This window comes from Agelaius tricolor, unplaced genomic scaffold (assembly GCF_023055355.1).
Source record: "Agelaius tricolor isolate 1412-34295 unplaced genomic scaffold, bAgeTri1.0.p SCAF_2, whole genome shotgun sequence".
Taxonomy (NCBI): Eukaryota; Metazoa; Chordata; class Aves; order Passeriformes; family Icteridae; genus Agelaius; species Agelaius tricolor.
This window is the reverse complement of record NW_027269262.1, coordinates 5,017,000-5,161,178: the sequence shown is the minus strand read 5'-3', so window position 1 is coordinate 5,161,178 and position 144,179 is coordinate 5,017,000. Positions and strand designations below refer to the sequence as shown.

The 144,179-nt window shown below is 40.9% G+C and overlaps 2 long non-coding RNA genes across 2 annotated transcripts; both read right to left on the bottom strand.

Annotated features, from left to right (window-relative positions):
- Positions 1-34,887: 34,887 nt before the first annotated feature.
- LOC139601811 (uncharacterized) lies at positions 34,888-64,749 on the bottom strand. The gene is made up of 4 exons (XR_011683029.1): positions 64,144-64,749; positions 46,882-47,083; positions 36,411-36,599; positions 34,888-35,149 (listed from the first exon to the last, which is right to left on the bottom strand). It is a non-coding gene; the product is annotated as an uncharacterized lncRNA (long non-coding RNA).
- Positions 64,750-73,658: 8,909 nt separating this feature from the next.
- On the bottom strand, positions 73,659-108,036 carry LOC139600479 (uncharacterized). The gene is made up of 3 exons (XR_011682562.1): positions 107,915-108,036; positions 74,350-74,437; positions 73,659-73,747 (listed from the first exon to the last, which is right to left on the bottom strand). It is a non-coding gene; the product is annotated as an uncharacterized lncRNA (long non-coding RNA).
- Between the last annotated feature and the right edge of the window lie 36,143 nt (positions 108,037-144,179).

Below are 144,179 nucleotides of genomic sequence, written 5' to 3'. Positions count from 1 at the left end.
GGCATAGCAGCATTTTTTTTACACACGGAGGCCCAAAGACATTGTAAATGATTACAGAGGTCATTGTTACTGATGAATGTGTCACGGCCACACATATACAAAGGGCTGCTGAGCTGCACTGTCTTTTGCAAGTGTTTCCTGAAGAAGTCATGGGCACTACTCACAGATCAAGGGACTGCTCTGTGTGGGAAAGTGACATTCTGCACCGTGACAAAAGTTGGCATTTTACAGGGAGAAGCCCCTTCCCAAAGCCTGGGTAGTGCTGGCTGTGTGAGTCTGACTGAAAACCAGAACAGCAGGAGATGCTGGATGAGGGGGCTTGCCAGCAGTTAAGGATTATTGCACCTACATATTGTGATGCACATTCTGTGCTAATTGCTACCTGGTGGGAGCCATGCAGTCGGTGACAGAGTGTGGCTGTGTGTGTGTGTGCTCCCATCCGCATTTCTGCAAGGCACGGGTTTGTTCTGGTGTTGCTCCTATAAAAGGAGGCTTCCATTCACCAGAAATACCAGTTCTAGCATAAGAAACACAGCAGGAGCTGTATTAGGTGTGCGTCTCAGTGTGAGTCTTGGACTGAAGTTACCTAATTGGCTGCATCCCCATTCCCGTCATGACGTTGGCATAATATTTGGGTCTGTCTTGGCATCTTCCAGTGGCTCAAGCTATAAAAATAGTTTTGATATAATCAGATGGGAGACCCTAGATTGAAGCAAGGTATTACTACCTACGCAAGGCTTTGAACAGCCTTCCTTCTCTGTGTCCTGCTCTGTTATGGCAAAGGACTTGAAAGGACCTTTGTCTTTCTCATGTCCGTGTTCCTGTCTCAGACTGAGTGACACACTGAGCCCTTTAATTTCCCCTCAGTGCCCAAAGTATTGCAGTGATTTGCTGCTGTACATTTGCTATAGGAAAGCACAGTAATTCACCTGAATCCAACTAGGAATTTGCACATTAGGCATTAAGGGGTAGATTGCCCAAGTTGACAGCCGGATTCTGCACAGTAGAGTGCTGTGTTCAGAGGGGCACTTTTGCCCACTTCGAACTCAGATACAAAGCCAAGCAGACTGTAACCAACACTCACATATAAAGTAAACTCTAGTCAATTAGCTAGTGATTTTTCTGTCAGCCAGGATTCTGTGCAAATGAAGAGATATCAAAGATGCAGAAATTGATTGAACTCAGCTGAACATGTACCTCCTGCTTGGATTCTAAAGTAAATAAAGACCTTTTACATATCCTTTTACAAGAATAAAAAAGGAGCATTGTTTTTTTACATTTTACTGTTTCAATAGAGATGAAAAATTAAATTGCCAATAAAATTTCATGAGAAAGGAAATTCTTGTTAGAAATTTTATCTCAGAGTATTGATTTTGCTACTGTGAAAAAAATTTATCTCTAAAAGTTAATAAATAAAAGCAAACAAGGATAGACTTTTAATTCCTTTCACTTAAAATCTTCTAACATATGCAGCATTAGATGATATTTTAAGATATAATCTAATGATAAAGGAAGATGCAACTTGCTGGTTTTCCTACATTTAAATGAAAGTTAGAAAAATTTAAAAGGTGCAAAGTTGGTTTTGGTGAGTGAACACAACTCTTTATTAATCTGTGAATAAAGATGACTGAATCCTTGGTCTCTTGTTTGTCTGTCAGAATGCACTTACCAGCAGGATGTTACTCTGGTTCATTTTACATACAGCACACCAAAGGGGTATGTTGTCCTACAGGCTTAAACTGTATTTTACTTTATGCTAAAAATTCAGCCCAAATAATACAGTCAAGACTGAGAGATTAATAAATTGTAATAACAGTGCTTTTATTGACACTGGAAAATTGGAAGTTATGTTTCTGGTAAGAAAATGGATTTTAACAAAACCAACTATTAGTATGAAATACTTATGTTGTGGTTTTGTACATTTGTATGTATGCAACCACATAAGCACTTATATATTATACATGTACTTGCCTTTCCTTTAGGCAACCACCAGTGACATTTTTCAAGGAAAAAGACGCTGATTGAGCAACTAAGACAAAGCTGTGTTTTGTTGGTCTTTTTCAGCAGTGGAAATAATTTTAATCAGCTATGTGGCTAGAAATTTTTGGAGAGGGCCTTCAGCAAGTTCCCATTAATTTTCTCATTTAAGAATCTCCACAAAAGAAAAATAGTCAAGATATTTCAAGATAACATATTTTTCTTGTAAAGGAGGAATTTTAGATTTTTTTATAGAAGCTGTTGGTTTGTTTCTTCTGGGTTGCCTGGAGAATTGCCTCAAAACAACCAGAGCTATGTTTCCCTTCCTTAGGGCTTTCATATGGTCCATGGGAGCCCAGTGCTCTGCCAGCTCCAGAGGAACAGGACAAGTGAGGGATTATGGGTTGGAACCCCGTGTATTAGAGTGGTGCTCTTACATGGGTTTTAATGATGTTATCCTCAGATGAATTGGAGTGAGGCAAGCTCAGGAGCTGACAAGCACAAATAACTCTCCAAATGAATGACCTGGTAGTTTGTGTGTCTCCTTATTTCCTATTTAATTTTGTTTTGGGAGTGGCTACTGTCTTGTGCTGTTGTGGCTTTGTTTTCTAATCTCACAGATGTCTGCCAGCTGCTGGATACTCAGAAGAAGACAGTCACTTGGGCTCTTTCCCGTAAGCCATGTCCCTGAGTAAGTTCTCACACACAGAAAAGAAATTCAGGGCAACAAAGAGATATCAGTGAAAAGGTTCTTTTAGAGTAAAAATTTGGTGGAGATTAAAATAGGGCAAAAGTTCAAATGAGAACGAGCCACTGCCAAGCAAGCAAGAATCTTGGCAAATAAGAAGGAAAAGAAACATTGGTTTAAAAGGCAAGTAACCATGGCGAGGCAACAGCTCAATGCTAGAATCTGGTTAAGAACTAATATCACACAGAGCTGTGATTGTTTATTCAAGGCTAACCCATGGGAGAACAGTTGTCTCCAATGAGTGTTCTCACAGCTTGGATCCAAAATTATAACTGCATTTTTTTAAGCATCCAGCACTTCAACACTACCCATTTACTGTTAGACAAAAGAAAAAGAAAGTACAAAGTTTTTTTCTTCATGTCCCTTGTGTGTTTAAGGCAGAGCTTTACATATGGAAAGGCATTTCTTGTCAGCTGTTGAACCAGTAACATGCTATTCTGCAGCAGTTGCCAATGGAAACTGTTGATACATTTTCAGCACCTCTCCCAAGTTTCAGAAGAAAGTGGAAGCAGTGTATGGTTTAGAGATGATTTGTTTGTGTGGGTTTTTGGAGGGTGAGAGAAGAGATCTTGCACCCCCGAGCTGCATTACTGCAGTTGTGACACAAAACAGCTAATGGAGTGTGTGAGCTAACAGCTGTGGAATTAAGTTTAGGCATGAAATAAAAATAATGGCAGCTTTAAAGATGTTTTGTGGCTATCAGCAAACTCACAACATATGCACACATCCATACACCTGCTTAAGTTGTGCACCTGTTGTCCTACAAATAAATCAAAAGGGAAAAATGGAAGCTTCCAATGTTCTGCTGTAAATAAAGGATGATTAATACCATAATAGTGACAAACAGGTATTGGCAGCACACAGAAAGAATGGAAGATTGTCGTCTAATTTGTGCTTTTGTTTCAACATCTAGATGAGCTTGGAATACATATACAGTGCTAGAGGGCACAGCTGCAGCCCAGCAGATGAGAAAGAGAGAGCAGGTCAAATTCATCTCTCACTGTAAGTCAAAAGTAGCTCAACCAAAGCATGAATTATCATGGAAATGAACACCATCTGATTTTTCTACAATCTGGAGGATTTTGTCACTTACACAAATTTATTGCTCAGAGCTTCTCGGTCTGAGCTATGACACAGTGGTTTGCTCTGGGTCTGCAGGTCTCAGCACTTTTGGGAAATTGACTGCAGCTATTCTTTGGAGACCTATAGATCTGCGTGGAAGGTCTCTTCTTAGAATTAGTATGCACATCCTTAAAAAGATCTCTTAGGCAAAGACATAAATGCACACATTTGCACTTTGTGGAATCTTTTACACATCTGCAGAGGGCAGCTTTGAGTATTGCTGGAGTCTTTGGTCTCTTCAAGTCAACAGGGCACATGGAAATTACTGTGTAGACAATTTCAAAGCTCCTGTTTACCCACAGACTAATTAAAATTTAGGCAATAGAAACACAATTTCTTTGAACTTTTCTACTTCAGAGCTGGCTACACTGGCTGTCAAGGTGATTAAAAACCAATTTTTTTAAAGGAGAGGGCTGGATTTTAGAGGGTAAAGCTAAATTGTTTCCCTTGCCTCTGTCCTGTCCTTCTCCTCCACCTCCCCACCCCATGCTTTTGGATGCATGGCATTCTCCTCCACCAAGGCAGCTAACTGCCTGTGGAATTGCCTCTCCTGGATTCAGACTCTTAGGTAGGCTGAGAATGAGCAAATCACTCAATATGAGTGCCATTCCTTGAATTATGAGGTAAGGTATCTATTCAAAGATACAATTTATTTTGGTCTGTTAATGGCATCTGAAGTGTGTTTTGCCCATTCTTGAGTAAATGTAGCATATATTAGGGGCAGAGAGACAGGGAATTCTGTGTTTCATATGGCTGCACTTTCTCTGTGCCTTCACAATTCCGAGGAGCATCTCCCAAAACTCACAGCTGCCGTTGTATCAAACCAAACTGATATAGCATGTTAGAGAAAAATGCACAGTCTTAGTCTTCTATTTAATTTTTTTCTTTACCTGTCATCTAAAGTGAAATCACTCAGAGTAGGAGCCCCTCCTTAGTCTTTCTGTATGGAAAAATTATAACGTTATCCTTTTGTGGTGTTCCACATCCCACCTGAACTGTGCTAATCTCCTAACGTCAGACTTTGTACCACTTGTACATCAGTGGAGCTGCACAGGAAGAGCAGAATTTGGCACCTTGGTTTAAGAGCTCAGAGGTCTGCAGGAGCACAGAGGCTTTACATTTATTTTTATTATTATGTGTACTTTGCTGGGAGCAGAACAGGAATGCCCACATTTGATGCCAGGCTCTTGTGCAGGGCAAAATCTGTTTTCAGATTCTTTCTGCATCTGTGATGAAGATCTCTGTCATGTCTTTCATATTCCCAGCCTGATCCAAGGGATGCTGGGTCCCTCTCTGCGCAGATACATCCCTGCTATAAACAGGCACTTGCACAGAAATCAAGAGGCAACCCAAAGCATATGTGAAAGTGAACTCAGCCCACTTTTAGTGCATAACTTAAGTCTGCTAAACAGGAAAATATGTTCCCCTTTTGTGTTATTGTTTTTTCCTTGGTTGACAGTGAGAGTCTTTGGACTCTGCAGTATGGAGTGAGGACACATTGTCATTCTTCCTTGATGATTTTTTCCTTCTTCATTGCAATCCAAATGACTCACTTTATGTGAGCAAATATTGCCTTAGTTTGAATTAATTTATTTTTGTTGCAATCACCTTTGGATGTTACTATAGTAATATCTCTAGTTTCTCCTGTCAAGGAACTGTCATAGACAATTTCATAAACCTTTTAAGCAGCTACGGTGCTAAGAAAATGATGCGTATATTTTACTATTATGATTGCCTGTAAATAATAAGGATATTTTCAATGCACATAATTGCATCATAAGGAAAGAATACAAAAATGCCAGAATAAAACAGGTTAAAAATGAGAAAATATTGAAAATAAGGTTAATATTATCTCCCTTGCTCAACCTTTGCCAAAACTCTACCTCATACCATTCATGCCTTTTTCTCTGGCCATGAACTGCTCTAGAAATTGTAACTGAAAAAGAAATTCCCCTGGCTTTGTGCTCCATTGACAGTAGCACACATTCCTTCATCCTTTGTAAGGAAGGACTATGTTGTATTGCTGGCTGGAACATGCCAAGTCACCTGATAGCAAGACTGCATAATTTAGTCTCTAGGCATGAGAGGATGAAGCATCCTCATTGGAAGGTTCTGAAAGTGGGATTCTTCAGATACTTCAGTTGCTAAGCTTCAAAAAGTCTTCTCCAGACACAGGCATATGGTGATTTTCATTTTATATATGTATATATATGTATACAATTTGCCACATTTGAGAAAAATGTCCACTAAAATGGCAAACAAGCATATGCACAGTAAGATCCTGAAAGCAGATACTCAGTTTCAAGCAGCACAGTGTTAGGGCATCTGAATGAAGGCTGTATGCTTTTTGCTTTTCCAAACAAAAAACTTTTTTGATTTCAATCTCAACTTCATCCAAAAGAAAGAAAACCCAAAAAGCTGAAATATTTTGATTGAGTTTCTCCCAAATCCTTTGGTGTGGATGGACAACAGGGAAAGAAAAATATTCTGTTTAATGATTTAGCAATTAAATATTTAAACAACTTAACCTGGCAAAGTTCTGAGAACATAAGAGCAGAGTATTGCAATGGGAAGATATTCAGAGGAGAAACTGGGACCTGTGTGTCCACTAATGTTTACGTACATCTGTTTCCTGTCACTCACAACATTTCATCCTGAACAGTTTGCCTGGCCCTCCCATGTGTGTGGCTTGGTGCATCATCTTACATTGCTTATCGAAGTGTGGCTTTTCCTGAAATTTAAGAGTTAGCTCAAAGCACCTGAGAAGGGGTTGATTTGTGAGCTCTTCTCCATAGATTGACATGTGTGCAGGGGGCAGATGTAGACACAAATAGACAATTCAACATTCTTGCAGTGTCTGGCAGGAATTCCTCTTTCTTCTCATCTCTGCCTGCCTTGAGCTTCCTGCTGCCAGTTATCCTCATTGTAAGAATGGAAGTGCCAATACTCAAGGTGTCAGAGGGTGCAGGAGAAGCTGCTGGCTGCTGCTGTATGAGCAAAAATAGCCAAGTGTCCGAGTTTGTGTTTAAGCAACAGGATCAGACAAAGAAAAATAAGTGAGCACAGGTTTTCTCTGAGCCTGAGATGAACTGGAGAACCATCCGCTCTCCTGGAAGAGCGCAGAGCCTCAGTAGGCATAATGAAATCCAGTCCTGCCCCAGGAAAGTGACCTCTTTTTTTGGTGAGGATTTGTCCACTGAAACAATTTATTGTCTCTTTAAAAGAGGTTGAAAACACAGACCAACTAGGAGAAGGTACAGTATTCCCCATGTTGAGTGAGGTTACCATGGCAGAGTCCCACTGCTAGAGTCACAATTTTCTGCTGCTGTACCATATGCTTCCCTGAGAGACCTGTTATTTAAGTTTCCTTATATATCTCCCAGAAAAGGGTGCTGTTAGGTAACAAAAATCTGTTAACTTCTTTATGGCTAGATCAGTGGTAGACCAACGACAAGGATTATTGCATGGATGGATGTTTCCTTCAGGGTCATGAACCAGCCTACAAAGATTAATTTTATATTTTAGACTTCTTGTGGTTACCATTTTATCGGTCAGTGTAAGCAGGCAGCAGGCTCTTGCTTCAACTGGGAAGAGTGAAACATTTTAATGATGAAATGCATTAGGAACTTGACATAGCTGTGGAATAAGATCTTTAAAAAAGTACGTGCCTGTAGCTTATGCAAACCAATGTCCATAGTTGGCTTGGGGCAAAGGGTGAAGGAAGGGCTGGTACGGAAACACTGCTGCAGGACAACTGCCCATGGGAGTTTACAAGTACTACCTGGAGTCTATAAAGTAGAAGGAGGATAAAATATTCACAGTATGTGATGGGATATTTCACAAAATAAAAAGAAATGAGAGGAGGCAATAGTGAAGAAGAGAAGTTGGAAGAAAAGAGAACCATTGGAGAAGGGAGAATAGCAGGCAGCAGAAGTATGGAGTTTAGTAAAAAATATAGAGACTCACAAGTACAGGAGGGAAATATTTTAACACTGTAGGAAGATAAATTTGCAGGCAAATTCTGTTTATTTCCTTGGCCAAAAGTAAGCCCTCATGCTTAATAGAACAAGCAAAGCTCTCTCTGGTATCATCTCTTATGCCAGCTCACTGAACTTTCTCTTTCAGATGCAACCATTATTTATTTGTGTCAGCATGCCGCCCTCCCTGTGGTGCAGGAGGAGAGTGATTGGAAGCATTTTGCCAAAGCCACTTTCAATGGGACAAAATTCCAACCTTAGGGCCAAGAGTCCAATCTGAAGCACTTTGTACACTTGAACAGTTTAACCTCAACTTTCTTCTTTAACAAAAATGTGTTTGCAAAGAGGAATCCATTGTTCAGTATTTCACTTAGCAGCTCTGAACTGAGGCCATATTCAAGCTATCTGCAGGGATGTATTTGCAGAGGTTTCATCACTGGCAAACTGTATTTGGTGGGTTTACAACGTAAAATAAAGACTTATTATTTCCCATCGGTTTTGCCTTTTAGCATTTGTCCGTCATATACTGACACTTCAAGCTGGCTTGCTGTGATTAGCTTAGTGTGGCAGAGAGATTGCTCACATCATCAGTCAGAGCTTGTGTTCACAATCCTGGGCTGAAGCTGAAAGTCAGATCCATGCGAAATCCTTGAAGTGTTATAACAGTCTGATGGCCATTGTAAAATTATTTCCTTTTTTCTTTCTTTTTCCATTAGAAGATTTTTGGTGAACAAGGTCTAGGAACAAGAATGAGGTGTGGGGGGTGAGGAAGCAGCTGTAGCAGGGGGAAGAGCAGAAGAGGGGAGTTATTTCAAATACAAATGTGCTGTGCATATGTCATGGTTCACCAGGATGTGAATCTGCAGTGGAAATTAGAGAGCAAAAGAGAAAAGCAGGAATAGGTTTTTCATTTGGAATCACACTGACTTTTCTTATAAAGTCTTTGTGGGCTTGGCTTCCCACATTGATAAGACCGGTCAAGGCATTTTTAGTTAAGTAATGGTTCCACCAGAAGATGTTTAGCAATGAGAGGGCTTGCTGGATTATGTGAGCAGTGGTCAGTCAGTCAGGCCAGCAGCTGAAATGCGCTCAGCCTTGTACAGTAGCAGTTCTGATCAGATGTTGCTGGCTGTGATGACTGTCAGTTGGGAGACCTTGGCTCAGCTTTCCTTGCCCACAGATCCTTATCATAGAAAGGAAGGAAGGACAAGCTCTCATTTAAGAATTTCTGTGGAACTTTCTGCAGAGACCATCAAAGTACAGACACGGAGGAGAAAATCATTCAGAGCGGACAATGTGCCATTCAGAAGAAGACAAGCCCATCACAAACCTGTCACAGATAGGAGAGAACTTCCTGTGGAGGATCTTCTGGTGAAGAGGTAGGAAATGCCTGACTTTAATTTTGTATTACTACCTGACTGCCACAGGAGTTCTTTTGAGCTGTAGGAAACCATAATAACAAAGCATGGTGATCATATCACTTTAATTTATGCAACCAGCAAGGATGTAAAATTATGAGGCAAATATATAGAAAACCCCCACCCATTGCCCTCAGGGAAAGTTGCACATAGAGACCTATAACAAAATGAGTTTTCCAGAAGGATAAGGGCTCACCTTTATAAGAAAAAGATAATATTTAGGTGGCTGCTTCCTCCCTCCTCCTCCCCCATCACTGAATACTGTTTGTATTTAGCATAAATCTTCATTAATCAGGGGGTAGTCTTGGTTCCACAGATTAATTTTTTGCATTCAGTTGATAGATCCAGAATCAAGCCCTGAATTTCCTTGGGTCCAGGTAATTTAAGGATTTTTAATTTAGTAGCTTCCACTGAATTAAGAATTGATGACTTTTTTCCACTGCAGTAAATGGAAGGTGCTGTTGCAAAAATACCTGCTACTTTTTGAGCATGGAAAACCTGATGGTTTCTTAAGTTCTATTAAGGAGCTACAGACCTTTGAAATGTAAGTTACAAGAAAATGAATTAACACATAAGGCACATTCCATGTGAAAAACAAGGGAGGCGTTATGAGATGGATAAGAAACTCATTCTCTTGGACTGTGGTGCCTCAGTGGGAAATCAAGGCCACTGCAGGCACTCTTATAGATCAGATAGGGCTGCCTCTACCCTTATTTTGAGCCACAAGTGCCAGCCAAAGACTATATGGCCATCTGTAGTTGCTTGTTTGAGGGAACAGGGCTGCATGTTAAGTTGTCATGTTAATGCCTCTCACCAGACACTGTATATCTAGGTACATTACTCTGTGCCTCAGTTCCCTGTTGCAACAGGGCATCAGAGGCTTCATTTACACACTTTTTATAACATCTCTGAGATCACAGAATAACAGAAAGATGGAGATTGGCAAGGACCTCTGGAGATCATCTTGCTCAAAGAGGGCCATAGCTCAGATGCTCAGATGCTGGACACTATACAGTAAGCTAAATTGGCTCTAGCTAATCACTATTTTCAAATAGGAAATAATTTCAGGTTTGAGTCTTATTGTTCTTGAAATGCAGATGAACACATGCCATTGCCTCCCCCTCCCGCCTCCTCTCAGACCCAAAACTGGTATCAAAACTGGTATCAAAACTGGCAACTGCCTTTACATCTTTCTTTCGTTCTTCATTCATGAACACTGATAACAGTGAGAGAGAAAAGATGTGAAGACAATAAATATCACACTTCATTAGATGAACCCTCTCTACTTTCATATTTTAAAGTACTCTGGACCAGTTTCATTAGAATACTTGAGCCCAGAGACCAAAAGATAACTCACTCCCCACTCACTCAATCCCCATCCACTGAGGAGAGGCACTGCAGATGCTGAGGCTGCAGGGTCCCCAGGAGTGGCCCCCCAAGCTCTGTGCCATCCCAAATGGGGCCCACCTGCCATGGCAGTCAGCTCTCCTGGGCCATGCTCAGCTCCATCCAACTGGGGAGGAAGCTGGCATTGCAGCAGCTTGGGCAGAAGTGCTCATGCTTCTCATGGCACCATCCAGGACACCCAAATGCCACACACTCTGCTTTCCAGGGAAGCTCAGTGAGGCAAGGAACACATCACCTCCTAAAGAAACTTACATCAGGCTCTGGCAGACTCTCTTGTGAAGAGAGCTGCAAAGCGGAGGCCAGGCAGACAGGACCATTCTGATCTTGTGCCTTGTCCTCATGCTGGCAGCAGGAGTGCCTTGGCCATGTTGGCTTCTGCATAGGGTCACAGAGCATCTCAGATTGCCGGCATCCTAAACCATTCAAGGCTGGCTCTTTCCCTCTCACACAGTAACTAGATTGATAGATTGAGATTTAATTAAAAATGATCAGCTACTGCAAGGACAGGCTTTTTCTTTTTTTTTTTTTTCCCTTTCCCCAGGCACTTGGTTTGCATGTTTACTGTGCTAAAAACAGTTACGAGCAATCTGGATAGCCCTCTGTTAGCTGTGATGAAAACATTCTCCTGTATATCTGACAGTGCCTGCCACTGAAGAAGCCCAAGAAATACTTCAGCTCCATGGGGAGTGATCCTGGCTTTCTACAAACAACACACTGAAGACCTGATGCTGCCTTTCACCTGGGGCCAGTGCTGTGGCATCATTCCTGCTTGGGATTTGGGCTTGATCACGGTTCTGACATCCAGGACACAGGTACTGATGCTTGTGGGCTGAAGTGGGATACAGCCTGTGCTCATCTTCCCTCTGCCATGCCACGTTAATCACAGAACTGTGGTGGACATGAATGTGGGTGGCAAGGAGCTTGCTGTCGGGCCTGATGCTCTTGGATGTGACTGACACATTCAGCAGGGAAAACAACAAAACTCTTTACAGTCCCTGGACTCTGGTGAGCTCGGGCACCAAAAAACAAGCTCATATCCAAAATCTTTGCAGAAATATGAGCCCAACAGAAGACTGGGATAGGACACAGTAGCAGCTCAGAATTCTCAAGCCAGATGTACCCTCTGCCTTGGAAACACCTGACCATTGCATCCCCTTATGGGACATAGCTGAGGACCACTGCCCATTCAGCAGCAATATGGTGCTCTGGCCATGACCAGCTCTCCTTCATCTCATTTCAGTCTACTTTGTGTCTTCTTTTTCCAGAAGCAGTTTTACAAGCCCTTTCCCTGGCTGCAAAGCTGTTTCCTGCTCCTGCATGCCATTGTTCATTCCCATGGTCATCCTGCAGTTCACTGCCCTCCCTGTTGTGCCAGTGTGGGGCCATCTGTGTTAAGAAATCCTCAGTACAGAGTTGCACTGAGCTCAATTGTCAAGTGGGACAAGCAGTCCTGCAAGCAGAACTGGCAAAATACGGGGAAAATTCATCTCTCCTTTTTAGTGATAAGGACTCCATTCATTACCAATTCAGTGCTCCCAAAAGTCCTTCTGGTTTCCTTGCAGACCTCTACTGATAATGCAAAAATTGTTCTTCCTTCCCAACTCACACACAAACACAAACATTTGGGTAATCTCATGGTTAGGATTATTATTTTTGTAGGTGCCAGTGAGCTGTAGCGAGTCAAAGCATTCCCAAAGCAAAGCTGCTTTATTACCAATTTTGAAAATGCCTCTGTCCATCATTATCAAATATCCTAAATACCCATGTTCAGCAGCATTCTGCTGGTACTTAGATTATGAGTCACTGGGTAATTTAGCCCTGTGAGTGAGATTGTAAACTGTTCTCCCCCTGCCTTTTCCGAGAGGAGATGCCAGTGGGGGACCTTCATTAATATGCACTGTAACATACATCTTTTAGCCCCCTCAGCCACTGCATGAAAATACACAAGGAGAGGGGGAAGAGCAGAGGGAGAGCTTCAAAATGTTTGTAGCTAAGGCAGGAGGCAGGGATGCATCCTGAGCTGTGTCTGTCAGTCTGACAAGGACAGCAAGCATTTGGCATCTCTATGAGCCATTCTTTGTGGCTTTTCAAGCACTGAGGCATTAGAAGTAAGAAAGGCACTGGCTCTGGCTGAGGAATAATAGCAGAGCTCAGGTTGGTAATGCTGCTCAACAGCTCAGTGTTAGGGCTGGATCTTGGATGTGGATGCAAGTGACCCACTTAAGGTTTTTTGTTGCTGTTGTTCAAAAAACCTCACCGTCTACCTTCTGTCCCATTGAGACTCAGCTATGACAGAGTCATACTTCATATTCATCTATAGGAACATCTGGCCCATGTCTAACATTTAATTTCCACACCATTAGAGTCAAACAATACGTGTACATCAGTAGATAATGTAATGCATTATCACGCAAGGCAGAGAGCAGCAATTTATTAGCCTAATTTAAAATAGCCTTCAGCAAAAAATAGTGCATCTTAATTCATGTATCTGAAAGGAATGCCATATTTTCCTGTAAAATGCAAAGGTATGAACAGAGACATGCTTTTCCACTGTGGTGCATATATTATTTCTTTTTCTTGTAAATCTTTTAAAAGATGAAATATCAGTTCTCTGTCCAAAAAGAAGAAAAAAAGAAAAAAGAGAAAAAAAAAAGAGAAAAAAGGAAAAGTTCAAAATCAAGGTACATCCATAATAATACAAAAGGAGAGATCTTAGCAAGGGGACAAAAGAGAAAAAGCTGCCCCAGAATACAAGCAAAAGTGACCTTTCTTTTACAGTGAAGTTGTGATCTGAATGTGAAGATCACTCAGACTTTCCAAGCTCATATTTCAACAAATCCGGGCACCTCAAGTGTACATCAAGCATTTCCTCCTCTTTTTTTATCTGTTTCTTTAATCTGTCTTTTCCAATAAGAGACATTCTCTGGATAGGACCAAAACTATCAAAACAAATTAGAAACCTTTGCCGACCTAGCAAAATGAGTCACTTTTCACAAGCCTTTGATTAAAGGCCGTAACTTCCTTCTAGGGGGAAATTAACTTCCCAAATGGCAGAGCAACACTGGGCTTATATGACGCCCAAAGTTCACTTCAGTTCTCTGAAGCGGGAGAAATTTTCTCACTTTTGGTTAATGAATACATCACAGGCTCTGACAATACTGCTCAGCTCCAATCTCTAATGTACCCAAGGTTTACAGCTGTCCAAAGCTGAGATTTGTATTTGGCAGCTTTTCTGGCTATCTTTTTTTTTTATTTGACATCAAAATGTCATTGAAAAACTACATAGCCTTGGAGAAAAGTCTAACCCAGTAAATCCCGCATTGTTTTTCCCACAGTGGAACAACTGTGCTAGGAGAACCAGAGGGTTGCTGTGCCCCACCTGGGATACAGCCTGGAGGTGGGAGAGTGCCCACTCCACAACAGCTTAAAGAAAGCAGATTATGAGGACATGTGTCAGGTATTTTAAGAGCTTCTTGGAAGACTTATGTACAATAACCCATAATTCTGGATCTGATCAGCTGGAGCCCTGCCAAAATGGAAATTGTGCAGCAATCAAAGCAGAACTTTTAGATGACTGGGAAACCTTTAGGATAAAAAAAAAATGCTTATCTAAAATATCTGCATCAGTGCCACCCTTGTTTGGCAGCACCTGAATGGGGATTACCAAAATCTCGGCCTTGGACTTTGCCATATAAATGTATAAATGAAAATCCCAAACATTCTTTTGGCATTAAAGACAATGATCTCCTTTTCATCCCTATGAAGTGCTCCTTTCAGTAGGCTTGCATGGAATAGCATAGGGATGATTGGTCATAGGGGGTTATAAAAACACAGAGAAGAAACAAATGGCAGCAATCCCAGGTTCTTGTGGAAGCTCTTCTGGTCAGCCAGGGGCAGGACCTGCTTGCAGACCATCTACAATATCACAACTGCACTGAGGTCAAGGGGCTGGGCTGGGAGGAAAAGGGTGAGGATGTAGGAGCACACTTCACTTCACATGACAAGGGATGTTGAAACTGGAGATACAGCCCCATGCAGAGAATCCCACAGCAAAACTGTGACAAGGCATGCTTATCAGCAGTGGCAAGGGTAATTCTGGAGATGAAGCTGAAAAACTGGTATGTTTGACCAAATTGAACAAGTATTCAACCAGAGAGACAGTTTCCCTGCTTGGAGAAGGACTGGTATTCATGTGCATAGAAAAATACTCTGCTACTGACTTAAAACATGAAGAGAGGCAAGAACAGAGAGGATCCAAAATGCAGGCAGGTGACCCAGCTCAGCATTCAAATAGATCACTGATCTTCTGAAAAGTACAGTAAAAGAAGAAGGTCTCAGAGGTTTAGAAAGAGTCACACCCGACCCATATCAACTTGGCACATGTCAACAGAAAGAGAAAACCAGTAAATCTTACACCAAACAAAATTCCTCTCATCCAAATAACTGGTGTAGTGAAAGGCTTCATCTGGATGCTTTGCTGCCTGGCTGCAATACAGCACCATGCCTTGGGGTGGGGTGGGGGGTGTGCAGTATGTGAAAGAAGTGAATGATGACATGTTAGCAAAAGATTTTGGCTTTTCCATCTCAGCTGGAAAAGAAAGAGAGAGTCTCCTGTCTACCATACCCCATGAAAAAGCGACCTGGAATAAAACTGGTATATCTTACCTGACCTTCTGTTCACCAGCCCCTTAATAAAGGGGATGGGAACATATTCTCCTGGCACAGTTATTACCCTTGTAAGGATGCAGCTTATTCTGAGGTACCTGTGTCTCTCTAGGAAGGAAATAAGACAAAGAAAAGGTGCTTGCATTAATGCTGCCTCAGGGCACCAGCAAGTTACGGGTTGGTGGGTTTTACAAGACTACTTACTATGCTATTCAATTAAAAAAAAAGAGCAGTTACCATAGCAACACCCACATCTAATGGCTCTTATGCTACCTCTGAGATACAAAGCACCTTCTTACAGAGATACATTGACCAATACAGCATGTCGTGGGAAGTTTTATGCGTCAAGCAATGGTTTAAGGGGGAGAGTGTGTGTTCCAATAACCAGACATATTTATATCCCCAGGTTGTAATATTAATTTATAACAAATTGTTTTCATTCCTTGATATCTCTTTTCTTTCCATTACTGTTTCTTTACTAATAGCACTTCCATTTTCTTCTTTTCCTCGCTTCTCCAGATGGATGATATTTGATTAAGTACAGGATGAGATTTGTATATGAGAGCTCTGGGATATGTCCCACTGTTAGGTGGGTCATATCTGTCTGTAGATCTCGTATCTAGGAAATGCTACCACCATATCATAGCTGAGCACTTGTGGTGGCCAAAGGAAAGCCGGGGCGAGTAGGTGTTTGTGGAATGCAGTCTGGCACTATTGGTGGTAAAAGATGGGTTTGCTGTCCTGAAAAGGGATGAAGGGCAGCAATTTTTATTTCCTTTGCCCAGTAGGATTAAATGGGAAGGTGAGGTGGTGGTGCATCTTCCCCAGAGGTGTAGAGGGGAGTGCATGAGTCTCCTTCCTGTCCTTTGTTACAGGCATGGTTGAATGGGAGAGAAGTTGCACGACCTCTTGAACATGGCGAGAGCAAAGTTAACACCCTCCCAGACATGCTGGAGCTGGAGAGCCACAGTCAGAAATGTGAGGAAGAGAGAAGGCACAGCTGGGCCTCAGGATGTCCTCCTCACTCCTTTGCCCTCTCTACAGACATTCTATTTCTCTGCAACAAGTCACAGAGCCAGAGCAAGATGCTGCAGGATTCTGCATCCTCTGTCCCCAACTGATGCTTTAAATATACCCCTACCAAGTGGCATTGCTGAGCCACAGTCACTTGGACAGGCAGGACTGACTTCCCTGGGGACATTGGAGGGATGAGGGACAAATGCAAGAGTCCCAGAGCTGCTTACCTTTCCCTGGGCAAAGCCCAGCTTGGGCACTCTGGCTCTCACAGCTTGTGTGCCACTTGAGCTCCCACTGTGCCTCTGAAATATGGGGTCAAAGCTGACAATTAGTTTCCAGAAACAAAAAAGAGAAAGTGAATCTTCAATAACCTCTGATTTTGAGTCTTCTAATTATCTAGCCAGCTCAGTAGGAGAGGAACAACATGTTTGTCCTTCCTACACCAAATATTGCTTGCAAATCTAAACAAAAAAATTCCAGAAAAACCCATTAGTGATTTAAAGAAAAAGGGATACCAATTAATCACAGTAATTATTATTTAGATATAGATTATCTTCAGAAACACAGGACACTGCTATTTTGTTGTTGCAGCATCACTGAAAAATGTCGTTCATTCAAATTGCAAGCTTGAGCATAAATTCCATGTTATTTTTCTGTGAGTACAGGGCTCCATGTATTATTTGTGATGTTCCTAATTTTTAATTACCCCAAATTAAAACAATGGAATGATATATGATGAATGAAACCAAGCATATGTTAAAAACATCTAAACAGTTTTACCTGGCAAAATGAACAGAAATATAAATTGCTTGTAGTGCATATTTAAAAATTCAATAGCAAGCTAAAATTATCATTTGCATTAATGTATTCTGAAATATGAATTATTAAGTGATTCACATTGGTGCAACAAAAGCCAGTTTGGAGAACCTAGCTTTAGCCTGCAGCATTCCTCAGCAGCCTTATCTTCCCAGTCCCCTCTAAATAGTGCTAAATATATAAAGGAGATTCTTCTAATTGGAAAAATGTATAGAGAACACCTGTATAAAAAAAAAGAAAGCCCTTTACAATTCCAAGCAGCCTTAAAAAAACCCCTCTCAAACAAAAGAAATTCAAATATTCAATGCTATTCAAGTCTCCTATCTCTTTTTCTCTTTCCTTTTTTAACCCTCTTTGTACTTTGCACTCCTGTAATTTTTTTCTTTGCTTCAATCACTGCCATCATGTAGCTTTTTCTTTTATTTTTCTCCTTTTTTTCTTTTTTTTTTTTCCTTTTTTTTTGTCCCTCCGTTCTTTGCATAAAGTTTCATTGTTTAGAAGTCAAGGTAACGACCTGCCGGAGGGAAGCGTGGCAGGCGCCTCTGCCTGTGATGGTGGAGGAGCTGGGGACAGCTGTGACAGCATCCCAGAGGAGCACTGGGTGGTGGGACAAGGAGGCTTCACCACCTGTGGGGCAGCAGGGCTGCTTTTCTTCTCTAGGCAATGTCAGGGGTAAACCAAGGATTGTGCAGGATGAGAAGTCAGACTGACACATTAACCGGTACTTCATCCAGTGAAATCTTAGTTCACTGAGTAATACCTCCTCCTCTGCATTGTATAAAAAGGGAGAAACCTGTCAGTGAGGTCTTCTGGGTCTGGGGCTTGGGCTTCATAATTCAGGATCCTTTTGTAGGACATTTTTTCCCCTGCCTTTTTATTTTTGGCTGAGGAAATGAGATCCTGATCCATAGCAAGAAAAACAAGTGCTAGTTAAAGAAAGACAGCCCAATGATGGAAAAGCAGTCCCAGGTCACTCTTGGACTCCTGTCCTTCTTCTGTTGTGCTGAAGGTCAAGCAACAAGTTTGTGAAAGAGCCAAAGTTTTCAGCCTCTATTCCCAGCACTATGCTTTCACTGTACAAACTTGATTTCCCAGGTCACTTCCTGAGCCCCATCTAACTTCAGTGACAGGACAGTTGCAAAATGTCTTTGTTGACACACGGCTGAGATGCTGCTGCTTCTCAAAACAGTTTACCAGTCATGAATGCCAGATCTGTGATGTGCATTGCACAGCCCAAGTTTACAGATTTCCTTCTGTACTGAGACACAAAGCTCAACACTTTGGAAATTGAATTTCTCTTCGTGCCATGTGATTAGAGATATGTTCTGACTCACTATTTCCATTTCTCATATGTATTAGTAAAGAGGAAAAAATGGTTGGTAAAAATTACCTCTGTAGCATTATTTCTATAAAAATTCATTTAATATGCAAAGTGTTAGTCTGCTCTGGGAAAAGTGACACCAAAGGACTTAGGTGTAATTATGTCTATGTGTTGTGCATATACAAACACACACACACATACACAGAGCGCCTGATGAGCTGTGCTAATAAAGAAACAAAAAGAGGATGCGACATTTACCCAATACAATAAACATAGGTCAAAAAATAAATTGCCACAGGATCATTAGGAGCACAGTTATGCATGAATAGCTTTACATGGCCAGCAGTCTTGCTGCTACAGCATCTTGTCATCACACAAGCATCTTTAGGAATCCTTGTTCCCCTTGTAATATTTTAGTCCTGGTCTCCACTCATTAGAAATGGGTATAAACCTTGAAGATGAAGTGGTTTTTCTGCTTTTGTAAAATTTATTAACCTGGCTGGATATTTTTGTTATATCATTACATTTCAGGCCCTTGAAAAAGATTCTGCTATGTTCTTGGCCCCTGTGATTTCCTGGAGCAGAGAAGAGATTCATTACATGCATGCAGGCAGAAATAATCTGCCTTGCATTAGATTTGAATTTTTTCTGTTTTCTACATATTTTTGAATTTCCCCATGTTCTGGTACCAGAATTCATCATGCTCACTGGGATAGGAGCAGGGAGGGCAGGACCTGCAGAGCAAGCTCCTGCTCATACAAAGCTCCCATATTTTTGCCCGAGAGATCCCAGGCCAGAGTGCATCCCTTGAGCTTGCCCAGGGGGTCCATGCTGTTTGCATGACCTGTGTTGGAAGACTGAGAATCCTTCGGAGTTTGTGGGGATGAATGTATGTGGAGATATGCTCCACATGAACTTCCAGGTGGTCAGGACATGCTGACAGATGAACTGCAAGAGGAGTGTCTACTCTGGCCCATTTTGCACTTACTTACTTCAGACATCCTGAAGTCTCACACTTTGCTGCTCTTCATGGGATGTGGTCCCTAGTCTGAAGCAAACACGGGTAAAGTGACTGGGCTCCACCTACCCCTGAAGATGCATTTCCAGGGAAACCCTGGCTCCTGCAGGAATACTTCCAGCCCCTGGTGGTCTAGAGGAGCCAGATCCCTCCCAGTTCTCCACATGGGACAGAGCTGAGGCCAACAGTTCCCCCATGTCATCCTGTGCCTCGTTGTTACCCAGATTAAACCATGTCTGGGGAAGGGGGCATCTCTCCAGCCTGCTTTACATTCCTTCTTGGCAAGATTTCTAATCTCTTACTGGCCCAGTGAGCGTGGGGTGGGAAGAGTTCCTTTTGGGCACCTCATAGCTGGGTTCCAGGAACTCTCCCCTTGTGTCTATCTGCTGAACCTCATGAACTGAGGCAGCAATTACTGCTTGGGCCCCTTCTTGGAGACAGCTTGCTCCCACCTGCCGAGCTTAGCCGGGCAGTGGTGAGTCAGGGGCCATGCTTGCCCATTTCTCCACATTGTTTCACGTTCAGTTAAAAACAAAGCTGTCAGTAATTAACAAAACATGAGATATTTGAGAAACCAGATTTGCCAAGCTGCTATTTTAGCAAATCATAACGGTGTCGCTGCCAAAATCATCACTTCTCTTCTCCCCTCTGCCCGCCCTCCTCCAGAATCAGTTTTGTGCTGTGAAATTGAAAAACTCTGTGTGAAGGAGGAAAGTGAGGTTCAAAGAGAGCTGTGGTTTTTCAGTTTGTTATACTACCAATGCAAAACATGCCATAAACAAAATTAATGGCACTGTCTAAAAAATTCTCGCTTCTTTGAATTTTTCTTGCTGTCTGAGTAATAATTAGCGAGCTGGTCCTAATCAAACAAAACAATCACCTACCATAGAGCTTTGTGAAACAAAATTAGCATTTTCTCCCTTTAAACAGAGGGAAATTCAGGCTGGCAGAGTTGTAGTAATTCATACAATGTGGTTTGCAGGCCAGGAGTGAAGTATGCAGCTGCAAGGGCCCAGTCCAGCACTTTGACTGCTGAACTGCAGTGGTGTCCCCTCCTCTTGCAGCATGGGCTCCCAACATCAGGAGCAATTACAGGCCCCATTCTGCACCACTCTTACTTGGTGTTTTAAGATGAGCATGATGCTTATATCGCACAAACTTTAACTGGAACAGATAGCTCTCATTCTCTCACCAGAATTCTCTCACTTTGACTGCTGAACTGCAGTGGTGTCCCCTCCTGTTGCAGGATGGGCTCCCAACATCAGGACCTATTCCAGGCCCCATTCTGCACCACTCTTACTTGGTGTTTTAAGATGAGCTTGATGCTTATATTGCACAAACTTTAACTGGAACAGATAGCTCTCATTCTTTCACCAGAATTGTTTAGTATTAGCCAAAATCTAATGTATAGCATAATCTAAAAAAAATTTATTGCTTGAGAGTGTATTATTTTAAAGAATCTCAATATTCACCATCCTTTAGACTTTGTTCTTAGTTCAACCTAGCAAACTTAGTTCAAGCTAGCAAACTACCTTGACATTTCTAAGAAATCAGGCACAAATCAGGTACCAGACAGAATGAGATTTCCTAGCATTTTTGTTACAGGAACAAAGCTGTATGAGGTCAGGCATTAAATAGGGTGGAAAAAGCCATATTAAAAGCCTGAGACAGCACCTGCATGGGTCATCAGAAATTTTCTGTCTGACTTCTGTGGACTCTGGATGAGGCTGTGAAAGAACATTATGATTTCACATGTCAGTATTCAAACTTCAGGATGTCAGAGTCAGGATATTTACACTGCCCCTAGGCACTTGGATTTGGTAGCACTATTTTTCATATAATCCAGTCTTATAGGAGACAACTTCTTTTAGAAACCATATAATAAATGTTGAAGGATAATTTAATACTGGGATGCTAATGTTAAACTCACTGATGTAATTGATTAGTGCATCTTTGTTGACTCATGGTGACATTTTCTGAAGTGCTTAAACAGCTGAAGAATACAAACTAATTAAAATGAATTTACGTCCCTTTGAAAAAAAGGAGGCATTTTCAAAGTTGTCCAATTAGGATACCCTTTTCCCACTACAAGTGAGAGAGACTTGAGTGCCAACTTTCTAAAACTAGCTTTGAAAATCTCACCTTTAATTCTTTCTCTGAACCACATTTTAGTATTTTTCCATCCCAATACATTTATGTAAGCACTGTCACTCCATCTTGCTCTTCTAACAGGTATTTTCACCAAAGACAGCAATACTGAAATACTCATGTAACCAAGATAACTCCTCCAGTACTGCACCATCACACTTCTCAACATGTGAGACAATGTCTATCCAGGGATTCGATGGAATTTCCTGGAGTGCTTTAGTTCCTATCTAGTTTCCCACTCTCCTCTTGCTGGTTGCCTCCTAACACAGACAGTCCCTTAAAGCTAAAATAGTCTGACACCGGCTGTGAGTGCATATGTAGACATGAAGTTGCCTTGTTATCCCTAACAGTGACCCACCTTGACTGAGAACTTTGCTGAGGGTTTCTATTCTGTTGTGCTCCTTCTTGGGAGCTGCACTCACTCCGTGTACCTGATGTGCTGTTAATATGGGTATTAGCTTTTATGATTGCCCCGACCCGGTCCTAGAGGCATTTGCATAATTATTTCATGCTAAGTAGAACAGCTTCATGTCTCGAGGAAGCTTCATTGCCTCATTTCCAACAGTGCATGTGGGAGCACTAGGTTCTGGCATTCCTTCAAAACTGGGTCTCTCATAGCTGAAGATATCAGGCACACAATCTCTTCTCCCCTTCCCTCTTCCCAGCACTAGCCCTCAAGAGGAATTTAGGTGTGCTCTGGGAGCCCCTGCTTGGCTGGGCTTTAGTACCAGCTGTTAAACATAGGGGAAACGCAGAGCTTGAGAAACCCACCAAACTTCTGATGCGAGGTGGGTTTCTAATGAACAGCTCAACAGTTACCTGGTTTAAAGGGTTTAGTAGGTCAGCACAGGCAGAAGGAAGGCCAGTGCAGGGCTGTAGCTACCTCCACAGTCAGCAGGCAATCAGGCATTGTAAAGAGAAAGTCCATGGTGTTCCAACACTGCAGTAAGACTTCAGGTGCTCAGGGATGCTGCTTTGGCTGCTGCTGATCTACACCAAGACACTGCCTCTTCTAGCCCAGCCCGAGGCATGAATGTCGGCTACCTTGCCCACAGCACATCCAGGATGTAGTCTGACCCAGTTAAGGCAAACTATGCTTGTTTATCCTTGACAGTGTTGATAGTAATTTTTTTTTTTTTTTTGTAATTTGATCATTCTGGCCAGGCAGGGAGTGATGATTGTACTGGCAGCAGATCTGAACTCTAGGGGAGAAGGAGGCAAGTGCCTATAAAGAAGATAACTGATGAAAATGGGCTGTGTTTGATAATCTCTTAGTTCATATCAGCTGCAGCCAAAAGAGCTGGTTTACATCTGATTATAACCTTTGTCTTCTAGAGAGCTCTGAGTCCCTTGGTGGATCTTAGCAGTTTCAAGAAATTATCTGCTATCTGCATATCCTACATTGCTTAGGTATACAAGCAAGATATTCCTTACAGCCCCTCCCTCAGACACTCTGGAGACACGAGACAGATGATTCCAGTCTGGATCCATTCCACTACAATTATCCACTGTTTTTTGGTAACATTTTTTTTATTTAAATAAATCAAGAGGTTTCATTTAGCACATTGCGTTTGTCTTGGCATACACTTCACACATGCAGAAACTCTATATTAAGGCTTTCATACAGCCGTTAGCAAAAGAATCAGCCAAATGCATCCCTGGTGTGCAACTGTACTGACTTCAGTGAAGTTTCACCAGCGTATCTCTCTGCTGTTGATTTGTCCCCCTCGTTCTCATTCCAAAAGACAAAACAGAGGAAAATGTATGTTTGTATTTAGTTAATGCAACGTATTCCCCATATGAGATGCATGTAATCCCCTGTACTTCATTGTCTTCTGCATTGCTTGCTGCTTTATAGAACTGATTTTCACATTTATCTATCATTCTGGTTTTATGACAGCTGCCATAACAACATGGAAGAACAAGCAGTAGGAAGTCAGGAAGCATTAAAGTCACCATTTGCCCATAAACATAAGCTAGCAACCTTAAAGTGAGCCTGTTGGCACCAGCAAACACAAGAGCAGCAGGAGTCACTAAGTTTTGAATGCCAGTCACCAAGGATCGGTTCTTAACCCTATTTCAGTCTAAGGGTTCGAGGAGCAGCATCAAAAAGGTAAGAAGAACCAGATCCAGATGGGCTGGTCTGGTCTGAGAGATGGGCAGGACATCACCTGGCTTGCAGTGCAGTGTCATGGCTCCAGGTTTGCTTCAGCTGGTATCAAGGTAAGCTACTCTGAGAGTCCATCCAGAAAAGTCAAAGCAAAGTGACACCTGTCAAGGAGGTGAGACTTGGGTTGAGCTACCCTAAAAATTAATTTTTGTCACTTTGCTATCAAACACTTTTATCAACTACATGAATAGAAACCTAACTGCATTACAGACTGTCATAGAATCACAGAGTCATTACACTTGGAAAAGAACTCTATGATGATAAAATGCTACAGGCCTGGGGACAGTGGCTGGAAAGCTGCCCAGTGGAAAAAGACCTGGGGGTGCTGGTTGACACCTGGCTGAACATGAGCCAGTGTGTGCCCAGGTGGCCAAAAGCCAGTGGCATCCTGGCCTGTATCAGCAATAGTGTGGCCAACAGGACCAGGGCAGTGATTTTCCCCCTATACGCAGCACTGGTGACCACACCTCAAATCCTGTGTTCAGTTTTGGGCCCCTCACCACAAGAAAGACATTGAAGGGCTGGAGTGTGTCCAGAGAATGGAAATAGAGCTGGGGAAGGGTCTGGAGCACAAGTCCTGTGAGGAGCAGCTGAGGGAGGTGGAGGTGTTTGGCCTGGAGAAAAGGAGGCTCAGGGGTGACCTTCTCACTCACTACAACTGCCTGAAAGGAAGCTGGGGGTCAATCTCTTCTCACAGGTAAAAAGTGACAGGATGAAATGGCTTTAAGTTGTGCCAGGAGAGGCTCAGTTTAAATATTACAATTTTTTTTTTTTTTTTGTGGGAAAAGATGCAAAGCAATGGAACAGGCTGCCCAGGGAAGTGGTTGTAGTCACCATCCCCAAAAGTGTAAAAAAAGCAAGCGTGTAGGGTATTTGAGGACATGGTTTAATGGTGAACACGGTGTTGATGCTGGGTTAACAGCTGGATGTGATGATCCCACAAGTCTTTTCCAACCTTAATTGTTCCATGACTCCATGGACAGGAATCACTGTTTCTCCTGCTGCTCATGCATCTTCCCTGTGTTTTGTAGTGGCATGATCTCTGCAATACTGTGTTTCTGGGTGTTGAAGCACTGATGAGCATTCAGAAAGTATCCATTCAGGATCATGATGGGCTTGGGGCACATGGCTTGGGTACAGACTGAAAGGCACAGTGTGGTTAGCATGTCAAGGAGAAGGCAAAAGACTTATTTAATCACCATTCAAACAGGGTGCAGAAACCTGATAATATGTGGTGTTTTCAACTTAGCAGATACGTAACAACATTCTATGGCTGGAAGTTGAAACCAGTCAAAATCAGAATAAAACTGACACACATATTTTTAACATTCAGGATAATGAAAGTGGAATTATTTCCCAAGGGCTACAATAGGGTATACACCACTGTAAAACTTTTCAATCAAAAGAGAATAAGGCTGGATTTTTGTTTTCCAAACAGATATGCTCTAAATCAAGGAGGAATTAATTGAGGCCAGTACTGCAGTCTGCACAATAAAGCAGGATCACATTAAATGTAACCCTTGATGTTTTGAGCATCTTGTACTGGCATAGAGGCCCAAAAGCAGGACTGTCCATATATAAAAATAGTCTTATTTATAGCTAACACACACAGCAATAGGCCAGGACTAACATTATTAGGCTAAGCATTCATATGCTCAGTATCCATGGGGCAGCCACCTTGTGAGTCTCTGCTGGCCAAGGTACTGTCAATCAAGCAGAGAAGTGTCAACCTTTGTTTCTCCTTAGAACATGCAGATGCTCAGTCCTGTTGATGCACTGCCTGCCTCTTCTCTGCGTCCTCTCATAATGTTTTCAGAGCTTGACAAGTCAGTGATGGTTTTCTGCTTTTTCCCCCTGCTGAATCTCTGATGATTTTACTTCTCTGCTTCCAACCAGCACTATTACTGACCTTACAAGCTCACCTCTGTGGTCCCTCTTTGTTTCTGCCTTCTTGCCTATCAAAATCTCCCACCTCCTTCTTTAAATGGGAGTGACAGCAACAGCTCATCTCTGTTAAAACTGAACCCTGAGTCACAGAAATGGTTCCAGTGGTACCATTTTTTTTCACAGTCAACAAACACACAAGGGCCCATATCTGCTCCAAGGCTTCCCCTCATGGTTTGCATCCCATGTGGACATATCTCCTAATGAAAAATATCTGCTCAGCCTTCTTATGCATGAGGGCTGCAAGCTCATCCAAAGAGAGAGAGGGAATGGTTCCCACCTTCCTTACCCCCATGTAATGTGAGCCATGGCTATGCAAAGCTGGAAAATCAGCAATTAAAAATAAATTCTGCCTTTGCACAAATACTGAGGGTTATGTATGATTAGGGTTATGAGGGTTACCGAGGGTTTTGTGATTAGGATCTCATAGAGATAGGTGAAACTGTTGGTTAAATAGTGCTAGGTACTGCTGTACTCTTATATATCACATTTCAAATCTCTCTTGATGATTTTAACTATGCAGAAAACCCAAAGTCATGACTGTGGTTGGGGATAATGTATCTGCCAAAGTTCAAAGAGCTACACCAATTCTCTAAGGTTTTAAAACTGCCTAAGAAACATAACAGAAAGAGTGCAATTTCTCCTCTTCCCCCACCCCCTCCATCCCATTTTCTAAATTCAAATCTTAACTATAAAACAAAATTCAGCAACTTCACCCTGGGTCCTTCAAGAAATATGTAATAATTTGGATAAAATGTCAACAGAATTATGAAAAATTCTGCAAAAACCCTGTAAAATTAAAGTATTTTACTTATGGGGAATAGAAAGCAAAGGATTCTCTAGCAGTGTAACAAGTGGTACCATAGTCCCTAGTATCCTGCTTCACAGGCCTCTGTAGTGTACCACTGTCCTGTGAGCTACACAAAACCTGTGCATGCATCCCTCTCAGCATTGGTGTGGCAAGCAGAGGGGAAAAAACTTCCTCCAGCTTTAGTGCAAAGACTTCCTTGGTGAACAGACAAGTAATGTTTGTTCTGGCTGTAGCATCTCTTTTAAAGGTTATGTATTGCTGTGCCTGGAAACTCTACTTAATGGCTCTGTGTGTGTGTGTGTGTGTGTGTGTGTGAAACTCTGACAGGTGGATTATAGAGATTCATTACACTGGACATTTTTGTATACTTATAAACTGATAAAAAATATTTCATTTTTATGTCCATAGATACTTTGAGGAGAAAAATAACAGCAACCCCCCACCTCTCCCCAGCCAAACAACCCCCCAAACCCACAACACCCTGGCCCCAAACAACAAAAGCAAAACACTAGCAGAGATGCAAAAGAGTATGAGAGGACAATGACATTATTTATACAAGCACCTACCTCACCTCAAAATAAGACTCAAGTGAGTTGCACCACTAACAGCTCTCCAAATCCTCTCCATGTGAAAGTTCTGCAGGACAATGTGACATGCTTTCAGTCTCGCCAGGAAGGGAGAGCCCACCTGATGAATGTGGCTAAAGGTAAAACTCATGAACTGAATGCCACTTCACATCTCTGTGCTTATCTCTTTTTCCTCCAGCTTGTGGGAAAGAAATGCAACTCATCTCTTCTTACCTGTTTCCTCACTCAAGGAGAATCAGCATCAGCAAGGTTCTCAGAAAATTGTATGCATTGTTTTTCTTCCTTTTATAAAGAGTCAGGAAGATTACAGGGTAACTGTTCTCCAAGCATTAGGGCACTTCAGCTTCTAACAGGAAAAAAAACCCAAACAAACAGAGCAGGTCCCTGAAAACAATTCCTTGCTTCTGTTTTAAATTAAAGCCCTTCCATTCTCAGAGGGACTGTTTTGATCCGAACGTTGAAGCAACATTTTTGTTGTTTCTTATTTAAAAGTGCTCATCCATACTCAGTCACAGCAGAGACTGAGCACAGCATTACTTAGGTGTCTGCCTGGGGTGTCTATGTGTGTATGGATGTGTCCTATTTTTGAGCTATTTTAACTTATGCTTCATATTCTAGTGCTTTCTGATAAGTAGAGTTTATGTCAGAATAATTGGCCTGAGGATTTTTCTTTCCAGTCCAGTACATTTCTGAGGTACAGCTACATGGGAGATAATGGAAATGCCTCTGGAGTATCTGTCTGACAAGGGAAATGGCAAGAGTAAGGAGTGAACACAAAACAGGGACCTTGTCAAAGAGTGTGCAAGTGAATCAGTCCAATCACTCACTGTGGGTGACGTATCTGAACAAATTGAAGCTGACACAATGGTCAATTTGACTGGGGAAAGTATAATTTTGGATTAGGGTGAGCACCTTTAATCTGTCAATTGTGGCAGTCTTAAACTTGTAATTGAAAGAGCACAGCACTGCTTTACTCCAGATGTCAATCAAACCCATTCCCCCTCCTCTGATCACTGATCAGTTTGCAGTCTCTTCTGCATTTACTGATTAGGCTCCTAAGTATGTCCTCTTTTGGACAAGATTCTTTGCTCCACCTAAAGAAAATATCAATCTAATAAGAGCAGCCCTTCAGAATAACACTTTGGTTCACCTGATTTTCAAGCAGATGGTATTCAGGGCCCAGGAAACAACAAAACAGAGCATCGCCATGTGTTTAATTTTAGCTCTTGCTCCCTGAATTGCTGTCTTACTTTTAGTGTGCTTGTGTGCCTTACCATTCCAGAATTGAAGTCATGCCTCTCTAGTGCAATTCAGAATAGGGAGCACCACTCCCAGAAGACGGTTGAGTTTCTGGCCCACCTTACTTGTCCCACCTGTTCCAGTCTGGGACAGGTAAGTGAATGATTTCTGTAGGCATCTTACCCTCTCAAAACTGTTTGTGAAATTACAGACCAAGGATACTGACTCATGAGAAGTAAGCACATATTAACAGCTTCAGGAGAAGAATTACTCCATCCCTGCCCACTTGCATGCAGATGGTTCTATGATTTATCAAGAGAAATGGTCCATATGCTGCTCACAGTCTCCTGAGACTTTTACCCTAACATCACCTCTTCCAATGTTTAGATTAAAGCAATATGAAATGGAGAATAAAATTAGCCTGACCTTGCAGTAAGCAAGGAGGTATCAGACTGACTTGCTATATGAGAGGCTCTCCACTTCTTTGCAGCATCTCAGGGCAATTCAAGATCAGAATCATGGAATTTTCTGAGTTGGAAAAGACCCACAAGGATCATTGAGTCAGAAGTTTCCTTATCTTAGCTCATGCTGCAGGTGAGCCATACCCCACACTAATATCCTTCTCTGAATACTGAACCTGACATTCTCCACAGTTTGAATTTTTGAATTCTAGCCTCTTTAATTTTATGGTCATCACTGATACCATTGTTTTAAATGCTTGCTGCTGTTGCAGCTCTAGAGGCAAAAGGAGATAGGAACCTCTTGTCATTATTATCAGCAATGCTGTCTTTGTGAGGCAGGCCACAGGGAAGCATTGAAGAGAGAAGCAGATTCCCTTTCCTTTGCAGGAGAAAATGCAGCAAAATATTAAAGTAGCTAAGCAAACTCATTTCTTCAGCATGAGAGGTTGAAATAAACAGGCAAAGAAGCATCCCACCCTCCAGAGCTTCTCAAGAGTAAATCATCCAAACTATTAGTTATCCATGCTCTACTCTGTCATTATTCTCTGGCTGTCAGCTCCTTGTAAGGGCTGCCTGTTCCACCCCTCTTGTGTTATTATGGTTGCCATGCCCTCCTCTCACCAGCTCCTATCAGTTATAATGACACACTGAGGGGAAAAAACCCACACTCAGACTTCCAAATTACCAGGAATTAGAGGAATAACAATAAAATTGCTTAAAAAAAAAAAAAAACCAACCCCACCAACCCCTCCCCCCTTCCCCCCCTCCCCCGCCAACACCCCTCCCCAACAAACAGAATAAAATAACCCAAATGAGAAAATGAGAGAATTTTGCAATCTGTAGATGATTTCTGCTTCTGGGATTGCATACGTCATTAAGATTTATAGGTCAGTCCAGAGCTTAAAGAGCAGATGTTTTCTCATTATTTATCTTCCTAGCTAAGGCAGAAGATTCCTTTTTAAGGAAATCTGCGTAACACATGCAATGGAAATAGATCAGGTCCTACGATCAGCCTTTTTACCCAGCTTGTAAAGGGTGAGCTGAGACACCCATCAAAGAGCAGTTTCATTTTACCCTCCACAACAGAAAGAAATGTGCTCACTAGTGTCTGGTACTGAAAATGTCAAATAACAGAACTGAATTTTACCTCTTATCTGGCTGTCCTCTGACTATAGCTATGAACATTCGAAGAGTATCTTGCATGAACAGTCAACTGGCTAGCAGGCTTCAGCTTCTGCACTTCATCCCAAGACCTGGATTTTTGAGCTTTAATCGAAAGATTACTTTGGTCAAAGTACTATTCTGAATAATATCACTGCTATACATGCTCTCTGTGAAGCACAACCTGTTAGTGCTGTGCCGCAGTTCCCCAGACTGATCAGAGCGATGTCACTTTGATGGGCACCTGTCCTCAGCAGAGCCCTGCTGGACTTTTTACTTAAGTAGCCACAGAAATAAAGCAGCTTTCAGGGACCCAGTTTTCTAACCATTGCACCCCTTTGGAGGTCAATCACTGGGCACTTTGGAGGCAATTTGCACAGGTCATCTTCTGTTATGAAGGTGGAAAGGAAAAATCAAAAATACAAAATATTCAAACAAAATATTCCAACAACTTGGATTCTGCATTTTCTTCTTGCATCCCTTCCATCAGAAATACCTGATTCAGAGCTACAGAATATCCTTTCCATCTTGCAACATTCTTCCAAAATATATGAGTTCTACACATTTATAACCACCATAAATCTTTGCATAGACTCTTTGGTCTTATTTCTCAGTGGAATTGATCTGAATAGGAATCTCACATATTCCCAGTGCAGCTGAGGCTGTGTCTGACCTTTGAAGTGTTTCTAACTTCAGGATCACAGAGTGGTTTGTACGTGAAGATTCTTTTTCTGACTGCTCTTCCCTTGAAGAGATGCCTCTTGCTCCAGGCCTTAAAAGCACTGCTGAGATGGCTCATGCCTGAAGAGCCCATTCAAGGCCGCACACCTCCAGGGTGATAGATTCACTTTTGAATCAAAAGTAATTAAGAGAAAAAGGAATGCAGGCTTGCACAGCAGCCTCACTATCAAACAACATCATCAATAAAGCTCCCCAAGTAAATCATCAAAAGCCTTCATAATCTTCTGCAGAGCCAATGCCCTCTTCTTGTGACTGTATGGGATCTCCTTTCCTCTGCAGATGTTAAGGCAGAGGAAATAAAAGAAGCCTTGTCCCTTTTCCTGAGATCCCAATTTCTTATAGCAGCCCCCCTGCTTCTCAGTATCTTCAGGCAATTAAAGCTTAAACCCCATTGCTGATGGACGGGAACAACCAGTTCCCTGGAGCCTGCCTGCCCCCTTTAGCAAATCTTTTGCTCTGAGAAACACCACCACTGACCCCCACAGCAGCTGGGATGGTGAGGCGCTATGTGAGATTTTAACCATAAGCAGGGATTTGGCCAAGCTGGATCAACAGGCCAAGGCCAATTTTATGAGGTTCAACAAGGAGAATGCCACGTCCTGCACTTTGGCCATAACAACCTGTTGGGTTCAAATTAGACAGGACCAAGAATAGGAGTGAAAAAAACCCCACAAATCATCCTTCATGGTATGAGAGAGCCATGAAAACAAGCCACTTACAGCATAGGTCTGAGGTCTGCATAGATCTGAGAAAGCTCCAGGGTGAGCGTTAGACACAGGCACACCTGTTTGTTTCCTACTGTGTTTAGCATTGGTGTGGCCTCACCTTGAGCACTGTGTGCAGTTCTTACAATGTAAGACAGATGTGAAGCTCCTTGATTGTGCCCAGAGGAGGCACCACAGCTGGAGAAGGGGCTGAAAGGCATATCCTGTGAGGTGTGGCTGAGGACTTTGTGCTTGTCTAGTTTTGAGAGAAGGAGTTTGAGGGGAAACCTCACTGCTCCCTACAGCTTCCTGAGGAGGGGAAGTGTAAATGGAGGTGCTGAGCTCTTCTCCCTGGGATCTAGGGTCAGGACATGCGGGAACATTATAAAGCTGCATCAGGGCAAGTTTGGACTTGACATTATGAAGCAGTTATTTACCAAGAGGATGGTCAAACCCTGGAACAGCCTTTCTAGAGAGATGGTTGATGCCCTGAGCCTGTCACTGTTTAAGAGGCATTTGGACAGTGCCCCTAGTAGAATATTTTGACTTTTGGTCAGCCCTGAAGTGGTCAGGCAGCTGGAATCAGTGACCACTGTATGTCTCTTCCATTCCACTCTACCAACAACACAGCTCAAACAAAGATGGAGGCCCAGGCCTGAGCTGAGATGGGGCTCTTGGGCCCATGGGAAGAGGTGTGAGTGGATGCCACAAGTTAGGCTGATCATGAGCATTAAGGATCATTAGTGCCCTCAGGGCTCTGGCATCTCTCATGGGACACTGATCTGTCTACCTTTAGGTGATGCAGTGAGGTACCTGAACCAGCCTGACCTCTCAATATCACCCATGGCAGACATTTGGATTTTTACAATATAGTTGGAATTTGCTTAGACTAGCTGGATGGTGTGACTGCCCACTGCAGATCTCACCACCTGTCTCTGTCTGGGGAAGTATGATAATAGTTGTGTACTTGTGACTCTCATGCTCTGCTGGATTTTCCTCTAGGTAGACTGCACCCTTTCCTTAGTCCTACAAATTCCAAAGTTTTCCTCAGAGATTCTCAGAGCAAATTACCCTCTGATTCTTGTCTTTAACCTTTTTCCTATGTATTTACACAGTGGCTCAATGAGCCATCTGTAGTGCCAGTCTATCCATGCTCTGCTCTACTATGTCATGAGGAGGTAAAGAAAATACATTAAAAAGCTGTAGTCAGTGCTGTGTGCCAGCTGCTAGTGTCCCTTGGAAAATATTTGCACTGTTTGTTATTGACATGAAAGTTCTCTTGGTAATTGGAGTGCTGCTTATAGTTCTTCAGGATTCCTTCCCTCTTTGGCTACCCCAGAGAAATGTGCTGTATGGGCCAATATGAGCATTCAGCTGAGCTGATCCAGTCCAGTACTTTTCTGTATTAGGCAAAAATGTTGTTTTCATTACCAATCTTTAACTCTTAAAAAAAAAAAAAAATTAAAAAAATCCCTGCAACTGTAACTGTTTCTCATAAAGTCCACATTGCATAAACAGTTGCCCCAGGTCCTGGGAACAACAGCCCATTCACACATGGACTGCACCACAAAAGCAATAGCTCACAGTGGTCAGGCCAGGGCAGAACAAGGACATGCTCTCTGTAAGGGACAGATGGTATCTATTTAGCTAAACATTCTTCCACTAAGGCTGTTTTAACGCCCAGATAATTTTTATCAGCTTCTTATCACATTTGGGAGCCCAGCATGCTTCTGATAGAGGCTGTGTAAGTGCTTCCCAGAGAGTGCTGTAGTTTCAGGGTTCAAGGCAGCATATCAGCATGAAGAGGAGGTGTGTGGATGTGGAGGGGTGGAATAAAAACAACCCCATGCCATGTTTGCTGATTTTGAAATGTTCTTGGATGATTTTCCAGGTAGAATATAGATGCAAGAACGTGGGAGGCCTCTTTCATCCATACTCAGTTTTGCTGTACATTCAGGACCAGACTGTGAGCCTTTAACTCATCTGTGTCTGTGTGCTGTTTTTTACGCTGACACGAAGGAGGTCTGCCAGTGCTCTGAGCAACTCAGAGATGCCTCACTGGCATCTGTAGCATGGTATTAAGCCCAAGCTATCCTGGCTCACATCTGACTGCAAAATTCAGTGTAGACATGCAACTTAGTCTGGCACCCACTCCTAGGAATGCCTCCCTTCCCAGATACTTCTGCTGTGAGGACAAGGTGTTACTCATCCTCACTACGCATATCACTGGGTGCCTTACTCTTAGAGTGTCAGGCAGAGCTGTCATCTGAGAGCCCCAGTGCAGTGAGGCGATGCAGCCCTGTGTCAGCCCTCTTGAACTGTGACAGTGCCGCATGCGACACGAGGAGCACGACATCTGCACAGTGTAGCACTCACCAGAGCACCCCGATGTAAAGAGTGGTTGGGTGTTCAGAGAGAGCAGAGAGGAAAGTATGGGACACTTATGAAAGGCAAAGAAAACTCTCCCTCCCTCTCTCTCTCTCTCTCTCTCCTTTTCTTTCTCCACCAGGGAACTGGCTCACACAGTACTACAATAACAAGAACTGGCAGGCTGCCCAGCATCGCTGTACTTTGGTTGTAAGTGAACTATGAGGCTCAAGCAATCTTCTGGGAAAAGTTCACACCAAATGTATTGTATGTTATGTTTTCCCCTCATTGTATTTTTTTCCAAAACAGTCTATTATATTCCTTCCCTGTTGCACTGTGGATTTCTTTAAGATCCCCAGGAGCTGCCCTTTTTAAAACCAAACATTTGGGTAATCGAACAGATCTGTTTTTTGAAGTAACAGAGATAAACTAGTAATCCTCCTCTTAGAGCCAGCCTTCAGAATAGAATCAGAGCACAATTCATTGAATGGTGAGGGTTTCTGTTGTTAGAAATTCATTTGCTGGGGTTTTTTTCTCAGTTAAAGCCAAAAAGTTAAATAAGAGAAAGAAGTGTGCCATTAAAATACTATAATTCTCTATATGATGTACATCTTCCATGGAGTAGAAGCCAAAGCAGGGGGGACTTTGCAATAGTAGTGTAGTAAAAAAAAAAATGTTCCAAAAGGTACGTTCTCTGTTTCACTTGAAGCTTCAAAAAAAAGTCTGATGTGGTTTTACAAGATAGTCCTGAACACCTCAGAGATGACAGCTGTAACTTCCATTGTAAGATGCCTTCATTTATTTTTTCCTGTTTCTCAATATGGTTTTTGCAGGAGCATAAAAAGACACATTTTTTAAGCTCACAGAAACTATGAATACATTGAACACAATTCGTCTGACAAATCAGACCATGGACAGTCAGTTGGAAACTGGGTAACAAAAGTATGCCAGCCCAAGTACACATTCTCCATTGCCCTGCAAATACAGATGCTGTGAATTTATAATTTACTGTTGTTTTTACTAATTAATTTTACTGTATTATTGCCTAGAGGCATTGGTGAAGCTCTGCATTGCATTGTGTGAGGTGTTGCACCTATGCATGGGAAGTTTCTTCCTCAGAAGATTTAGGAGTTTAGCTTAGGGTCGTTTTGCAGATGTGTTGGCACGGTACAAAAAGTAAACTCGCAGCAAACGTGAAACAGTTAATTCAGCTTAAATTAACAGTGGTATCAAGTACCTGTAATTCCAGGAAGCCTTGGTAGGAGTTTTGGGTGTTCAGCACTTTTGAAAGCCAAACTGAAGTTCCTTGCTGTGCTTCTCACAAAAAGTCCTTAGAAATTAAAGACAGAAAAGAATTATTAGGTTATCAGTCCAAATTCATCCCAGAAGAAAACCCATTGAAGTCAATGACATTTCACTAGGGATGGATTTGCCATAGCAAGATTGATCCCTATAGTATATTTAGAAGTGCTTTGTCCTATACAGTTTTAATTAGCTTCACATTAGTCAAGGTACTGTACCATTGTTTTAATCAGCTACCCTAGCAGAGAACTGTCTCCCGCTATCCTTGTCCACATTTGCCCTCCCACCCCCACTCCTTGCTGCCTCCTTCTCACCCCCTCATTATTTTATCTCTAATTTGGCTAATGAATTTCTCAGACAGAGCCTTCTTTCATGTTTGAGAAGGACCTTGCCTGTATTGAGGCTAATGGAAAAAAAACCAAACCACACCAAAGGAAAAAAAAAAGGACCAGAAAGAAAAAACAAATTCATCTACTGAGAAAAGCAAAACTGTCTATGAAGCTTTAAGCTGTTCTTTGTCACTCCATCAAATTATATATGGCTAGGTCACAGTTTTTCACCCCATATTCTGCATTAAGGTGAGCATGACTTTAGTCTTGACTTCCAGTTTCAACACTGACTCACTGCATTGTCAGAGCAAGTGGTTCTTGTTTCAAACCTCTGTTTTACCAGAGTTACAACAGCCATGATCATTCACATGTACATGTAAGAATTTCTTATGTTGCTTCACAGAAATCAGGAAAGCCTTTTAAGTTCTCTAGTGGAAAAGTACATGTAATACAAGGCAAATTACTGTTGACATCAGTAGTACTGTCTTTTTTTTTAATCATTCTAATGCAAGCATAAATCTTTTCTCTGAGTTTGCCAATTATTTTTTTTACCTTCTTTAATGAAAGTTCTAACAAGATTATAGGGAATTTGTAGTCTCTGTATGCTTTCAGTCATAATATGACTGAAAGTTCATAGCAAGAACTTTCTTGTTAGAACTTTAATTACAACTAAAACAACTGTGTTCAGAATAACTGCAGAAACTGTGGGTTTAGTGCTGCCTTCTGCCAAAGAAAAAAATGTCCACAACTAAGGAAAAAACCTCCAAAACCACATTGGACAAGTTACTAAATCCCATCTACGTAAACACGTGTGTGTTCTTTTCTGAGTCACTGTATCATTTGACCATGCAAGAAACAAGACAGTTTGCTTGAAGAATGTCAGGAAGACCAGAATATAATTTTTAAAAATGCCATGTTTTCAGTTTTCTTAATGCTCTTCTAAAACAGGCACACACTCACTTTAAATTTAACCACAGAGCTTAATTAAGCTTCTTCTGATTGTGCTGGGAGGGTTCCATGTTGTCTTCCTGTGGTCATTTCATCAGCCAGGGCTTTTCATGTAAGAATGTGCTGCATCCATGTCACAGCATGGGGTCTCATCACAGACACCTGCTCTCAGCCTGTGAACACAGATTTTAATCCCCTTCCCTGCAAAAATGGTGACAGAAGGACATGTTATTTAATTACTCATGCATGCTCTCCAAGACAAGGTCCACAGCTCCACTTGTTTCATATGGCTTGTGCTATTTTTGGGGGGGTGATCAAATAGGATAGTTGTTAAAAAAGGAGAAGGCTTCATAATAGATTTCTCTTTGCTATTTGATGAGAACAATAAATGAAAAGATTGGCAGGATAAGAACAGAGTGGGAACTGAAGAAAATCTAGGTATGGGAAATATGGCCATAAAATTATTTGTGACCTCTTTTCTCACTGTGAAGATATGTAAGGCAAGATGTACTGTGTAACTTCACTCTCCTCCACTACAAGATTATGGGTCCAGCAAAAATTAACTATGATAACCATGTCTAACATACTGAAGAATATGAAACCAACTGAAATTTACTGAAGTCTTTATCTAAGTAAGATCTGCAGTAGTAGGTATGTTTCCTTCAGGTGCTAGAAGAGGAAAAAACAGGAGGAGGATTAAACAGGAAGTAAAATTTTTAGTTGTGCTTAAACAACACATTTGCTAAATCACTCCAGTCAAAATCATTCAGCAATCCCTACAAAATCCTACCATGGAGCAAAGCAAAGCACAGCTAAATGAAACGTTATATATTGTATCCGGCAAGCAATCACTGTACTCGCATTCTCATTGCCCTCAGCAGCACCTGCATTCTTTGATCACAGTCCTTTTATGTGCTGCACTGTATACAAAAGACTGAGCCAGCAATTAGCCATTCTAGCACTGGGTCCTGAAATCTCTGCAAATGCTTCAGCTCTTTAATGAATTTCTAAATAGAAGGAAGTTGCAAACAAAGTTCAGCTTGTGTATTTTATGCCAGGTTCCCACAGCACTGTAGGTTTTTAGAGCTTAATTAATGACACTTCCATCCTGTATGCCTTCCAGAGTTTTAGTGGGACTTTTACTGGTCACTTCAAACTTTGACATCTTTTGGACAATTGTCCTCAGAATATTGGGCAACCTCCCCAGTCTTTGGAAGGAAAAAACAAGACATTGCTGCCAATCATGACTCATCTGTATTAACTGGATGAACAAAAACTGGAGGGACAAAACGTGCATCATTTCAAGTAAACTACTCATCAGAAATCCTATGCATTGTATAAGAACCAAAACGGGTGATGAAAATTAAAACCACAGCCTAATATACCAGCATTTGGGAACTCTGCCAATGCCCCTAATTAAAATTTTGAACTAATCTCTTCAGGGAATCCAAGAAATTCTTTTAGAAAATGGAACATTCTTCTATGCATATCCAACTACTTATCCTGTAAGAGGGAATATAAAGGAGATTGTATACGATCAGACAGAGGTCAGTCGAGTGGAAAGGACAGTGTGAAAGCTACAGGAAATGAGCCATCTATAAATGAAAATACTGGAATTCCTTTTTGAACTCTGACTCACATAAGGTAAGATTTTTCTCGTCCTCATCAAAGGATCATTACATCAATAGAAAGTCTTCATTAATTTTAGAGTGATTTTAATAAGTTCCCAAACCAGGAGAATAAAAACATAGGTGTTTGTAACATCAAGATGTGCTAACATATACTTTCTCTTCTTTCCTACCATCATTAGAGAGCTTGGCAAGAGTGGTTTGGCATAAATAAGAAGTGTAGAGGCTGGACTGGAGAGGGCCTAAGACAGCCCCTGACATTGGCTTATAGACAATAAACAACAGATCCAATACTGTTAAAGATGCAATTAGACATGAAAGGATGAAAAGGGTCGGTAATCGGTTGGTAAGTGGAGAGGGAAAGGATGTTGATAAAAATTTCTTGGAAGGGAAAGCCCAAATCTTCTTTATTGTTAATTAAAAAAACAAAACAAAACAAAAAAAAAAAAAAAAAAACAGAGTAAGATTTTAAGAAGAAAACTATGATTATAGGCAGGTTTGGTGAAGAGGAGGGGAATAAGGTAACTAGAGGAAGTGTACAGGGCTGGGTTAGAACCTCACACATGGAAAAAGAGACAAGATTGGAGTTACAAGGAAAAAAGTTATAAGCAGGGAAACTGCATCATACTAAGTAAGTTTTGTCTTTGGAGAAACCACTAGGGTCCTATAAAGAAAAATAAGTGAAGGCAGTAGGAGAGAACTACCAAAGATTAATCTAGGCTGGCTCTGCAATGAGTAAATCTGTTTAGGTATGCAACTGAGCCTCATAAATCAAGCAATCCTATCCTGAGCTCAAATTATTCAAATCTATGGCTTTTGTTTGGCAATGTGGAACTACAGGGTTTAATCATTGTCTTACACTTCCCTGACACTCAGGCAGACTGGCTGACTTTGGGGAAGCACAAGCCTCCCTTTGCATGGCTGTAAATGACTACATGCAAAGCAAGGCTGTGAGTACCCAGTTCTCTTGGCAAATTCTCTCAATTGAATCCAAACACAACTTTAGCTCTGATATGTTTGTCCTTTGCAGAGCTTTGCCTCTTCTCTCTGGCTTAGAAACAAGCAAAACTTCATCTCTGCTACCTTTTTCAAAAGGATCTTTCTGTGACTAAGCCATTTTTGGGTCTATATTACATGTAATTCTCTGATGCCAGATGAGATAAGAGAGATAATCCACATAAAGGATTTGTGGCATTACAGATTCTGGCTTCCTTTTGTATGTTGTATGCACTGCCTTGAAGAGGCCTTGAGTGATGCTATAGGATCTCTGTGTTCAGATTACAAGATACTTGCATTCAGCACTGCCTTATTATAGGTTTAGAAATGCCAGCAACACAACTAAGTGGCCAGCAGTTCAGATCCTACTGTTCTCTTAACCCATGCAAAGCTAAAGTGCTGTTGTGGTTAGTGGGATCCTTGCCAGGGTATCAAGATTGAAACCATTTTCCTTGTATTTGCTCAACTGCCACTTCAGTGGTAAAGTAGTAATGGTAACTAATAATAATAAAATGATTGTTTAGCAGACAGAGCAAATTATTTCAGGAAGAAGTCAGCTGTGCTTCAATCATAGTTTGTTCAGGCTGGAAAGCAGAAAGGTAATTAGTTACTCTGCCTTCCATTATTATTATTATTATTATTATTATTAATAATAATAATAATAATAATAATAATAATAATAATAATAATATTCAAACTCCTGTTGAAACAACCAGCTGTAATCTTGACACTGGATTTTACTTATAATTTAAGGATCTACCTAAAGTTTTAAAGACTTTTGTGGACCTACTGAAAGTGCCCTCACTGGGCATCTCTCAGAAAAAAAAACTGAATAGCAGCTAAACTGCAGCTCTGGAACTCAGTTTCTCCATCAGAATTAATATGGCATTTGTTCTTCCAGGGTAATAATCACTAGGAAGGTCTTCAGTTGTGTTTCCTGCTGTGCAAGATGCTCTTCAGATGAAAGAATGGAATAATTTTGGGAAACACAAAGGAGCTATGTTCAGCAACTTCACAATATGACTCCTCTGATCCAAAGCCAACTCTGGTTTCTAAGTCTGGAAAACAATATAGCCAATCTGTATGGTACTGGATGGTGTGAACTATTGACACAATGGTATATCCTGCCTAACACATGTGAGATATCTCTAGGAGGAACATGGCTGATGATATATTTACATGACATTAACACAAATGTCATTTACAGTGCTCATTTGCCTAATTAATAGTGTATTTATGTTTCTTGAACATTGCAGTGATCATTTTTTAATCTCCTCTCCGGTGAGAGCATTTAGCAGAGTGGGGGAATTTATGTGTGCTCTCCAGTGGTGGTACATTAATCTCTACGGCAAAAAATCTGCTTTTTCTAGTCTCACCTACACTGACATTTTGCCTGCTCCTGAATGGATCAGCAACATTCCACTAACAATAACCATTCTCAGTGTGGAACAGTGATTCACACCTCTTGATTTCTACTGCTCAGAAAGTAAAGTAAGTAGCATAATTCTGCTACATACAAACAGGCAAACATCTGATGGAAATACACCTTTAGCACCTTGTGTCTGTGTGATTTAGGATGTCACAGATCTCAGCTGTTTGCTGTCTTTCTGACTCCCCTGGCTGTGTTGAAATCACCACAGTGACAGCCAAGATGAAGTAGCTGACTATGTGAGCATTCCTTGTCCTTTCCAATACACAGCAAAGCTACTTAGCTTAAATCACCTCTGACGGGAACTAACTTCTTAAACAGGTTTGAACTTGATCCTTGTTGAGCACATCTGACTGTGGCCCAGATTGCCTAGTTCAGCTCCACGCCAGCACATGTACCCTATTATCAGGAGCAGCAGCTCGACATCAGTCAGCAGCTGGCAGGCAGGCCCTTGGGGACTTTTCTAGCTGAGGCTGGTGCAGCCCTATGGCTGCTTCAATATATTCCCCATGCACAAAAGGGGACATATCTCTGTGCAAATGTTGTTATTGCACAATGGGTGTCATTGATAGTGGGAAAGAGACAATGCTTGGGAGCTGGACATGTTGTTCAAACATCATTCCAGTCTTTTTATACACTCTGATTAAGGTCCTTTACTTAGAACTGCCATCATGCTGTTGCTGGCTGCTTTGAGCGGACAGAGAATATCTGAAATCCCTTTTCAGTCTCTTTTAAAGAATCAATTGAACTGCATTTCAGTGCCTGTAATTCTACAGTTTCTGACCTCCTCTTAATGCAGATTCTGGCTTATCTATGTAAGATACACAAACAGGTACATCCATAGTACCCATCTTTTCAAGTAGTACAAATATTTCCACTATTAGACAATTCCTTTTCTCCACTGCATTTCCAGGTCATAACCCCACTGTTGTCAGCATTACTTAGCCCTTGACACCCTAGCAGTATTTCTTCAGTAGTGGCAGATAGGGCTCTTAGGCAACCAGGAAATCTAAAACAAAGAAAAACTGTTAAAGGAGAATATGGGACAGAGAGAGGAGCAAGTGGAACTAACAGAATAAAGGCCCAAGGGAAAGAAATTAGGTTGAGGCTGGGAGTAAGGGCAGTAACGTTTCAGAGGATTTGGGCAGGCAGCAACAGCAACTGCTAATTCTGCCAGGGACAGTGTCAGTCTGATCAGCCAGGAATTCACCTGGTTTCAAAGTACAATACCAGCACAGGGTACAGTTATTAGCATCCAATGTTCAAAATGATACAAAACTGAGAACAGAGACAGAACATATGACTAACTGAAGGGATTAATTTTCTAAACCTAGATGTCTCTTTTCAATTCTAAGTCTCTCCCAAGGGACCTGTGATGCATCTATTATGCCTGTGCCAATGTCTCAGATCATTACATTTAGCCTACGGAATACTAACCATCATGTCCTTTTCAGGCTTGAGAAAATGAATGGGGACCAACTTCAACCAGCTTGAGGTAGAGCAGCTCTGATGGTCCAGGTGGTACCTGCAGTTTCCTGATGATCTAACCCAGGGTAATGGGCCTGGCTCAACCACTTGGCCACCTTTAAAAGCTTACAGAACCCCCTGCTCCCTGCCACGTGTGCTGGATGCAAACTTTTAGCTGAGCACTGTCATTTCCTACAACACAGCTGTTGAACTCAGAAGAAACAGCATAAACAAGATCCAGGCATGCCCCACCACTGCACCCATGAGAAGTGGTGCTTTGCCACAACACAGCCTTTATCCCCTGCCCATCCTGCCTGCTCTTACCTGCTCTCTCTCAGTCACTGCCATTCCCCTCTAAAGCTCTCACGTGGCTGTGACAGGAATGTCTAAGGAGGTGAGATAGAAGCACCTACAGCAAATAAATAAATGAATAAAGCACTAAAAAGACCAAGCTGGAGAACAAGGGGGACATGAGCTGTAGGAGGCTTGAAGGCCAGCCCATAGAGTCACTCAGTCTAGACTCCAGATGTGAACGCAGAGCCTCAGTGAGTGCAATACGGGACTGCGTAAATATCTCAGCCAGATGTCTCAGGGCCTGAGCTACAAATCCTCACAAATGGTGACAGAGTTGGCTGTTGCTGTTTGTACTGCTCTGCTTCCAAGAGAATCAGTGGTCATTCAGTCAGCAGCAGTTCATTTTTGCTGCCAGATGGGAGGGAAAACCAGGCTCAGAGTTGCAGTTAGTCTCATAGCAAACTCAGCAGTCGGTGGATGGGTCATGGAGCCCTCTGTGGGTACTGAGGTTGGCTCAAAATAGCAATCTGGGGAAAGAGCTGAAAAGATGATAGTAAGCATAAAGGCACATGATACTGTGCCTTTCCCAAATAGGCTAACGTAATAACAGGCTGCCATGTCAGGCATTTGAATTAAAATTTAGGTCTTCCAGACCCCTCCCATTTGGTCAACTAAGCTTACAGATGCTTAACATTATGGGATGGAATTACCTTATGTTTCAGTTGCTGGAGACATGTGATACTCTGGCTCTAAGGAGCTTGATGCTTGTATCTGCTCTTTCAAACTAAGCATTCCTCTGCCCCACATATTCATGTTCCCAGAAATTGTCTCCTAGGTGGGTGCACCTGGAGGAGATCTTACCACTTTCCTGTCTATTTGCAGTTGGATCGGTCCCTGGGGAGGCTGAAGATTAGTTTCAACTCCCTCTTCTGTCTGACTTGGACCAGAGAACTGAACCTGTTTCTCCCAGGAAATTCTATCACTACTCTATACTGTATTTCAAACCAAAGCTTTTCCAGTCTCTTGGATTTCTTTCACACTCCATAAAAAAATTAAGTATTTATTGTAGCAGAGTATAGGACCTGGGGATCTGCAGTAAAAGTCCTTTTATAATCTACCCTGTCACTGACCCAATTTAGGATATATCGATTTATGGGCTAGATTCTCTTCAGCAAGTCACCAAAATTGGAACTGGCTGAATAATTTATGAGAAGATTTGTAAGCAAAATTTCTGAGTTGGGACACTGATTCATGGGGATAATATTATTTATGATTTCTTGTTCAGGCATGAACATGTTTTAGGATGGCAAACATTTGTCACAAGATTTGAAAGAGGATGGTTTTCATTCTCCTTTTTTAGGGTACCAATAGAAAAGTGAATCATACAGTATAAAAGATGAGCTTTTGAATCAGCTCAGAAAAAACTGCCAAAGAGACATATGCCGGTTAAACAAATCTAACAGCCCAGAAAAACTTGACAAAGTTTTTCTAAACCGAGAATGTGCTACCATATGTGTTACCATATCAGTGCCCTGTCTCTCTAGGTCCAGTTACAGCCTAAAGTTCCACCTTCTGGAGGAATATTTAAGAAGGCCATTGTCCCTGTCTTCAGACCTAGGCTCACAGAGACAACTTGGAGTCAAAAAAGTTTAGGATAAATTGCAGTACTTCAGACTCAACGCAGGCTAAGGGCTCACATATGAGCAGTGGCTGATGCAGGGTGAACTCTTTTATCTTCCATGGCAAATGCTTGGGATCGTGAGCCCCAACTCACAGACACTTTTTCTCAATCCCAAGGCCCTAATGGAGGTCATGCCAAAAGATGTTCTGAACAACACCAGGTACCCATAGTGGTACATTTCCCATAAGGGTTGCAAGGGCTAACTCTGTTTTATACCTCTGTCACTTTTGACCCTCAAACGATTGCTGGGATCCATGTAGTTCTAAAACAAATGTTTCCTGAGCTGCTACATTCAGCCCTGGGTCTAAATCAGATTTATCTGCACTGACAGGTGTATGCTTTTAGGTTTAATTAATTTCTCTCCCTGTCCTGAACAACTTTACTCCCAAACACATAGTATAGAGAGACCTGTGCCAGACATGGACATCCTTTTCCTTGTTATTCTCCACTTTCCAAAGAGAAAAGGCATTGAGTATAATAACCTTAACTAAAAGCTAACTCCATGATCTAAAACAAGTACACTGAACAATTTATTCAAGCACATCATGCTGTTCTTCCACCTCCTTGGTAATGAATGCACAGCATCACCATGGCTGAAAGTAAAAGGGGATATTTCTTCTGGCAGTGCCCTCTGGGTCTGTTAGGCTGGCTTATCCAGCAATTGTGCTGGCAGTTTGGAGTTTTTCCCAGGATCCTCTATGGCCAGGGATGCTACAGGCCACTACTTAAATGTCACTGGCCATTGCAGATTAATTTTTGCGGGGGGGGGGGAATCAACCTTAGAATGTTTTCCTTCTGCTTCACATCAAAAATTCATCTCTTTAAAAGTCTTTTCAGAGGGGGCTTTTTCTTGTAGAATGAAAGAGTCATACTTGGAATCCTACTGACTCTTCCATGTTGGGACATAAAAAAAAATTTTCCCCATCTTGCCCTTGAATCTGCAGTTGCAACCCCTCTTCTAGTACAGGCTCAGAACACACATCTGACTCACAAATGCCAGTTCCAGTGTATAAACAGCAAGTAGACAAAAACATGAGATAAGTGAAACCTTTCCTCTCACAGTGCAGAGGGAGGTGGAATTCATGTAGACCAGTAAAAAAGTAGGTGTTGAAATACAATGTTGGAGGAGGATGCAGAAATTCCATAATCCTTATCTCTGTCCCTGAAAAAAATCAGTCTCTCCAACCACAAACCACAGCAAGTTCCTATCTGTGGAAAATCAGATTAATTTTGCCATTCATGCAAGTGCAGTTGCCATCTGAGAGCCTCAAAGCTGCATTCCTCAATGCCTGTGGCCATATCAAATTTTTGGGAAGCCATGAAGAACCATTATCAGGAAAATGGTGCTTCATTTACTCTTTGACTCTCAAAGAATGTTTTGTCTTCCTCTCTGTTTTGTGAAGTGCTGTCAACACTTACAGTGAAGTTTATTGTAAATACACAATAATAACAACTGTGCACATTCATCTCTGATTCAATTCCTATGTAAATTTATGTTAATGTGTATGCAGATTAGGCCTGCCCCCCTTGGTCCTGGAAAGTTGTCAGAATGACACATGGGCTCTGAAGAGGTTGTGTGCTACTGATCTGCACTTTTTGTATAGTGTTCAATAACTGGCAAGCCAACAACAAGAGACTGTGGATATTTGTCTTCCCTTTTGCTGGATAAATCAATGGAGTCTTCTAGAGTCTGACTGGCCTAACAAGGACTTTTCTAGAGTCTAGTTGGAATTAAAAAGAAGTCTCTAAAACCCACCTCTAAAACCATGACCTGCTATTTTTATTTCTATTTCTCAATAGAACAAATACACATTGTATCTTCTAAAAAATTGGGAAGTACAAGGGAGCCTAGTGAGTTTCAAGGTCTGATATGCCATTTATGAGACAGAAAAGCATTTTTTTCTCCCTAATATTTAGTAACCACTAAACCAATTCCTGGACTTTATGGGTATTCTTCACGTTTTCTAACTAAATCAGTACACTTTTTAAGAGAGCTTCAATAGGTAATATTTTTTATTCTTTCCTTCTTAACCTCTTTTCTCTGTTCTAACATGAAAAAACACAGGTCTTCCACCTCTTTGTGCAGCCAGAGCCATTTTGAGCACTCAGATCAGACCAATGGGGAGGCAGCTGGAGTGCTGCAGTTGGCTGTTCTCTGCTTTCCTGACAGGGGTGCTTTGGTATGACACTTTCTAAGGACCCTTTGCAATAAATAGAAACTAATCTTTAGCTCATCCCATGGCTGTGTTCCTACAAGGCTCCCAGGCACTTCTTAAATAATCACAACAGGACTTAAACTGGGACTACAAGAGATATATATGCCCATTGCATTTCTGGTAAACCAAAAGGGGTTGGAGAAATTGCTGTCAGAAACAGCAGGCACCAAAATTTTTGTCTAGGAACACATACCAGACAACAAAAGCCCAATTGCCAGAAAATATTTATATTCCTGCAGTTCACAGCTGAGGACTTGGTCCTGACCTTTGATAGACAAATTTGTTGTCAGTTGGAGACTTTGTTGTGCTTGGAGGGTAAGATTGCACCCAGAGCTGATAAAGGTGGGAGCTGAGTCATCATTTCAGAATGTGGCAGCAGTCTCCTGACCATAATCACCTCCATCCTAATAATGCTTCATGGACTGAGGTGACCAGTGATTTTTGGGGGAAAAAACAAAAGAAACCAAGAAATTAGAAAACAACAAATTAGAACAGAACTGTACCTCATAGACTGACGAGTGACTTCAGTCACCATTTATTTCTGGCCTTTCAGCTGATTTAAAGACTGATGCTGAGGAAATCTCTCCTTCAAGTTCTTCTCACTTGAATCTGGTTTAGAGTATTATTTCACTCTACTTTTTTAATCTCATTTTATTGAAGGCAATGTTAGCCCCAAGAGCAAAACAAGCAAAAATAAAAACAATTAGAGCCTGGAAGGAATCTGTATTTTTCCTTTGAAATAGAGCCCCATGTCAGACAGCTTTCCACGTACCTTGTTCAGCGTAGGTTCCATTATAGCATCCCATCAGGCCCATTCAAACCAGGTTGCAAAGTTATTGTGGCTGGGATCCAACGCTGCTTTCCCTGCCCATGGTAGCTGTTGGTGCTGATTTCATCTTTATCATTTTCTCTCTTTCCACCTCTCATGCAGCTGCCTTCCTGTCTTGATAGGACCAAAGTGCAGCTCATGGAATCTATATGATAATCACAAAAATAGCTATATCTGTTGAAAAATGGATTTAATTCCCCCTCTAAACCTTTGTGTATTGCCAACTGGGGGTGTGAAACCAGCTGGCAAAAGATGCGTTCAGTTCGATTTCATGACTTTCATATACTGCAGCTTCCCGACTTTAAATGGTTCCTCCCCTGTCTAATGAGAGCATCAAGGCCTTGATTAACAGCCCTCACTTTAAACAAAGTTTTGGAGTTTCTTTTCATGGAAACTTCTCTGAGGATGTCTGACAGCCTGCTCAATCCTGGGCAGCTGAATGCCTCTTCTTTCACAGCATGAGCATTTGTCAGAGGCACTAGGAGTCAGGCTTGGTGAGGATTTGTGTCCCTGAGTAGTCTGCAAGTAACTTGCACAACAGCGTGGGAAGCAAGCTTAAAAGTAGTGCTGGTAAAACTGTGAAAAACTAATTTAATCAATGTTTTCAAAATGTAAAGGCTTGGAATGGTCGATGTTTTACTTTTTTTAACTCTTTTATCCCTATTCTTATAAAAATACATTTTTTATTTACTGAAAAGCTTGTCTTCAGCACATTGTTTGCAATTTTCCTTTTAGTCTAAACAGGATTTCAGAGAGATGACAAGGCAGTGTGAGAGAAAAGCCTGGTATGTTTTTTCACTGTTGATCACAGAGAAGGGAAAGGCTATTTCTTGGGAAAGATTCCTTCAAGACAGGTAGAACCATCCAGATCAGAGCCTCGAATCTGGACTTAGAGGGCATGACTGAGCCATCCTGGATTTTTGTTTAACATTTAGATGAAGTTTTGTTTTGGCTATGCTTGACAGTCAGAAAGTTACACTTTCAGCCAAAGCATGAAAGGAAATACTGGGGTCTTGGGGGATGGATGGAAAATGTAGAGAGGGGGTAAATCAACCCTAAGTAAAAAGCTCCCATGAAGTTGGTAGCATAACCAGACAAGCAAAGCAGCAAAAAAGAGAGTGAAAAATTTCAGTCACAGAAGTCAAAAGCTGCAACTTTCTTACAGGGAAGGAATACATTGCATCTCATTTCTGCTCTGCCTACTGATACCATCTACAAAAAATCTATCAGCAGTTGAAAGAGGGTTACATTCCTTGTCAACACATTCCACCACATTGGTGTCTTGACTTTCAAGAGTTCATTAAATGCACAGTCATGAAATTTTCTTTGAAACAGAAAGCTCCTTTATTTTGGCCTCATAGAACCATTAATAACTCCATTTCTTTATATATTAATTTCCCTCCATTTCTTGCTTCAGCTATCAGCAGCACAATAAATTTACCTAGAAGCAAATTGTGGCATCTCTTTCTCTATATATTCCCCCTATCCATGTATATGTATCACCCCCACACAAATACACATATACATAAACATAAAACCTGACAGTGAATAGCAGAATTTACTGGAAGGCAAGAAAAAAACTAGCATATTCAGAAACAGGAGAAAATTAACACTGAATTATAAATTATACAGGCTAGCTATTAGACATATTTTACATTTTGTTCTTCTGTTGTTATTCTGTTTCTATGATTATGACATTTTATTTTTGCATACCTATCTTTTAGGAAGATAGCCCCTCTGGAAGGTCCCATTGAACTGGGATAATCACAGAGCAAGACTAGATTGTTTAGAGGGAAAGAACAAAACTGGACTCAAGAGACTGAAAAGAGCGTGCTAAGAATACAGGACAGTCAGTGGAGAGTGGTAACAGCTATGGGGCCTTTGTCTTTGGGCAGAAGCTGAAAAGCACAATTTGATTCAAGTTAACAGTGCCAGAATAGCAGCTCAGTGAAGTCATTGTACATGTTCCCACCAACTACAAAGATCTTTGGTCCAACATTAGGACTTGTTCCTGTGCTGTACTTTCTTCCCATGCAATACCTGCCTCCACAAATATTTGTTTCTAGTAGTGATGTGGATGCAAACTTCACTCAAGGGAGACATAGGACTGGGAGAGCAGAGCATGCTTGAAATGTGACTTAAGAAGAGCTACCAGACTTGGTGTCAGCTCTTCTGTCCCTAAGACTTAGAAAAACTAGGTTTCTGATCTTAGAAAACTGTTCTGTCTTTATTACAATTTAGAAATATCTACAAGAGTTGTAACAATACAGTCTAATTCTCACCCAGGCAGTTCCAAGCACAATGAATGAAGAATGAAGAATGAAGAATGAAGTCACCTGCAAGTAATTGCTGTACCTCATAAGCAGAGCTCAGAATTGTTAGTCTCATTAAAGGTGATAAAAGCAGGACTCTTCATCTGGAGAACCTGTGAAATCACTGCTTGTGAAATATCATTTAGTCCTTATCCTCAGCCAAAAATGATGGGAAGCAAAGCTGCTCTGCTCTACCTCTTCACTGAATTCAGAGCTTTCAGCCATTAATACAACCCACGAGCAGAGTCAGCACTGCACCAATGGACTTTGCTACTGGCAGGAATGGCATGAAGTCCCTGTCTGGATCAATACAGCCTTGTAGAACATTGTTGGTGCACTGTTGGTGGGAATGCTAGAATCTCAAGCTCCAGACCCAAGGCTGTACATACTTAGCACTTCATGATGTGCAAGAGACAACTGTTATATAAACCAGTAAAGATGTACATATCCCAACCCAGACAACAACGAAGACATGCAAGTCCCACATGTAATTCAGATTTAAACACTACCCAATGTGGCAGACATCCCAGCGTCCTAACTCATAAAATGAGCATTTTCAGAGCTTTCACTAGGAAACAAAAAATAAAAAAAGGAAAATAAATTCTACCTCAACATCTTGAAAGAAGGCAGTTACCTCTCCAGGGTTTCTTCCTAAGTTAGGCAGGGCTCCTTGCCTTGGTTAGATAACAAATACACATTCATAAGTCCATGTGTGCTCAGACTTTTGTAACACAACACCATTTATGCCACAGCTAAAAGACATTGTTACTTTCCCTGAGTAGTGAGGCGTCAGCTCAAGCTGGTGTAATTCACCTTTTGTCCATCAGTAGACAATTCTAATATAACAATGGAGGCAAATATAACTGCATATAATTGGTGGGAAAAAAAGGGAATTAAGTTTACATTCATCACTTCTATAACACTTCAGAGAATCTGAATAAAACAGTGTTTTATTCCTGTGTTGGTGGAACTGTCTCCCCAAAAAATCAGACTCTCTTGCACTGAAAATAAACTTGATTGCCGTGTCCTAAGTAGAACACCATAAAAGTGATACAACATAGGATCCTTCTCAGAAACATCATTTTGTTTCAGAGAATCTCTGAACCTAAACATTTCCTTTCAGGCACTTTATTCCCAGAGGAGCCTGGCTTTCTGCAAGAGCCCTTTGTAGTCCAGCTGGATGTCATTACATAATTAAGCCTGTGAGCCAGGAGGTAGTCTTAAGTATGGCAATATTACAATGTAAGATCAAAATGTTATTCTTTCTTTCAAAGGACCTGGTGCCATTTGTTGTAGTGCCTTTATGCAAGGGATCAAATATAGTATTGATTATTCATTATTACCTTTAAAGAGGTCAGGAAGCTTCTGGAATTCAGAAGATTTCTGGGGATCTGAAGTGATATGAGGCCTCAGGGCTTGATGACTCTTCTTGACCTGAAGCTTTGAAATATCACCTGCTGTCTCGGTTGTTCCTATTTGCTGCCTGGGATTTCAAAGTCTCTCTGTCTCCCTTTTTTCCCCCCAATGTCTTTCAGACATTGCCAGATCAAGAGAAGGAAAGAATGCAAAAGAAAGTGAAAGTGTGAGACCAGGAGTTGCAAGCCCAGCTGGCATAGATCTGCTTTGCTAAGCTTGAATTGAAAATGAGTATCATTATTCTTGTTCTGCTGCATCCTACTGTGTTTGGTTATTGCATCACACAGAAGAGGCAATGGGCATGTCCTGTGGCTAGCTCCATTGCCTTCAACATGGGTTAACCAAATGTCCAATATCCCAACATAGGGAGTTTTTAAACCTTTCTCTGGTGAGAGGAATGTTTAGAGAAGACTAGGAGTGTTTTTATATGTAGACCCTGACAAAATTTAAGACACTGTCTTCACCAGCAAAAAAAATCAATGTCATAATAATCTAAACACTATATTAAAAGTTTCCATTTTCAACAACAGTGCCTTTATGTTGTGGAATAAACCTCCAAGAGTGCTTTTTGGCAGATGGTTAAATATTGAAATAGTTGGGCACAGATTTTTAAAAATTGAAATAATTAGAATACTTGAAGCAGTTAATATTTATTAGTCATGAAGAGTTTGACAGATTAGATGTTTTCCTACCCACACATTCTCTGTCAGAAAAAAAAAACCCAACAACCAACAAATCCAAAAAAAGCCATAACAAAAAAACAAACAAACAAAAAAAAAAAAACCAAGCAAAAAAAAACCAAGCCCCCTTATCTTTCATTCTATGGGCAACAAACTTTGATATGAAGCAGAAGTAGAAGCCATGGTCTTCCCAGTCTACTCAGTGTAAGACACTGAGAGTAGTTGCTGTCACTTAATTCAAGAAAAGGCCAGGAAAAAAAATGATGGGAACAAGATCTCTGTGGAAATGCAGAGAGTTGACCCTGGAAAGTGCCAGGATTAAAACCTGAAGACTGAATCTTCTGCACCACTTTAACTTTCACTATAAATTACAGTGTCCCTAGCAAGGTTGCAGGGCTACTCCAGTCACTGAGGATCATGAGACAACCCATTCCCTATTAACCTTTTTCTTTCTGTTGGCCTTCCTTACAAGAGAGGAGATGTATGGAACAAAGGCAGACCAGTTCTGGGGCACTCCAGAACTACACCAGAGAAGACACCAAGACACAGTGGAGTCTTGACCTCCTGTCCTTAAAATGGGAGACAGGAGGCCATGAACTGACAGATTACTGAGGATGCTCTAGGGGCTGGTTTCACCAAACATGTCCTCTTTTATGTGTCCAGAAATCTGGCTGAAAATAAGGATTGCTGGCTGTCCCACAGACTGTCAATAGCTGTAAATGTTCGAACAGTGTCTGGGCTCAGACAAAGCCTGCTTTTGCGTGGAATGCATATGTTACTAATGTATGATAGAGCAGCCACATGAAACTCCTTGTCACCAATACATGCAAAACATGAAAGTACCACCAGTTTTAGACAATGTAGCTGGCTGGCTGGAAATACACCCACCTTGATTCTATCTTACCTCTCATTTTTTAATAGCACCACTGGGTGGTCACTATGTGCCCCTGTATGAAGTCTCTTGGGCCCCTTTGCACTCACAGGCAATAAGGCACCTCAGTAATGACATTTGCATGTATCCACATGCAGTGTTAAAAGGAGTGAATGCATAGGATTAACTGTGGCAAGCAGGGGGATGAGTGGGAAGGATTTTCATTGCTGTCTACACAGCAAGGTCACAAGGGCAGACAGGAGTAGATCATACAACTGCTCTTACCTGGTACAAACCAGACTGCCCTGGCAGGCTGAACACAGGCCTGATCTGGAGTCACCCCAGCACTGCCCTCAAGGAAATCAAGAGACAGACTGGAAAGTAACCTTGGATACCACCCTGTGCTGGTGCCAGTTTGCTCTCTTAAGGGGATGGTAGCTGGAGCAGAGCGATCTCTCAGCTATACGCTCCCTTCCTGTGATCAGCAGAGATGAAGTGCTGAAATCACTGAGGAGATTTTTCTTTGTCTTGCAAAAATCTTTAAGGGCCATCCCTATCATAGATAAAAGGATAGGGTATTTTTCTCAACTTTTTTACTTTCATTAAAATGATTTTAGAGGTATTTTTCCAGTGTATTCCAGCTATTTCCTTGTCTGACAATAGCAATTCATGCTTTAATTATCTCATTGGCATAGTGAGACTGTAGAAAAACTGGTAGATTATGAACTACAAGGGAAGAAAAATGTGGTTTAGATGAGCAAACACTCAGAATTTTCCAGCTCTCATAATTGCTAAAAAAGCATGTTGGAGAAAATCTGTTAAAGTTTCAGTATCCTTCCTCTTCAAGGGAAATCCACAATTCTTAAACCTTAAGAGTACCATCAAGACTCATTGCAAACCAGAAGACAAGACAAGAATAGAAACCCAGCAATAAAAAAGAAGTCATAACCTTTTAAAAAACAAGCGGGATCCCAGAATCCTATTACTCATCATACAGACCAAAAAAAAAAAAAAAAAACCAAAAAAACCCCATGGAAATGAACCCACATTGTTTCGTCTTGAAGTACCCAGAAGAAAAATCTGCACCTTAAAAAGGTTTGACCTCAATATAGGCCATAATGTAGAAATGTGAGGATCTTGGAAACTTGTGCTTTTCCTGGATTGAGGCCCAGATTTTGTAATATATCTTGCCTGTTACTATTTTTCTTGCTTCTTCCAAAGTAGAAAAGGTTCTTTTGAAGAAATGTGCTTTCTAGACACTTTGATACACCAGAATTGGGGTCTGTTTAAATACTTCAAATTTGACATATATACACATGTAGTTATAACATTTTGTGAATGTGAGCCAACATTGCCTTCTCTGGACCCAGTTCTTCCTAACAATATGTTGTAAGACACTAGACAGAGCAGTGTCTACCCTAACAGGCAGAGTATGCACTAGGCCAGACAAATAACAGTAAAACACTCAACTTTCTGTGCCTTCACCTTCTTCACCACAGTTTTAATGAACAGCACCTGAAAGAATTTATGCCCATGTTGAAATTGGAGTTCCAGGACACAGTGCTGGCACATCACATTTGCTTGGAAAAGGAACCTTTTCTTCCCCTCAGCCTTACTTCACACAAGGAAATCTATCAATAGTTTGATCCAGTGACTATCAGCAGTATGAGTATTCCCTCAGAGGCCATTTTCCTACCTTGGCCACAATGTGCTCTTGCATGTTGTCCTGCTATTTGGTTCCCAATGCTTTCCAGGCTGAATTGAAACTGTGGCTACAAGACATTAACCCTACCCTAAGGTTCTCACACATATCCCTCTTTTTTGCTGTCTAGAGAGTATGGATGCAAATGCTTTCCTGTGCGTTATCTCATACCAGTTGACTGAGGGCACCAGAGAACTGAGAGACCACGTCTGATCAATATTTTTCCTCCAGCTACACCTTGAAATCCGGCTAGAAGGGGGCCAGCCATACAATAATTCACGATTACTAGCCCCACTAAAATTAATTCCTGCCATATCTTATCAAACAATCAGCCATGAGAGAAAGTTTTCCCTACTGGAACATGCATAAGTCACTCCAACTTTTGTGGCTGTGAACTGAAAGCAATTCTTTCTCCACCTTTCAATGTTTGCTCAGGTGCAGCTTGGTTTCCACGTGGACTGATGGAGGAGAACCTGCCTCAACCAGTGAGCTAACAGGAGCCACCAACCAACTGGCACAGACTGCAAACAAAGTCTTCATCCCTAAAGAGTCTGTTACATAGAAGTGCACAACATAAAACCATCTTTGTGTTTGTGACTTACTGTAAGTCCTTAGGAGGTTTGCCTTTAAGGATGACTACATTTTTAATCAATCAGCAAGGCATGCAGTATGTAAAGTTCATGCTAGCTTGAGCGGCAGCACACTGTGTTTTTCCCCTGGTGAGCAACCCCCTCTCAGCCCCTGAGCTTTAGCTGGTGAGGTTATGCAGCCTTGCCTATTAGGACTGCTCTCAGCCACATGCCTCACTGCACTCTCAAGTCTCAGGGCCAAGAGTAAACTTTGAAGGAACCCTGCCAATTAAATGTAAGCAGAAAACAAAGTCTTCATTTTTCAGCAAAGCTAATGTGGTCAGAAATGTTCTCATGCTGCTGCTACTGATAATTATTATTTTGCATTCAGTAACGATGGCTGTTAACTCAATTTGAATATTAAATTCTGTCATGAAAATGAACGTATTAAAAATGAGAGTTGATCAGATTGTCATTGGTAAATAGACTAAATACATTTTACTACTGGTGAAAAGTGAGCCCTTCTGTGACAAATGTTTTACAGTCTTGTTCTGGGGACCTTACAGGAAAAAAACCCAAAACTTAGATGGCATGCATTATCTACAATAGGCAAAGACAAAACATTGCAGAAAGGTTAGGCCAGATGAATTCCAGTAAACCCTTTATATCATTTCATAGTCCAAGTAGATTACAGCAGGTTGCAGAAAACATATTTGAGGAATGACATGCAGAATTTAATAGAATATACTTGGATTAGTTCTTGTACTTTCTCTATTTAAATATAATTGTTTCAGTCTTCAGTTCAAATACAATAATGTTGCAGTTTCAGTGTTTAATTGTTCTACTGGATTGTGACCCTGCCTGCAATGAATCTAACAGCACAGACAGTCTTCAAAGAGGTCTTGTCTTAAAAATTACAACATTTTCAGTCCCTTTATCTTTTTTTTTTTTTCAACATTAGAAGCAAGTGATGTACATACAACTAGAAAACTTCAGTGCTTGAAGGATCTTGATTGTAATCTTGCTACCCTATGAGACAGCTAAAAGCTATGGCAGGGGAGATGGCCATCTGACTGTCAGAGCTGGCCCAGAGCTTCTAGTGCAGTCTGGGCACCAGGAAAAGCAAGGTGGTCATAAAAAATTTCAGAATGTCCCAGACAGATGCTTGGTTGCCTGCTGCACTGCATCAATGGATTTCTTGTGGGAATATATTGGATTCATTTCTCTTGGGGCCTCCTAACACCATGAAGGTCTCAGGTAGGTGCCAAACAGAAGGGAGAACAAAGAATTTTGCTTCAAAAAGCCCTTCAAAAAAGATCAGATGCACTTCAGCTTAAAAGAGAAGTAAGAATATGACCATTCCAAGGGGATGCTTGTAATTTCTTCCATGATTTCCATAATTCAATACCTTACAATTATGCATTTCAAAGTCATCTGAAAGTACCAATAAAGACAGATTGATTACTTTATTTGTATACATTGCTATGAGACATTATCATTCGATGCTGCCAAAGTCAGTTCTATGCCAGCCCTTGATCTAAAATTAGAATAAGGACAAGGAAGTGTTCTTTCCTCTACAATGATCACCTAAACCCAAATGAGCCAAGAGAGGCTGAGAGACCATAAAGCAGTCAGTACCAATGAGTGTTTGCTCATGGAAAACCACAGGACCTCCAAACAGGCCCTTTGGAACTTTATTGAGAACATAGACAAATTTCAGCACCCAGTCAGCAAAGTGCTCAAAATATCCACTAGGAATAGAGCTTGAAATTTACCCAGAAGAGGTAACTAGGCAGGAGAGACACACTGTGCAGCAATGTGAAGGACTCAGAGTGGTTTTAGTTTCCCAAAAAATATCATCGGCCATAGCAGCTGTAGAAGGTATTGTGCATTAAGTTCTGCTCCCGCAGCTGCTCCTCTGAGAGCAACAGAGATCTCACAGTGTCCATCCCTGCAGCTCTTCCCTGCCTGGGCAGTGCAGAAAAATCTCAGCCTTGAGCCTGTGTAGTGCCATTTCACAGATACTGAATAGAGGGTCAAGGATATACCTTTTGGCTCTTACTTCCAAAAGCAGGTTTGGCACTTCTTCACAACCACATAACTGCTCTTGAATTCAAGCCCTTGGCTAAAGTAGGGAATCTGTTTGTTGCTCTCTGGAAGACAATGCCTTCCATATAACCCTGACCCAATGTAGATGTAAGGTTCTGAGAGCTCAACCTGCACCACAGCCTCTCCATCCAGGACCACCTATGAAGAGGGTTTACTCAAAGGATTGTCCACATCTAACTCCACAAGTGCTCAGCCGGCTTTCACCTTAAGACACAGGATGGGTTTGTACGTGTGTACCTCAAGTTATTTCTGTGCACCCTTCATGTGGGCATTGGCCCAGATCCATGAGTGTGTGCACATGCAGATAGATAAACAGATAATCTGGAACTGTTTCAAAGCAAGGGAAACATTTCTCTTTTTTTTTGTCTTTCTTTCTTTCTAGCCATTTTGCAACAACTTGGCCTTGGGATCTTCCAGGGAGCTGTGTGTATATATGAGTGACACACTTGCCTGTTTTCACTGCTCCTGCTTTATGTCAATTTAAGCATCTTTCCTACACCTGGAGGAGTTCAACAAACATCAGCTCACAGGTGTCACACTCCATTGGCTGAAGGCTGGCTCCAGAGAGTCTAGCCAATATCTGCTTTGGCTATTAACAGCCTTGGAAAGGCCAAGCTCAGTGTGTGTGGGGAAGCAGGGGGAGGAAAAGGTGGAAGGAAAAGGAAGGGGGGGTAACATGTATGTGCATGTGCATTTGCTGCTGCTTTAACTTTCCATCCATTTAAGAGTTTAAATACTACTCAAGCACTTAAAAAAACATTAGGACACATTCCAGCTTTCTCTGCCAGTCAGAGGGAAAAAATGTTTGAAACCCTGCATCTCAGCACCCCGAGGGCTTTATGATTTGTTAGGTTTAGTAGTTCAGAGGATTAAAAAGACAGAAATATTAGTAGAAAAAGAAGAGGAAAAAGTCAATGTATTCACTGAAGCAAATCTAATGGGTTGCTGGGCCAGAGAAGAAAAGGTTCTACTACCTGACTGAATCTTATTTATATTTCTTGCTCCACAATAAAAAATAATTTTCTAGACATTCCCCCCCCCCTTTTTTTTTTTGCTATGCTAGTCACATTTCCTAAATCCTTTATCAACGACTGCTCTGCATATGAATGGGCTGTAATTGAACTGTCACATTCATGAAGGTCAGTAACCTTTCATTAGGAAGAATGTGTCTTTCTTGATAAATTGCAAAGTCCCTGAGGATTTGAAAGCATTTTTTTTTTATTTCATTCTTTCAAATATACCTTAAAAATCTAACACAGATCTTTCTCTCTTTTCACAGTACTCTGACAAACCCCTCGTCTTTCTCTTTGTCATAGGCAGTTCCATGCAAAATATTCAATCACAAGCTTTCACTGTGACCTTCTTAAAAACAAAATGGGAAGCATAAGCCCCCCACCCTCAACCCCTCACTTTGAATTGCAGATTGCTAATACTTCTGCTTAAAAATCCCCAAAAGTCAAAACCGTGAGATTAGAAGCTTTGCCGTGTCCTTGCTTCTTCAGACTGGTTTGAGTTTCTATTGTAATGCAACCTAAGTCACACTCTGTTGGTGCCAGTACATCATTCCATCTTCTTGGTGTGTCCATTCCTGTGCAGAGATGGACAGACAAATGCACCAAGTAGTGACAGGCTGCATGAGAAAAACAAATTGGGGGAGAGAAAAAAACTTATTTAGTACTGCAGACAGTTTTCAATCCCTTGCCACAGGTTAGCTGCATGCAATTCATTCTTCCCTATCTTAGGAAAATAAGCTTTTCAGAGGATTGGTTTTGCACCTTGATCTGCACCCTGACACAGCAGGGCCCTTAAACTGACTGGCTGCCAAGTTCATAACTCCTTCCTGAAGTTCAATTCCTCCTCCAGATTCTGATCAGAAAGCGTGCAGCAGGATGCATGGAAATGTGTTAAGCTTCCCACCCTTACCAGTGCAAAGGTGCCTTCAGAAGTGTTAAAATACTACTGAGGCTGCTGGGGCGGAAGCCATCTGTTCCTGTGCCGTGTTCTAGCTAGCTAAGCCTAGTGCCCATCTTCAGCCACTTGACTGGCTGGGGATTGACTGTCAAGGGGTCAGAAAAAAAGACAACTTGGTGGAAAGTCAGATAGATAGATAGATAGATATCAAGATAGAAACGCCACAACATGAAGTAGGTGAGACTTGATAACTGGAGGCAAGCATCTGGCTTTCTGTGTTAGCTATTCAAATGCTTCAAAAAGTAACATGAATTACAGGTTCTTGAGAGACTATCCTTTTATTGTCAGCATTTATAAAATTGTGGTGATTTAAGGTACACCCCATAAGATGGAATATAGACAAAAGAGGAACAAGGCATAATTTCTAAGCAGTTGAAATACTTTGATGGTACAGGCCACACTGGAAGCTTTTTATCTGGAAGGAAAAAAGAAGCAAACATTTCTTTTGATTTTTTTCAGGAATGATTGAAGAATTAATACTTTAATTAGGCTTAATTCACTTTTCTGAAGACTTCTCTCAACTAGTGAGTTCTGTTGGGTTCATATGCTCAGCTTTGAATGGGAATCATTTACTGCAGTACCACAGAATGGATCTTCTTCCACCAGTAACAGAAGTCATAGAAAAAACACTCTCACAAAGCAAAACAATAGAGGTTCTGCCTGACTTCCATATTAACATCCTCCTTCAGCAGCAAGAGTTTATTTGAATTCACATGGAGAAGGTCTTTATTTAAAAGCTAGAGGTCCTGTTATGCTCCAATTCTGCAATAGTTCTGTTAGATAGAGATAATTAATGCTATAGAAGTAGATATATATCTGTGTATAAAATATTGAAAAGATCCAAAGTTACGTTTCTGATCACTCTGGCTGGGAAAAGAGTTCTATTCTTATTTAACCAGTTCCCGGACAGCAGTAGGATAATATCAGGTCTGTTACCGTATGAATGGAATGGTCCCTGGCTGTTATGGGGGATTTCCTCTCGCTCCTACATTCGACATTCGACATTCTCGACATTCTCGACATTTGGGGGAGATAGCATCTGGACTTTCCTGGAATGGAATGTCTCAAGGAGCTCACAAGACATATACCTGGACATTACTTCATGGCGGTACTCAGAAACTAGTACATGTGAATGGATCTTCTGCCTGGACACTCAGACATTCATCTGCATCTCTGAGCACGCCTTTGTCGGTTTCTACATCTGTATGGATTCAACTACACATGAGAAGGAACATAAAGAAATATGTGGTCATCCCTGCCCCAGGCAGAATAAACTGTATATAAGCTGGTCACTGGAAACACTCGGGGTGAACCTTAGGGGGAACACTGTCACTCTGTCAGCAGGAACCCAAGGGCACCCAGCGGCTGCACCCGGGGCTGACGCTGTCTTGGCTGTGGTGGGATTCCGAAATTCTCTATTTTTTGTTATTCGATCTAATAAATCTCTGTTAAATTGTTATAAATTTGGCTACAGATTTGATCATTTAGAACAGTTCTCTAGACACAGAGTTCATGGTGAAGGGTAGCCAGGGGTGCCCAGAAGCATAAATGAGCCTAGACAATTAATCATCTGAATTCTCTCCGCCACTTGTGAAGTGAGGTACTTGCAATAACACTGTAAAGAAAAAGACCAGGCTTCACCAGTGGCCAAAGGGATGTGGCAAACACCATCTAGGACTTTAAAACAACAGAAAGGCCTTCACAGACCATCACTTTCAGAGCCACCACATTCAGGCTGCTCAGTGTAAGAGTCTGATGTAGAAACCCCCACTACAGTGGCATCTAAGGTCAATAAGCAAAGAATGATTCAGACTTCTAGTGAGCAGGGGCCACTAGATGCATCAAGCAGGCAGGACTGACTTGTCTACATGCCTGACTGGGGTACCAAGATGACTTTTGTTTCTGCTGACTGCACAGGAAGCCAAGGTCTAGCAACTTGGCAAAGTGTGCAGAATTGCTCACCAGTCTCTTGACCTGACACACTGTCCTTGCTCCTGTTTCATACTGGGCAACAGGAATACAGCTCCAGTTTCTAGCACCCAGTGTCATTGCTGCTCTGTGTGGAATATATTAATACAGTCTTGTGTGGGACTTTTCAACTGTACATCAGGAGATGCCTTTGTAGGAACTCCCATTTTGGAGGCAAGATGCTGACTGCTTTACTAGAGAGAGTAAGCAAAGAAGAAAAAACAAGTTATATTTTAATGTGGGACCACTTAATGTTGTCCAAGTTATGGACCAGTTTTCCCAAGTGTTAATTTGAAGACTACAGATGATTTAATCTCTTGCCATGTATTTGGGTGTGCTAGTGATCTGGAGAATGTTTTCATGCAAGTGCCCAATCATCCAGACACTTCCAGTTGCTAAAAAAATGCCAGAATTAACTGACAGTCAAAGCAATTCAAGTGGAAGACTACAATCTTGGGAAAGAACTTACATCAAAATAAATATTTTCGCAGATATTTTCTAGCATGCCTGCCCTAAAATGCCCTATAGGCAATAATTCCTAAGGTGTACTGTTATTTTTCTTCTCAGATAAAATGTTAATAGCCAAGTGAATATGAGGTTGCTATTTACAAATCTCTGTAGAATTGATGTTTTGATTCATGCACTTTGGTCCTCTGTCCAGAGTATACGAATTTTTTTCCTCACTTGGAAGTAGGTAGTTTCCTACATCGCAGTACTCGGATTCATACACAGCTAAATTGGGAATTCAGCTGCAATCAGGGAATTCAGATTCCAAGATCTCTGTTGATAACTGCTTATGGAAAAACAGCAGAACAGTATATCACCTCATTGTATATATCCAGACCAAAACAATGAGACCTCTCAAGCACTCCACACTGTGTATAAAATAAAAGTCATTAAAGAATTTGTTTTGAAGTGTGTTAAGCATTTTCCAGGCAGGTGGTGAATAAATCCACTTTACCACTTCATGGCTTTACAAAGAAGCCCCTCCATTAACATGGGAACCCTCTTGTTTGCATTTCTTAACAGCTGACATTTGTACCTTTCTAAGGAAAGTGAAGGGCATCTCATTGCCTCATTGTTTAAATCAGTGTGAAAATAATGGGGATGATAGGGAATTGGAGCTAATTTCCTTTGTCTCCTATTCAGCAGATAATGGTGGTATGTGTGGGATGCTAAAGGCCAGGCAGAGGAGGTGACCTGAAGATGACTTCATTCTTATGAGGTTTATCAAAGGCTCCTGTCAGTCAAATGCATGCTGAGAGATTGGGGACTGGCCATCTGGTCCAAAGTTAATCAAAGAGGAAAAAGGAAAGTGAGGAGGTGAAAAATCCCCCTGTCAGCTTTGTGGAAGGTGGAGGGAGAGGCAGACAGAAGAGGAAACTCGGGTGCTCCAGTAGCCCAGTACTCAGACTCGGTGGCTGCAGAGGAGGCATGGAGCAGAGTGGAGTGGAGGAGAAGCAGGGAAAAGGAAAAATATTGTTGTTTTGAAATTTCCCTGGGATGATCCCACACCAGCTTTAAGTGGCAAGCCTGAAGGTCACTGCTGCTGTTAGCCATGCACAGCAGAAGCAGAATTGTTTCACTTGTCCTCAGAAAAAAAAGGGGGAATGACTGACTCACAGTAGGGAACCAGTGCAATATAAAGCACAGGGTTTTCTGTCACAGAGCCAGACTTCCTTCCTCTGAGCTCTGCTTCTTGCAAGCAGGAACAAGAGGTACAGCCATGCCACCTTCGTGTCCTGCAGATTCAACCATACTCAACTCCTCACCTTCTACCCCCCCCTCCACCCACTGGGCTCAAAAACAGATGTCCTGCAAGCACTACCCACAGCCAAGAGGTTGGCATAGTTTGCCCATAATCACTTTTCTGTCAGTGCTGACCCACATACATTTTTGCATTGTGCGTAAGCTAAGAGGGGTATAGAGCAGGGATTTATCAGCAAATGACTTGGATTTTGCTGGGCATCACACAATGCTTGTACGTGAAAGTGAAGGCGCCAATCAGATAACTAAAATACTATTTAAACGTGTGTGCATGTATTATGCAAAAATGCATTTCTTCACCAAAGATGCATTCTGAAGTAAAACACCAGAGTGTGACAGCCTGATTTCCATAACTAGCCCTGTTCAGCTGCTCAAATCAGCTAAATAGAGACATATTTTTAAAACTACAAACGTCCAGATTGTGAATCCCTCCTTCATGCTGGCAAGTAGTCATGCTAATGAGTAGTCTCCTTGACTCCAGGGGAAAAACTCTTGCCAGCAAAGGTTTCACAATCCCAGCCCTAAACATTTCTAAAATGATTTACCAATATGAACTAACTTAAAACAAAACAGAAAAAATGAAAAAAAAAATTTAAAGGGAAAAAAAAGGAAATAGTGGAAGGTGGTTTTTTGAGGGCTGCAGATTAAGGCTGAGCATTAAATGTATTCATGGAATTAGCAGAGCAAGGGATGAATGTGCTTCCTGTAATACACACACACAGAGGCTCCTCCCCCCAGGACAGAAACATCCTAAACCAAAGAGAATGAGAACTAAAGAGTTTGGCTGCCTCATATTCCTGGGGGTGGGACTTGCTTCTCCATTAAGTTTCCATTCTGCATCTTCCTCAGGTTGAGGTCCAGTCAGGCCCCCATAGAGAGGAACATATGGAAAACAGTGGTAACGAGCTCTGCTCTACCTGCAGCTTTGCTGAGCTGAGTCTCCTCCAATGCCCTGTTTGGGAGCATCACTTTGCATGGCCAAGTGCTGCAAAATAGAGCTGAGAATAGTGAGAATAGCATCAGACAGGACTTTTAAACCAAACCTTTACAAAGCACCTAACCCAGGGAATCTCTGCTTAACAGAGGATTTCAGTTCAGGATATACAGCTCTGTCTGTACATACAAAATACAAACGTAACTATAGACTCACTGCTTGCTGTCCTCTTATTTTTATTGAGTTTTTTAAATGGCAAGCAGCCTGCTACACTAGGCAGCCTGAAACGGGCACAGCCAAAAATGAGCAAGGGTGGATAGATATTGGGACATCTAGAATTTTCTTGCTGCTAATGTTTGATGGGACCCTTTGGAACAGCAATAAAAGTCAGTGAACAATCTCAGGTACCAAACACGCGCTCTGCTTTTACATATCATAACTTGCATTTACGTTCTGCTGAACTACTTTACCTGAACTGTGATGACTTCAGAAGGAAGAGAGTTAATAGCATTAAGAGTTCTTTTTTGGTTTTGTTTTTATTTGCACAGCTCTAAATCTCAGAGAAATATGACTAAGAAAATGATCTTTCCCAACCCCTGGAAACAAAATGCAGCCATTTGGATCCCAACATAAAAACAAGCATCAGCATGTCTGAAATTCTCTGCCGGCTATAATTAAAACTCACGAGTGACTACGACACAACTGTTTCTGTCTTTATGACATGAAACATGCAGAGATTTAGAAATGGACTGACAGAAAATTCAGCAAGGAAATTTCACCAGAAAACTTCTATCTCCTGAAAAAATTAGGTATTTTTATCAGGCAGCAAGCCATTATCATAATATTTATGATTTCCCTTGCCCAGTTCCTGCTGGATCTCACAGAAGGAAAAAGCTTTAGGCTTACCTGTGTCTGGCACGGATCCCTAGTCTAACACATTGGTTGAATACACAGGCCTGAACATGCTGTCATCAGCATATCCTCCTTCTTCTTGTGAGCCTGAAATAATTCAATATGCTAAATTAGACAATGCCCTAAATCAATCAGTAGCTCCATTTTCGTCAGTAGCTCAGAGTATTTCCATAAGCAGGTGGGTGATTTAGCTACCTAACCCTAACCTGATGGACAATAAGAGACCACATCCCCTTGAAGACATTGAGAACATTGAACTGTGCTTTTTTCCCCACACTTCTCACAGCTCCCTTATTTCTAGTTAGAAATCACATAATTGCAAATTTCACATTGTTAAGTAATTTCTGAAGGACTTTTTCAACTTCTCTGCTATACTTCATGGTCAACAGCACGCATGCTGAACACATTCTTTAATGATAGCCACAGTAGTAATTCACTCAGAAACAGTTTTCTTTCAAACACTTCAGAATAGTAAGGAGTTGGGGGAGGGAAGTTATCAGCACTAATACAATTTATTAGACAAACCCTATGTGGATGCCATGGCAGGTCTGCTATCAAAGGCAAAAACCTTCAGGCTTTTTACATCCCATAATCCCAATGAAAGCCTGCTTTTTCAGATACCCTGCAGTTCATGAATCACTGGCTGTAGCATACAAAATCCCCTTTTTAAGTAATTACTGTACAATAGACAAATCTGCATAGTGGCTGATGTTATATAAAATATTCCAAGGCAGTCTCAAAACCACAATGTATTAGAAAAAAATCTCTACTGGAAACAAGTGTCTTTCAGTAAGTATATGTTGTCAAATAGGGGATGCTGTGATCTAATCATACTAGGTCTGTCCTGAGGACTGGAAATGGTCTGGCAATGGAGGAACCCAAGCCAGTCATGGACACTGAATATCTCTAGACATTCTTTTCTATTTGTTTCACTTGGGCTTCAATACAGCCTCAAGCTCCTGATTTTTACATAATTGGATGGTTCTGTTATTGCCAACTTAGTTTTCAAACATCAAAGAACACAGAATCATCTCAAATCCATGCATTGCCTGAATAACGGGCCTGGCTTCCTATGTTCCATTTATTCAGCAGAATGAACAAAAAGCCCTCTATTTTTAGGAAAATGCCAAACCTAAACCGCGATCTTGTCCATGCATTGCCTTGGTAATGGAGCTGGCTTCCACATCTTCATCAGAATGAAACAAAAGCCTAGTATGTTAGAAAGACAACAAAATTTCACCAGGATCATATCTCTGTACTTGGCTCTCATTTATCCTCACACCTGAAAAGTTCAGCTTCTACATTCAGCAACAAGGAAGATAGGTTTTCTTTCATGAGAAGCCCTTATTTGCCTAACTTTGGTTTCATCTGTGGACGAATTACTTCACCAAAACTTGTACCCTTCAGCTAGTCTGTAAATCAGACCTGGAGTGACAAGTGAGTGGCATTTTGCCAAGTCACTTCCAGAACAGACCAGCAATGCTCAGTCATACCCACATAATCAGAAAACAAACAAAAAATGATAAAGAAGGGCAGAACTGTGTTACAATTTACAGAGCATGATGAATATGTTCAATTTGGACTAATTGTAAAATATGTTCTATTCATCTACTTGCAATTTAAGATCTGGCTAATGGCACAGCAGAAAAAAAATCTGAACTGGAAAATTAGGACCACTTTAATTGCAAGACTACGGACTTTCCTCTTTCTTTCAAAGGAAGCACACAGAACTTCTTCAGTGGATGCCATGGCTTTAGAAATGCTATCTGAATCAGACTTAGCATTTTCAGAAATCTCCTGTACCTCCCACAATGTCCAAGGTTTATTACACACTTTATTTTCTTGTTCTTGGTGCAAGAAATCTGCGGGACAGTTGGAACTTGGTTTGCAAAAAGAAAAATTATAGTGCGCCACAAAACAGAAGGTCAATCAACATTTTGGAAGTGCTTTATGAACTGGAAATCTTTCTCCAAAGTATTTCACTACAGCCCAATAAAACATTACATGCTGGTGGAATTTTGTCCTTTTAAAGTTGGCAGTGCTTTCTTTGACAAAGAGTAAGTTTTGTTCAGGGTTAATTTGCTTTTAGTGCTCCTCCCAAAATCAATATAATCACTGCAGTGCAGTTGACAGGTTCCTGAGATAGTGTAAATTAAGTGACCCACAGCAACCAAGGCACAAATACCAACTACACAGTGAAAACATGGAGGGACAGCAATTACCATTAAAAAGGCAAAATCTGGCAAAGGCTGTCTGTATTAGGTTTGTGTGGAGCTCCCAGGCAGGCTGCTAAAACATAAGTTTTTGTTTGAAGGAAGGCAGAGCTAAGATTCAGAAGACTTTTCTGGGTTAGGTCTGCCTTTTTGCTACAAGCATCAGTCACCAAGAGTGCAAGTGGTTTAAAACACAGTGAAGAGTTTGGCAGAAATTTGGACTGCTCTGTATGTGGGATGTTGTGATTCCTCCAGCTGCAATTCCCTAGGATGCATTTCACCTAGCCAACACCTGACAGGAAATATTTAGGAGGTTATAAGTCTTCTTTAGAAGAAAGTTACAGCAGGAAGGGGTCCAATATAACAACTAAAACATGAAAAAAAGCTTTCTCACAGTTTGTGTTCTAGGTGCTGGCTGAAATCCTGGCTCCATAAAAAGTCTTTTACTGTGCACTTCCAGGATGCCAGGTTTGTCAACATCTAGCTAGCTTTCATATATATTTGACCTATTGTGTTGCCTGGCACCATGGTCAAAGAATAGCAGATTCAGTCTCAGTGTGAAGAAGAAACACAGCACACAGTGAGATGGTTTGCACAGTCCTACCTCAGGAGGCAGCCATTTCATACACAAAGAAGGTGTCCCCATCCTTGTCATTTATTGGATTTATTTGACAGAGGCAGGGAGGGAGAACTTTGAGAGCATTTTTTGACACAGCTGATGTGTTGATGCTGATCTTATTTTTTCTCTAAAGAGTTTTATTGACTCAATAGATTACCAAGATTTTAGATTCAGGGATCACATTGCTGCAGCAATGACAACCGATTTGTCTGCTGTAACAGAGACACAGTTGTACCACAACTATTCCACAGTATCTAATCAACCTTTTTCATACACATATAGGTTACCTGGAGGCTTTAATTTAAAGAACAGAACAAAGTACCCAGCCTTATGAAAAAGGGTAGCTGTGGCTGTCATACAGATGTTTTGCTGAAAAAAGCCCTAACTCACAAAGAAAATCAGAGAGGTGGGAAAGAATGGGTGCAGCCTATTCACTCCTACCATTTCTTGGGAGTTTAACAAACCCATTGCTGTCAAATTGCAGGAGTATCAAAAGACAAGATGGTCAGTGTCATCTTCTCATCTTCTCATCATCTAAGCCCAAGAAACAGAAACAAAAGTTTTAAAAGCTCTTTTTTTTTTTCTTTTTTTTTTTTTTCCCTGAAGCACTTCTAATGCCTAATATCAGCCTTTTTACCCATTTTCCTGGTCAAACTATCAATGTGAATGAGCACTGGAGTGTGTGTCCATCCTGGCAGGGTATATGAGCTCACAGAATCATAACTCAGATTAGAACATAGCTTCCAGAAAAAAAACCCAGGCATTGATCTGTGCCTTTTTTCTTGTACTTCCTGTTAGCCCACACCCTTCCAAAATACAGAAAATGAAAAGATCATCAGAAGTATCATAAAATGAAAGAAAAAATCCCCATGGTTCTGATAATAATTTGGAATATTCTATATGGCCACTAAACTCAAGCAAGGATCTTTGATCTATTGTGCTGCATTATGTAACTTCAAGAAAATGAGATGGGAAGGTAAATATACAAAGTAGGATTTAGTAAGATGCTGGGTGAAGAGGGACAAAACCCCTTTTTATGGTTGTCAGGAAAAAGGAGGGTGACATTCTTGCAGAGTTAGAAGGAGGTCAATAAATCATCATCCTTATCTTGCAAACAGTGCCTGTGACTTCAAAAATTAGCTCATTTATTCTGCACAATTAAATTTATTGAAGTGTGACAGAAAAAGTTTAGCAGTCGCTGATGCAGAAAGGCAGCAACAACGGAGGCAGGCAACTGACTGAATGACACAATTAGTTGATTTTCATTTTATTTATCAATATAATTATTGAATTGTATTCATCTTATTTCACAGATTTTTACCATTATTAGAGCCCAGGCCTCAAGGGAAAGAATTAGTTCAAATTTTCAGTCTAACTTAATGTGATTATCGAGCTGGTAATAAAAGAAAAGTTCTATAAAATGCTACACAATCTTGTATTCAATGTCACCCCACCATCCAGCTCTGAAATCCAGAAACCTTTCACGTAAAAGCAGTAAATTGAATGTGAATTGTGAACATCCTACATTCCCTAGGTGGCAACTGAACCTCTGTTTGTAGGATCCCACCTTGATGTGACCTTAAAGGAGCCAAGATTTTACCTGAATTTTAAACTCAGGTATATGTTTCTTTCTAAAAAATACTCCAAACAAACAAACCCCCAACTAAATGAAAACCAACCAACCAGAAAAAAAATCCTCTAAAAAAACCTCATTGCATCTTTTTTGACCCCACCCCTATGACAAGGTTCAGTAAACTTATCTGTGTAAATGCTGTGAAAACAGTGCAGGAATACTAGAGAAAGACTGCCATGCCAGAGGAACAGAGGATGAGTATGGTTCATATGCAAAATTACCACACTGGCCATTTTGATACACACTGAAAAAATATCATTCCAAAACTTTTGACAAGTTTTTTTAAACAAAATACAATGTAAACTATTTACAGATTAGACAGTTTAGCAAAAGTTATTTTTCTTCCTGTCTAGTCCAGTCTAGAAGCATTTAGATTACTCTAAGTTGCTCTGGCTCACTTCTTGGCATGCCTTTCTGTCAATCACATGGTCTGCTTTGGTTTTAAACTTGTAATGACAGAATGAGAAAGGCTGGACCTGACTCACGCACATATTCCACCCTTGCTTTCTACATACATAAGGAATCAGGCATATGTTCAGCAGTAAGCTATATAATAATTCATGTCCTTTCTCACAGGTTCAGGAAATTAGACCACATGCTATTGCAAGTGTCTAACTTTTCCAATGTTTTGAAAGATTATTTCCATTGCAACTAGCTTATTCAGTTCTACCCTCCACTTACTATTCCATAAAAATTAATTTATTTGCTCTGAGAAAAAGATATACGGGCCTTTCTTTTTCTAAATGTTGGTCAAAGTGTCATGGAGCACTGGCTAAAGCATTAAAAAATGGAAACGGTCCAATATAATTCTATAGCCATAATTAATAATAATGAATATTATTACTTATGATCAATGAGTGATTTTGGGTGTGAAAAGACTTCCAGAATTCCCACTGACTTAAACAATATGTTCCAGTTACTAGGATCTTGATGTCTGTGTAGGCTCAGACTATATTTTGGGAATTTAGTGTACTGACTTCTTCAGAAATGAGCAGGAAGAGAAGTTTATGTCTGTAAAACATATAAATTATTAGTGCTAATAAAGTGGATCTCACTGGGACTACTCGACTTAAATTTGATGTACATTATCTAAAGAAAAAGGGATCAAAAGAAAGAGAACTGTATATTGCACATTTTCCTTTGTGTCTTTCTTTGGGGCAAAGCCTGGAAGGTTGCCTTTCCATTTATGAAGAATTATGCACCCCACTGGGACCTGGAGTTGATGGAAACCATTCCATAGCAGCACCATGCAGTGAGCTACCCACCTCCAGACAATCAGGAGCAGCAAATGAGCCTTCTCTTCAGCACTACAAAAGATATAATAAAGGGACAGGTGGGTACAAATAGGGATCAAAGGATAGAAGAAAATTTTAATGGTTTAAATAAGTGAGGATGTTTCCATTGCAGTCAAGATAAGCAGAATCTTCACAATGCAGTTGTGCAGATTCTTTTGCTTGTACTTGGCTTAAATGGAGGAGAAGAGAATACCTTCAAGGATTAACTTCCTATAATCTCTGCAAAATTCAGCAAGGCTCTCATCAGCTGGGAGGAGCAGCATATGAGCACAGGAAATGGGCTTCTAGACCTGAGGGAGTATTCAGCAGTTCAATAACTACTATGTCAGACTTCTGTGGTAGTTTTCATTCCAATAACCTCAAATCATCTTGCAATGAAGAGCTTTCTTGTGTTATGAGATCCCAATCCAGCAGGTAAACCTCCCTTATTTAAAGCCCCTCAAAAGAAAGGCTTTTGAATAAAAAACAACTGGATTTTAAAAGAATATAAATGAGAAGTCTTAATTTCTCCCAGAATTATCAGGGGTGGAAGACACTTTGAATGTCATTTAGTCCAACTGTCAACCCAGCACTGACACAGTTACCCCTAAACCAGATCCCCACCTGCCACAAGTCTCTCCAACACTTCCAAAGATGTGACTCCACCATGTACCTGGGCAGCTTTATTCAAGGCTTAATCACTCTTTCAATGATTTTTTTATTTCTAATATCTAGCTGGAACCTTCCCTGGTGCGACTTAAGGCTGTCTCCTCTTGTCCTTTCACTTGATACACAGCAGAAGAGATGATCCCCACCTCACTACAACCACCTTCTAGGCAGTGGTAGAGAGCAATGAGATCCCTGAGCCTCCTTTTCTCCAGGCTCCCTCACCCAGTCCTCAAAAAACAGGTTTTCTAGACCCTTCACCAGCTTCATTGCCCTGCTTCGTATATGCTCCAGACCCACAATGACCTTTTTGAAGTGAGGTGCCCAGAACTGAACACAGATTTTGAGACATCACCAGTGATGAGTACAGGGGGACAATCCCTGCCCAGGTCCTGCTGGCCACACTATTGCTGCTACAGGCCAGGATGCCATTTGCCTTCTTGGCCACCCAGGCACACCCTGGTTCATTTTAAGTGGCTGTCAGCCTGCTCTCTCAGAGTGACAGCTCTCAAGCCACTCTGCCCAAAGCCTGACTTGGGTTCTTGTGAGTCAGGTGCAGGACCCGGCACTTTGCCTTATTGATCCAGGTGGCCCCAGCCCATTGATCCAGTCCATGGAGACCTCTCTGTACAGCCTTCCTGCCCTCCAGCAAACCAACAGTCCCACCTAACCTGATTGTGTCTGCGAATGAACCAGGGATGTAGTCAGCCCCCTTGTCCAAATCATCAATAAATATGTTAAACAGGACCAGAAGATGAGCCCTGTGGAACACTACTGGTGACCTGCTGCCAAATGGATTTAGTTTCACTCTCAGGGCCAGAGACCAGCCAGCCAGTTTTCCCACAAATTGGACTGACTAGGTCAAACATAACCAGCATAAAATGGATGACATAAATCCATTTTCCCCTGCCCACTGCATCCTTGAAGGGATGCCTGCTATCCTGGTTTCATTCAACTCAGTCAATCTTTGGACCAGAGCCCATGCATAACCAGCCCTGGTCCTCTTCCCATCCAAAGACACTTCATTATGAATCTGCTTCTTGCTTTTAACTATTATGTCTCAGCCTGCCCACTGGAAGCCTCTTTTAGTAAGCAGTTGCTCCTTCCTGTCTGCTGTACCCTTCCTCTTCTAGGAAGTCACCTTTTCCTTGACACTTCATGGAAAAAAAGGGTAGAAGGAACCATCTTCCTCTCACAAGGGCTGCAATTGAGTCAACTGTATCTTATTACTACAAAATCTAAACTCTGAACTGAGGATAAGTAAAACAGACACTGTCAGTTGAACCTTGACGTTATCCTAATTTTTCAGTTGGGAAACAGGAGCCAGGAAAAGAAAACATCTAAGATAATAAAGATTAGTGTGGGGCCACTGACTTCCTAGGTGCCTTGCCCAATTCTCCAACTCGGCTGACTTATATGGCATGCCATAAAAATTTAGATGAGTGCATTTTAAAGTCTCCCATGTCCTGGAAATGCTCAGAGAACTTACCCACTCACCACTCACAAGAATGTTGCTCTTGTGCATATTTAGAGCATTGGGTTTAATTAATCTGATGTACAACATTGCATCTTAAAAATGTCAAAAGCCTGAAGGATGCTTTTCTCCACCCATAGCAATCAACAGTGCTTTGTTTTCCTCTCTAGTTTTCAAAATAAAAACTTCACCAGGCCAGTTTTGTTCAGGGATTAATTTGATTTTTGCCTGATTTCACAACCTTCCCAGATTAACCCTGTGGACTGCTGTATAACCATCAGGCCTTTGAGCTGACTTTTCATTCCAAATCAATGTTTTCTAAATAATTATTTACCCATGAACAGGTCATAGAGGCCCTATGGCAATGTTTTCCTCTGCCTTCCATATGCAGAATCATTACTCAAAAGGGCAATGTGCCTCAGGTTTCCAGACTGCTCACCAATTCATCTTTTCTTTAAGCCACATTATGCATAAGCATTAATGTGCAGCACCAAATCTGGACAAAGCCTGTCAAATTCGTAAGTGGAAACAAATTAATTGAATGCCATCAGTGAGAACAAAGTGTAGAGGCACCCTGGGTGTGTGAAGTTCCTGAACCCCTCCTAAGCTTTTCAACTAACAGGGGCTCAGGCAACAGTAAACTGCATTTCTGAAATGCACATGGGTCAGTGCCATGAAATTTCATTTTTCTATATACAAGTTTTCTTATCCAAAAAATGAAGATTTACCAGCTAGCCCGAAACATTCAGCATTCTGGTGTAATGGAGGCTGCCAACAGCAATTGTTCAGAGCTGAAACTGGGCAAGCAGGAGGAAAGAGAGAGGATCACAGAGGTGAGTCCATGGCATGAAGAAGTGTAGTCAGAGTGGCACAGTGTGAAGGAATCCACTCTTCCACATGGTTTCCGCTGGATTGAGTAACACCTCCACTCGGACCTGCCCTGAATTCAAACACAAAACAAAATTCCCTTACAATAAAGTTCAAGTGCTACAAAAGATGGCTCAGTTCTGTCAACTCCATCTTCCCCACCAGTGTTCTGCCCACCAAGTTCTTTGCAGTGTCTCTCAAATTATAAATAGTTCATCATGACAGATCTGACCTTCACCTAGGTTGACTTTAGTAGGTATAGGGGCAGGTTGCTGCTCCTTCAAGGCTGGTAACCTGGACATGGCGGTGTGCTGCATGTGTAAGGGACAGTAATTGGAGCTGACGCATGTTAGAATGAACAGGTAGCAGAGCCAAGAGCTCAGTTCATGGCTCTTCTCCTTGGCTCTGATGAGACTGCAGAGTAGGATGTGCTCAGGGCTTGTGCCACCACTTACACAAAGTTTCACAATGAATAAGACGGATGATGATGGCTAAAAGTCAGATCCTGAAGGAAATGGGGAAAATGGAATGCTAAAATTCTCTGGGGGAAGTGGTGTTTTGTCCTGTGCCTAACTGCAAACAACATAAATCATCAGAGATCAAAGAAAATGTTCCTTCTCCCTAGCTCTCAAAACCTTTGAACAGTAGGAGACCTACCAGTATAAAGCTAAACAAAAAAAATGAAAGGAGTAACTAGAGTGAGGGAGTAGATCGGTACACAAACTTTGGAAGAGAAAATGCTGTATTTAACAGCCATTACTTGCCTTTATACCATGTAAGATGTCAGAACATTGGGGCTTCCTCTTTGTGTCTCTGTCAGCAAAAGTGGGGGGTCAGCAGAGCACCCTGTTGCTGTGCAAAGAGATCAGCAAAAAGACAAGAGTCAAGCTCTCCATAGCAGTGTGTGGTGGGAAGGCAAGGCGTAAGTGGAAAGCAGTTCAGACTGGTTATAAGGATATTTATTTTCCCCTGGGGACAACCAGAGTTACCCAGAGATTGTGCAGCCTCCTTGGAGGTTTTCAAGGCCCACTTAGATAAAGCTTTGAGCAGCATGGTCTCATGGCAATCCTGTCTAGTGCACGGTGTTGGACTGGAGACCTCCTGAGATATTTTCCACCCTAATTATCGTGTGGTGATACTTTCTCTGATAGTGTTTGCATATTAACTGATCCTGTATCAGAAAAGAAAGCAGCTCTATAATTGGTAGCAAGGACTCAGTGTTAAAATATTTGGGTTCTTCAGCCTTTTGTAATGGCCAATTAAATACCAGTACAATTACATTACAATTGAGATTACACCTAGATGTCTAACACCTCTATTTAAATATCCAGTTTTGACTTCAGTGTGTCAACAAGCCAGTACTTTTCAGCACAGAAAATTTGCATGCTGTATGTACTACATATAGTATGGTATTTTGATATAGTGACCCATAATAGGAAAAAATACACACTCACAGGAAATTAATCTTCATCTCCTGGAACTGTTCAAATGTCCAAGGTTCCATCAGACTCTTCCAGCTTAGCACCATCTTCCTTTGCATTTCTAGGGGATGAGAACATAAGGAAATGCCATTCCTTTTACAACTAAATCATGCTATTACTCCAACTACTTCTGAGAGATTGGTACTGTTTGTTCTCCTAGCAGCAACTTTGAGATACTCAAATAGTCACATATTGCTCAGAGAAAATATAGAAGAAAACAAGCTGAAATTTTGGTGGAGACCTTAATTATGAGCACATAAGGATAAGTGCATTTTTCTTCATTAAGTCCAGAATGTCCAGCCTGTACAACACAGAAAGAATTTTTAACCCAAGTAATGTCATTGATGCCAGATATTTAGTGCAATGATTTCAGCAGTGAATGTCAAATATCTCTCAAATATTTGCATGCTTCTTAGCTCCTAAACTGACAAGCTTTAATTTAAGCAGATATAAGTGAAATCTGCCACAGCACATGTTGGCTAAGATATTTAAATTATACAGTCCACAACGAGAAAGATACAGAGCAAATGCAATCCTCATTAGAATCAGTGTGGCAGGGGCTCTTCTCATTACAGTTATTTAAACAATAAATTAATTAAAAACTCCTCAAAAAGCTGAAGCACAAAACTATTCAAGATGTGTGGGAAAAATGCCACAGTCTTGCAATCTGCTCTTTCTGGAAAAAAATGGCAGTCCTCTCTTTTCATCTTTATTTCTCTTTTTCCTACAGATCTCATATGGAGTATATAATACATAACCAAGCAAATGGGGTAACATAAAGCATGAGGACATTAATTCCTGCATCACACCTTTGTGCAAGCTCAACAGACCCCAGCAGTGCAGGTAGTGGCAAAATGAACTGGAGGGCTCCTCAAGTTGCTAAAAGAATTACCTGCCCTTTCCAACATGAGTCCTTAATATGTCATACCTCCTTCAGTACATTCTCTTGTCTTTAGCCCATCCCTTAGGGATATAGGGATTTTCATAGGACAGACACTACACCCTTTTAATTTTACTTTTCTCAGGAAAGCACTACGTGCTGGTCTGTATCTATCCATCTATCTATCTATCTATCTATCTATCTATCTATCTATCTATCTACCTATCTATCTATTTTCTCCCCCCCACCCCAGCCTTTTGAGCCTGTTGGCACATATCAAGCCAGCCACTAGAGGACTAGAAGGTAAAAGATGAAATCCCACAAATCATGTGAAAGTAAGAAGGGAGAAAATAATTGTAGTTCGTTAAACAAAAGAGATCTTTAAGAGCTCTTTCACTGTATTTTTAGTCACCAAAGAACCCCCAGAGAAAAGAACTTTGAGGAGTTTCCCAGCTGCAGGCAAACCTTGGAATAGAGCTCATACCTTCTTAGACACAGGTTAATCCAGTCACAAGATCCAAAGCTTCTCATGGGCCACTCATTAATTATAGCAATCAGACCCTAAGTTTTAGGCCCACTTTTGGATAGAACAAATTGTTATATCTACCTATCTGTTGAAGTCCATGGAGGACAAAGGACTGGATCTAAACCTGCAGCTACGTGCTCACAGTGCCACTTGGATAGGTGGACAGGCCTGATAGCAAGCGATCTTCTGTCCCTCCTCTAACCACTCAGTTCTCCTCCAGAACAGTTACTCAGGCACCTTTAATTCATCAGTTGAGCATGTCCAGAAATAGAAATGTTTTGGCTACATTGAGCCAAACACCTTGGAGCCATCCTACCCAAGAAAGCATTTGGGACTTATGAACTAGGTCCTCTAGTGCTGACATTCACTCAACACATGGCTGTAGAGAGGAGAAAGTCCTATTGAATCTGTCTTGTTAGACAGCCAGCAGCAGCTGAGTTCCCAGGGTTGAGCAAGAATGCACAGTGGGAGCTCTCCTTTTGGGATCTGGTCACTTTCTGCCCCAGGTGCTTCCATCCCAGGTATGGTTCAGAATTATTCTCTCAGTCTGAAGCCAAGGGAACTGGGAATAACAGATGATGATGATGATGATGATGATGACTAACCACAGACATTCTGTTAATGCCCTGCTGAGATGATCAGCCAATGAATTTCCATGCAAAGATAAGTGCCTAAGAAAATGGAACATGCCAACCACTCTCCACTGATGGAAGAGGCAACCTAAACCATTAAACTTCTCTCTCTTACACAGATACCTTTACAATCTGTCCTTCAGACCCCAAAATATACTATTCAATTCTTTAAAATTGTGACAATTTTATTTTTAATAAATAATCCAGAAAAAAATTGTTCAATTCAGTTGGGGTACATTTCAGACTCTATAAATAATGTTCAAATATTTACATTATAAATTTAGCGCAGAATTTCAAGTCTTACTTTTTAGATGCCAAATACTTTTAGTAGAAAGCTTTTTAGATAACAGGATCTTTCTTGTATTATGCATTCATAAATTTCCTTCAGTGATAGGGGTGAGTTGAAAGATCAGTTCAACACTGCTGATTAGTTTCTTAATTAAGTTATTGTGTTCAAAGAGGGATAAATAAATACTGGTCACAATTTAAAGGGAAGTAAAAGTGGGTCACAGAACTTGAAAAGGCTGCCCAGTGAAATAAAAACAACAAAATGTTGCATTTTTCACTCTTGAGAAGTGCTTTTGCAAGTGGCTGGTGCTGTTTTTCTTCCTCTCAAGAAGTGGACAGGAAATGCTGCATTGAGCTATCATGAAAAAGGGGTCAATCAGGGGTGTTTTGTAAGGTGGGGAATGAGATTTACAGCAACATAATCAGTTGGCCAGTTCATCATTACAGGCTACACATGTCCTAAATTAGGAGAGCATGAAGCGGGTGGATACGTTATGCTGTTTCACGGGAAGCAATTTGAGCGAGTTGTTCTTGTTCCAGTTCTTTGAGACTCAACAACACATCTCCCAGGAATCTGTAAATCATCAGCAGGTGATATTGTTGGCTGTCATAGCACAGACAGGCAGAGCCAGTTACAGCTTTTACCAGGCTTTTTTTCTGTTCTGGTTCTTAAAATTCTCCTTTCCAGGAAGCTGCAAAACAAACCACAAAGCAATCAGTAAAGCAGGACAGCACGAAACAAAATTCCAGAGATAAGAGACATGCTGATAATATAGTCTTTGACATCTGTTTGGGGGCACTGCTGAGTTAAATATCAGTCCTTTACCAGATTAATATATGTATGCCTGATTTCTCTCTCTCTCTCTTCACCTATGTAGCCTCTGTCAATGCAGTATCTGAATGCCCTGGGAAACATGAATGAATGTACCCTCCGAGCACTCTTTTGGAGTATCAAAATATAGAAATTACAGACTTCTCTGAGGACAGATGTAAAATATATGTCAGAGAAAGGCCCCCAGAATTCTGATTCCACATAACCACAGCAGAAGCATATATGTTACAGGGTCCCCCATCTATCTGGTACATAAAAGGTTGTTACTGATTGCTTCTGTGGCCACTGAGGAGGGAACAAGATTTACATCAAAGACAGCTGTGTTGGACATGAGGGGAATCTTCCAACTGCAGAAAAATGAGATACTGGGACAGGATATTCACAGAAACACTGGTGACTTGTCCTTTAAATAGGTTTTTGAAAAAGGGCTGATAAGTAATCCTCAGGAATGGGTCTTTTGAAAGATGGAATTGCCCTGCTGTGTTCTATGCTGTGGACACAACAGCCCAGGGTATTACCTAGTTTGTTTTGCTGTCTTTAGCTTTGCAGTGCATATCAGGACTTGAGTGGCAGACAAGTAGTGGTGACATTTATTATCACCATGCTAAAAGAGAAATGGGTTTAAGTCTACTGTGTCACAAGATATACAACATTATATATCTCATGAAGTTATTAGAATAAACCAAGAAGCCACAAAGGGCTAAGACAGGGTGTCTCAGCAATGCTGAAGCATGGTCAATGGGGTAAGGGGGAACATCTCCATATATAGAGAGACTAGGGCTCTGACATGAACTATGGGGAGTATGTAAGGTGTGCTTAAAAATAAAGTAACCTTTAGGAATTCTCTCAGCAGCTGGTCAGTCAAGAATCTATGAGATAGAAAAGCAAAAGAAACGGCTACATCTGTATGGGAGATGAGATCTTATGGCTCCAACCCCTTTTTTAACAGAGCACTTCCATCTGACTTCAGGAGCTTGGACTTGGCTTCACCCTTACGAAAAGTGACCCAAACTTTGTATTTTATAAGGGGCTGAATTCCTAGGGAATGCCAAGAAATTTAGCACCCTCCAATGGAGTCTCTTGTTACAGCATACTTGTGTGGGATTTCTGAACATCTGGAAGCCCATCCTGACCCACAGTCACAGACAAATAGTGACTGCACAGATGCACTCAGAGGGCTCTCAACTTTCTTTATGTGCACTTAGCAACTCACAGTGCCCAAGCATTAAAACACAGGTATCACATTTCTGAGCTGGTTTTTCCAGTCAAAAATATATCAGTGCATGACCCCAGCCATCATTTTACAGTGCATCTTCTTCCCCATGCTTGTTTGAATGGGGTTTGCCTCTGCCCTCTTTATAGAGATAAAATAATTGAAACAGTTGACATAAAGCATGTGTTCTGAATTATTTATGTTTTCTATGGGATTAAAAAAAAAAAAAGAAAAAAAGAACCAAAATACCAAGCATACCTGCCTATGTATGCAGCAGAAATGGGGAGGATCTGGGAACAAATACAGCCCAGTTCAAAACCATGTTTGCATGCTGTGAGGAAAATACCTGTTACATCATGTATAGGTATGTGAGTTTTCTATGGATTAAGCAACCATCACCATATGCTGCAGGTCAAAAAAAGATAAAACCCTGTGTATGTGTAGAGATACAGATATCTGTCTCCTTCTGCCATTTCTAACAGCATGCAGAGCTAGAGTTCATAGCAGGATCTGGCACTGAGGAACCAACATGTGCATCTGAATGTGGCCCTGCAGAGATAGATACATTTGTTTGTATGCTTATACTGCATCAGGGGTGGAATATGCAGCTCATTTCTTCTCTTTTGTCTAAGCTGGAGAAGGCTCAAGTCATGAAACCCTGGCAGCATACCACCCAACAGGGCATTCCCAACATAAACCTCAAAATCCTCTGAGTAGCCAAGCTGTAGGTATATACCTGAGAGTTTCCACAGCCCAGCTCACCATGTTACAGGATCACAGCTGTGATAACTTGATCTTCACTACACTCTAGGGAAATATCTAAGTCAAAAGCTTTTCAGAACTATAGGCCTCACTTTTCTGTTCATGAGAAAAACCATTTTTATGTGGCCATGGTATGTTGTGTTTATCTGAAGATTATGTTCAGCTGTTGCCTTTGCAAACCTTTTGATACAGTGCCTGTAAGATGTTCACTAGCCTATCAAGGATAAAATGAATACAGGGGAATCTTGGAAAGACATCAAGCAGAGAGGAACCTAGATCACAAAAACATGATATTAAGTATAGATAACGATCCAAACTTATCTAGGGCCTGGGGTTTATCTGGACCCTTTCTGTCCACAACATCGATGCTTACAAAAAAACCTCTGAAATTTTACACATGCAACTTCTGTGACATCGGCCATTGAGGAACTCATGCTGGTTTTGGTAAGTGCTGGGAAAACTGGCCTAGAGCTATTTTGGTATAGAGCTATTACTTTTGCCTCTGGGAAGCAAAGAAAGTAAAAATAGATCAGTAACTACAGCTCAAGAGACAGATTTACATGGACCATGTAAATAAAAAACTTGGCCAGGCTTCTTTTATTTCCAATTGTTTCATCTTTATAATATCTTTTCAGCTTTACATTAAAGATGGCTCTTATCACAGAAATCAGCCTCAAATCCAAGGCTCTATGTGGAATATCCTTTACCTAGACCAGCCCTTTTTAACCCCATATCTGCCCTTTACAGGGCTTAAGCTCTGGTTCGGAACCAGACACAGTTTCCAAGCTGTCCTCTTTTAACAAAAATTTAATCTTTTTCTAAGTTTGCTGGCCATAAAGCATTTCTCAGTATCGAAATAGCCTGGCTTCCCACATGTGTCCTAGGGTCACTTCTAGAGAACCTACCCTAAAAGTTGATATACGCTGTTCAGGAAACAAAGGCAAATATTAGTTTACTAGTGTGACATAACCTTATAAGCCTCTTGCAAGCCCTTGCCCTTCTCCCTCCTTGCCCTCCTCCCTCTAAGGCCAGAAACCTGTTGCTAGAGATTTTTGATACTTCAGGCTGGAATCAGGCATCAGAGTGATGAGGGGAACACGCAACAACACAACTGCTCTCTGCTTACATGGTGAGTGCTACAGGGGAGTCTGCCAGGCATTCCTGTCCCTGCCTTGACAAACATTGCTGCCTGGTTATTGAAACCACTTGCAGATCTCCCTTCTACTCACATGATGAGCAAATCCAGACCACTGACCCTCTATGCCCTAGGATCCCCTTTCTTCCTGTTTTAACAAGGACAATTTCAAAATATGGTAGCTAAAAAACTCCCAGAGTTCATCACAAATTGTTTTAAATCCCAGTGGAAAACAGATTCTTCTGTTTCAATAACAGAGTTTGCTTAGAGAGCTGGCAATTCAGAGGAGACTGAACCACAGCTCCTGCCAAGCCTTGGCTGCACACCACAGCAGCCAGGGCAATGAGTATTTATTTTTTCCCACAGCGTTGGAATTGAGATATCACTCATGTAAATATGTTTCCCATGTTTTAAATGATGGCTGCTAAAGGGTGTCTCCCACACTTCAAGAAGCTGAGTGTACATCTTTGTCTAGTCACCTGCTCTGGAGTACTTGGATCAGGTCATGTACCTCCAACAATGTCTTAGATTGGAAACCCCTGCTGGCCTTTAAAACACAAAACATTCTCCTAAGGTGATGGAGAGGAGAACCTGAGTAAAACACTATAGATGGCAGAACACTTATTGTCCTTCAATTAGCACCTGGCATCCTCCTCACTGGATGGATCATCAGTCGTCCTCACACATAAGCCCACACTTACAGCCATCCATCCTTGTCTCAAAGACCTTCTCCGCAGCCTGCTGGGGGCTTATGTTAAATACTGATCTGGTCTCAGTCCCATCTAATCAGCAATACCTTTAACACTTTGCTGACTGGCAAAATGCAGGAGAAGTGGGATTATTCTTTGTCACCCTCAGCCTAGTAAGCATCATCCTTAGTCACTCAAGTGCAATGCCATACAATGTCTCAGATCTTCCTTAGAGGCAGTGCTTGCTGTTGCAGCCCTAGAGGAACCAAATGTATTCCCTTTCTTCTCAGGGGAAAATGCCAGCACCATGATAAGCCTGCCTCCCCAAAATACTCAGGAGTCAGCACAGTAATCAGCAAGAGCCAGAAGTTTTCTACAGAGCCCCAGATCCAGGACTGCCACTAGGATTTAACAGCATCCAACACAGGCAGATGTGGCCAAAGAAATCCAGCTGCTGCCAAATTGGTTGCAGTTTCAACTCCATCTGAAGCTGGCCAGCACTCTAAGGTGGCCTTCTCACACCTTTTCCTTAATGTGAGCAGCCCAAGCATGCCAAGGGGTTAGGATCTGCACAGATGTGAGTTCAGGCAACTGCAAACAAGGAGAACACAAAACTTGGAACAGAAAAAAAACCAACAGTCCTCACCATTCCTTCCCCACCTCATCTTCCCATCTGTTATGTATTCACATGCTAAGGAGCTCCCAAACCTTCCCTAAGTCCAGCAATTTTCAATTATCAGCTCCAAGTCCTGGACCATTCCTGCTGGCTCCCAGGAGATGCTCTATGAGGGCAAAGTGGGGATGTCATGGCCCAGTTCCATGCTTGGGAGTTTCCCAAGAGCTCTGCTCCAGTTTTGGATGTGTGTATCAGGTAAATAGGATGTCCCACACTGCCCTCTGTAAAAGCTCTCCTTCCCTCCCAAAAGCCTCCTGAGAAGGGGGTGTTTTCCCCTCTCTTCAGAACTGAAGTAGGCAGAATAAAACACCTCACTGTTCACCCACAGCTTTCCTAACACAACAGAGTATGCACTAGCAGAAAAACAAAATAGCTACCTCCTTTTACAGCAAATTACACAGCTTTGTCAGGCATATTTTTTTACTCTAAAATCATCCCAAGAGTGAAAGCAGTCAGTGGGCACCTTCAGAGGTCTGGGAACAGGTATCAGAACAAGTTCCACCATAAAGCATTGTGTATCCACAGATACACATGCAATGATGAGGACACGGAAAAGCTCATAAGGGAATCAACCATTTTCTCATCAGAGAAGGAGCTGAATGTTGTCCCATCAATAAGGCTCGTGGCCACACAGTGAGCAGTAAGGAGAAAACTAAATATTGAGTTGCTGCTCAGTAATTAAGCACAGCCCGTGCTGTGCACGAAATAAGGCAGAGATGAAAGGGAGGAAAAGAGCAGAAGTGTGTGTAATTAAATTCTATGACAGAAAAACATTCCCACAGGGACTAACAGAAGATACCAGGAGTATCTGGAATTTTGGCACTTGCTGACTTGGAATTATCAAACATGTGCATGTATGAGGGTGTCTGTATGTGTGTATTCAGGCCATGCACATGGGATTGTTCCATGCACAGGTGACCTACATAAAATCAGTAGTCTAGTCCCTTGAGAGAATGCTGGAGGGATGGGAACTGAGGTTAGAAGGACAAGTGTCAGAGGTCTATCAACAAAAAGCTGTGCAGAAGAACAGAGTGATTTCTTATACAGATACATAAATCTCACTACTGAGAAATTTGTGTGAGTAGCAGGACAATTAGAGTCAATTTTCAGTTTACCTACTAGAAAACAACAGCCTTGCCTTTGCAACTCTGAGGGCATCCTTTGATTAGTTTCTTTTTTAATGTACCTGCATTCAGTTTCAGCATGAGCAATGGCTGGAGTAGGAGAACTTTATGATACCTCTCTTCTAGTAAAGGAAGTAGGAAGCTAGGCACCTACCCACCATGTAGACCTCTCTCCAGAATGCTGTTTGCCTGCAAATCACTGATCAAAGGATAGGTTTTGACTGTAGATCAAAAAGCCATTGTTCCAATTCTGGGACAGGCCAGAGAGTGAGGCAAGGCCTGGGTGGAGCTGGAAAAAATGACAGCAGGCAGCAGATGGGAAGAGGTGGCCTGGGGAGGAGAGGAGAGGCAGTGGAGAACTGTCTTAGTGGGTAGCAGCTGGAATGAGAGGGGAAGTGGTCAGTTTAAGGGAAGAAGAAAAGACGGAGCTGTAATGCTGTTACACACTGAGGTCAGTCCTGCAAATTACGAAAAGGAGCATGGAAAAGGAAAATCAGAAGGCAGCCTTTAACTTCTCTGGTTTCTGGCAACCTGGGAAGCCTTGTTCTAATCATTAAAATAATGACCAGTCTACAGTACAGCAAGAGAGGAGGGTGCCTGTCACCTCTCTTCCAAAACTGACCAAATCTGCCAGAAATTTTCCCACTGGTTTGGGCCTAGGAGTGCCAGTAAGCTGATTGCTAATCTCTAACACATGCCTGATCTCAGCAGTCACAGTGGGATGAGGCACAAGGGTTTTAATTTCTGCTTTACATCCTTCCCGCTAACGCCCAGCATGCCTCTCCCTTCACCACATGGCTGTGCGACCTCTGCTTCTACTATTTTCCACCTTCTTTTTCCAAAAGTCAGCCTCAGGGCCAGGGAAGGTGCTGAAGTACTGTGCGGGAGCAAAACCCAAACATGGCTACTTAAAGCAAATATTATTTTTCAACTGAAAGACTTTTAAATTTCCCCCCCTCCCTCCCAGTTTATTTTTAGAACAATGGTAAAACATACAAATCCTGGAGGCCTCAAGCACTTTCCTGCTGTGCTATTGACTTAATTTATTTCTTTAATTTGTTAAAACCTCACCAAAAAAAATGTTATTCTTTGGAGACTTTGCTAGCCCAAGTTTTGCATATATTATTTGCTGCAAAAGATTAATGAGGTAGCAGAGGCATTTTTAATGGATTCCCTTGGTTTTCTCTCACTCTCCATCACTTTTTTCTTTTTTTTCACTTCACATGGCAGTGCAGGTCCACAAGTCTGCTGAGAGGTCTCCACAGACAGGATACAGGGCATGGGAAGAAAGTAATGAAATTAAAAAGTCTCTTTCACAACTCCTGCCCTTCTCTCTCCCCACTCAGAGATACCGTGCTAGCCAGAGCTCTGCACCAGTGGATCTAAGGCCTCCAGAGCCCCATGCTTTGTGAGGCTCCAAGGGAGTGGACGGGGCTGAACACCCTGGGTTGGATCCAAGGCCTCCAGAGCCCCATGTTTTGCAAGGCTCCGAGGGAGTGGATGGGGCTGAACACCCCGAGTTGGATCCAAGGCCTCCAGAGATCCAGAACCCCGTGCTTTGTGAGGCTCTGAGGGAGTGGATGAGGCTGAACACCCTGGGTTGGATCGGAGGCCTCCAGAGTCCCGTGCTTTGTGAGGCTCCGAGGGAGTGGACGGGGCCGAACCCCCCGGCTTTACAGGAAGGCTGCGCGTGTGACAGCAGCTAATCCTACGCATAGTTCCAAGGTGCCGTCAGCCAGCCCGGCCAGGCACAGAGGCCCTTCTCTTGGCTCACTGAGGAATCTGCTGACACTCCCAGAGACTCTTAGGGAGCACTTTGGATGCTGGCCCCAGAAACCTTCCCATCGACCTGCTCCTCCTATGGGAACTGAACAATGCCTGAAGTGTGGCAGCAGCACCACACTTAGTGGTGGCTGAGAATCAGATCTGTTTCTCTTTCTTCATCCAGAATAACCAGGCTATTTGTCAAGAAGACACACTATGCTTAGATGTGTCTAAATACTTTCTCTCCTCTCAGCCCACGCTCAGCCTCTATTCCACAGATTTTGCCTAACAGGAGGTGAAATGGAGAGAGAGAAGAGGAAAACAAAAAGCAAGGGAGCATAGGGGGAGTGCGTTAAGATACTGGGGTCAGGGCAGAGAGATAGAACCAGTTCTTTGTGATAGCTTTAGAGACAGGGTAGGTTGGTGATGGGGCAAGGGTATGTAAAAGGGAAGTCACAACAACCTGCTGCAGAAGTGACGAGAAGAAAGGTGAAAATCTCTTGAAAAGCAGCCAACAGAGACCTCCTCTCTTTCTTCACATGCAAAGCTGATTTTTAGCCTGAATGGATCAAAAAGAAATGGCAAGCAGCCACTCTTCTAGCTTGCCTCCCTGCCTGTTGGGAAGTCTGCCCATTGCTTTAGGGCTGGAGACTCCTATATGCTGAAGAACTGAAAACAAATGCACTTCAGCATGACTGCAGCCAGCCCACTCAGCACATCACTGCACTCAAACCACTTGGAACAGTTTGGAACTCTGTCCAACTTGACCCATCAGAGAGAATTCACGACAGGAACTGAGTTGGGGATACTAACCATGGTATGACTTCATTTAGGGGGATCAGCTAGTGGTCCAAGGGCCATGTACACTCTATGGGGCAAATCCATGCAGCTCAGTATCTTTTTTTGCCATAGTCTTAACTCTAACATTGTCAGGACCATTGCCAAACATTTCTGAGTATGCCACTGCTGCAGCACTGAGCCCAATAATCTGCACTTTTGCCTGAATCAGTGTGTCAGACACGATCAGCCAGATTTCTACTGGCTCTATTATGCACCCTCAACTGCCCTGCTTCGGGTGCTGGTGCCACACAGGCACAAATGTTCTGTAAGAAATCCGGCTCCTGTAGTGTGCCATTCAGGCAAACACCACCAGCACATTTTTCTCACCCTGTCTTCTTTTTCCACACAGAAAGAGCAAGGCAGAACGACACTGCAGGAATAAGGAAATGACATGAAGGTACCTGTCTGGAACAGCCAACTCAAAGGTAGTGACACACAATAAATAAGCCTGAATACTGAAAAATGGGGCTGCCATTCTCTGTCATGCCAGAAATTACATAAACCACAAAAGAGACTTGTCAATCCTTTGAGGCACCCCCCAGAAAAATTTTTATGGCACTGTATTTCATAACTTCTTTTGCTACCTAGAGGGCCCAATTTCCTAATCTGTGTCTGCCTCTGCCTCCCCAGTTCAGTCTCCACTGCTGCAGGGGCATTCAAGTCACTGACTACCCACCCCCAGAGGCACCTAGGGCCCTCCAGTGCACATAAAACCATAAAACACAGCTTCATGCAACATGCTTAATGCTGACATCCAAGGGAAGGACTGCTGAGGGAGGCAAACCAAAACAATAGCTCAGTTATGATTCAGACTAAGGAATAAGATCAGCTGAGAGGAAGCTTCTCTTGTGTATTTATCAAGTTTCAGAAGCAAGACTTCTTTCCACATTGAATTCAGTGCTATTGGACAAAGTAGCTTAGAGCTACTTTGGTCATTTCTAGATGAGTTGCAAGCACATCCCTACACCCTCTCAGGTAACTCTGAAAACATATGGTGGTTTAGTGGTTTAGTTCAAAAAATATGGTGCTTTAGTGGTTTAGTGGTGGTTTAGTTCAACCAACAGAATTTTAAGTGTGCAGATGTAGCCCTAACATCTTTGAATATCACTGACTGGACTGCTCAATATATTATGTTGATCAAAAACTTGACAGGATTCCCCTTCTGGATCTTCTTTGATTTGGTTTGGTTTTTTGATGGTGGTTTGTTTTTTGGTTTTTGGTTTTTTTTAATGGTATGACACATGGTAAACAATATCACACAGATATGGTAATAGCACTTAAATAATCCCATACATAGCAAAGATTCTTACATACATTCATTTAAAGCAGGCCTGAGGCAAGCCAAATATACAAACAATTAGAGATCTGTAGGCATGCCAAGAAATATTCATGCAGCATATAGGCCCAAGAGAAAATATAGTGAAGATTAAGAATATTATTAAGACATATCCAGAGATAACAGTATTTGATGAATTTCTCTATGAGTATCTCTGTGATCCTGGCAATTCCCATAAAAAGGACTGGACTGACATTTTCCACATTTACCTACAACAGTCCAATCTATAGTTCTGCAGTAGAGGTTAGTATCTGCAATTTAAATGTCTCCTAAACCACCTTCCTTTGTTTTGTTACAGAGTAATTAGATCCACCTCCTTCACTCAGCTCCTGACCAACATTTCTGTTTCACTCACATCCCAAGGCAACTTCTGTTGCCCTTTTCTTTAATTGTTTTCCACAGAAAAGCTTTTTTTTCCCATCCCGAAACCCATAAGCTTTTTGTTCCCATTACAATCTTTGGCACGCAAAGCAGGTGGTATCAGAAAGTGCAAATGCTTCCATATTCTTTGAATTACTACAAACTGCTGGATGGTTTTGCTCATCTTAAGTACCCAGTCTTTTGATATCTCAGCCAGTCCGTTCCATGCTTACAAGTTAATAAGACTAGAGGCAGGGAGAGACATGAGAAAGGCCACCCAATTAAAGTGAGAAAATGAAGATCAAAGCAGGCTGCTGTGCTGTCATATGGTCAGGTACTGAACTGTGCCTGGTGCAGTCACTGATAACAGGCTAGATATTGCTGCACGTGTCACTTTGCTGTGACCTTCACTTGTCACCTGGCTCGAGCCTTATGAGAGCTGACTAACTTTTAAGTTAAAAAGGCTTAAATTAAAATTACTAGTAACCCTGGAAATCTTCAAATAGCTTCACTGAAACAAGAGGAATGACTTTGAAATTACAAGCCCTGTGGAAAGGACTCTACATAATTTGGTAATGGACGCAGATCACTTTCTTCTCCTTGAAACCAGCAGGAACTGAGCACTGAAAGTCCGTGCCTACTGGAGGGATAGGGGACTAACCCATGTGGAATCTAAGCATGAGGTTACCCAGTGTCTAGGTCAATCCTTGCATCTGCTCAGGTACAAGCTGCTCTATACAGCATATGCTATTCTCTTGATCATGCATCCAGAAATCACAGCATCAACATTGCTCTAGGCATCAATGCTATGGAGTAAATGTTCCCAAACTCAATGCTCCTGCTCCTGAATGCACTGAGAAGGAAGTGAGGGGCAGAAAACTCACTGTTAAGCAGAGACATAAGCCTTCATTTAAACATCATGATGTATATCGCTTACATTTCAGAGAACTCTCACACCTGAAAATTGCTAGGAAAAATAGGACACATCTAATTTTCAAAATAATAATAAAAACCACTTCAATGGATTCTAGGAGTATTTAAAAAAGGGTTGCCTCTTCCTGCAAATGGATGGAGTTGAGAAGGGCTCACCACACTCTGTACCAAATGAAACTCTTACTAGAAACAGAACGCATGCCACAGGAATTATTTGCTGGTGTGTTCTACTGATTTTGATCAAAATTCTTGTGAATTCAGCTGCCATCAGAATAACCAGTGAAAAAGAAGAAGAGGGAGTCTAAAAGACTAAAAGTCTGTCAGTGCTACAGGACATCCCAGCTTGCAAAGAAGGCTGACCAGTTTACCTCCTGTGAACTTGGTATTTTACACAATGACCTGTAAGAAGTCCACCTTAAATAAAATAACTAGGAAAACCCAAAAAACTGGAAGGAGATTACAGGTATGATTTTGTTACCTAAGACATCAAACAGTTTCACAACTGGTCTCTTAAAAACAAAGGAAAAAACCCCATCAAAATGCTGAATTTGGCTTCCACAGTGCAAAGAACAGCTGGAGCATTTCTGCATGACTTATTTTAATGCAGCAAGATTGGAATTTTTAAGTTCCCAAGGAAAAAAAACAAACCAGCACAGTTGCTTTTCACTTTCTGCTATCTGTACCAGTTACCACCTGGATCCAAGTATTTGCCACTTAGGATCCAACTATTCAAAAATCCAGAAAATTAATTGGTATCAAAGCAAAGGTCTGTGAAACATCTGCATTCAAGGAGTGACCTTTGGATGAGAGAAGACCATTCCTTCACTCCCCAAGTCCTACAGTTCAAACTTGCTGCTTGAAAAACTGTTTTTCAGCTCCAAGTCCCAAGTCCAGCAGTGAAGTGCAGGTGAGATATAAACAAACACAGGAGAAAGGAAGAGATTTCTGAGGCATTATTGTAGGCTCAGCAGGTTTCATTAATTTGCCTGTTCTGGGGAAATTCAGACCCCTTTTCCATTTCTTTTCTGATACTTTCCTGAAACCTACACAACACAGCAAGCAGTGCATTAGGCAGCACAGCTTTTGTGCCACCACAGTCTGGTGGCACAGATCTCACCCCAGCAAGGACCTCAAACAGTCATAAGGCAAGAACTGGGCAATGACATGGGAGCTATGCACCACATCTGCTGGAGGTCTCTATGGGATCAGAAGAGCAAGGGAACTAGAGACCTACTTGCCCCAGATTTGCCCCCAGATTCCATTTATCTTCCCTTGGAGTCCTCTGACACACCCAGACATGGGTACAGGTACAATGCGTGTTCCTGGATGCTATTCTCTCACACACAAAGTCATACTGCTCCTCATGCCAGGCACTGGCACTTGTTCTTAATCTTACAGGGCTGTTTCACCTAATGGCTCCAAACCTGGCTTCCTGAAAACAGCAGGGGACAGCTGCTGAAACACCATCAATCCAGACAAAGTCAACATGACCTGTGGATGTGGTCCAGCTCTGCCAGGAAGGGCCCAACAGTGAGGGTGGCTGAGGAAATATTATTGCAGCCTGGAGGCTTTCTCATGCAGAATTCTATTCTGGTGCACCATTTTTTGTTGCTTGAGCATTCCCCAGACATTTTGGAAACTCCAGACGCAATAACACTGAGTTCTAGGTCACAATGTTTTTATTGATAAAGATTTCACCATCCTGATGTGGGTGTGATTGCTTGCGAATGCTGCAGGATTATACAGGGAATAATCACTCACCGTAGCCCACAGCATATAACATGCCCACCAAAAAGCACAGTAAATTAAATAACAGTGTTTCCTGCCAGTCCAAACAAATGTTTTCCCCTTCCTAGCAGAGCAGAAGAGTACTAATCCACAGAACTGCAGTGTTTTGGAACTTCATGTAATAGTGGCAAGAAAAAAGTCGTGCTGCTATGAAGTGACACAGAAATATCCGTAACACATTTTTGTCATCAACACAGCAGCAGTGGTTACACACAAGGAAATGTTTATGTGATCTGTTTGCTAACATATAAAGCTTGTTCTAAAACGATTTTATAATATGCATTCTCAAGCAATGACCCAATTTGAGGTGAGCTATTTGAGGTGATCACTGCATGTTTTGAGGCAAGACAGCCATCTGAGTAACAACTATACCTTCTTTGTCCACAGACTGCAGAGTGTGCAGCAGGAAGAGACCTGCAATGAAAATAAATTAACTTATTTTACTTGAATCATTTAATTATTTTCACTTGGCAAAAAATAAGAATGAAACTGTGACTTAGTCAATGGGAAATCCTTAAGGACTTGGATAAAGTTGTCATGTGTATCCACTTGCTCTAACCTTTGGCCTTTTGTCTAAGTACAAGGCGCATATCAGTTAAATATATGATGTCTTCTCTCTGGGAAACTCAGAGAGTTAATAAGTAATTTTAAACTATTATAATTTTGATGCATGGAAAAAAAACAGCTTGGCATTCCTCAGACAGTACAGCTGGGTAAGTACAGAATTTCCCGGCACTGTTTAAGGCTGGGTGGGGTGGGAAAAAGAAGAAGGAAAAAGAGAAACAAATGAAGTTACTAAAGAAGGGGGGAAAAAATGTGCAGAAATCCTGCCAGAAGTTCAGGAAATCTTTTCTTCCTTGTTTTGCTTATGGAGATCAAAAAATCCAAATTAAATATGAATCCCCCTGCAAAATGCTGATGACTTTGCTCAAACTAGGGCAGCTAAGGTGCTGAGAAGCCATGAAGCTCAGCTGTAGTCCTTCAGATAAATCATAAAAGCAAGTAGCTTAAGTGATAGGTCTCCTGTCTGCAGGATCAGCACAACAGTTCTAATCCTTAAGGAGGAACTGACTCCCAGGTATGCCACCAGCCCAAACCAGTTCTGTTCCAGTCCTCCAGGCACCTCCACAGTACAAGGAGAAAATAGCAGCTGCAGAGAAGAGCACATGACCACAGCAAAGCCACTGCCATGTTTCAGGGAGATCCCAGCCCACAATGGAGGAACACACAGGGAATTGCAAGTGTCTTTTCCAACCTGTTGCACAGCAGAGTGAAATGCCACTAGCCAGCATGTATATGGGATTTTACAGTGCTAGTGGATGGGACTGTGCTCACAGGTATGCCTGGCCTTCAGGTGGGAGGACAGAATTCCAGACTCAAGAAAGGCCCTTCTTATTCCCTGTTAACTTGGTCTTTTGTCAGCCTGTAGCAATACTCTCAAATCAAATCTGCAATTTCATTGCACCAAATCACTTATTTTTCACCTAAGTACCTCAAAAACAAGCACTGAAAAGTCTACATATCACAGTACATGTCTCCACTTAAAAAAAGACAAGCATTGCACAAGCTATGAGGGTGCATGGTGGAAATTAGACCCACCTTATGAGTCCCATTCATGAAATGTTCAGTCTTCTCTCCTCTCACTTTCCCCATGGCTTCCCTAAGCAGCAAGATTTCTCTATCTAGCATTTTTAAAAGACAAAAGTATCCTTTAATATGTGCAGGAACAAATTCAGGACCATTTATACACAAAATAGATGTTTATCAATATTTGATCTACGTATTGATCTTACCAATGTCAGTGACTCCCCTGACTGGTTTCCTGTGGCCAAACAAGAGCAAATAATTTTTTAAGAGAAATCTGAAGCTAGGAGAATACAACTTGCAGATGTATGTGAGCCAGTACCTCCCTCTCACCCACAAGTTTGGCAGACAGATCTTTCAGAAACAGCTTGCAGGACATGGCCCTGTAAGCAGGAAGGCTTTTAAAGCAGTGCACAGGTACAGGGATGATTTTCATGTCAAGAAAATAATGTTAAGTCCATTAAAAAAACTGCTTTATGCAGTGATTCAGGGACCTGTGAAATTGTGAGAGACCATTGGAATCCCACCCAATGCAAAACACAGCCCAGGGGATTTCATCCATTCGTTTCTGCAGTTGTCTTGCACATCCCACTTCATTAAGCCCCTAACTTTTGACTAACCTCAAACCTGTAATTAATTCCAGAATTAAAATTAACTTAAAAGTCACTGTCTTCAGGGCCATGTCAACACTGCCTTGTGTAAAACAGACCTGGGGGCAGGCCACTAAAATATGACGATGCAACTGTATTGTTGAGAACCTTCTGCTCAACTTCCTCCATATCCCATGGAGCGTCCGTGTCATACAGTAGCAACCTTTCCAGGAAAGAACTTGGCCCACCCACCTGTCAGGGAGCATTTCCTCATCTTTCACAGGACAGGCATTGGCAGACTCAAGTAATCATGGGTGTATCTCAAGAAATGCCCTATCCTGAACCCAGCCCATCCATAGTGCAAGGAGTGTTCATTTTGGATGCAAGATGAACTGGAGAATGACCCCAGACTTGGAACTGTGCTCAAAAGGCAGCCCAGCCATAGCCTACATGCCAGAAAACCCATGATCACTCCTTTGATCATGCTCCCATCATCTGAAGTGCTCTCATCAAAAAGCAAATGCATGAAATCTCTCCTCACACAGAGCATAATTCTGCAGGTTCAAGAAGTGGTCTGCATTATGCTGTTTGGGAGGAAGGGGTACAGTTATGCAGTGCAGCGCTATTAAAATCAGCCATATAAACTGGTTGCTCATCTAATCCATCGCACTGTTTGGCCCACTTGCTCTTTTGAGTTTCTATCTTGTTCTCCAGCTGCAGCTGCCTTGCAACTCCCACTCCCTCTTCTTCACTGTCTTCATGTAAATCAAAAATCCATCAAAGCTCACTTCATTAATAAATCAATTCTTTGGATTACTCAACTATAAAACCATGACTCTGTAGCTGCAAAGGCAGACTATGTTTGAGCACCTGGATGACAGCAAGCAACAGAGAAAAAGAAGTATTTTAATAATACTTAGGGCTCACAGAGGACCTTTTCTTCTTGGCACATCTGAGCTTGCCAGAAGGGTTGTACTATACTAAAAGAAATTCTCATTTCTCACTTGATAGTCACACCCCCAACCCAAAAGATTAAAAAAAAAAAAAAAAAAAAGACCAATGTTCCTATCCTTTTCTGTGCTATTTCCTCTGTTTGAGTGCTATATTCATGGCTTTCTTTCCTGAATATGGGCGAGTACAAATATCAGATGCAGACTAGAAATGCTGGGGCACACACAATGCATTCTTGGTTTCTTCTAAACATCAGACATATCACCAATTAAAAAAGAAAGAAGGAAAAAAAAAAAAAAGAACACACAGCCTCCATTTACCTGCTTTCAAGTAAAGGTAAGGAAATATCTCAAACTTTCCACAAAGCCTGATATTAGCTCGCATCAAAGCCAGGAGAATCCATCCTATTGTTTCCCTTGCTAGTGCTGCATCGCTGCATTCCTACAGAGCTGCTGAATTTGTTCAGAGCTTGTTGATGTTGTTGTTGTTATTGTAAAAGCTAAGTGTTACACAAGACAGAGAGCTTGACAGCTTTCCCACAATCCTCAGCATGTGGGAATAGCGAGTAACAAAGTGTTAACACCTGCCAACTGGTGGTTAGGTGTACATGTCTCTGTTAACAACAAACACTGCTGCTAGCAGTCATCAGAGCAAAGCAGCAAATCTGTTCCCTTCTCCAGCGTGGAAAACACCAAACAATGACAAAAAAAAGGCACCTAATTGCTTGATTAAGATGTATCAGTGTTGGAAACTGCTGATCTAGAACATTGAATCTCTGACATTTACTTCACTCTTGATTAAACAGAAATGTTTAAAACCAGTTATTGTGCAGGTAGAAGCTCAGAGCACTGTGTAACATCCAGGGAATTGTGGCAGTGAAACTTTTTGCAAAGAAACACAATCAGAACTACCTCCTCTCTGCTGTTTCATAAAGGCATCAGATGCTGAGACTCTCTGGCTCTTAGGAAAAAGGGATGGAAGGGCACAAATGATGGACGAGGAGTCAGGTAACTCCTTGGAACTTCCAGAGGAACCTTGTGGAAAAGTCCAGCTCCTGCTCTGAAAAATGTTGCTAGACATGAAAGTCAGGACTGTTTCTTTATGTTGAGGGGGATTAGCTGTGTACTTTTAAAAATCATGTTTTCATTTGGTGATTTCCTAGGCAGCTTTGTGAGCCAGGTGGCACTGATTTATCATCACCAATTTGCATGTGACTAATGTCCTAACCTGAGGCGAAAAGCCTTCTTGCTCTGGATATATCCTCAGTAGCCAGCTTGCTTGTTTTATTGCTCTTTCCCCATGACAAAAATGTAAGGGAGAAGTGAGTCAACTCACTCATCTCAAGTAAACTAGAGATTGCTAAGTCAAAAGGAAGGAAACTTCATTAATGTAACAGTACTCACAAAAGCTCACTGCTGTCCAAATCTCCCTAACTGTACACACAGAAACTGGGGAGAGGCATTAATCCTGATTTTCATCAGAATGTATTTCTTCAGTAATTGCTATAAGGAGAAGAAATTATCCCATTCTTTAGCAGTGGGGCAGGGGGTGGGGGGTGGAATTTCACATTTATGTCTTTCTCCTAAACATATTATCTGAAATAATTCAAACAACTATGATTGTACCTGATTAATCAGATGATGGCCAGGACAAAAGATAGTTTTAACCTACACCAGTTCCTGAATCTAAGTCACATGGGAGGACGAGGGTGAGTGGAAGGCATGAGTAAATTCTTTTGATGGTTCTACCAATTTCTGCCAGCACTAATGTTGCATGAAATAAAGATTTCCAGTAGTCAGCACCTTGAAACAGAGGGCACTCATTCTTCTTATTTCATGACACATCAAGTATTTGAAAATCCTATAAGTAGTAGACAGTTAATGTTTATAAGTTGACTTACAAAGGCTGGCAGAACACTGTTCTGACTTGAAGCAACATCATTTACTAAATTGCTATGGTGAAGGCTCAAACAACCTTCCATATAAAGCTCCCTGCAGAAGGTTCTATGGATAAAAATGGACAATTTTAGTCAGCCAAAAGTGGCTTTCTCCACAAGGAATGGAGAAATAAGGTAATATTGTTGCCTGCCAACATGAATATTGACCAATTTAGTGAGATAGATATTTCCAAATAGCAGTTGGAAAGCTTTTTTGGTATAGGAGGTTTAGGATCACCTGCACTAGAATAGTATTAGAGGAAAATTTCTAAGCTTTGTGTGAATATTCAAGCCCCTTAGCAGATGAATTTAGAATCTCAGTCACATGGTTTCTGTGACTCAGCCATTTGTTAGTCATCCTCTGCCCATTATATCTCAGGAAAGTTACAGATACCCATAATTAGAAAGGCAATCCCCCTCCTTCTGTCTTTTCTGCCTGTTCTCTAGATATCATGTCCTCTCACTCCCTTACTTGCCAGAGGTCCTGTGTTATTTATTCCCATTCCTCTCCCAGCTAGATTTATTTCCTTACGGTCTCACCCATTTTATGCCCTCCCCCTGGTCTCTAGATCCTACCCCATGTTCGGAATGGTCCAAATCAACAGCTGCCCTTGCAGCTCTCTTCAATCCTCCCTTTTCTGAACACAGCAGCTCTGCCTGGGTCCTCATCTCTCTCTCAACGAGTTTTTATCAACAATTGCCTTCTGTGTTCCCATGGGCCTTATTCAATTCAGTGCTATTCTTGCACACTCTGGGAGCATAATGCAAGAGAACTGGGTTGCTTCTGTCTAAACGTCTCCTGGGCTAGTTTTTTAATCTGTCTGAGTTGTTGATCTGTCAAGCTGGCACTTCTGTTTTTCCTCCAAGTAACATTGCTACCTGATGTGTTATTTCTGCTCTTGGATGCTACTCCCTCCATGCATCATTCCACCAGTTCTCCCTCATTTGCTGCATCAAACAGCTTTCTTGGGTTTGCCTTGCAACCCACTATCTTCTCTTCTTGCTGTTCAATCAACTCCCACCATCCCTCTGCCAGGGGTAACTGCCTTGGTCAGAAGCAAGTCCAGTTTTCCCAATACTCCATGATTTTTTTTGTATTTTCTATTTGGTAAAGAGCAGAGATCCCTGAACTACCAAAGCCAGAGGGCCAACTGTCATTCAGCCTGAGACAGTGTAGCTCACAAGGACAAACACACAGAAAATGCTGTAGTGAATTATCAGTGTCTGATCTGCTGTAGGCAAAGGGGCATGCATCACTTAAATCTCAGATTTATGGCCCAGGTAGTGGGAAGCAAGAGAACTCTGGGAAGGACAGGTACATACATGCCCTTATCACACTCAGCACACTCTGAATGCGAGGATGAGTCTCACAGAAAACTCTGTCCATTTAAAAATACTGTGTAATCTTCCCATCAGAAAAAAACACCTTGGTGGAAAATTTCAGACCTATACTAAACTCTCACACCCTTAATGCCATAAACATCTCACACTGACATCTGTAATAGCTCTGCCAATTTACAAATTCTTACTGAGCTACTCTTTCTTTGGTGACAGAAGACATTAGGTCTATTATTGGCTCATTATCCCACACTAGTCCCAAACACACGGCACGTGTATTTCATCTGAGGATAACCCTGCCTTCTTCAGGACAAGACATCCCATGGCAATCCCTTTTCCAGCAGCACTCCTTCCCCTCAGGGTGTTTGCTGGGCATTGCCAGGCTGCCAGGCAGACAGGTTCACACCAGAGCAGCGAGGCTCACTTAGACCCTATTGGTCTGAACTTTATCCATTGTGTTTCTTTCTGAAGGAACCATCTTCAAGGCAGGTTGGTTCTTTGTTCAGACACCTTGTAACACCTGAGACCACAATACTAGAACACTCCAGCAGCAGAAGAACTAAATCTAAATGCAGAAAAAACCCAGCATAGTCTGGTATTTAATGCACAGAGCTGATGATCTTGAATGAGCACACAAACTCAGACTCCATCCATGATTCTACAAGGTGGTGAGGGGTCTGGCAAACTGTGATTTGGCATAGTGAGGTCACATGCTTTCCCTACTGACACGTGCACATTCCTGTCTTCAGTTTTAACATGAACAGGTTAAAGTCCTCCTCTACTACACTACTACATTCAGATGATGGCTGAAAGCTGCATCTTCATAGTGTTTTCCCATTAGGTCAATATCAGCCAACAAAGGAGCATTTGCTTCTTGTTCTTTAGCTGAATAGGAGAAAACAGTTGGTACAATATTAGCCCAAAGAGGGAGGAATATAGAGCACCTGAAATGCACTGCCAACAAAGCAATTAGCAGGAGCACTGGGGGTGGGCACTGATTGCTTGCCCTGTTCATCCACCTCACAGAGGGACTCAGTTCCTGGGTATCCAATAGAATTCATCAGAGCTAACATGCAAAGTTGTGCATACAACTATCTTGGAAATGAAGTACTCTTCCTGTGTTGCAGGAAATAGATCTGTTTCTTGGTAGTCTTTGAACAAAGGAATGAGTTGTCCATTCTGTTCCACACTAATCTTAATAGTTTACATTACAGACTACACTACATTGCTTACAACTGGTCTGTTTGAAGAGCACTGGGAAGGAAATAGTTCTGGTGGTGGTGATGTGGGTGTCTCAAAAGTTCAAACAATGTAAGGACAAAACAGGCACGCGAAAAACACTTCAACACCTACCTCCTGGTAAATTCCAGGGTACTGATCAGTTTAGATCAGTTTTTTTGGAGAGTAATGTCTCAGGACTTGCCAGGCAAGTCTTGTTTCCGTTCCTGTAGCTCAAGGCTCCAGCATTGCACTTTTGATATCCAGTAAGGCAGGGTTCCAAGAGTCCATGGTTCCATCCAGGGTTCCAACAGTCCAGTTTGTCTTTCATCCCTCACCAATGATGTGCAGCCTTTTCGCCATTGAAAATCAGATAAGCAGATAATCAGAGTCTTAATAAAAAGGAATATTTTGGTGTGATTCTAAAATTCCTTCAAGTGAAAGACACATAGGCTTACTCTCTGGACTAACTGCAAGATCTCTCCAGCATAGAGCAACTGAAGTAATCTTGCTAGTGCTTGTCAGGGCCTCAGCATTGGAGTTGTCCTGATCATAAGCACTATAATCCTGTCAAGAGGCAAATACGTAATGACATATCACCAGTCCTTTAGTCTATACAGTTAGCTAAAGACCCTGCATCTGTGTGATCAGATCCTCTGGAAGGAAAGGATAGCATCAAAACAGTAACCTCTGATTTCCAGTTCCTGTTTTGGTTTCTACTCTTCAGCAAACAAAAGATGCCTGTCTTACCCAAGGCTGCCTCAGCATTAGACAGATTGTGTTTCCCAGTCGCTTTCTCTCCTTTTGTCCCATGTTTTAGTTTTTTGCCTGTAAGAACAAAGCCAAGGGTCTTGGGGCTATTTGCATCTTTGGGGGATTTGGATGCACTGCAGGGCGAGGCTGGGCCTCATTTTAAGAATAGGCTCCAGCCCACGCTAGTGCCAAGAGGCTGACTAATGCAATTATTTCCTTGCAGAGCAGCATTTTTCAAAGTGCTGATTCTTATTAAGAAAAAGGAACGGATTTGGAGCTCATATTTTGATCTGGTGCCCAGGATTATTTGGAAATTCTTTTTCCTGGAACGAGACTTTTTATTCCAAATTTCTCCATGGTGGGGAGAGAGGGTTTCCTGGGCAGAATTAGGATAATGATTACAGCCTGCATACAATCAGTTTTAACCGCTGTGGAACTCCAAAAATGAATGTTATTGCTCAGTGGCTTCATTGAAAACAGAAGTATTATTTAACCAGAAGGATGGCAACACATGGAAATAGCTCATTATCATATTTTCTCCCTATTTGAAATGTCACATTGAGTATGTATCTTTCATGTCCACTACACTTTAATTAATTTGGACTGTGTTTAAATATATTACACAGCATGCTTGATTACAAAATTCTGACACATTCCCATTGATGAAGCAGGGCTTTCCTTCAAACACATGTAAAAGGCAACAGGAGCTACTCTGCTAAATATTGTTTTAAATACAATAAGAATACCACATAATCTCTGTGTCTGCCCGTGTTTTTCTGTGGCACGGAACATACAGAGCAAAAACAACATTACATCCAAAACTTGCTGTTTACTGAAGGGACAATGATGTTAACATTATTATTCTAGATCTAAATCTTAACCACTTACCTTATTTACATAATTGCAAGACAAACATATATTTTACTCAATGGCTGGAAAAGATTCCAGCAGTGTGATTGCCTAGAAATTAAAAAGTAGAATTGCAGGGTGTATGTGTGAGATGAAAATGGCTTGTTTTAACACAGCTGGTGTATCTCATCTTCTATGCACTTTCAAACATAGCACTTACCAGAATGATTGTCCTCCTCCACCCAGGTCTCCAACGAAGTAGAGGATTTATTTCATTTGCTAACCTTCCTCTGGAATGCAATCACTCCAAAAGTTAGTCCTGATTTATACTTGTTTAAGCAACTGCGAGAATCAAACCAGTTTTTAAAATAATGTAAAAATGAGAGTTCATTCAACTTTTAGATTTCCTTGGACTGAAATCTTCTATTACTTAGAATTCTATGCTGAATGGGATCAGGAATTTTGTAGAAGGTGTGACTAGTATCTGATGGATAAGATGTCATCTCTGCACTACTGCTTCTGTTGAGGCACTGATGTATTAGCTACTGAACTACTGTAAAACCATTTTAGTTTGAACCATCTTGGGTACAACAAACAGCTGAGGACTTGCCTCCTCAGGGCAGTTCCATGACACCCTATTATCCCACCCACTAGATGCCACCAAGAGCTGATTGTGCCTGTATCGGGAAGGAATCTCTTTCCTCACTACCCACACCCCCTTCAGGAGTCATTTGGAGCCAAGGCTGGTACCAGAAGGAGATCTGATTCCTTCCCTGGGAGCCAACTGAGTGGTATACTTCACACAACAAGCCTCTGCATGACATTACAGTCAATCCCAACAGCTTGTTCTAAAACATATTCCAGGGACGGCTCCTTGGACCGCTGCTTCCTCATCCATCCTCCTAAGAGAGCAGTAATCAAAGTTTTATTATCTGAATCATGGATTCATATTTTTTTATTATTATTTTCCCTAGCAGATGGCCTTTTTCCAAAATAATTTCACAAGCAGAGATTCTTATCATGAGGAAGGTAATACTGTTCTGAAGCAAACTCCCAGATGGGACCACGTGGAATAAATGTGTTGTTCCTTAGATAAAGAGAAGGCGTTAGACTGCTGATCACTGTGTGGATGCTGCCATGGAGGAACAGCACAGCCCTGCTCTGTGCTATTAAATACTCTACTACTTATTCTTCTGCCCTGAGTGTTCAGTCCTCACCCTACATAACCCTTCCCTCAGAAAACATTTACACTGAGAAGAAAAATGTTTTTCAGCATTTGAAAAAGAACAAAAAAGTTGTGTTTAACTACAACACATGTCTGTCTTTAAAAATCTGGATTGGTTTTATATTTAATTCATTGACTGAATTGTAATAAATGAATAAACCTAATTTGGAGGATAATAAAAAATATGAACTGTGTTGCTGATGCCAAAAGCAATAACTACAACTTGGTTTTTCCCAATTCTTTGCTCCTTCAGACCCAAGCATTACTGTTGTAATTTTTTCCTGTATTTTAAGTGTTTTGTTTATTTGATTTCTGCATTAAAGGAGCACTCCAGTGTAATATAAAAGGATACTATAATCACGATGTCTAATTACAAAGAAAAGCTAAGCGTCTAATATAAAAACATGCAATAAAAAAAGAATTACTACCAGATCAAAAGCCACTGACACAAAAATCAGATGAAGCAGGCTAGGAAGCTCCACTCAGCTCTCCCCCTTACAGGGTATGGGGAACAGAAAAATTTGCTGTGTGAGAAGATTGAACAGGGTAATGGATAATGTCATCTAGGCTCCCTCTTCCATGAAAGCCTGGACAAAAGGACCTTCCAAGACCCCTTTTGTGATTCCATAAAATTGGAAGATCTCAATGATGCATGGCTCTCATATTAACTGCAGCTTTTCCTCCTTGGTTTATTCCTAATTTCAAGAGCTTGTTCTTACTTGTTTTGTTGGGTTTGGGGTTTGTTTGTTTGGGATTTTTTGGTTTGTTTGTTTTTCCCCTGATTTCCAAGAGTAACAAATGTGAAATGGTATCCTTTTGGCTGCTAGTGGGCAGGATCTTGTGTTCTTCACACATTTAGATTTTCCATCAAAATCATCAGGAATGTATTAAAACAAGCAGGCTAGTTTCCATCTCTTGGCACGAGTCAATGAAGCATTTAGATGTACATGAAACACAAGACTGACTTTGCAACTGGCAGCTTCTAAAAAGGAGTAGATGATTTAAATATGTTCCTGAAGCAGCAATGTTTCTTTACCTGGCCACAACCAGCCCTACTAAAAGAAACAGTAAAATTGCAGACAGCCTTGCTATCCACAGCTTCCCTCAAATTAACAAGCAATTTAGGTTTGTTTTGTAGACCTTAAAAAGTCTGAAGACCACCTTGTATTAAAGGCAGCTCATTACTCTTGCCCATATGCAAGTGGACAGGAGTCTAATGTGCCAAATTCCAAGCCTGAAAGACTGTTTAACCATAAATCCCCTCACAAAACAGAAGCATGAGTGACTTATGGATTTGAAGATAGAAGGGACAAAAGAACAAAGTAGAGCCATCAGAAGGATTTTTCAGATTCTCAACACCATTGACCCAGAGCAACAACTTTACTGAATCAGCAGAAATTATCCTACAGAAAACAAAACAACAACAAAAAAAAAACCACCAGAAAACACCTCAACCCACAAAAGCAATCCAAATTCCCAAAAACCTCTAAATACTTTTTTGCATCTCATGTGTAGGACTTCATGTTTCTCTGTAACTTGGCAGTGGAGCAACTTTTAGCGAGGATACCAACAGAAGATTCATCAGCAACCATAGTGACATCTGAAGAGGCATATGCTCACAAGAAGTATTTTGCCTGTTTGCTTTAACCTGATAATTAAACCCACAAAGTATAGATATGCCTTGGATAATGTCATTTACCTTGTGCACAGGTGTGTGTTCATGATTTTAAGATTATTTCAGCACTGCAAAAACATTTTATAAAATCCAGATAATGATACTATAATTGTGAGACCGACAAATATAAACATTTTAGAGAGCATTGCTTGTTATTGTTATTTCTGTTTCACTTATAAAGAAATTTCATGTAGGCCGTTTGGCTTTTTCTAGCTGAGGAGAACAGTCATGAGACAAACGATACTTCTTAGAAAAGCATTCTCTATAGATCAGTTCCTTCTAACTCATTCCACTGGCAGACCTCATTCATTTTCCATGTTGGTTTTGATAAAATTAAATAGCTTTAAGAACAATAGAATTACAAGAGTTTTGAGGAAGGATGAAGCCTTAAACAGATAAAATCTTTTTTTCAGAAGAGGTCTGTTACAATCAATTGTTTACAAAGATGATGTAAACAGTCGGATTCCCCTGCAATTTCAAATATGTTTATTTAACTAAGATTTAAGCAACTTAAGTGAATTGTTCAGGATAGATTCTAGTCCAGAAGAATTCTGACTACATTTGCCAGGCAATGATTACCTCCATTATTTGCAACAGTGTTCATTCCTTTGCTCTAGTGTTCCCTTTCTGCATGCAACTTCCATTGATTTTATCATTGCTGCAATTAATTGACCTAAATCTAAAACAGTACTGGAAACAGAATTTAACTTGGTCAAATCACACTAAATTTGAAAGAGATTCACTGCAATGTAATCTCTGCTGAAATGTTTACAAGTTGCCTGCGGAGGAGAACTAAAAGCCAAAAGGGATTTCAGAAGGAAGCTTGTGGAAAGGCGAAATGTACCTAACTACATACACCATGTCACACCACAGTCATGTTCTCATCTCTCCAGGATCTTCAGTCCTACCAAGAATTATATCATTTCAGTTCAGTTCTATACACTACTCCTTCCACTCAAAAGACCAAAAAGAGTGGATTAATCTGCTATAAAGTGGTAGGCATGCAAAATCTAATTGCTGTCAGCATCCTGATGCAAACCACTGTGTAAATCTAAAATCTTTATAATTTCTTTCAATGAGCTTTATCACCAAGATTTGTTTGCACTTCAGGTTTTACCTTCAATGCCCTCTTAACTGCACGTTCCACCTGCATGTCTCTGAGACAACACAAGTCTCCCCATGATTTTCTGTGGCGTAGACTAACCCAAAGAGGAAGAAATACAGATTTAGCTTAAATTTAGTCAGTGGGCATGTTCCTCATGATACAACTTTCAGAAGCAGAAATCCTTGCTGTTACTAAATGAAATGAGAAATGTTACTGTTTCTAGAGATATCAGAAAAAATTTCCACCTTTTTCTGTCTCCTCTTTGCCAAAAAAGACAAGTGAAAAGTACAAACAAGGCTTCCACATTATTAACCTGACAGAACAAGTTGCTTTTAGGCTCCAAGTAAGAGATTGAGCTATTACAGTTTTTATTTCTGGATGGCTCTAGAAAATTCATCGAAAAGGGAGTCTGTGATGATGGGCTCTGGTTGTAGAGAAAAGCTACTCATGAGATTGGAGAACATTCTAATAATTCTGGGATTCAGTAGGCTCACGAAATAGAGACAACACTGCCAGGCACAATGTCCTATCTAATACGAATAAATACTAATAAAATCTTTAAAAGCATGAAAATGTAAATATATTCTCTTAGTGAAAGATATGTCTTAAAACCAGCAGTACACACACACTTTTACAAACATAATAAAGTCTTTCTCCCCAAAAACTTGTGCTTTTTTTTTTTTAAATTAGTATTATTTTAATATAGAACAAACAGCACAGAACTTCAGTGTTCTGAGAATTAGGAGGACATGGACAGATTATTTTTCAGTAGAATTCATAATCTATTTATAAATTGAATTGATTTCTTCCTTAATGGCCTCTGTACCACCAAAAACCAGCAAAAATGCCAAGTAATGCTACTAATGGCTTGTCAGTCTCTATGTATGAGAAGAGTTTGTACCTCTGTACCTGCTTGTACAGAGAATCAGCATGATTACTTGCAGGCACAAATGGGTCATCCAATTAAGGACTCCATTTGGCATCCTAAAAGCTGCGTCTGGCTTTTTGAAATTCTGAGGGTTCATTCTGGGGGAATAAAACAATTATAAGGCATTTTAAAGAGACTATGAAATATAAACTATATAGCTATATTAAAAATATATATAAATTGTAAATTAAAATATATGATAGATGCATCCAGAGTTAGAAAGAATGGAAGAGGAGAGGAGTGATAGACTGGGAGAACAGAGAATATGTCCAAGGTAGGCAGATATGATCTAGGTTACTCTTCACCTTATAGATGAATCATAACAATTCTGAGTACAAGATGACAAACAACCTTAATGAGAGGGAGTGCACAAAACTCAATAAACACATGGGTCTTAGAAACCCATTCATTGATTTAATCTGGCATCTTGAATCCACTAAAGCTTGAAAACAGAGGTGCTGGAAGCCATTTAAGAAGAATGTTGAGAAAACCAATGTATGAAGCAATTTGAGATGCTCACTGATGACAGCATATGAGCATGTAAGAGAGACCTCCACCCAAATAATATGTTCCATTTTTACATCTTGAGTCTGGATGGAATAAGGAGGTGGTTAAGAGCTGAGCACTGGTATGCAGACAGAAAGATCCATAATTCTGAAGAACTCTGGGAAATAATAAAGGAAGTGGTAATTAAATTAAGGCATCCTAGAGAACAAAGGGAATTTGGGGCTAAGTAGTGGGGAAAATGTAAGGAGCGAAGAAGGAAGTTAAAGTCTGAATAAGATGACAGAATTTGGTGCCTAAAGGTATCCAATTTCTCAGCATCTCAGGAATGCAACAAGGTTGTGAGAAAACACTGTTGAAACCTCGATCATTGCTTTTGCCACTGAGCTCATGTCCCAGTAGTGCTTTCTGCTTGAATCAGACTCTAATGTAGGACATTTTAATTGTGATTGCCGGCCCAGCAGAAAATGGTGAGGCTAATGGGCTGGTTATATTTAACATTGCAGAGAGAGAATATGCAGTGAAAGGTGGAACATCAAAAAGAAGAAGTGACAGAGTAAAGAGTTACCTGGAGTCAAAGCGGAGGGAAGAAGATGGTATAAGTAGGGGAAATGTGTTGGAGAAAGGAGGATAACTTCCTACTTTTGGATTGCTGCATTTCTTTACATATATTTTCCCAAGTCTGCTGGTGGTGTTGTGACCTCAGCTATCTCACTTTAAGATCAGGCTGTTTTTTCATGGTTGTTTCAGTTTAATTTCCTCATAAAAGCATGCATCTGCCAGAGTCTACAATCAAATTTACCTTAAGTAGACAACAGTGCAAAAATGAGGGATTCATGGAACTGCTGAGGTGTGAAGGGGCCTCTGGAGATTGTCTAATACAACATCTGTGTCCAAAGCAGGGACAACTAGAGAGATTGGTCCAGTAAGGTTTTGAGTAACTCGAAGGATGGAGGCTCCTCAATCTCTCTAGGGAGCTTGTTCCAGTATTCAACCAGTTTTATACAAAAAAAAAAGTTGTCTTTCAAGTTTACACAGAGTTTCCTGTGTTTCAGTTTGTGCTCATTACCCCTTGTTCTTACACTGGGCATTATCGAGAAGAGTTTGGTTTTCTCTTCTTTACCACTGCTTCATCACATATTTTTGCACATTGAAAAGACCTGCCCCTCGAGACTCTCATTTGTCCAGAGTAAAAAGTTTCAGCTCTCTCATCCTCTCCCAATGTCAGATACTCCAGTACTTTAATCATCTTCATGACCCTTTGCTGAACACTGGGGAGCCCAGAGCAGAATCCAGAATTCCAGAGCAGGATCCAGAACTCCAGGCTCTGGAGGAACCCGGATTGAGAAGAGGGAAGGGAAGGATCATCTCCCTTGACCCACCTGTTCTGCAGTATGGCAAATAAGACAGAATTATTGCAGGGAATTAGCAAAGGAAGACTCAACTTATTACATTTTGCAGAGAAGACTATGAGAAAAGCAGGGTGACCACTTATGTCAACAGTCCAACCTGGTTACACCAAAATATCTCATGGGGTTTCTCTGGTATATACCTTTCTCTCAGGTATCTTTCTCTCAGACTATGGCAAAGACTCAACACCAAAAATCCAACTCCCAAGTAAATTTTCAAAAAATCCATCATATTTTTCAGGATTGTTTATCAGAGTTGCTCACAACCTGTTACAAGACCTAGATCTGTAAAGAAACAGCAGAAGAACAGCTAGCATTATATTACACAACTACAACAAAGTAACCTTTTTCCATATTACTTATCCTGGCTGATGAGAAGTAAATGCACTACTTGTCAGAAACTAAAAGAAATCACTACCAACGTATTAAAAATTATCAAAAATTCTAGAAAAATCTTCACAATTTTCCAGGGCCAAGTTTACAAGCATGCACAAACTGAGATGAACATTTATAGTCCTCCTTTTCCTCTCTCATTACAGTGCACGCTCTCCTGCCTGTGAACAAAAAATCTCTGTAAGGTATGAGTCACAACAGGTGGTAAACACTGCAACATTTGAGGGCTTGTTTAGATGGTAAATGAAACCAATCCAATTAAATCAGCTGTAAATCACACTCTTTAACATTTCATCAGTAGTTAACATGAGACAGAGATTTCAGGGCCATTTTAGTACAGCTAAATGTGATTTCTTTTTTCAGCTTAAATTACATCAAAACTAGGGTTTACAAATAGACCTTAATCAAAATATTATTAATTAGAATGCAGTTATTTCCTTTGGTTCTTGTTACCACATAGATGAATCCTAAGACTTTGTAAACATATGCATACACACACAGAACACTCACTGGTTCAGTGGGAAGACAGATTACAAATTACTCAGCGCTGCCAATTAGTGAACAAGCAGGGCAAAAAAAATCTGCAAATACAGGCAAAGCAGAATGCTTCACAAAATGTATGCTGCTTCTTTTACTTGAAAAATGTCATAACTGATACTGTGAAACATCTTACCAAGAGAACCAGGGAATATCCTGTAACAGTAGATATCAGAAAATATATGAGAATATATAACACATAGGAAAGAAATTCTCATTACAGCCCTGGGTTAAATATTTAGCAAATATTCTCAGAAGAGACGCATGTCAGCTTGAGATACATATCAGCAAATGTCAAGGGAAGCTTTTATGCTGATGTATTGACATAATTGTTCAGGAATACTGCAAGTAATTTTCTGTAGGATGCCCTAAAACAAATTAGTGCTACTATATACACAACCCCCCGTTAAGCTTTCCACCAGCATTTCTGTGGTCATGTTATACCAGTGCAAATGTGCAAGAGCCAGCAAATCTTTAACTCTGCATATTCTGCAAAAAGTTTTCAAATAACTTCCTGTGAGGATTCAACAGAAAATTTTGACCTGCTAAGCTCATTCACTCAGGGAAGAAAAACTGTGCCACATGACCAATAACAAACAGGTTGTACAGCTTAAATTACCAATATTGAACACCTCCACAAACCACAGAATAATTTACAACATATCTGTCAGCTGCAAAGACTTCTGAGGAAACAGCAGCCAACTGGGAGGTGTTGCGTAAAGAGGCGAGATTCAAATAAGCAAATGAGGCAGCTTTAATACTTACATAAGTCAATGCAGCATCTACATTACTTTCACTCTCGTGTCAGCAAGTGGGACTGTTTTCCATGGATCATGTAGAGCCTGTGCCCTTACATGGAGCTGCTTTCTGTGTCAGGGAATCCAAGGCAATGCTATGCAGGAGGGATATGGCCAAAAAATAAATAGATCTTCGCAAAATTAGCATCGCTGGTGTTCAGTCCCTAAGGGACAAAATGATGCAGTCAGAGTCAGGATGACTCCAGACAAATGCCATATCCACTGTGTGGATTAAACATGAATGTCTGGGTGAGTTTTTGCCACCCTATAATGACATTAAATTTTCAGATTCTGGCTCAGTGTCAAAAGACATGAAAAAGGATGTGATTACTCTCTGCAAACATACCAAGGACAAAGTGTATGATAGGAGGAAAGAGGAATGTAAAAACAATGTTGGCACAGCAATAGGGAGAAGTCAGCCAGAAACATGTTTAGATATTAGAAAAAAAGATCATAAGCTTCAGGGAAAAAAGTGACCCTGGGGCAGATATTGCATAAATATAACAAGGGAAGAAATCCTTTCCTCATTTTTAAGATGGTTGATGCTAAACATAATACAATGCAGTTACTTGTTGCAGGAAGGGACACTCTACTCCTATCAAAATTTATATACATAGAAGGAGCGACAGACATAGAAAAAGGTTGGCTGTACATAGCAAGGTGAGCCTCAAAACAATATGAACAAAAGCAAATTTATTTCCTCAAGGAAAAAAGAAACCAAAACCCAGCAGTAAGTAGCTAACATTAGCAACCATGTTATAACTTTGGATGTTGTTTTTTTCAAAATATTGGCATATTTTTGTCATGCAGCTATTATGAAGAAATCACACTGTGAAGCAAGAAGCCTTCCTGCAAACCAGGATGAGGAGCACAGAATCAGCTGCAGTTTTTTCACTACAGGGGTTTCTCTAAAGGAAAAAAATAATAATACGATCATTGGTTTTGTGCACACACACTAAGAAAAATTCAGTTTGCAAACAATGAACATCCTTTGTGTTCAGCATTGGCAAAGCAATTGATTCTAGTTTGAGATTGGACTTGTGCCACTGCAAAAGCAGTTTGTCTTTTCTGTTCTGAAAAGTACTGTAATGAAGAGCTTCAACAGAGAGGATTTTTATCATTAGACTCTGGCTATATTTTCTTTCAATTTCTCTCACTTCACCAAAAAAAGTATGGAATTCATCATTCCAGCATATTGAGAAATGAAGAAACTCTGAAATGCTGCAGAAAATGTTAGAACTAATTATATAACAAAAAAAAAAAAAAAAAAAACCAACAACCCACAAAAACCACAGAGAAACACAACAAAACAAACAAAACAACACCTTCCCCCCCAAGCATTAAATTTCCAATATACTGTTATCCTCCTCCTTCACAGGATTTTCTCTGCTTTCTTCATCAGAATTCAGGAGCACACGAGGATGTTACTTGCCATAGGTCCTGCAGGTCTTAGTATGCATGCTACACACATGATGGAGTAACAGAGAAAACCCCATAATTATCAGGTGAGAAATAGAGTCACATAAATAGAAAAGATTCCTAGAGTGCCAGAGAGCTTTTCTTTTGTACCCTTATGTGTTCAAGAATTCACATTTCCTCTCAAAGGAGATGCCTTTGTATATCCAAGCAAGCAGAATTAGTCTGCTTGAAAAAAAAAATCTGTCCTTCCAACAGCACCTTTATAATAAAATATGAGTAATCCCCTATAAAAATTGGGACCTTACTACAGGTTTCTGAGCCCAAAAGCTTCTTTATTCTTCACTGTGTCAGTATGTCCAATAAAAGATTTCACTTCTCCCTGTGAGTGCTGTACCTCTCATATCCTCAGACCATCTTGGGTAGAACAACCCTGCTGCATTAAGACTCGCAGCCTTAAAACTTGACAGACGTTTCTTTTTAACACCTTTTTATACAAAAGCAATAACAGCAGGTAGTAAACTAGCACTGCTGCACAGCATGGTATAGGAAGGAAGTGCTATAAAACCTATCACAATTATTTCAGTGAAAGACACGGCCATCATTAGTACTGTATTGATCAACCTCCCCCTCCCATCTCCACTGTTGGAAAATTCATTCAACATTATTATTGCTGCCTCAGACAGTATTATTATGACAGACCTGCATTATACAATAAGAGGCTTTGGTATAATTGACATCTGAAGCACCAGGGAGCTCAATTGTTTGCTGCTGGTTAGAATGAGGTCTCCAGAGGGACACTTTCTTCCTTGCAAAAAGGGCTATCACATAGTCTTTGCAGTGTGTAAATCAAATCCTCAGTGACTGCTGTTTTTTCATTACTTGTGTGTGACCTGGAACCAGATCCTTACAACACTGTGCTGCTGATTATCCACCTCTGGAACTCACAACAATACACTGCAATGATGAACCAAGACTTGGAAATTGGGCAAAGCTAATGACCTATCTGGGTTAAAACAACAGAAACTTGTTTATTTTTTTGCCTAGTTAAGTAGGAAATTGGATATATAATCCCACTGTTTGGTGCTGTGGAAAATCTCTGGCTCCCATGCATAGCTGGGCACAGGCCAGACACAGGAAGCACAGGTAGATTTAAAGCAGCCATTCCTCCCACCCTCAACCAAATTAAGCTTTTGCCAGAGGTGGTCATTAAAAGACGCACATGTTGCACATTAAAGGCCATGTGGAAATCAAAGCCAGCAATTTACATAGGGTTTCTGCTAGTGTGAAAGCCCAGGCACGCCTGGGACCTCCATCTGGCAGGAGGCTGAACACAGGAGCTGATGCAGGCAAGCACACACTGAGTCCTACTGAGCCCTGTCCCCCACTGGCAGCTGCACTTCGAACAAAGCACACGCGCAGAATCGGCCCCCAGACAACACATTAGAAAGGCTGATTTTTAATGTCTGACCATAGCCAGCTCAAGCTAGTGGTAATGATTTATAAGGGGGATTTGAGCCCACAGAAAGCACTCTACATCTGCCACAGCATGGGGAAATTCTCCTGCATACCCCAAAGTCAACATAATTTATAAAGTTCATACCCCACATCAGCTGGCCTGAGGAAGAATTCCACACACACACACCATTTGCATGGATTCACAAGCCCAAAGGCCTCCAGATCACTCAGTTAAATTGTGACTCCCTGGGTAATTGCCAGCTCCCCACTCTGCCCATACCAGCTAGGTGGGGCACAGCCAAAGAACCATATGTAGCTTCCTTCCCTGTGCCATCATAGCTTCAAGGAAACACTAGAAGCTGGCACGGGTCACAACTGCTTATTCTTAAGCCAGGACCTGAAACTGCACTGCCAATACCAGAACCAAGGAAGAAGTGGGCAATGGGGAAGGTTGAGAAAACAAGAGCAGTTTTCTTAGGGGAGCAAACCCTCAAATCCAATAGGATTGCTCAGGACACGTGAAGGAGTGTCAGGTCTGCCACCCTCACCTGAGCCACTTCCAGCATGGTGGCATTCCTGAGGTCATGTGGCAGGAGAAAGAGCACACTACTGTGTCCACAGCCTGCTCCCCTCCCCAAAAAGACTACTTTCACCCTTTCCTCAGTTAGGCAGAAATTAAACAGTTTTGCAGTATGGACCAGTGCCTGTTCCCCATGCCAATCTGGATTCAAAGCCTGACACCATGCTAGTGGTTGGTTGCTGCTTGGCTTTGATTTACTGGGCTGGTGTGGGTGGGGAAGCAGGAGGAGAAACTGCTTGACATGATACAGAATGTGTATCCTTACAGTCAAATGAAACCCTGATGTTTTGTGAGTAATGAGTCAGGCAAAGGCAAGAGGGGGCTGTTTGCCACCCTATTAGGGATGGATATCTCTGGTTAAACAAGCTGGGAAGCAAGGGGTGCTGGAATAGAGGCCAAATGCAGGAGAAGTGGGATAATTTTGCTGCTTGCATGGAAGAAGAGCACGTGGATCTAATTCTACCCAGGATCCAACAGTGACACCACCGCTCCGGCATTAAGAAGAGGAAAGGTGACTAATGGAGTTTGCTTAGGAGGAGGTGAGAGACCCAAAGCCCTGTCTGCCACAAAGAAGGCTCTAGGCTCTTTTGCCAGTCACTGCCAATGCCCTTGGCTCCCTCTGGCACCAGCAGAAGACACAGGCATAGGCTGAACTGAGTAGATGATCCAGCAGCCCCCCCACACTAAGGCTACAGTGCCAACATTTGTTTTCAATATTCAGGAAAGCCAAGGAAATAAGTCTCAGCAGTTATACTGAGAGAAAACAACAGAAGTCATGGCCCTGAAACCTCAGTGGCACTCTCCTGCAATTATTTCAAAAAAGACCCATCTTACTCTCCTGTATTTGCACTCAGCAGGGGGAGGTGAACTTATCTGCTGCCTGGCTTAAGAGCTCTGCTTAGGATACCATCATAATTCTTGTCTTTCTTTTTGCTAATGGTTGCATACCTTTGATTAAAACCTGCATGGTGCATTAAAGGCTAAAACAGATGATGAATGCCATGTAGTATGTTGCGTTAGATCAGAGTTGATTAGAGTTTTTGATGATCCAGCAGCTAGAAAAGGAAACTGCATGAGCAGTGAAAATATTCAGCTGTTACTGTTGTAGGAGGCAGCGTCTTTTGTTTGACACAAGATACAAAACAGTAACTAAATGGACAATGTACTCTCTTGGTCAATGAATAGCTTTATAGCACAATAGAGCTCTGTAAAGAAAAGCTGGTGAATTAATCAGTCCAAATATTTGTAAGACTTCTTGCTTGTTTTCAAGTGGGTAACCCTCCCCCCACAACAGTTTTGGAGCCCGATGCTAGTTAGCTTATTTTTCATGATTGCAAATTTAACAATCAAGTATTTTAAAGAAACAAACTAACAACAAAGCCATGTAGTAAAAGTTAAAGATGCTGACCCAAGTGCCCATCACATCAGCATCCAGACAGATACCTTCAGCAATCTGTGCCAACACACCAGTTAAGCAAAACACTATTGCTGAAAAGATTCAGTTAAACAGGACAGACCTGTTGCAGAGGAGGAAGCTGCCTGATTAAACATAATGATGTCAGAAAACTGGCAGTATGAGCAAACCCAATGGCCATGGTGGGAGGTTCACTTTCTAAGGTCATCCAAAATATGAAGGAAGAGTGCATAGAGCAAGTGTATTGAATAGGAACAAAAGGAAAGAGCCAGAAATGAGTAAGGAGAGATGGAAGAGAGAAAAGAAATGGAAAAAAAAGGACGAACTGTTTTTATAGTACTGACTCCAAACAAGGAAAATGGATTTTATGTTCTCCTTGGTGATCTTGGTGATCAGGATTTTTTTTTATATGTAGCTTTTAAAGATCTCTTCCTCCATAAGACAATTTTTAAAGAAAGACACTTATTGCATCATTTTGCAAGATAGGGCACAAGGTATTGGCTCACTAGTTGTAAAAATGTTGCTAAATACTGTCATTTACCTTTCTAGTCAAACTGAGTTTCCAGATTGGTACACTGATGGTTGTAATTGTTTCTTTGTCAGTTAATGCCCCACATGTGCACTTCTAAACTGGATCATGGCACTCTGATCAATGGCTGAGGTTACAGAGCTGAAGGGAAGTTAAATCCAAGGCCTCTCTCTTCTAAAACTACAGTTTTAGAGCTGAGTCAGATGTAGGAACACATGTTTTGAACAAGTATTGATATCTTCAGGTTCACAGGCCATTCCAGTGTGCAAGTTAGAGCTGCTTTTCAAATCAGTTAGAGATACATACACACACACGTACAAATCTGGAATAAACTGCCAAATCTCCTCTTAGATTTAATAAAGGACAGTTGGGTAGAAGGCATACTTTGAGAAGCCCAGAAGTAGTAAGGTAAAGCCACAAAGGCCACAGAAATGAAAACACTTCTATTGGTATCACATACAAAACCACTTCCACAACTGCAAGGGAGCTGTAACTTGCTTTTGCTCCAGGCTTCCCCAGAATGTGGGGTTCAGAGATCTGGATCCTGGATCCTCCTGGGCAAATGCTCTGTTCACCATGCAGAGAGATACAAGTTCTTTCTCAAGCAAGCTGTTGTTTGAATCCCATACATAGGATTTTGACCTCTCTTGCATGTACATTACCCATTACTGCCTGGATGATTCTCTCTGAAAATTTTTCTGTGCTTTCTGTCCATGAAGATATGAGTGCCCAAGGTAGAAGGAAGTTGTCACAAGGCCTACTTAATTTAAATATTCATTCAGCCGGTTACAGGATATTCTGCCCTAGGATATTCTGCCCTGTCTAGGCCAGTGTGAGCTTTGTCCCATCAAAGTGCACCATTACTGCTATCCAGACTTGTTTTTCCTAAAGTAGGCTGCTGGAATCAGAGAAAAAAGAAAAAAAAATCACAACAAATCAGAATAAATCAGCATTTCTAGCTGCAAAGCATACCTAGTGCCTTTTTCCAATTTTTGCTACCCACTACTCCGTTGCAGCAGATTATGTGTTTAAGATGCACAAGTGAAAAAGAATCATCCTAGAAAGAGGGTGAAACAAAAGCAAAGTACTGTACAGACAGCTTCAAAGAAAACTAGCATGACAAGCCAAAGAAGTAACTAAGTAATCTCTTCTCTTATAGTGATAATGGGTTTTGATTCCCAAAAACTGTATCAAATTTTTTATGCATTTGCACTCTGCTCTGGTTACATGCTCTTTCTCCTTCATGTTTAAAAGGGAACATACTCCAAAGGCACGCCAGCTAGATTACATGGGCACATTATAAGTTTCACAATCTTGAGAGCATTCTACTTTGATCTCAGAAGTTGATTGTTGGAATCCCACAGAGCAAAGAGATAGCACAGGAGGGTCTTTTCACTGATATACACATAAGGAAAAATCTGTGAGATTTCTGTGAAATTTCTCTGGTTTAAAATTTTCTCAAGTGTTTCATTTCAACTATAAATAGAAAACAATCTCATGACAAAGATGTAGTTGACATAGTGTGCAATTTATCATCTGTGAACACATTTCAGAGTGCTTGTCTCAAAGCTGACATGCTGTGTGGACTCTGCAATATGACTACTTTAATATATTCCATGACAAATGCAAGTAAAAGTAGCTGAGATACAAACAAAACACAAATAAAATTTTCCATTGCCTCTCCTGATCTGGACTTCTTTCTGCTCACAGATAACCTTGGGGGAGACAAAAGTCTTGCAGCATAAATGGAAAAACCATTGTTTCTCTCGATTACTTCCTACCATGCTTTTGCCATGGGTTGCAAAGACCTATTCCTATGGAAGCACACAAATAGATTTGACTTTTTCTCCATCTATAAAAATACCACAGACATGCAAATGATCCATAATATATATGCAGACAGCCACTGAAGTCAACGAACCAACATAAACAGAAACTGCAGTATCTGATTCCTGGACTGTCACTTCTTTCCAGAATATTTTTCTCCTCAGAACCATTTCTACCAAGAATGAAATAGTAATGTTTTACAGTATAATGCTCTTATTCTCCCACATCTCAGACAGCAGATCCACAGCTGTAAATATAGGTTGACTGTACTAGTACCAGCACAACTGAAGGAAGCAGATGACCTCATCTGCTAGAATCCAGTGTAAGGTCTCAAGGGCTGGAAGTGATTTAAGGCTGTGGCACCTGGAGGTGAGGTGCCCAGTCTCAGAGTCCAGATGGTGACTATTACAGAAGAGGTTCTAGATTCAGCCTGCTTGAATATTGGCTTCAGAGACCATACAGCACTAAAGACACTTGGATAATCACTGAGAATTTTCTTTTCTTTCTTGTGTCTGAAGAGTCTACCTATGTGCTGCAAGGGCAAACTTGTAACTTTGCTATTGTAATAGTCAAATAGTTTAAAGGTTTCCCTGTCTTTTCAAGCCACTTTCCAACTTTTTTTTGCACAGATATAAATCCAGACTGCTGAGTCTGGCTCCAGCAGAAGTCTGGATTTGCACAGGGATAACTGGTAGCAGACTTTAGCCCACTGTTCTTCTTTTACAACTCTTGCAGTAAACTAAAGCAACAGCAGACAACAATTCCTAAAAAATAAGGCCTTGACTGATACTTGCTGGATTTTTTTTCATTTCCTGTAGCACCTGCTTCTCTTACATCAGTAGCACAGACTCCTGCAACTGGGCCCAGCAACAGCCTCCCACTCTGGTGGACATGCCACCAGAGGGCAATGAAACACATACACTGCATCAGCATCTTGCAGGTGGAGATTTTTGGCCCCAAGTCTGGCAGGTGAAAGCTCCTGTGACAGCCATAAACACACTTAGCAGCTCTGATGAAGAGATCTGGATCCCTGTAAAAACCACATCCACTCTGCACTTCCACCCAGCATAAGGCTCAGGCTGCAACTTCTCTTGTACTGGTCAGACCCTGGAAAGCCAAAAATTTCCACAGTCCTAACAGACAAAAATTTACTGGTGACCTTAGTGTCTGAGGCAAGTACTTCCACTCGAGAAACCTTACCCAAAGCTGTCAACATATCATTGGCTTCCTTCTCATTCACACTGTTGCACCTCTGTGCAGCTCAGGAAAGGGGGAAATCCAAGTTCTGAGTAATGGCTCATTCAGATGAATTTGATGTCTCTTCGGCAGAAATTACAATGTTCTTTGGCACATGGCAAGCTGCCATTGAGTAGCTTCCACTATTCAGGGGTGGATTTCACTTTTTGAGATCTATTACTTGCAAATGCCATTTTTGAAGTCCAGAAACTAAGAATTGGTCATGCATTTTGTAGTGCTAGATTATCTATAGAGATATATATATTATGCACCTCTGGTTTCAAGTCAACTACCAATACTTGGCTATTTTGCAGAGCAATACATGGCCATGGATAAAGTACAGAATCGAAACTGAATTTTGCATTTGGTGGGTGACTAATTTTCTAATATCACAATTTAATCATCTTGCTTTAGCACCAGAAACTACTACATGCTATTTTAAGCACCAGATACAGGATTTTGTTATCCTAGGTAAATTCAAATTGGCCTAATACAGAAGATGGCTACTACCATTTGTACGATGAGAGCTCTTTGAATCAGCTGCCTATTTTGGCAGAAGGTACTTGAGTAGAATAGCTGGCTGATGTCTTTTCAGCTCTGCTGGTCTCAGCTCTGGATTACTTCTGAACAAGTTCAGGTATTGATGGTACTCAGAGCAGGGTCCCTATATCCAGGTATCGACAATGTCTTCCCTGTTTTCCTTGCCCCTAATCTGGGGTTTGATCAAGGAAGCTGCTGAAATCCATGGGAGCCAAAGTGATTTCACAGATTTAGAGAATCAGCATCTTAATCACATTAAAAATATTTAATTAATACAAAGCCAAGGAATGAAGGCAAATTTTTTTGCCTTCATTTGCCTTTTTACTTTACTATAAGTAATTGAAGCCTTAAAAAGCAGGTATGCTGTCTGCTAGACAGCACCAACCAGAGTAACTTCTCTCTTCCAGGCATGAGTCAGAAGGTTAGATTAACTTTCAACACTACAATACTGGCATAGCTATTGATATCTAAAAGACTGATACCATGGTGAGATTTGCATACTCACCAGTGAAGGTGGAGATCAACTCCAACAGGTACAAAAATACAATTCAAAAAGTCTAAGAGAATAAAGAGTTCAAGAAGTCTGAGACTGATTTGCTCTTAATAGAGGGCTAGGATAAGTCTTCAGTAAAAAGAAGTAAAGTAGTCGGTGCATGTAAAAGATGAAGAGATTTAAAATGTAGGGTGGGAGGGGAAGGAAAGGAGAAATGAGACTGGGATTTGGAACAAGCTTCTGTAAATGTTGCTTTAAGTATTAATTGAAGAGTAAACATCCTATTAAATTCTTATGGAATGTGTGCATGAAAAGTAGTAGCACAAGTCAAATCTGCCCCATGTGGATGTTGTTTATGAAGCAGCCTCCTTGGAAGTGTTCCTCAGACTTTTGACAAATGAACTTTCTGTAGGTTGTACATTTGAACACGGAATGCCTATTGTTTCCATCTGCCTTTGGCTTGTACAGTTCCTTGGGGGCTTAATAGAGAGACAGACATTTAGTAGAAAGAGGGCTTTATGGAGTGGCAAAAGCACATTCTGGGAGAATGCACTTGGAAGAAAAAAAGAAAACACAACAAAAACAACTCACAACCAACCACTGTTTTTTACAGAAATTAAACCATTGCAGAATAAAAATTCTTTTCAAAAAAGCACATACATTTTTCATGGAGTGAGCCTAAAGCACTTATTTATATTTCATCTCTGTATGACACAGTTTTGCTCATCTAATTCCATTTAGAACATTACAATTTTTGTTTCAAATGTCTCTGTGCTGAAACATATTCACTAAAGTGCCCTGGAGCTGCTGGTATTGGGAATGTTATCTAAATGAGTCATTCAAATTTTTAAGGACAACTCAGCTTAGAAATACAGTATTCTGGTTTTCAGTTATTTTTATTTGAATGTTTTTAATTTGGGGTGGAGAGAAGAAAGATGCAGAACAACAGACAGCACTTGAACAGTCACACAATTGCTGCTGTTTTTCACTTTACAGGATGAAGCCAAACACACGCAAGTGGCACTGTTTCTCCTGATATGCACAGAGTGAATCTTGATTACTTATGGTGTTTCTGCAAAGGCCTCTTCAAAAAAAAACCTCTGAAATATCTCTGGTTTTGATCATAATGTGAAAGACAGCTATCAAACACCACTGCTTATATGATGTCTGTTTCTGTGGTGCTGCTGCATATTTCACAAATCGCAGAACTTCAACTTAACATTTCATGCATGCGTTGGTTTTGCACACCTGTATATACCTGTATGTTGAAATTCTAGATCCAGTGAAGCAAAAGTTTTCCTAAAATACACATCATATTACAATCCTATGCACATAAACATTTACAAATACTTGCTTGAATATAGAGAAGGTCAGGTTCTGTGTCACATATATCACAGGGCCCCTGAGGCTGTAAAGTCTGTATTTTGAAGGTAGGATTTGTTATTTTGCTGAAGTAGACAGACTTAAGGGCTAAATGCTTTCTGAAAAAAGAATTCAAACTCAGGAACACCTGAGTTTAACTTCACTGAAATGAAAAAAGTCACTGTAGAAAGGATGATCCTCTGGTACCAGCGCATAACTAGGCAGGAATCCACTGGCTGTTGAGCTACTTTAACTACCAGAACACCACATAACAGAAGTTACCTTTACTTTTGCACTGGTAGTTTCCACACAGAGTCAGAAAGCTCATTGAAGAGGATATTCTTTCAGGCAGTACAGACATTCAGTTGAGCTCAGTCTATAGAATTGCATGGTTTTTACACATGGAAATGCACCATTTGACTGTTTATGTTCACTGTTGTTTGAAATGAAACTAAAGCAAGCTGGACTTCTGCTCCATAGAGGGTAAGATTTTCTCAGGTTGTCAGAACAAGACCTCTAAGGGAGTCAGGCCATTTTTCAGAATAGAAAAGAGGCCTTTCCTAAATAACCACCCCAGCCTTAACCAATCAGACAGCATATATAGATATCATTTCCTAAAAGTTAAGGCCAAAAAGGATACCAGATGCACCTACTGTGTATTCACAAACCATTAATTTTAACCAAAACATCTAGTTGATGCTCAAAGACTTTAGTGAGGGAAAAGCATTTCTCTGCTTAGAAAACTATCTGCTACAGGCACAGGGTTGGCAAGACCTGAGGAAGCCATGCAATGGCAAGGAATTAATCATCTGAGATGTACACAAATGATCCTAGCAGACGAGCCACACCTCATGCTATATGAGGTGAAAGATCCACAGAGCCTGCCAACCTGACCCAGGGAAAATTCCCTCCCAAACCAACTAAGGCAATCCATAATCACTCTCTATGCCACCTACAAAGAGGTCTCCTGCTCTGGCCAATCTCTTGTCCTGCAGGGGAAAGCAGTTCATAACAAAGAAAAGAAGCTGCATACAGAAACCTTCGCTTCTTGCGCAAGGGAGGAGATGAAAAGAAATCTGCCCTGATCATCTTCAGAGAAATTCAGATCTGTTAATTGTCTTAATGTGGAGTTGCTGTCTATGAGCTTTTGAGTTGAATGCTTTCCCATTAAGGAAAAGGATGAGAAAGGCAAGCTGTCCAGGCCAGGCTTGAGCTCTCGTTATCCTCACAGAGATAGAGACCTCACAGCCAGAAGGCAGCTTCTTATTTCAACACTGAGCTAGCTGAACTTCAGCTTCTGTCAGCCAGGTGGAAATGCCTCTGCTGTCAGGTGTCTTCTTCAGACTGACCTCTCGCCCTGCTCTTAAATTACCTGAATACTCTGAATTCTTGGCACCCCTCATCCTGATGTTTGTTTTCCAGTCCTTAACTCACATTATAGCCCAGCTTGGACAGAACAGGACACATCACCTGATGAAGAAGCCTACAAACAGTAGTAAATGTTTCTCTTTTTCATGGATCACACTATCCCTTTTTTGCCACAACACAGGAGGAAAAATTAAAATTAAAGAAATTATCAGTGATGCCACCTAAGTCCATCCATAAACCATTATTTTCCAAAGTGTGATTTACTCTGTTCTCCAAGCCAATATATACCAGTCCAGGCTTGATTGTATTAAAAAACACCTTTTCGTTGCAACAGAAATCTTAAATCTTAAATCTTAAGGAATCTTAAGATCTTAAAAGGAGAGAAATTTTATAGGTGATTACTCTTTACTTGGCCATATTGTTTATTTTCTTGCTAACCTTTTCCTCAGACTTGATATTATACATCAGCAGATGCCATACATTACTGACTATAGGACTGATTAAGGTTTGTCTGGCCCACTCCCCCAGTGTACGGAGTAAAACTACTGTAATAGTACTTGAACAAGCTGAATTAATTTGGGGGAGAGGAGGCTTCCCATAGAAACTTTCACAACAGGAGGGAGAGAAAGATTATTGAATATTTTAGGCAGTAGGTAAGCTATAAAGCTGAAGAATATTTCTTTACTTGCACAGAACAGAAAACAAAAAGTAGAGGAGACATTTTGCTCAGGGGACAGCAACTGCATTGCTGATTGAGGTGGAAAATCTGTGAAGGAGCCTCTTGTTAGAACTGTTGGCAGTGTATCATCCAGAGCAGTACATGCTTTCTCTTCACCAGACAGGGATTCTTCATTTCATCTGTCATTCAGAACTTGTTGTAACACTTCCAAAAGTCACATTACATTGTCATACACTTCCATTAACAAAGACTTACTCTTAGTGAAGTAATTGGCTGCTGAGGAAGATGGGCATGGGGAGCAGGTGCTACAGGTGGCCTTTTCACATTGAGATGCTCCATCAATGCACTCAGCCAGAAAAGCTGCATTTCTCCTGAAGATTAATTGCATCTCCCAGCTTCCTGCACAACACTTTGTACCTGGGTGTTCTGAATATTTCTAAAATCCTTCTCCACCACCATGCCAATTATACTACTACAACAATGTCAACCAAATTAAACACAAGAGTTGCTTCCACCAAATAACAACATTTCTGAGACCTTCGGAAAGCCCAGCAACATCTGAAACTATTGGCTACAATCCTCTTCCCTAAAGAGAGGAAGGACAGGCCATATCATACCATATTTTCTTCATAAGGAGGAGATCACTTTTCTCCTCAACAAGAACACTACAATAAGCCATGTCAGAAGTAGTAGCAAAAGTTGTATTTTCAGTGGTCAGGAATGAAAACACACTGGTGTTTCAAAGTGCCATTCTAGAGAAGAGAATGAAACAAACATAAGTCAGACTATGATTTTTAAATTTCCATATCTTTGAGTCAGTGTGATAATCATCTTTCAATGTCAAAGGATAAAGAAGGCAAAATTTATTATGATCATTATTTTCCTTTAAGCTTTGCAGTTTCCACATGTCTGAACTTATCAGGGTACAAAAGTATTGCCTCACTGCAGAGGCAGGAGTGATCAAGGAAGCTGCATGAACTTTGGATATGCTTTTTGGACTACAAAGAAGAAAAGTCTCATAGATAAAGGGCCAGTTTAGCAACACAAATTATGTAGCTTGTTACATATACGACCACCACTACCCCCCAGAAAATGCAGGTATTTAACAAGGTTAGTAATTTGCTACAATGGGATGGTATCCATCACTGGATCAACATTTACACATACAGTAAATTAATTCTAAGCATTTGATGTTAAGAGAAATTGCATAACTGCATACACTGTCTGGATTTCTGTTTATATATGTCCTGCTTAATGTCTTTGTTGATAGTCTGGATGAGGGGATTGATTGTACTTTTAGCAGATTTGCAGGTATCACCAGGATGGGTGGGAATGTTGATCTGTTGCAAGGTAGGAGGGCCCTGCAGGGGGATCTGGATAGGCCGGTTGCATGGGCTGGGACCAAAAGTATGAGATTCAACAAGACCAAGTAGCAGGTTGTACACTTTGTCCACAATAGCCTCATGCAATACTACAGGAGACAGTGGCTGGAAAGCTGCCTGGCAGAAAAGGACCTGGGGGTGCTGGTTGAAAGTGGCTGAACGTGAGCCAAAGTGTGCTCAGGTGGCCAAAAGGCCAACAGCATCCTGGCCTGTGTCAGCAATAGCGTGGCCAGCAGGGACAGGGAAGTGATTCTTCCCCTGTGCTCAGCTCTGGTGAGGCCACACTTCAAGTGCTGTGTTCAATTCTGAGTCCCGCACCACAAGAAAGATGTTGAGGGGCTGGAGCGTGTCCAGAGAAGGGCAACAAGGATGCGGAAGGCTCTGGGGCACAAGTCAGATGAGGAGTGTCAGAGGGAGCTGGGGGTGTTTAGTCTGGAGAAAAGGGGGCTCAGGAGGACTTTATCACTCTCTACAACTGCCTGAAAGGAGGCTGTAGCCAGATGGGGTCAGGATCTTCTACCAGGCAATCAGTGACAGGACAAGAGGACACAGAATTAAGGTGTGCCACCGGAGGTTTAGATTGGACATTAGGAAGAATTTCTTCACAGAAAAGGTGATTAGACTTTGGAATGTACTGCCCAGGGAGGTGGCAGTCATCATTCCCGGAGGTGTTTTAGGAAAGGCTGGCTGTGGTACTCAGTGCCAGGGTCTAGTTAACATGGTGGTGTTCGGTCATAGGTTGGACTCTATCAAGAATCTCAGAGGCCTTTTCCAACATAAGTGATTCTGTAATTCTGTAGTATTTAATTACAACCCACAGATAAATATTACAGCTTTAAATAGTAGTATCAAATATCACTGCTTGCTAACTGATTTTTTAACTTCATGTGCAGTCCCTGCAATCCTAAACCCACCTATTGCTATTCACCTCATTTATAGTAGAGGAAATGTATTTGAATATGTGTATAGAGGTATAGAGGCTTTGCCCCAGAGGTCCCGGTTGCCCTTGATGGGCTGCAGCTGCGATGTCCTTAATTGGGCTGCAGCTGTAACTGATGAAGATGACCGAGATAAAAGAGGGCGGGTTAGCCAGTCAGGGAGAGCCTTGGAGGAGCCCTGACCTGAGAGAGAACAGCATGCAGCAGAAGGAGTCTCTGAAGATCTGCAGCCATGAGAATACACCCAAGAGGTATGGACTTTAGAAATCTAATAACAACAATATGGGACTCTAGAAATAATAGAAGAACAACAAGTGGTGACCCCGACGTGATTGTTAGCAGAGCATAAGACAGCCGAGAGCTGTGGTAGCCGAGAGCTGCGACAACATAAGACAGCCGAGAGCTGTGGCGGCCAAGAGCTGCGACAGAACAGCCAAGAGCTGCGGTGGTTGCTAGCAGAAGATAAGACAGCCGAGAGCTGTGGCAGCCAAGAGCTGCGACGGAACATAGCCTTTGGGTCAAGGAGCTGTGAAAGAGTATGGCCTTTGAGCAAGGAGCTATGTGGGTTATACATGGCCTGTGAGTCATGGGAAAATGTGGGTGTTGTGCATGACCTGTGAGTCATGAGAAATGTATGTATTGTAATTAAACATCTGTATAACTGTTAACTTAAGTAAAAGAAAAAGGGGGAAATATAGTAGAGGAAATGTATTTGAATATGTGTATAGAGGCTTTGCCCCAGAGGTCCCGGTTGCCCTTGATGGGCTGCAGCTGCGATGTCCTTAATTGGGCTGCAGCTGTAACTGATGAAGATGACCGAGATAAAAGAGGGCGGGTTAGCCAGTCAGGGAGAGCCTTGGAGGAGCCCTGACCTGAGAGAGAACAGCATGCAGCAGAAGGAGTCTGTGAAGATCTGCAGCCATGAGAATACACCCAAGAGGTATGGACTTTAGAAATCTAATAACAACAATATGGGACTCTCTAGAAATAATAGAAGAACAACAAGTGGTGACCCCGACGTGATAGTTAGCAGAGCATAAGACAGCCGAGAGCTGTGGCGGCCAAGAGCTGCGACCTTTGAGCAAGGAGCTATGTGGGTTGTACATGGCCTGCGAGTCATGGAGAAATGCATGTATTGTAATTTAACATCTGTACAACTGTTAACTTAAGTAAAAGAAAAAGGGGGAAATATAGTAGAGGAAATGTATTTGAATATGTGTATAGAGGCTTTGCCCCAGAGGTCCCGGTTGCCCTTGATGGGCTGCAGCTGCGATGTCCTTAATTGGGCTGCAGCTGTAACTGATGAAGATGACCGAGATAAAAGAGGGCGGGTTAGCCAGTCAGGGAGAGCCTTGGAGGAGCCCTGACCTGAGAGAGAACAGCATGCAGCAGAAGGAGTCTGTGAAGATCTGCAGCCATGAGAATACACCCAAGAGGTATGGACTTTAGAAATCTAATAACAACAATATGGGACTCTCTAGAAATAATAGAAGAACAACAAGTGGTGACCCCGACGTGATAGTTAGCAGAGCATAAGACAGCCGAGAGCTGTGGCGGCCAAGAGCTGCGACCTTTGAGCAAGGAGCTATGTGGGTTGTACATGGCCTGCGAGTCATGGAGAAATGCATGTATTGTAATTTAACATCTGTACAACTGTTAACTTAAGTAAAAGAAAAAGGGGGAAATATAGTAGAGGAAATGTATTTGAATATGTGTATAGAGGTATAGAGGCTTTGCCCCAGAGGTCCCGGTTGCCCTTGATGGGCTGCAGCTGCGATGTCCTTAATTGGGCTGCAGCTGTAACTGATGAAGATGACCGAGATAAAAGAGGGCGGGTTAGCCAGTCAGGGAGAGCCTTGGAGGAGCCCTGACCTGAGAGAGAACAGCATGCAGCAGAAGGAGTCTGTGAAGATCTGCAGCCATGAGAATACACCCAAGAGGTATGGACTTTAGAAATCTAATAACAACAATATGGGACTCTAGAAATAATAGAAGAACAACACTCATTAAGTATTGTGTTCAAAAATAGCTTTAACAGCAAACTGTAAACAGACGGACACACATATGTCAATGAAGCCTAAGGAGCTAAAGAGAAAAGTACAGCAAAGTTATATCACTCTGAGCCTTCATGGCCTGACTACTAGAAATTCTTGGGTCTTTACCTTAGTTCTAGGTCAGTTGATTGAGTCACTTAAAAGCTGCAAAGTTCAGGATTATAGTTATTGTCTGGGCCAACTCAGTCATAGCCAGCATTGGTAACCGAGTAATATTAAACACTAATTCCATTGGCATAAGGTGGCCCAACACTAAGATAGTCAAGCCCTTTCTAAAAGGTTTCAAGTCATTTGAATGGGCAAAGACATCCTGATTCTGCTGTTTTACTCAGACTTGTTGTCTTTTAGTTTAGTAATAAATTTCCTTGAAAGATTATAGCAGGATTTGTACCTCTACAAACTCATTTATACCATTGTCTATTCTTTCAGGATAAACAACTCTTGATGTTATTAATCACAACTAACAAAAGAAAAGGAAGGGGGGAACAGATTATCTAAAGATCATGCTCTATATGGAGAAACAATGGTTTGCATGTGCTTTCATTCCCAGTTTTAGAAAGACTCCACTATGAAATGGATTTAAATTTGCACAAGCAGCTCAGAAATATCAACTTAATTCAAGACATAACCAACAACGTTTATGCACTTTTTACCCCCCAGTTGGTGTGGCTGTTTTCTTCAGATATTTTCTGTTGGAAATTTGTGCTGTTACCAGCTGAGAGGGGTGGCTATGATTCCAGAAGCAGTGGTAGCATTTAATTCCCCCAAAATTCTTATGTAGTACTGTCCATGCTCTGGATGTTCACAGATTACAAGAAAGGTCTTAGGGGAAAAGAAATAAAAATTCTCATAAGCAGAAAGACAATTTCAAGAGAAAAATGTTAAATCATTAAAAGAAACCCTTCACCTTCACAATGGACAGATTTTAAAAAATTTCTTTTCAAAAATTCTTGTTCTATTTACTCTTTGACAATATACTAAAAATGTCTTAAAGCCACAGACCTATTCAGAAACTTCAAGAGCTGAGGGTTGATGGCATGCTGCACTTGCTGTTTTGATGAGTTTACACTCCATGAAGAGAAAGGAAACATCCCCCTGCACAGCATATGGCAGCACTACAGGAGATAGCAACAAGAAACGACCTTCAAGGGACCATCTGCCAGTTCTGCTCCAGTCACACCTCCTCCTTGCCCACACCATGACCCTTATACCAAGGAGACCAGCAAAGGATGCACATGGGAAACATCCTAAACAGTTAAAGCTCATGTTAGGCTTGCATCATTCATTTCACCTTTGCTAGAGTTTTCCCAATCAAATGCCAAGAGCATTTAACCTTTAACACTGTTGTGCAGAAGCATCTGAACACACCACTGAAACCATGGCCCAGAGGTGGTTATCCATTCCTCACTGCCTCCACATCTTCAGATATTCTTTCAAAGAATAACAAAGGGAGAAAACTGCTAAGACAAAAATGTGATCTTTATGGCAGATGGTACCACAGGATAAATGGCTGTCGGTCTGCTGTAAATAATTCATCATTGTCAAGTGTGGTGCTCCAGTCATCTCAACAACAGAAGTATGTGATTCTAAGAAAAATGTAACATTTGTCACTGAAGTACCACAGACATCATGGGGCTTTCTTTTTAACCCAAGTTAGGCACAAGAATGTGATTGACAGAGCCAAGCAAGGCTTTAAAGATGCACAGGAGCAACCTTCCTTACACACACACACACCCACCTCTGCAAGTGGTGTGACCCCCATAACCAGAGACAAGTAAGCTGAGTGCCACTGACTTTCCATTCACTTGTGAGAAGGTGATCAGAGAGTGAGAGGAATGGGCAGGAGCTTTGTTCTGTTTCTCTCCTAAGCCCCCAGCGTGTCAGCCAGTGCATGTCACATTCCCTGCACATTTAGGGCACCAGCAATTCATAACACGTGCTAGAGAAAAAGTGAACTAGAGGGTCAGCTGGGGGCTCACAAGATACCATTCAGCCTCACAGCTCTTAGCACAAAGCCTGGGACAGTCCAGCTCATGCCACACCACTTGACAATAGGTTTCAACCCTCTGTTTCAGGGATAATGTGGGAACAGGTGGGCAAACAGGCATCCACCAAGTGGAAGACATTCCTGAATACTGCCCTTATAATGCAGCATTTCTCTTAGCTCCAGAGAGTCCAGAGCTACAAGAACTATTCTTCCCAAATTACAGGGAAGGCCAGCAAAAAAAGGAACAGCATTAGCTGATGTACAAGAAAAAATCCAGGTAAAGAACTGTAGACACAGAGTTATGCTGATCTCCCCAGTAACTGCACAGAGATGATATGCTTGACCTCAAAGGGAGAGTGGAGTCACCTATTATTCGCCTTCCAGAAGAGGTTCCCATATCCATCTTAGGTGCTCAATAGCAGCATTGAATTCATCCTTAGGGTTCTCCCTCATCTACACCTCTTATATACATGGTTATTACAGGTTCCAGCTTGAGCATGCAGTTATTTAGCTCAAGAGAAATTTTTTTAATCCCCTGCATTTCTAGCTGATGCTTGTGCATTCCAAGCAACAGTGAGAAAGGCTTCCCTAACAGCCATGATGGATGGGGCATGGGACCAGCCCAAAAGATCTTCAGTGCCTGCCCCTGGGCAGACACATTTCCCCAAACAGCAGGCAAGGATGGGCTGTTAGTGCTGTTGCAACCCATAGAAATAGCAGGTAGACCTGAGATGTAGGATAAATATAGTTTTCATTTAAATAAGATATGTTCATGAAAAAGTGTCAACACCTCTCCTCTTTTTTTTCTCCCCTCTTGTCACTTCTCTCTCATTTCTGCTCATTTTACCCACATTACAGCTGTAGCTGTATAAATGACAGGCTGTGGCCTAGCATCATGTGATAGATCATCCTACATCAGCTCTGAAAAATGGAGATGCTGTCAACTGTCTGGTTCTCCTTACATTGGCTGTCAGCATCAGTGCATTCAGGCAGCATGTCACAGCCATCTGAACAAGATGAATACAGCACTGTGAACATCAGCTTGGGAACCAAGTCAATCAAATATGTGACCACAAGCACACAATCATTTGTGCTGAGAAGCTGCCACAGAGTGTCCTACTATAACAGTACTGCCACTGGTAGTTTTTAATTGAAATATCTACTTGATCTGGTTGAAAAACAAAGCGAGATTTTTGTGCTGAGGCTTTCCACACAGTAGATTGTAAAGAAAATCTCAGCAGCCCCTGGGGTTGAAAGCAACCCTGGTGTGAACTACAGCTGTCAGGGTCCAGTCTTGCTGTTCCTAATCTCACTGGACTAATTTCACTGACAGGCTCCCACTGTGAAGCAAGGGGATTGAGTCTCCTGTGCTACCCAGGCACCTCTAATGGAGGGTCAGAGGAGAGAATGTTGCATCCTTTTGTCTACCTAGTCTGATAGAAGGTGTCACTGCTCATGGCAGGGGGTTGGAACAGGATGATCTTTAAGATTTCTTCCAACCCAAGCCATTTTGTGACTCTATAACTGTTCAGTCCAGCTAATCTGGAAAGGAGATGAAATTAAAGGGACCAAAGACAAGACTGCTGCCATTTAGTTCTCATTTTTAAAAGCAGGAATAGCAATGAGTAATTCAATGGTTCAGTGCTACTCTGTTCATAGTACAACATGGGTGCGCACTGCCTTCTTTCCTATTGCCCCCTCCTCAAGGCCCTGAACTCTGTATCCCAGCTGAGTGCACTGAAAGTTGGGCACCCCTTTTGAAGGCACCTTGAAACAGAAGCCTTTCCCATATGACAAGAAGCTGCACAGTGAAAAATTGTGGAGTGCATGAAATGGGAAAATGAATGTTAATCCTGTTCCATTGTATTTCATCAGACAACATCCATAGTTTTTCTGTTTTCCTGTCTCTTTCCTCTCTCTGTCTCCTAGAATGCTCCTCTCATAAATGTGAACAAATCTTTATGTGTCTCTCTTATAAAATGTCTGTATTCTGTTGCCTGCTACAGGTTGGTCTCACAACCTGGACAAACAATCAATCATTACACAAACAAGCAGGAAAATGTTAACCCATTGTGCCTGTGCTCAAATTGGTTTCAAACATCAACAAACTAAAGCAATGGTCTGGAAAAGCACCAGAAATGCCTTTAGCAATTCAGTGATAAAAAGCCGCATTCACTCAGTTAAAGTGGCATTTATGGGAAAATTTTTGAGCACTGTCCCAGAATGAAAAATGGGCAGTATGTTAAAACAAGTATCATAAAAACACCAGGAAAAATGCCAAAACAGCAAGGACTTTGCAACAGTCAGAGAACAGTCGCATTCAAAGAGAACGGGATTTCAGCTCAGATAAAAGATAACTCTTTCAGCTGTGTTGGGAGGTTCTCCATCCAGAAGATCCATTTGAATTGTTAGTGGAAGCCTGGACTCTTTCTGGCTGCTAATACAAATGTTGAATCTCTTTTTGGGGTGGCAGAACCTGTGCTACGTGGCTGTATATGAATGGCACAGCTCAGTTGTAGGGGAAGAGGAACTCCATTTCAGTTACAGAAGCACTTCTGATTTTACCTTCATAACAGAAGGAGATGGGCTAAACTGTGAAGGAAAAGCTGCATAACATGCCATTAAAACATCCTCCTAATTTCTGGGACTGCATCTCTCAGCCTTGCTTGAATCACCATCTCATTTGGTACCTGAATGAGAGCACTGTCTCATTCAGTTGTATCTGAAAATGAAAATGTGCAGCAACTTAGAAATTTAGAGTAATTCTATGAGAATTCCTCCATGACTTCTGCTCCTCATGTGGCTCTTTACAAAAGGAAAATATTCTTGCCTTTTTGATGTAGAATGCTCATGGAGCTGAGCTAGGCAATTTATCTGAAATATGACACCCATTATTAGAAATAGCAAAAATCAAGACAGTTTACTTAAATAAGTAAAAATATTCCCCAAGTTCCAAAAGACAACCACTGTAGTTCTAGCAGATTCTCTACTGTGCTTGTCCCAGTCAGCAGGGACAATCATATGGAGATGTTCATGTGCTACTGTGGATATAAATCAAATGAACACACTACTTCTGAAATATACACCAAACTCTACAGGCTACTTCTGTCCTGTGATTTGCCTAAACAAAGAGATGTATTTATCTAAATAGCTCCCTGCACTGAATACGACCTTAAAACAGCCCAGTATCAGCAGATAAGATCTAGAAAGTGAAATTAGTTCATAGCCAGGGGAACACATAAATTGTGGAAAGTTTCTTCAATTTTATATCACAGCCTGTGCTCCTGCCATACACACATGAAAAAATAAGCAGTGAGGCCAGGCTGAGACCATATTTGATTCTGCTAATATTCAGAACTAGTCCATTTGGGAGATAAAAAAATCCTATTATAGTTCACAAAAGATAGAACAAAACTGAATTTTTCCTTTCTACCAATAGTAGAACAAAAATTCTATAGAAATTACAGAACAATCTGTGTTAAAAAAATTAATTCTTCATGACCTAGCAAATTGGACTTTTATTTGCCATGAGGTACAGTTACCTGACAAACTGTTGAGTTGATGGATATTTTTAAAGTTAGATCTCATTCTAAAATGCAGGCTGTCTGCTGCCAGCACTTGAGTAATGTGCTGGCTCATTAACAGATCTTTCTGTACGAGAAGAGGTAGAAGATTATCCCCAAGCTCATGTCTTCTAGCCAAACAGACACATTATTCTTGTGGTGCTCAAAGTTCTGAATGGTCATTTACAGTAAAGGCAACAGCTTTCACTGGAAAACAAGTGACTTGCCAAGAAATGATGAATTAAAAAAAAAAAAAAAAGAAAGCATAAAGAGAAGCAGATCTATTGCAAATTTCCAAAAGATGAAGCTTTGACAAGGAACAAACTTGAGAAATGCTGTAACTTGATCATCTATCTCATACCTCAACAGGTCTGGATTCTACCGAGAGAAATACGGAAATGTGACAGAAATGTAGGTGTCAGAAGACAATCTAACTGGGGGCAGGGATTGAAGAGGCAAAGAAAGCTATGAAATGTGATATAGGTATAGTGCCAAGTAATGCAGCTTTAAGACAAGCTGACATTACTAGAACAGATATAATTCCTGGCCTTACTTGATGGAGCTTATTCACTGTGTTCATCACTTCTTATCCAAGCTGTCAGGAACATTGCAGCACTTATCATACACAGTATTAACAAAAAACACACCTTTGAAAACTGTGTTAAACAAACTGAGATAATTCATGACAGATTTGCTAAACTCACAGGAAACGGGTTTGTTTTCTGACCACTGAGCCAAAATCTTGAAGACTTTTCATGACAGGCACTTCTCATATAACCATTGCTTACGTTTTTCTCACCAAGAAGGTTTCTAAAATCTCAGTCTTGTGGGGTAACTGCCAAGAAAGTAGACAACTTCAAATTCTTCAACTCTCAAGTGCTAACTGGTGGGTCAAATAGAATCTGGTGGGTCATCCGTGTGCCATGTCAGCACTTTAGTCAATAAGAACTAATACCTAACAGAACAAAACCCTTTGGGATATTTGTTCATGTTCTTTTAAATTAACATTGCATGTAAACTAGTCTGCATAACTGAGCTCTGGGATAGCACTGTGATATTAGGGCAAGATTTGAGCCAATCTCACCTGTCATTACTGCACTAGAGGAGCATAAATGCAATATCCAGTATGGAGTGTGGTCACACTCGTTTGTCAGTCGCATGCAGAGAACATGCTTCTCATCATTTACATCTCTGATCAGGGAATTAGACTTCTGTCAGCACCAGTGGAGTCAGTGAGGGAGAAAAGAGTACCAATCTGCATTCCGTACTAGTTGGATAAAGTAAGTAGATCTGGTCAAACAGTGAACTAATTCAGAACTAGGTCATTAAACAAGTTAGGTCTGATATTATTCACCAAGTTGCATTATTCATTGTGTACAGATAATTGCCAGGTCATTTGCAAAATATTTCTGGCTCATGATTATTTCACAAATATTCATTTCTTCAAGAAAAGTTTCAGTCACCCAATGAGAAAACGGGGAAAGAATGTATATGAACTGGATAATCTATTATATATCACAAGCATTGTCTTGCTGAAGTGAACCCGTCATGAATAATCCATAGACCAAAACAGATGCACCTATTGCTTACAACCAACACAGAGATGACAGGCATGGTCTGCAAACAATAGAAAGTAGGTTGTTTATTGTATAATTCATTGGCAACAAATAATTCAGGGTGCTGATTTCTTTCCCAGCACACATTTACAATAGCATCTATTTTGAAAGTAGTAAAAACATATAAAGTTAAATAACACAAATTAATTAGATTAATTGATTCTAAGAACCTGAAGGTTGACTTCAGAGCCAACAAGGAAAAACAGTAAGATGAACAAAAGGAAAAGCCTACTTATAGATTATATAATGCTCCTTCTTCTGAATGATAGAGAAGTGATATTTAACAGTGTCAGTAAACTCATAAATTTACTGAGATCACCATCACCATTACTAAAAAAAGTATCCCACCACTCTCTATCAGCCTCAGACATGATTGGGTACTTTGCTACATGCACAAGACCACCTCAGTACCACCTTCAGCAAGTTAGTTTCAGTAGTCAACGTATTATCAAGAGGCAGTATCAGGGAAAAGTCAGTAGTGAAAAACCTGAATTACTTCATCTAATAATGCTTCACCACTATGAATAAATAGGTCTTCGCTGTTTTAAAGACATTATTTTGCTGCCTCCAGTTGTAATCTTCCCAAAGGCCAAAGACTAATAAGAATGAAGTGCTATTTGGCCTTGAAAGGGAGACTCCTTGTGAGAAGAGAGCTTAAAGAACACAGGGAAAACTATTCAGACATTGGACATCTTTTTTTCCATGGAATTCTTATTACCCTTTGAAATTTTCCTCTTGAACTTCCAAATCTGGATATTCCTTTAATGAATCAGATGTCTAGGAAATGACCACAGTTTGCTTATTTTCATCTTTTTTATCATTAAGTACCTCCTAAAAAAGCTTTCCTAATTTTTTTATAAAATTAGAATTCATAGGATTGCTGGAGATAGAATCTCCAGATTTGCCATCACAGAAAAACAAAACAAAATAAAACAAAACAAACAAACAAACAAACAAAAAAAGACCCACTTTAAAACCTATAATATGGCTGAGCTTCAGGTTCCACAACAACACTTTTCCTTAATAAAGGAGTGGGAAAATGTGGTGAAAATATATTCTACATCAGACACTCTAATCTGCCTCTTTCTTGTTTTATTAGTATCTCAATTTACAAATTTTATAGACTTCATGCCTGAAACTCACAGGCAGTTCAAGATAACCACTAAAGGGAGCTGTATAAAACTTTAAAAAAAAGCAGCAAATGTTAGGAGTGGACTAAAGACTTAATCCTGCAACGTCCTACTCAGGTAAGTGGGTCTTAATAATGTGAGTATCTGAACTTTGTGTAAAATTGGACACAAGGAACAGCTTGGAGACTCTGTGCATATTTTGCAGTACTCTGGAATGTTTTCTGATGAAAAACAGGTTTTCAAGTTGTTTTTTGAGTGTTACCATGGTAGTTGATATAAGGAAATAATTTTGAAAAGCATAAATGTCAACTGCCTGATGCCCAACAATCATCTTCAAAATACTTGAGGGACGACAGCAGGGCTATTTACCCACTGTTGGTAGAAGCAGGAAAGAGTGTAATCACTTTGCACTGTTTCCCTTAGGAGGCTGAGGACAAACAGGAACAAATCTGAAGTCACTGCAGGCTAACATGGCAATTACCTTACCCTCATTTTTCCCAAAAGATATCCCTTGTGCTTTTATGAGTTTTAGAGTACGCAGAAGATGCTGAACTTCCAAAACAAAGAATTACATGAAGGGTTTGCTCATATTCCACCCTCACAGTTTAAGGGACAAGGACATGCTAAACATTTCCCTGATTCAGAGACTGGATGAATAGACAAATCTTCAGACTTTATTCAAGTATCTAATTACTCTGTTCAATTTCAGATTTTCTGTTTGTAAATACCTCTTTTACTTTCATCCTAGCTTTTTCTGTTAACTTTTTTACAGTTTCAGAAGAATTGAGGAAAATATGCTCATGTTCTGTATTTATTTTATTTATTTAGGATTCATATTTTTCATATTTACCTCCATTTTATGTCCTCTTGGAATACATGAGTCATGTCCATAGCAATTAATGGCCATAAATAACGCAATGTCATGTAACAACATGAAATTAAAAAGCCACACCTTGGAAAACCAGACTGCTGAACATCCATGTTGTAGTCCAAAACTCTCAATAATCTCAAATATCTACCTAATTCAGATTGGTAGTTTTACAAGGAATATGAAATTTTTGTCTAAATCTCCTTTAATGCTTTTTGGACCTAAGCATAATAACCTCTTCTCAGATATTGTTTTGGTTTCAGACCCATATAGAGTGCTTTTTACATACAGAGAGAAATAAAACACAAAGGGAGAGAAGAAGAGAACAATTAATATGATTTATTAATATGAAATATGCATTAATCATTAGCCTGCCAGCCATTCTATATTCACCACTTACAGGAACGGTCATCATTTAAACCATTTTTGGTGCCAATGTTAATTGCCTGATCATGGGGATGATCTTCCTTCCCACTGAAATCAACAAGACAACAACTTTCACTGTCTTTTACAAGTATGTATTTTTCCCCTTCATGGCAGTCAAACAGCTACCTCCTTGTCTTTCCTCCTTTTCCAAATAAAATGCCTCCTAGGCACTTTTTGTCTTAATTTTCCTTCAAGATGACATCTATACACTCGTAATTGTATCAACTCTTCGAACCTACCACAATAGCTTCATCACTGAAGCTGCTGAGAACATCACAAGGCTTTCTCTGTAAATCACTTCACTCTTTGCTCCTATGTTTTACTTTTACATGTACAGCCAGTACAAATATAACACCTGACCTGAATATTTGTGACCTGAATAATGCTCACCTGCCACTGAGGACATTACTTGGAATATCACCATGGGGCAAAACCAGCACACATTCCTATCAGGAAGGCTGCTTGGTAGGAGGATGGTACATCATATGCAACACATAAAGTAAATCACCTGTCATAGCAGATGACATTTGCTATGTCATATCTTTATGTAAGAGAATATCTTGTTTTGCTTTACCCATCAGACAACTGATTGCAGTGGCTGAAAATCTTCTGGTGCTCATACCATACTTCTGGATTAAGTGTCAACCCCTTTTTACCTCCCTCAACAGAAACCAGCACGTACAGGAAAGGTCTTGTGGGAAATTGCAAATCTGCAAGGATGTTCATCCAACCCAAACATGAAGTTCACATAAGTCTGGGATTCTTTGCAATCCAGAGCTTGCATGTGAGCTCCTTGTTCAGCATAGTGGCTTAGATAGGCTTAGAAAACCACTGTACAACATGCAGCTAGATCAGTTTAACTCAGATATATAATAATACATCTCTGAAGGCATTATGCTACATGCACCAGCAAGCACAGCAATCACACAACTCAACTCTACATCACAGAGAAGATTTTCCCTCCCCACACACCCAATACACATTTGTCTTTTAAATAGTCCCCACACCATTTTTGTCACTGAAACAGCATTACTGGAAAATTGTCACTAATTCGTTTTTCATCTTTCACAAGAAATGTTTCCCCATTATTTTATTTTACATGTTCACATCATTTTGAAGCAATTTTCAAAATCACTGACATTTTTATTTCATTAGAAGCAGTCTTTTCTTAGCCTTCACTAAAAAATAATGTAACCCCTACTGTTTTCTGTGAATTGGCATTTTCAAAAGTTGTTTTTAAAATTATTCAAAAATTATTTGGAGTCTAGTTTTTAGTGTATCACAGCATAAAAAAATTAATTGGAAATAGACCCATTTCAAATGGTGTGTATTATATTGTTTTTTAAAAAATCTGTACTTTCTGGTTGTCTAGATAATTTCTATCAAGAGCCCTGAATGTGCTAATGGACTCCAATTCCCTTGAATTCAATGGAAGTGACACACTTTAGCATCTCATAAGGAGGTAACTACAACAACATGACTGGATTTTCAAAGGACAGTTTCTCAAACTACCTTTGTCTTGAAAGAATTCAATTTAGTCAGCCCCAAAGCCTGTCTCAGTCATACATGTTTACAATCCAGCTATTTCTCCCATTGTCCAGTGCACAACTTTCAAAAACAGCTATAAAATGGCTGCCTCCTTGGCCCCCAGTCTCTTTAATTTGCAAAACTGCTCATCCCTTTATTCAACTATCACCAGAGGACTTGACCATTGTCTGTTAGGGAGCCTATCTAAAGTCATAAGAGCAAACAAACAAAAATTCAGGTTTCTGAAAAAAAAAAAAAATGTTTATTGGTTGCACAAGAGGCTTGAAGAATTTAAGCCAAGTTAGAAGGTTCTGGATTTGAAGCAATGACAACAAGAATAAAAATCACAGAAATGAATTGACTAAATCAATTTTCTTGTAAAAGTGTCACAGTTGCAGATGGTAACAATCTAGAAATAGCTGCAAAGAGAAAATAATTACAAAGGGATGAAAATGTATTAATGTTCAACCGTACTGGGTGTGTGGGAAAGTATACTCTGATGTATTCCGGCTGTCCTTAATTCATCACCCCACTGTACTAAGCGCCCACTTTTACAAACAAAAACATTGTCTCACTTGTTGAAATTCTCTATTTAGTAATCTGTGTAGGCTGAAATGTTGAAAATGGTTTCTAAATGCCTGGATTCTCAATCCATCTTCAAAGTTGTCTTTGCCTGTATTATCATACAGCTGCAGGCTTTAATCAAAGGTCATTAGATTTACCAATTTCTGTCAAACATCCTGACATCATTCCTTCAAAGGAAATTACTACTATTTTAGAACTTGCAAGGAAATTTCACTTAATCCAAAATTGTTCCAAAATAAAATCTCACACTAAGGGTGAGAGGCAAGAAGAGAGAAACTTTGGAGCATTCTTCAAAGTTGGCGATTAGTATGGTTTGTGAAGCTGCAAAATTGCAGAGAAGATTTAGACAAAATCCAAAAGTGAACAGACTTTAGGCATACATGATACTCATGCCATTTTTTAGCACCCGCAAACAAACACTGCTCCATGAAATATTGCACCTGTCAAAAATCACCCAGGTTTTCATTACCCTCTGCCCCACGTGCTCACAATTGCCAACATGGTCTAGAAATTAACCCCAAGGTATTTGAAAAGTCCAGTCCAGCAGGTGTGCTAAAGCATCCTTTGTGGATCAGGCACATGGCAAGTGGAGCACCATGCCTCAGAAGCGCCATGCCCTTGCCAGGAAGCAGACAGCAGTGCTTCATGCAGGTACTTGTGCAGGCAGTCTCCAGGTAACTCCAAAAGTTACTGTATCATATTCCCTCCCTCAAAATGGATCTGCAATTCTATACAGAATTAAATGCAGCCTTGGAAATAGCATGAAGTAATGACAAATTATGTATTTTCCCTCATTTATAAATCACAAGTGGCTGGTATGATACATAGAAAGGTGCCCATAAGTGCAGGGAGGATATGCACAATACTCTCTCTTGTGTAATCCCATTGAGGTAGTAGGCTCAAATAAAACCCTGATGCTTAGGACATTTGAGAGCTGCCAGTAGAAGTAGAACAGGAAGAAGGAGGACACATGTTGATAGGATGCCCCACTTGACAAGAATGAAGAATTGCAGTTTCTCAAAAGGTGAAACAGCTCCTTAATGTCACTTGCCGAGACAATGACTTTTACCTCCAGCAAGCCTTGAACAAGGATTAGAAAAAGCTTTCCAGAAATGGAATCATACTAATTATATTTGGGCTACTTAATATCTGCTTCTAGAGATGACCAGAGCATAGTGCACAAAGTAACATCCTACTGCCTGGCCAGGCAAAAGCAAACAGTACCACTGTATAGATCTGTCTCTCTACACATGAAAACAAAACATGCACAAACACTTTCTTACGTTTTTATTTTTTATCAACTTCTGACAATGACCCAAATAGACTAGATGTTTTATGGACTCATCAAGAATAGCCTGCTCCCTTGAGCTCAGACATAAAACTAGGATCCACAATAGACATGTTCCTTGCCCATCCTTAGTGCTGTTTACTGCTCCAAATATCATCAAAAAAATAAACAATGGAACAAAACTGAGTACAATATCCAAGTGGCATGGTCAAAGAAAAGCAATTCCACCCTTCATAAGTGGTACAATTTGAGTTTTGTGAAGAGGTACATTAAGGGATGAAGCTTGAACACACACAGCCATCCAGGCATCACAGGACTAAGAGATATTTATACATGAAGAAGCACAGCTTTCTTTCCAAGCAATGTACATTCAGAAGACCTGCTAAACACTGGATGTCTTTATGCCACTGCCAAGCAGTCGTAATGAATAAAGCACTTCTCAATCCCAGCTAAGATCAAAACATTATTGGTGAAGAAGAAAGGTCCTTCTGTATTAAACAAACCAAAGCTTCTGTACTGCCAAACAGTCCTTTGGGAGTTCAAGTGGAGCCTGAGAGGGACATGATAGAGAACACAATAGTCCCTCTTCTACAGAAGCAAAAGAAGAGTGCTTTCCTTCTTTCCAGGCCCACAAAAGCAGTGTTACTCTCAGCTCCCACCTTGTCTCAGCTGGTGCTATAAAAGGTTCCATCTGCTCCAGCCACACACTCAGTTATCTGTGATGCTTACTCTATGCAGGCACTCACACTATTACTGAAGATTGGTGTTCATTTCTGAAACTCTGTTCAAAGCAAAAACTAATATTTTATTCAGGAAAGGATCCCAGCGGATACATATCCCCACCCTCACCATTGCTTAAGTTTTTCCTCCATATTATTTTGAGAAGATGAGACCATACAGATAAACTCTTATCCTGATAGTCTAACTGAACTGAGATATAGCTTTCTGAAAAACAGCAAACCGGGTTGCAAGCACAATTTTATTTGCAACCAATGGCATTGGTAGCATGTTTGCTAATTTTCTGTAGGGTTTATGCTCAAGTGTATGCACTACTGTACAGAATACACACAACTTTGGTTACACTCAGTTTATCTATAAAAGTGTTTGTTTTGTTTGCATTAGACAAAAGAACTTCATTGTCAGAAGAAAGTTAAAGTTTCTGTTATTGTTGCTTGGGCAAAAACCGGTGTGTGGGTTAATGGATCTGCCCACAAAAGCTAAATAGCTTTAGCCACTTCAAAACAAACTGTGGAGCTTTTATATCCTAAATTGTAGCCACAAAAGGTCCTTGGCATAGCTGGCCTAAACTGGGAAGCATCTTAGCTATGTAAACTACTTCTGAAGGAGATTAACATGTAGATAACAAATCCTTGTCCTGATGAGCTCATAAATGGAGTAGGGTTTTGGTTTTGTTTTCCTGGGGGTTTTTGGTTTTGTTTTGGGGTTTTTTTTGTGTTTTTATTGTTGTTTTGCTGTTTGTTTTTGGTTGTTTTGTTTTGGGGTTTTGTTTTGTTTAGGGGTTTGTTTTGGTTTGATTTTTTATTTGTTTGTTTTTTAAAAGGGCATCTGAACACTAGCTTCAGCAGAATGAACTGTAGCTTAGGTTCCTGCTGCTATTTCCCAACTGGTTTCTCAGAACAGTAATCCATCATAACTCTCTGATATATTTTTACTCTGTTTATGTATTTCCATTCATTTCAGTTTGATCAAGAAATAATTGAAAAATTTACTCTTGCTACTAATGAAAAAAAAGGACATTAAAAAAAAAGGTCAGCAATTGACACAATTACCTAAGGAATTTATTTGTTAACATAAAATGAACATTAAGTTTTCCCTCTCCTTAAGGAAAGCTTAGATTGGACATTTCTGCTAGGCTTGATAATACCTGTGAAGCATCCTCCTGACATCAATAGCAATAAACATGCTAAAGTTCTACAGGTCAAGTCCTGTGGTCTCTTAAGTGGGTGAATTGATTAAGTCCCCTTTCAAGTAACTTCCAACTTCAAAGTCACACCTGAAACACTCCTCACTTCCAGGCCCAAAAAATGCAAATGTGAAACTTTCTTGGTTTTTCCCCATGTACTCTTCCTCAGTCATTAAGGTTCACAAGAGATACTACAAATATGGAAGGGTTTTTGAACTGAAGTAAAAGAAAATATTTAGAGAAAAGTAAATAACGACATAACACTTTCTCATTTAAGCAGCATGATGGGTGACTAAAGCTATGGAACAACAAGGTCACCACTTTTTAAAAACTGCAGTGATGCCAAACTGGTGAAGCAATTTCAGCAACCATAGAAAAATGTACAGTGAAACTAAGTCCAATGAAAAACCTAATCTCTTACACATACAGGCTAATTCACCAGAGCAGGTTTTCCCCAGTTGCAGCTGCTCAGAATCAATTCTTGCCTTCCCCACAAGCTGCCTCTCCAGAACAAGGCCTCTTGACCAGCAGAAACACTCACCCTGCCTGTCTAACCTTGTTTTCTCAAACCCTTACTAACACAAACACATTGACTGTAAATCCAGGCTATCCAGCATTCTGCTGAGCATCTCTTTCATGGCTGAAGCAAAAGAAGTTGCTACCTTTTCCTAAAATCAGAGCACAAAGGAAGGTTACACAACACACCATACACCACTCCATGAGACAAAGCTCAGATAAGATGCTGCATCATATGCATGCTGAATATAAATAACACTGTATGTATATATTGTATAAAAATGAAGATTGCCAGCAGTTGGCTGTTGCCTTTTCTTCTTCAGGAAGCAGAGAGCCTTCTTGACATCTATCTTTTCTTACTTAGAGCTGACAGAATGAAAAAATGGGAGGTGGCCTGTTCAGGTCCTTTTTCTTACAGAAACTCATTTCCCCAGGCCAGCTACTGCCAAAAGGTGTGTTCTGTGAGTAGTCTTGCTTTTAGTACATTTGAAAAGTCTAATGCAGCTAATGACAATACAGAATCCTTGAGCACAGTTCGAAATGCTTGCCTAATTTTGAGTGAATTTTACAGAGTTATGACTACTGCTATTTGGAAGGAGGCTAGCTGGCACAGAATCAAGCAATGCACCAACAGTTTCAATTATGGAGCAAGGCATTAACTTGTCCAAGAGTTTGGTTGCAACCTCCCAGCAGTAGCTATCTTTTAAGAGATACATTTGAAGAAGAGGAAAATAAAAGTACTTTTACAAATACTGCTATACTTTTAACTACTGTTAGTACTTTTAAAAACTTTAAAAGAAGACTTAAAAGTACAACTAAGCTTATATCTGGGCTTTGTTTTAAACAAATAGAGAAATATAATTTGCATATTAAAAAAAATGAAAAAAAAACCAGCTCTGCCTGCTGAATGGACAAAGTCAATTTAACCAAGCAAGATATAGGCAGCATTTTCTCTCCATAAAAAATGTAAAAACTTTACCTCTAACAGTCATTAAATCATATGTAGACATTAAAATCCCTGGATTCCACGTGCTACAAAGTAAACTTTTACTGTCATGCAAGAAGTCATACTCATACTAACAGGTGCTGCCTACTGAGTTATCTTCCACTTGAGAAGCAAAGTTTGGCTTGAACTTTCATCATCCTCAAGACCTTTTATTCTTTTTAAGGATTACTGTCAATCACCATTTGTGCCAAAAAACCCCCAACTTTCCTCTGCTCATGGTTCCTTAATTGCTTACATATTACCTTAAGATAATCTTAAAACATTCATAATCTTCTTTAAAGCAAAACCCTTTGGGTATAGGAACATAGAGAGATCCAGAGCAAGTTTTTCTTCTCAATCTATTTGTACCTGTCTTGCTAAGTACAATGCGTCAACCAAGCCCACATCCGGGATTTAAATTTATAATGCTCTGTTCACCAGAGGGATTTACCTTTGCAGGGAGGAAAGAGGCCTGTTCAGATGCATCTTAATGCCTGAATCATTTTCAGAAAAACTGATTATGCAAATGAACATGAATAGCATTAAAAAACATATCTTGGTATTTTGAGTTGTATTAGGAGAAGGTTGTTTTGCTATGCTTCCCTTTATCTATAGCTGATCTGTATCAGATGCCATGGGCTGGTCTGCAGTGGCCATTCAGCACAACAGGGCAGACCGTGCTATAGATGTTAGAGCAATTCTGTAGTTCCTTCCTCTTCCCTTCCTCTTCTCTAGCCTCTAAAACATCTAAGAAAGGTTAGCATTTGTTGGATTTGGATTATACCCATAGTCTAACATTTTAATCTTCTGGACGCTAAGCACCATCCACAGGAAAATGTGTCGTGTCCTCAAGAAGCTGTTTACCATGCACAGCCTCATTGAGGCAACATAATTAATGAATATTAATCCAGACAATAACTCAGCAAACAGACAGGAATGCAGTGTCAGCACCCAGCAAGATGAAAATGGGATGCCTTTCTGTGTGCAAAGAAGGCAAACACTTTCATATTAAAGGAATTTCAGGAAATGAAAACAGAAGGGGTTGGAGAGTTCAGTTGGAGGTAGATTTGGGCACTAACAGGTGGAACAAGTTTTTACCTTTTTGGTTTTAACATGAGAACTATGAGAAGCTCATTGGTGTCCCAGTAAGTCTTAAAAAGTAGTAAAATTCATCTTCCTAGATTTTTTGGTCAGGCAGCAAGAAGTGATTAAACTCCATATTGCTCAAATTAGCAGTAGGTAACTGTAATTTCAGTTACAGCACTGGAAGGAATACTGGGAGAACAATCCATATTTTTATATCTCTGTGCTGGCTATGCCAAATCACAGGAGGGGACTAGAGACTGGATTGCTTGCCATGCAGCCTCTCCAGTTCTTGCAATCTTATCCCTGGTCTCAGGGTATTTGTTGCGTATTCAAAAACCTGCTCTTTGGATCTACTTCTTGGAGGTGATGCTTGGTTTTTTTGAGGAGTTGCAGTTGACTCTTCTCAGGGAAGGGAAGAAGCAAGTCCCTGGTTAATGGAAACCTGCTGTGAAGTTCCATATGTATCTCTGCTCAGTATGGAATTACACTGTGATAATTAAAACCAATCCAGATTTTTTTCACTCTACTCATTTTACAGAGGAAAAATAAATTATATTTTTCATTAAAATTATCCAGTTTTTTTTTCAGCTAAACTGAATTTCTTTAGGGTGCAATTAGTCTGGAAACTCATATATATTGTGTCTTCATGTAGGGTGCTATATAGCTCTTTTGAGGACAAACACAAAAAACTTCCTCAGAAAACATGAGCTAAAGATATAAATATATTTTAAATACAGTGCTAATTTTTCCAGATCTATGCAGACATAAAAACAATAATTTGCTGAATAGATGGTTATGGGATCTGTTGACACATTGTTCATAGTAACTCTCAGCAGCACAAAAGTTCCTTGAGAAGCAAAACTAATGAAAACTGGTTGGTTTCCTATCAATCAGGATTCCACAGACACTCTGTCTAATACTGTCTATGCTCGAGGCACAGATTTTCCTCTGCTTTTAGGACATTCATAACATCACCCTACTCTGCCCAGCAACACAGTTAAGTTGCTGCCTGGTTGTCAATGTGGACGTGAACAATATATCTCCTCTACTTACTTCCATGAGTCATGCAGCTTTATAGGCTCAGAAGAACTAATTATCTTTAGAAGTTCTGTCAAATTTGGTTAAAAACAGTGAAAGTACTGAGGAGAGTAACAGGAGATGTGTGCAGATGTGCAGACAAGCATAGAGCATGATCTCTTAAGCCATGCTTCCTGAGGAAAATCTGCTAAAAAAGGAGCATGGCAGTAGTTTTTTCAAGGCTCGTTCAAATAAGGAGATACATTGTATATCCTGTTCTGCATGCCTTTTTTAAACTATTGGAATGCAGTTGAATTCATAAACAGCTATAAATACATCCCATAGAAACAACATATAGCTGCTCTTTCTCCCTGCTCCCAGCCAAACCTCATCTCTCCAAATCTAAGATGAGAGCCTATTTTGGAAACTGAACTTCTGC